This window comes from Globicephala melas, chromosome 6 (genome assembly GCF_963455315.2).
Source record: "Globicephala melas chromosome 6, mGloMel1.2, whole genome shotgun sequence".
Lineage (NCBI taxonomy): Eukaryota > Metazoa > Chordata > Mammalia > Artiodactyla > Delphinidae > Globicephala > Globicephala melas.
In genome coordinates this window covers 83,723,951-83,868,129 of record NC_083319.1, presented here as the reverse complement: position 1 = coordinate 83,868,129, position 144,179 = coordinate 83,723,951, and the positions used below count along the sequence as shown (strand labels likewise).

The 144,179-nt window shown below is 42.3% G+C and overlaps 1 protein-coding gene, 1 long non-coding RNA gene, 1 other non-coding gene and 1 pseudogene across 8 annotated transcripts in view; 2 read left to right on the top strand and 2 right to left on the bottom strand.

Annotated features, from left to right (window-relative positions):
* The window catches only part of AGTPBP1 (ATP/GTP binding carboxypeptidase 1), a 170,714-nt gene extending 165,283 nt beyond the window's left edge, over positions 1-5,431 (top strand). For 3 of the 6 annotated variants that reach the window (XM_060301096.1, XM_030832837.3, XM_060301093.2), the window contains one exon: positions 4,689-5,431. In XM_060301096.1, coding sequence (XP_060157079.1) covers positions 4,689-4,866 — 178 coding nt within the window. In that variant the 3' untranslated portion in view covers positions 4,867-5,431. The remainder of the gene's footprint in view (positions 1-4,688) is intronic. The other 3 variants (XR_009564368.1, XR_009564367.1, XM_060301095.2) reach the window with 3 other exon arrangements.
* Positions 5,432-68,577: 63,146 nt separating this feature from the next.
* Positions 68,578-68,680, bottom strand: LOC115840263 (U6 spliceosomal RNA). Its single transcript, XR_004034402.1, has one exon. It is a non-coding gene; the product is annotated as a U6 spliceosomal RNA (small nuclear RNA).
* A 4,634-nt stretch (positions 68,681-73,314) lies between these two features.
* On the top strand, positions 73,315-130,803 carry LOC132597420 (uncharacterized). The gene is made up of 5 exons (XR_009564187.1): positions 73,315-73,404; positions 89,120-89,376; positions 95,032-95,215; positions 112,371-112,582; positions 130,477-130,803. It is a non-coding gene; the product is annotated as an uncharacterized lncRNA (long non-coding RNA).
* LOC115840150 (nucleophosmin pseudogene) lies at positions 128,020-130,034 on the bottom strand (annotated as a pseudogene).
* Positions 130,804-144,179: the final 13,376 nt, after the last annotated feature.

The following is a 144,179-nucleotide window of genomic DNA, read 5'->3' as shown; positions in this document are numbered from 1 at the left end:
CTGTAAATCGTCCTAGCAAATCACTAAACCTGGGGTGGTCTTGGGACCCCCAACACGCGTGCCCATTCCGAATTTCTGTTAAGTTGGATTGTTATCTCAGAAATGTTCTACTGAGAATGACCAGAGACAGATGGAATTGTAACCCCTCTACATATGTGTGTAAATCGAGGCTCAGAGATGAATTTATCAAGGTCATCCATCTAGTAATTCCTGACAGAACCAGGAATTGCATCCACGTCTAACTCCAAAATTCCCCTGTACTTTCCTTATGTCTTGCATCTTCCAAATGACTAAGCAAAATTACTGAAAGGGAATGGTTTCAGTTTTTGGAGCTGCCCTGTATTATTTGAGAATTAACCATTTAACGCTCTCATTATGCACAAGGAGAGTTTTTAGATCAATAGCAAACTAAGTTGGAGTTTAGTGACTTACTGTTAACCGAAGGCAACTGTTACATTTTTTTTTCAACAAAGTATCAGTAAATTAGCAACTTAATTTCCTTTTTTTCCCCAAATAGATAAATAATCTCTTTTTATACATTCTGTACACTGTGTGTGTGTGTGCGCGTGTGTGTTGCGTGTGAATGTGTGTGCAAGTACTTATATGTATGCCGTGGGCACTTAAGACTGACAGAAGTTGTTATTTGTGTTTTTTGTGGATAATTTTGTTAACTTTGTGATATTTAGTAGAGGCTATAGGGTAGGGATCAGATTATATAAGTAAAATGCTCTCCAATATTTGTGCAGATAGAGATTTTCTTTCACCTTAGACTTAACATTTCAACACAAGAAAGACACAGCGAGTCACAAATTTCTGACAATGTGGGCAATGGAATATTTTTCTGTTTGTAAATAAGTTTCAGAAATTCTTCCCCAGGGTATCTTTATTTATTTATTTTTAAATTTTACTGTCTGAAAACAGGTAGGTTGGTCTCAGAATTGTAAAAGAGTGCAGGGTTAAGGGAGGATCCGGAGTTACAAAGGTAAGGCAGCATTTTTAGTCTGCTGGGCTTGGGGCAGCCCATCACCTGGACTCTTTAGGAATTGAGAAAGATTGATTTACTTTTTTCTTTAACAAGGTAGATTTTATTAATGTCATAATAACATTTTATATTTGTGCAGCTTAGGGGTTTCAAATGCTTTCCCATTTACTATCTAATTTGAGCCAGTCCACTTTGTGAGGTGGTGGGGCCGCTATACCCTTGAGAAAAACCAGTGCTTGGAGAAAGTAAGTGACTTGTTCAAGATCACACACCTGGTTAACAGAGGGGTAGAGGCACAAACCCAGACTTGCCGACTCCATGTTTCCTCCGTGCTTGTACAGGTAGCAGAGCTGAGGGTCTACACCCTGGTGTCTTGGATGTCAGAACAGCTGTAATGGCAGCAGATGAGTGTACGTTTGAGGGAGACACTTAATTTTTTGGTTTAATTTTGTGCAGTGCTTAATAGTTTACCATAAAGATAGCCAGAAAACTTTCTGAATCTGAATGAAGCAGAATTATAAACCTTTTCCACATCATAACGATACCTTACAACAGAGAATTTCAATGATTTGTCCTGTGAGAATGCCCTTTGGGGGAAAGTTTTGACATTTTCCCTGAGCAGCATGAGGAAGATTTGTTTTTGAATTAAAATGCTCTTCTCTTTTAGAATGAAATGTTTCTAAAATCCAGAATAGAAGGATATTAAGGCAGGTATATATGGAACAGCTATTAGAGTGAAACAAAAACAGGGCAAAAGGAGTAAACATATGTGAAGAAAATGAGGGGAACAAGGAAGTAGTGGTGGGAAAAGCAACGTAGTAGTGATGGGAAATAATTAAATGTTGGTTAGACACCAAGGAGGGAAAGGTGAGGTGGGATGAATTGGGAGATTGGGATTAACACGTATACATTATGTATAAAATAGATAACTAATGAGAACATGCTGTATAGCACAGGGAACTCCACTTCGCTGTACAGTAGAAACTAACACAACATTGTAAAACAACTATACCCCAATAAAACAATTAGACTTTCTTTTTTTATGATTAAAATAATATTTGAATTCCTTTCTGCTGATATAAAGGGATTGTTTTATAACACTAGGGCAAATTACCTTAGTCTTTCTCTGAAGTGAAGGTTATTGTGAGATCATGTGTGTGCAGGAACTTCCTGAATTGTAAGGCGCTCAAAACATATGCTGGAATTATTAATAAAAGTAAAGCTGAGTTGTTAGGATTGATCTTGTGCCTTAAGTTTTTTCACTAAGGTAAAATCACTGGGATTGGGTGATATGAAAATGGGTGATCTTGTCAACCTTGTGGCTTCTCAGAGTTCAGCAAACATTTGTTCAGGGCTACAGTATATCAGGTAGTCTGGGAGCCGACCGGCAGGAGGTGCCAAGAGACACCTATGATTTAGTACTGAGAAGACAGGCCCTCAATAGATGGTTTCAAATGCATATGAGAAGCATCAGATAGAATGTGCAGGGTACAAAGGGCGACTATAGAGAAAGGGCAGGGTGGGCTTTAATAAAAGAACATCTAAAGTGCCAGTGCTTTCAGTGAGTGATGGGGGTTGTATTCTTCCTTCTCTTTCCTCATCTCAGTATCCCCCTAGCTCCTTAAACCCAGATCTACTGACCTCTCCTGTCCGCTCTGCCCCCCTCCCCACCATAAGTTAGCACTGATGGCCCCGTTACCATTGCAGGATGTACCGAATATTTCAGCTGTGGTGTAGTCCTTAATGAAGCTGGGCTAGGGACATGATTTTGTTAGGATCCACAGAAACAGGAGTCAAATATCAGGGCCAGTGTGAGTTACAGCAGTGGGCTAAGTATATGAAACTAGTCCACTCCTGGCTCTTAGAATGGGTGATGCCAGAACGTGAATGGCATTCATGTCACAGGTGGCATGTGAATAAGCCAAAATCAAGAACGTACAGTCTTAAATTATTTTCTGTATCCAGAGCCCTGAACGTTCCTTATTGTGGGATTTCTTCTAAATTTCCAGGAGCTTGCCTTCCAGGTTGTGCTTCTCTGTCTGAAAGTTCTTGCCAGCATCTGTTACCAGCTCCAAGTCTCCTTGTTTTCTGGAAGCTTCTGTGGCTTGATCCTGGGCATCCTTATTGTCCCTAAATTAACTTCTCTCCTTCAGTTTCCTTATTGACTTACAGTTTCTAAGACTAGGCTTTTTCTTTAAACTCTTTCCCTTTGTTCAAATTGATTAACTTTTTAGTATTTAGCTTCCCTGGGACACCCTGAGAATTTGAAACACCAAGGTCAAGATGGAATGAATTAACAGTTTTTCAAAAGAAAGAGAATAATTGTCATTTTAAAGGCAAATAATTTTTTAATCCAACTTTTTTTTTTCTAAAAACCTAACAGAGTGATGATATTTTAGTTGCATAATGGTGAAATTGTTCTTGTGAATGTTAGATGTATTGTAAAGTCTTACACAATCTTCCAAACCACTCAGCTTGATTTATCAGGACTACTGTATCATGGTGCAAGCTCTCAGTGTTTAAGAGGAAGTTTACTATACAAGATCAAGGTGGTTTTGCCATGTGTTACTCTCTTTTCCTTAATTAGCAAGATTAAAACAATTCTAGGAGAAAAGATACTCTCACCAGATGAGTTTTGCCTTCTTGTCTCAGAAAATTAGAACAATATAATCCATTAACTTGTCTTTCCTGTTTAAACTTCCAGATATCTGAACTGAATTTAATATTCAGTTGCAGGAATTCTTTCATTTTAGGTGCCTAATAACATCTCTTTCTCTGCTCATTTGACAAGATTATTGTTCCCCTTTTATTGTCTAATTTTATAGCTTTTAATTGTATCAGCAATGGGAAGTAGGTGGGATATAAACAAACATATATCTATATGAAGCTGAGATCGTTTTGGTCACAAAATGGGGACGTTGAAACGTTTCTGTAGTGTTTCTTTGATATGGGTGTGTGTGTGTGTGTGTGTGTGTGTGTGTGTGTGTGTAAAATCTCCCAAATGGGGAGAAATCAGAATACTGTGATTTTTTTTGAAGAGGAAAGAATATGTTACCCTAGTGGAAGGGCTGTCTTAATCCCAAACAACCTGCCTAATGAAATATTTAGAAGCACTTAGTGCTTTTAGCAAATATCTTCTTCTGTGTCCCAAGGGAAAGTAAGTAATCTGGGTATGGAGTGTTCACTTGTTTTTCATTTTTTTTCTTGACCAGTGGAAACTGTGAGGATGGGTATATGGGCCGTTTTTATGGCAAATAATTACTTTACAGACTTAGAATAAGTGGTTTCAGGGCATTACTGGAGGAACCAATTAGATACCACAGTTCCTTATAAAGCCTGTTGAAATTATCTGTCACTTGATTTATAGTGATTAAAATACACTTTTAGAGTCTACAAATTGATGGAATCCTTCAAAGAAGTAACCTAATGAGCGAGTCCATTGTTTTTTGTAGCTATCTAATTGTAGCATATATATTGACACTCTTGTCAGATAATTAGAAATCAGCATTTCACCCTTTATTATCAATGCAATAGATTTCTGCTATTATAAGTTTCTTAATTTGTTCATTTGGGTAACATTTAAAAAATTAACCCAAATTACTTGTATTATATTGAAATCAAAGTTAATCCAGTATGGCCAAATAATTTTATATCAGAGCCTTGAAAACTAACGAAATCTTGTGTGTTCCATGTGCTTTGGCTACAGCCCCACCACTTATGTTTTGGATGAAGATGAACCTCGATTCCTTGAAGAAGTTGATTACAGTGCAGAAAGTAATGATGAGTTAGATATTGAATTGGCTGAAAATGCAGGAGACTATGAACCTTCTGCACAAGAAGACGTACTTTCTGACTCTGAATTATCAAGAACATACCTACCTTGAGCCCTTTGCCATCTCTTGTGAACTGCATAGAAGAAATGAAATATCTTGGTTTTCATTACATAGGAAGTTTGAGAGCAGTGAGTGTATAGAGAGGTGACTCAGAAAGTCAGAAAGCAGCTTGGGCCTGTTTGGTTTCAAGACAATAAATATGTTATTATTAATTAATGATGAAATTGGCACTTGTTTTATTTTAGATATTCAATGCACTTTACATAGCATTGAAGTATCAAATATTGGGTTTACTTTTTCAAAACCTGAGTATCATTGCATGAATTTTTATCTCCTTATGGTTATATCCTGCATCAAATGGATAATTTTGAAGTGTGTGAGAAAATAAAATCTAAATTCTAGAGTTGTTGAGAATCCTGGGTTGTTGAAAACTAATATGTATGTACATGGATTCCTGTAGATGTGTCTGTGTAAGGGTGGGTAGATATTGAAGATAAGACTGTTCTTCAGAATCATGTTAACTGTTGAGTTGTGACTGAAATACTCCAGAGTTTTCCTTGAAACCATTACGTTCTACATTTACCAAGTTAAACAAATAAAAGCTCTATTAAATGTGCATTCATTTTTTCATCCTTTTTAACCAGCTCAGATTATTTGGTCTGTAGAATCTTTGGGGGAATATTATGATAATCTGACATCTGAAAACATTGATAAAAATTTGTAAAAAAAAAATGCTTAATTTACTAGTGTTAAGTTTTTTTTGTTTTTTTTTTTAATTTATTTTTGGCTGCATTGGGTCTTTGTTGCTGCACGTGGGCTTTCTCTAGTTGCAGTGAGCCGCGACTACTCTTCATTGTGGTGCCTGGGCTTCTCATTGCAGTGGCTTCTCTTGTTGCAGAGCACAGGCTCTAGGCACGCGGGCTTCAGTAGTTGTGGCGCTCAGGCTCTAGGGCACACGGGCTTCAGTAGTTGTGGCTCGCAGGCCTAGTTGCTCCAAGGCATGTGGGATCTTCCCGGCCCAGGGTTCGAACCCATGTCCCCTGCATTAGGCAGGCAGATTCTTAACCACTGCACCACCAGGGAAGCCCTAGTGTTAAGTTTTTTTATAGTATAAGTATACCTATCTATCATAAAAAATATACTTGAACAGCTCTTTTCTCTAAAATTGTGTCTCATGGCTGCACCTAAAGTCTATCACTGCAGTCAGTTTGTTAAAAAGCTTTAAAAATTCAGTGAGGCTATGAGCCAGTATTAAATGTATATGAAGCTTATATAGCACCTCCTGAGCTGTGCTGTTATTAGATGTGCTAAAGTGAATTCAGGGCATGCTGACACTGGTAACCGAGTCCTAGAAGATGGCAGTGAATTTCAGTCTTTTCTTGTAGTGACATCTTCCCGAGTTTAAGCTGTCCTGCTGCAGGAATGTCTTTGTCCTCAAGTAAAATAAAACAAGTCCAGGGTCTTTGGATAAGTGCTTTAAGAACTAAGTTTCTGTTGTAACAAAACAAATCCAAAAAGATAACTTATGAATAGACTCTTGCCAGGACTCGGGTGCTTTGGTTTTGGCACATTATCTTCACTTATTCCAGAAGAGAATTTTTTAAAATCTTTTTTGAAAAACCTGTAATTATGGAAAAGAAATCATAAAAGAGTATTTTTCAGAGTTTTGCATTTTCCAAATCAATGATTTTCATTGTTTTATTTGAGGCATTTCATCCACAGTGTAGCTTCTTTTTGGTGTCAGAGGAACCATGTTTAAAAACATAGCAAGGGGCCTTGATAATGAGGCCTTTTCTCTAAATAGCCTAATTCTTATTAATGTCAGAAAATAAAGACTAAATAGATTGTGAAACTGAACCAGCCCTCTTAATGTGTGGTGACCTGAAAGATGAGGATACCTTAGCAAGGTAAAGTATTATTTATTTAATAATGTATCTAATAATTCATAAAGTTATTTTATTATTTCTCTATATAGAAATTAATTACATATATAATTATAATTTTTTCAGAGGGTGGATTATGGAGCCACAATATCTGTATGTGCACTTCTCTTGGATCTTATAAAACTAGACATTAAAAACCAAGGTAGTCTTGTATGAAAGGCATCTGCAGCTACTAGAATGTGCAGAATAACTCAGAACGTGTGTTTCTTATGTTAGCAGTGTAGAAACCCCTTACCATGTACTGCTATAATATTTTCTATAGATCAGGCATATCTTTTAGTATATTTACAAACCTGAATATGCCTTTTATTAAATAATTATTCACAAGATTGAAGAGAAGGTCTTTATAGTTAGGAAATGACTTTTTTCTTTAACAATAAATAGCTTTGGAAAAGTAAGAAATACTTTAAAATCCTAACTTTCCTAATTAGGGGTAAAACTAAGGTTCATAGGCTATTTGTAGCTAAAAAGGCCCTAAATTATACCTTCGTGGCTATGTTTTTTTAGATTTTCAAAGAATGATTGAGGTGCCTTCAGTGCCATAATCCTGAAAATTAATGTGGCTGATAAACTGAGTCTATTATGGAATTTAGATTTATTTAATTGACGTTGAATTCGGAACTGTGAATTTCTTAGCTGTAGTTTTGATCTAATGCAGTGGTTCTCAAACTGTATACAGCAGCGGTCCCCAATCTTTTTGACACCAGGGATCTGTTTCATGGAAGACAGTTTTTCCACGGGCCGGGGGTGGGGGTGGGGTGGGGGTATGGTTCAGGCATTAATGTGAGTGATGGGGAGCGACGGGGAGCGACAGGGAGTGGCAGGTGAAGCTTTGCTGGCCCGCCCGCCCGCCTGCCCGCCGCTCATCTCCTGCTGTGCGGCCCGGTTCCTAACAGGCCGAGGACCAGTACCAGTCTTCAGCCTGGGGGTTGGGGATCCCTGGTATATGGTATATATTGTGTGCATCAGAATCACCTGGACTTGCTTCTCAAAACACAGATTTCTGGGTGGGGCCCCCAAATTTGCATTTCTTAAAAATTCTCAGGTGGTGATGCTGCAGGAGTCACTGTGAGAGTCACTGGTATGACCTGATGCTCTTTCAGCATCGCAGTTTCTCAGCACCAGGGATGAGTGACATCAAGCTAATTTGCAGAATCGAGAAAATAGGCAGAGATCAGGTGAGGTCACAGGGGCACTGAGGGACAGAGCCAGGTCTCCTGACAACTAGCCTCATATTCTTACCGAAGAAGGAGATGCTGTTCTTTGCCTTTCCCCCAAAAATGAGGAATATTAAAAGCTCGAGGGTCGGTCTTTCTTGAGCTTATAAAATTTGCCTGGCAAAAAAACGTATGGTTCACAATGGCTTTTCCTTTATTGCAGTCATAGTGTTGTTTGAATACAGGATTTTGTTCTGCATTTAAGTATCTTTCTTAATCAGTCTCTGCCACTTTTGCCAGTTTTTGTGTGATGTTTAGAAACATGGACATTTGTCTGAATCCTAATTCTAAATAAGTAAGCTGGAGTTCCACTTTGGAGAGCATATGAACCGCAATGGATATGATACTTCTGAATTTCAAGTATGCAAATTAAGATGATCATATTAATATAAGCACTGAAATGGTTAATACAATAAGTGTACTAATGGAATTGTTTTTGTGCATGATCCAGAAATAAATTACTGTAATGAAACTATAAATGTATCTTTATAAATCTTTTCATTTTCCCATATGTATTTTAATCATTACAAAATAGTAATTGAAAATCAGTGAATTTTTCTCTTATTTTGGTGAAAGTTTAGTAGCTGTATGTAAACCCTAGTTCTCTCCATTAGCAAAAAACCTGTTGAAGCAATATTTTAATTGAAAGGCTATTCTACTTTGCATGACAGAATATTGTCATTAATTATTAAGTAAATATTTCTCTGGTTGAAGCATATTCAAATTCCTGCATAGAAAAAAGGAAACTAAGAAGAAAGTCTCATTTTCTTTATGAGCCTTAGTGTTTTGAAGATTTAGTCCTCGAAATGTTACAATTCAGTTGTTTTCCGCTATTAATGATACTTATAAAGCACTTCTACTTACCTATACTGGTCTGCCTTTGTGGTGGCCTTCTCTTTCTAGACCCTGAACAGTAACTTAGGCCCATGGCCATTTATTCTGCCCATTCTACCTCATAGGCCTTCTTTATACTCAGGCTCTTGGACCTGCTGGCACCCTCTGTCAAATCTGATCAAGTCTCCAGAGCATGGCTGGTTATTGGGGGCATTGAGTCATTCAACCTGTTTTTCAATTTGAGTTTGCTAAACATGCAGTACCTAAATCTAAGTGAATGGCCCTGTTATGGTGGCATCTGAGGCGTCACGCAGGCCAGTCAGAGCGGTATTTGGGAGTCTGGGACATGGTTGACATTGGTGAGTACTAAAGGGGTCTCTGTGGATGTGCATCTGCGCACAACATACTCAGCCCTGTGAAGTGGAAATGGATTTGTAGTGCCCTCCTACCTGTAAACGCAGACAGCTTTAAAGGGCTGAAGAGATATGGCTTCAAATATTTAGGAAGGTTCATTTTTATAATATCAACTGGATTCTACTCTCCATCTCAAAGACACCATTGATAGAGTGCCCGGCAAAGATGAGGTGAGCAGCCAGAAAAATCCGGTCGGGGTAATTATGATGCTGATCTTCCAAATATTTTTAGTGTACTTTTAGGCCACATAAAGATCTGTGATAAATGCAAATGTGAAGAAATTATAAAAGGCAAAGATGCTCATTACTGGAAATTAAAGTGGAAAGGCTAGAGTTTAATAAATAAATGTGAAGTCTACACCTTTGAGAATAGGTTGACTTCTCTGTAAGCTTTTTTTCTCTAGCTGAAGGTGTAATTAAGTAGAGAATTTTAAGACTGAAAGTGTATTTTCATGTTCAGTGCTCATAGTAAAAGAGTGAAGGCAAGTTGTGTACTCTACTTACAGTGTCATTATTTTTTAAAATTACTGATGCTTTCCTATTCTTCGTATTATCTATGATTATTTTCTCTCCTGTTTTCCTCCTTTTAATTCTTAGAAATGTTTGACATTTCATCTGTTTTCTTTTTCTTTCAAAATGTGGGCACTTGAAACAGTGCACGAATTGGATAGGATAAATTTCGGAATCTAAAAATTTTGCTGTTAAAGGATTATAATTTGTATTTAATATAGAGGAGTGTCCAATGGTAGCTACCTTTGCCAACCTTTGTTTCCCCCTCCTGAAGAGCTGCACAAGATGAAAAAATATCAAAAACGACACCACTGTTTAACCCAGATCACTTACAGGATGCTGTGGGCACACATCCAGTCTCCCCATTGCCCTAACCAGCCTTCAAGATCTGTGTGTTCTGAGGTACCCACTTCAAGAGTGGAGCCCGTGACCTGAGCCGAGCCAGCCAGCTTGTTCTTTCTGCTGAGCGTCTGGGGTGGGCACACCATCTAAGCCAATCCAAACAGAATGACTGTTGGGACTTGTGAAGGTAGTGCTGGAGCAAAGACCCTGTCTTGGTAAGGAACGATATACAGCTGGCGGCCACCATACAGCCCTGAGAGAAGAGTGTGCCCAAGACAGCCAGTGTTGAAGGAACAGAGGCAAGACATTGAGGGGAACTGGGTCTTTCTCTCACTTGAGCCCTGTGTCAAGCTGTATGTGAAATCTCAATTGCATCAGTTATAAATCACCTTCAAAGTATAGGCTGTTTAAAATTGAATTTTCTGTTATTGGAAAAGATATGTCTGTTACACAGGTGTGTATGTCTGAAACCTACCTGAAAACCCAGCAAGCTTCTGGCTCCACCCAAAGCATATGTCCTGAGAGATGTTAAAAGGAAGAGACACTCTGGGAAGGCAAGACCAGCAGATATCCACTCAAACATGTCAGACAAACTCATTTTTATTTTGTGTCTGCCAGAAAAGTTTACTGGGCCAGAAACAAGACATATTTTTGTCATTGTCTACCTGAAACTCAGGAATTATTTCCTCCAGTGATGAGACCTGTTATTGGTTTGTTCAGAAAGAATATTATCCCAAGAGCTGACTTTTCAGCATCTTGAAAGTTCTCTGTAGTAGTAATGGAGGACACAAATGTTGTGAAATATTAATGTTGAAAGTGAATAGCTCCTCAGTGGTGCACCATATAACAAGATGGACCCAGGGAGCAAGCTGAGAGGGAACAGAGATCCCTTTGTTGAGTTACATCAGTTAGACCAATGAGCAAATATAATGGGATGAAGTTTTAATATTACTCAGTTACCAGTTTCCATCCACCCACTGATTGGAACTACAGATCCCTGCCTTTCATCCACACAAGATTCATAGATTAAAGAGCATTTCAACAGCTCTTTAAAGTTTAAGAAGTGCTTTCCTAAAGGTTACCTCATTTGAACATCGCGCAAACACTATTAATAAACAGATACATTAGCATTGCCATTTAATATGTGAGGAACGTGGGGCTTAGAGAGGCCATATGACTTACCTGGACTTCTAGTATATAGCAGAGTTGGGGCTCAGACCCACCCTCAGCCCCTTTGCCGACCACCCTGTGCTTCTCTCACAGGGAGTAATCGGTGGCCTGTGCCACCTCTGCAAACGAGCCATCCCCGCCAGCCTTGTGTAGATAGTTTGATGACACTGGAAAAATATTCAGCTGTTTTATCACTACGCACCACAGGGTCCCCAAGGTATGTGGGCAGAGCGAAACCTGACAGTATCGGGTGTGTGTGAAGCACTCTCTTGGGTGCTTCATGAAAACGATCTCAATGGAAACATTTTCTTTTTTCGCCCATGGAATGATTCTCCTATTTTCCAAATCAGTATTTTTATGGGTGGTTAGGAGGAAGGTAGTCCATCCAGTTTTTGTTTCTAACCATTTTATCTATCTACCTATCTATGTATCTATCTATCTACCTATCTATCTATATCTATATCTATATAGATATCTATAGATATCTATATATAGATATCTATAGATATCTATTTTTTTTTAAAGGAAAAAGACCCTGGAGTCTTTATGTTTAACAAAATAGGTAATGGTTTAGTACAAGCCTTTCTCTGTCTTTTCTGCTTTCCCTCAAGGCTGCTTTTATACCTGTGATGGTGAGGGAAAAGAATTTTGTCTAACACACTTACCTAGAGTACATTTTGTCTCATAGACTTAGCCTAAAGTTCATTTTTGTTTTGCTTTCTTTAAAGAATTTATGTTTTTACTGGGAAGATAGTTTATTCTGTAGCTTCATTATCACTTTAACTGACAGGGCCAAGAAATAAGCTTTAGAAATAAGCCCACAATTACCTGTTTTTCTAGATTGAATTTTAGTTAGAGGAATATAGCCTTTTTATAATACAAAACAAGAATAAGATAACCTAAACACTCCAGCTTTATATTTGTATTAGTTTATGATTGAGTTCTTGGCCAAATTTTTTTTAAGTATAGTTCATAGCATGTTTTTTTTTTAAATAAGTTTATTTCTTTTATTTATTTACTTTTGACTACATTGTTGCTGTTGCTGTTCACGGGCTTTCTCTAGTTGCAGTGAGCGGGGGCTACTCATCGTTGCGGTGCGTGGGCTTCTCATTGCAGTGGCTTCTCGTTGCAGAGCTTGGGCTCTAGATGTGCAGGCTTCAGTAGTTATAGCATGCGGGCTCAGTAGTTGTGGCTCATGGACTCCAGAGCGCAGGCTCAGTAGTTGTGGCGCATGGGCTTAGTTGCTCTGCGGCATGTGAGATCTTCCTGGACCAGGGCTCAAACCCGTGTCCCCTTCATTGGCAGATGGATTCTTAACCACTGTGCCACCAGGGAAGCCCCTTGGCCAAATTTTTATAGAGATTTTTTATTCATTGGCTGGTTAAATTTGGCTTGTATCATCCTCAAGTTTTGGTAATTCTAAAGGTATGAGTGCCATAGTATCAACTGGAAAGCTGGGTAACTGCCGCTGTACCATTTTGACAAGGTGCGCTCTTGCCTGCATTGTAGAAGACATCCACCATGGGTCATTCTTAGGGTTTGTATACCAAACCCCAAAGCATAAGCATCCTGAACAGGAAGAGAGCTCTAGGACTCTTCTACATTGCTTTACTTCTAGTTAATGTGACGCGGGAAGTTTCACATATCTTTACAGGTAAGCCCATCAAATTTACAAAACCTTTTAGTCAGACCACTCCAAAGCATGTCGATCTGTCCTATACTTGGAGTGAATAAAATAATGCTTTTCGCTTTGATGATAATAAAGGCTAGCATTTGCAGAGTACCTATGATGCTACAGGCACCAGTCTATGTACTATGTGTATGTCTATTTAATCTTCACAACAACCCTATGACAGGTACTATTATCCCCATTTCACAGATGCGGAAACGAACTTGCTAAAGATCACGCAACTAATAAATGTTGGAAAATCAGTTGATTGTTATTCAAGTCAAGCAGGAAAGTGACCACTAAGAACTGGCATTAGGGGTTTTACAACATTGTCATCCCAGATTCCATAGTATCTCACCAGGGAGTACATTTCATGGCCAGTATGGTTCAAGCATGGCTTATTGACATGGGCCTGCCATTTTGCTGATACTCTCAAGGAACAGGTATAGTGCAATACTTCTGAGTCCAATCTCAGGACCCTCACTAACTCAGGAACTGTAGCAGGATGGCCGTCACATTTAACTTCCCAGGAGCAGCTCTGTTTATGGGCTGTCCCCCGTCATATGCCTCCTTGTGGGTAAGCGTGATGGAATTCAGATAGCGATTCAGCCACTACATGGTCCAGTTCCCCAATTATACCCATCATAAAACTTTTGTTGTTGTTAAAAGGAAAGAAAAAAGCAGGTCCTGAGAAAAATTATATATATATAATTATTATATAGTTATATATATATAATTATTATATAATTATATATAATTATATATATAATTATTATATATATATGTCTAAAATATCTCCTATGCTACTTGTTTATAAATCTAGAGGATCAACATGATGAGAAACCACTGATTAATATAGATGGGTTGTGAGAGTTCCCTCTTGAGGGAAGTGCCATACTTTACAGCGTGTCCGTTACCCCTTAGGCACCTGCCTGGGATCCACTGTACAGGTAGTGCAAGGGGGGCTGTGTATGGACACAGTCACGGACTCCAATGAGTAAAATCAATGGGCCAAAAAATGCAGAGTCAGGGGCAGTGACAGAGCTGTGACTCACAGGGCAGTTTTGCATCGTATGCAAGTGTCAACTTGCGCAGCAACAACGAAACTTACTTTTGCAGACTTAGAGAAGTGGAAAGTTGTTTCAAAAATTGTGTTATTTTACAAGTCCACACAGGATGACAAAAGGGTAGAAGCTGGGCATAGCAGAGCAAGACTTTACCTTTCATTTTTGGTATGTTAATATTCAAATAGCCCCCACCCCAAGTCAAAGCCACCTGCCTAGGAACTTACTAGGGACATATGTAATAACACCCAAGGTGCGAGTTCTCCATAGATCTTTCAAATGATTGTTTTCATCTTTAGCCTCCCTGCTCATCAGCACCACCCCTGTGTTCGCCAGCTGTCCACAGTACGTTTGCTTTTGTGTCCCAGTTTCAGAGGCCTGGGATCTTATTAATTGTGGATTCTTTCAAATTATCTGACTTCGTTCAAAGGAACCAAGGGTGCCTTTTCATAGGTCTACTTTTCTAACTTGGGATTAGTTTGCATTGGGTGGAGGATTTAATGTCCATTTAATTAATTCACCAAGTACTACTATCACAGCTGGTGAGGTTATAGAGACCCGAAGTAAGAGCGGCAACATACTGGCTGAAAGAAAATGATGCAACTCAGGAATTAGTCCACACTATTCCCACAAGATAATAATGCACATTTATAACAGAGGAAAGGAAAGCAAGAGACATTCTATCGTCTTTGTACCTTGCTTAAAACTGTCTAGAAATTGCCTCTTCCTTTGGGGTCAAAAATATCACTAGACTTTGTGGAAACTGGAGACACTTTCGTCAGTGAACCACTAGCAGGGCAAACCCAACAGCTCTTAGTACCTGGCTAATTCAGCCTTTGCATCTTTGTCAGACCCATGTCTCTATTTTGTTGTCCTTATTGATGAAACTAGATGGTAATATTCCTGGGAAAATGAGTGTTTCCCTTTATCAGGGTTATCGCCGGGAGGGGCACAGGGCCTGGTGTGGGCTTGAGGGGTCACTCACATCGTTGTTTGAGTAGAGCCTGATTTAAGTAACTTATGGGGCTGAGGATGCCTTTTCATAGGTCTACTTTACTAATTGGGAATAGTTTGCGCTGGGCGGAGAATTTACTGTCTATTTAATTAATTCACCAAATACTGTTACAACTTGTGAGGTTATAGAAACCCAGATTTGTAGAGTGTCATGTATAAAGCCCGGGACAAAATAACAGCTCAGTAAATAGTGTAACTCTGTGGGTGGTGGGCCATTTGACTCTCATTTATTCTACTTAGTATTTCAGAAATTTTCTGTCCTTCCATAAAATCTTGAGTGCTGAAAAGACCCTCAGAGGTCATTGAGTCCCCCACTCTTTTTAAGCTGAATTCAGTCCAAGAGAGCTTAAGTGGCTTGCCGGAGGCCACTCCGCTTTCTGACCCTGCTCCTTGAACCACCCTCTCATCAGATCTTTTCTGATGTGTACACTCTGCTGGCACATCATTTTAGGCTGAGCAGAGCTGACTCAATTTCAGACTTGTTTCATATTCTGTTGACAATTGCATTAACCATCTTGCCATTTATAGCTCTGACTTTATAGCTCTGGGAAGCACCTTAAAGGATAATTGCAAATACTCTACCATCCAAATCTGCACTCCCCATGCCTAATAATGAGGCTTTTAAGTGGTGGCATAGGAGAGCAGCAAGATGATAGCGCGTGTGAAATGAGAAATTTGGGCAGGTGGGATTTGGTAATGGACTTTTCAGTGACTCTAGTTGTCTGATCATTGGTCCGCAGTTGTGCTGGTACATTTTGTATTTTGAAAGGCACAGAATGTCAAGTCATTGCCCAAATACTGGTTAAGATTTTGATTATTTTTCAGAATTGTAGCAAAGCACCTCAGGACTGATTTTTCTTTTTTTTCAAAGCTTTATGTTTATGTTCCTATCCTTTGTTTAGAAGTTGTACTTTCTATTGTTGGTAGGTCTATCCAAAAAAAAAGAAGTTTTTCTTTCCTATTGCCTCAGTGATTTAATTGTTCTATTCTTGGAGGAGAAATTCCACCTGCCTTTGGATCTGAGACACATAGAAAATCTGCCTATGAGCTCGGCAGCTCTTAATCAAGAGCATTCATTCACTCATTCGTTTGTCAAAATTTTATTCAGTAGTGATGTGTATGGCACTGTGGTAAGTGAAAGGAACGTGAAAGGGAGTAAGGCGTGGTTCTTATCTGCAATGAACTGGGAGCCCATGGAGGAGATAAGCATGGTTTCAATAAACAACAGCGATGCAAGACAGAACATGACGCCAGGAGAAGGGACAAAATTGCTGAGGGGGCACACGGGAACAACCAATCCCGAAGCGGGCCTCTGGGAAACGTGCAGGGATGTGAGACCCAGCTGGATCTTAAAGAATGCTGGGGCTTGAAAAGTGGAGAAGGGAGCTGGCAGCGGGGGAGTGCAGGCAGAGCAGGTGGGGGAAGGTGCAGATATCCCAGGCAGAGGGAACAAGACACACAGAGGCTGGAGGTGGGAAGGTAGGAGAGGTGGAGAGGTGCTCTGGTCATGAAGGGATTTGGAAGCTATGCTTCCAAAGAGGCCTGACCCAGTTGGGCTTGAATAGCTCAGCCAGTTTTTTGTCCATATTTGTGGGGAGTCATTTTCAAGATGCAGGAAGAGAATTGCACACCTCCACAGTGCTCTCAGCCATGTCTTATTTTCCTTGCGTTTTGAATCTACTACAATGTTACATTCTGTTGGAGTGACCTTGGCCATTTTAACTTTCTAATATCAGAAAGGTGGAATTTTCCGGCTGTTTTCACTAAGCATGGTCGTACCTGTGCCTTCGATACATATGAGATTACCAGTGAACAGAGTTCTCGGAGCCAGTGGACGGGATAGGCAAGGTGAGACAGGGATGCTTCGGAGTTGGTGCACCAGGGAGGGGGAACTGTGGGAGCAGCCGTGGAGATGCTTCTCCAGCGTCTTCCTCGAGGGTGCCACCCAGCAGATGGCCTACCCTACTCCAGGGTGGCGGACTGGATGCTGGTGACATGAGCCTGAGACAGGCCTGGGACCTGGGACCCTTTGCTGCAGTGCTGCAGTGCTTGCACCTGGACACACCTCTCCTCGAGCTACAAAATACAAAGAAACTATATGGGACTAAAAATAACAGTGTGCATGCACAGTTGGGGCAAATTCTGGACCAAAAGATACAAAAGGCTAAAACAAACAAAAACAAAAACAAACTGAACTGCCATTTCCGAAGAGCCGGGAGCAAAAAACAGGGTGTTGGGAGCAAAAGCACGGTACTGAGCATGCCCCCAGCCCTCAACACCGCCTAAGGGGTGGGCAAAACACCGAAGCCTCCCCTCCGGTCTGCGCCCTGGACACACCCCTACGCCTCAGGGAGCCAGCAAGCAAGGGAACCTGTTGTTTGTTCTCGCTCCCCCCACCCCCGACTGCTGCTGCAGGGACCGCAGTAAAGCGTTGTCGGAATTTCTTGTCTGGCTTCTAGTCAATTTCTATTGCTTGGGGAAGGCCAAGAACCCTGGTGGGTATCAAGCTGAGGGCACTAGGAGATTGCAGGGAACTGTGCCATGAGGAGGAACCTGCAGACACAGGCCTCCTGAAACACCTGCCCCCAGAGGGCACCAACAGCCCCTCGACGTGAGCCAGAAAAGCGGTACCACCCAACCAGGAGGTTTACAGCTGGACCAAATCTTGTCGCTAACTCTCAGTCCGAGAAGCAGAGGCAACCAACACAAAGAAGGCTACAGTGGGACCCAGTGAACTAAAGAAACACTTGCTCATTTGCCTCTCCCCGCTCTTCACCCCCACATGCCGGAGGGGCGTGGCCCCAAAGACCAGGGGTGATGCGAATCTCAACCACGACCTCTTTCCTGCATGTGCTCAGGGTCTCCCTCAAGTCAGCACTGGAGGAGGGAGAAGATGAGGCTTGGATCAAAGTTAAATATATGTATGAACTCAAAATGTCATCGAGGGAAGGAAATGGGAGATTTGACACAGTATGATTGAAAATAATTATTGACCATTATGTTTCGTGAAATTGTTACGGAACGCAAGTTCATGTGCCCGATACACAGTGAGGCCAAACAAACCGAAACGTCTGAGTTTGGAGCAGAGAAAGGTTTATTGCAGGGCCATGCAAGGAGATGGCCGGCTCATGCCCAGAAAACCCCGAACTCTCTGAAGGGTTTCAGCAAGGCACTTTCAAAGGCCAGGTGAGGGAGGAGCGTGCAAACTTAGTTGTTGCAAACTTCTTGAAGTCGGACTCCTTTGTTCTTGCAGCTGTCCACATATGTCAGGTCACGATATTCCGGTAAACCTCCAACATGACAAATTTATTCTCTGTTCTACAACTTTTTATCTCTATATGAATGGACTCAAAGGTCGGAGCCCTGAGAATAGGCTATCCTGTATATTTCAGGCTATAGGCAACATTCTTTTACAAAACATGTGAAGCCAGCATGACTCAGCACAGGGAAAGGAACAGATCTAATATGGAGTCAGATTTGTTCTTCCCTATGACAAATAAGTCAGACAGAGAAAGACAAATGCTGTGTGGTCTCACTTATATGTGGAATCTAAAAAAAAACAAAGAACAACCAAGATACAGAGAACAGATTGGTAGTTGCAAGAGGCGGGGATGGAGGGTGGGCAAAATGGGTGAAGGGGATCCAAAGGTACAAACTTCCAGTTATAAGATGAGTAAGTCCTGGGGATGTAAGTACAGCATGGTGACGGTAGTTAATAATACTGTATTGCATATTTGAAAGTTGCTAAGAGAGTAGATCTTAAAAGTTCTCGTCACAAGAAAAAAATGTTTTTGTAATTATGTGTGGTGACAGATGTTAACTAGGCTTACTGTGGTGATCATTTTGCAGTATATACAAATACTGAATCATGTTGTACAACTGAAACTAATATGTTATATGTCAGTTATACCTCAATAAAAGAATCTTTGGCGAAAAACGAAACTGTTTCATGCTTGTACCCCCAAAGAGCTGAGACCTGCTCAATAAACTGGTACAGGTTTCGTACAGTAGAAGGACTGCAGGGCTCTAGATGGGCCCCTGTGGGGTCTGGGTGGAACTGTGAGCACTGATGGGTTTGGACTCAATGTAAGGAGATGAATGAGGTGGGGGGGGGGGATATGCGGACTGTGAAGGAGTGAGTTCCCCGTCTCTGCAGGGATGCAGGCAGGGATGAGGACAGAGATGGGAAGTGGGAGGAGATAGATGTTCCTTAAAGCCCCTTCAAAACTGGGGCTTCTCCTCCTGTCCTGGGACCCTTGGGAGAGATGGGTAGGTGGGGGTGGCTCAGGAGGGGAACAGGCTGGTGATGGCTTGCACTGCGAAGGTCCCTGGGGCCGGCCTGGGTCTGGAGGTCACTGTTATATGAGGCTGGCCTCCCCAGGCTGGGGTCTCCAGTTGCCTTTGCACAGACTCAAGCAGGCTTTTCTGCTGGGCACTATTTCTTGCTGGCCCTGGGCATGATGATGCTCAAAAACAGTCGTACCAGCTGGTGCATTGGGTCTGGCCCAAGGACGCAAAGGGAGGTGCGGCCAGGAGAGCTTCCCACAGGGTGCGCGCCCTTCAGACCTTCAGGCCACCCCACCTCTGCTCTCACAGGAGGGCCAGCCACTCGTCCTCCCAGCTGGTCATCTCTGATGTGGATGTGGGATGGACAGGGACATTTGTGTGGGTGTGAAGCCCTCACCAGGGGCAGTTAGCAGGTGACTGAACAGCTTGGTTATGGGACTTTGGGCCCTGCTTACTGTTGATTTAAGTTTTGGGGGAAAAAAAGATTCAAAAAGAAAAATATAACAGATGGGATCGTGAAGTTGCCCCAGGGCTTAGCAGGGCACAAAGAATGGTAGGAATTCAAGTCCACAGCTTCCGTGGGCCTCCTGGGTCTTCAAACCTATTTTCCTAAGGCATCAGTTCTTTTATATCCTCCTCCCCTCCTGACTAAATAAAAAAATCACACCCATGAGGGTAGGGACCCTCATCCTCGCTCAGCCCAATCACTTCCTCTGATTCACGGGAAGAAGGTAGAGGGCTGTGTTCGGTGCATGGGAGGAATACAACGAAAACAGGCCCACAGCAGATTCTGCAGTGAGACCGGGGCCGCCAGGTTTAGCAGACAAAAAGATACGATGCCCGGTTAAACCTGAATTTCAGATAAACAGCAGTGTGATATTTGGGGCATTCTTGCACTAAGAACTTATTCATTGTTTATCTGAAGCTCAAATCTGACTGGGCGTCTTGTGTGCTCCCTGGTGACCCTCAACAGGGCTCGTTTCTGCAGTCGACACCCCTTGCCCCAGAAGCAGGCAAGGCGTTCAGTCTTTGGAGCGGAAAGAAGTCCAGCAGGGGACACCGAATCTTTCTCTACTACAGGCTGAGTGTGAGGTACGGGGTGTGAGCTGAATGACCTACTTGACCAGCTTGGGGCACAGACCCAGGAGTGGTGTGATGGGCATGATGTCTTCCTGTAACGTTCAAGGTGAGCCACCATCACCCTCCTGCCCACCTCACAGAACGTCCAGAACCACCTTTCTTGGGGTCTCCCTGCCACCTGGGGTTTGTTCAGTTTAAAGGGATCAGCCCTGTTTCCAAATGTCAGGCCTCTCCCCAGGCCCTTCCCTCAGATCCCTGGCAGCCTCTGTGGTTCTCTGAGGGAAACCACTTACCGTGCTTGCTGAAGGTTCGGACAGTTTTGTTCAGGGCGACTGGTTCAGGAGGGCTGCCCAGCCAGCCGGTCCTGGTGTTGAGCTGGGCTTGTCAGTGAAACGCCTGTTTTCTGACTAGCTCCTGATCCTATCCTGCCAGCTGACCGTGGCCAGAATGTTCCAGTCCAACCGAGAAGCTCTAGAATCGTGAACCTCAAAGATTCAGGTCAGTTCCCTATCCCTGTGCTCCCAGGAGGTGTCCTCGCTCTCCAGCAAATGTCCTCACGTCTCTCCAGCAGCCTGCTCTGCATGGGAAGTGGTTCTAGAAGGAGTGGCGTTTGTTAAGGCCCAGGGCAGGCCTATGCCCTCACCTTTAAAGAGCCAGGAAGGTCACCTAGCGACTCTTCTTTGAACAAACTCTGCTGGGGCCATCCAGGCAGAAAAGCAGTTAGAAATTTTAAGACGGCACCTTCTTAAAATCCTTCCTGATAAGGCACTTTTGCCTGATCTACCTGAATGGGAGAGAGAAAATGTGGCTTCCTGCTGAGTTTCGTCAATTTGATCACCTCATAGCGTTGTTTAAAACTAGCAGCTGGTTTGGAATGATTGTACCACGTAAGAGTGGCCTGTGTGTGTGTGTGTGTGTGCAGCTGTGTGTGTCTGTTCAGCGTAAGTTCAACAAGTCTATGGATCCCCTTAGCCACTGGAACAGGCTGTCAGCATGTCTTGTCTCACAGAGCGTTTCTTCCTAGTGGTAAACACACATACACACCACATTGTGTTTGAAGGAGACGATAGTTCAAAGGGTTTGCCGGCTATTTTTAACATTGAAGTCTGGAAGGAAAATGCTGTCACATGCTGGGAAAAGTGTCCAGATATTCCAACAGACTGCAGCCAAAGAATTCTGGTTTGCATTTGTTTCTCTCAGAATTGGGATCATTCAAAAACAGGTGGGTTTTATACCCCTCATTCCAAAAAGCTTTGCAGCTTGACCTGTGCCTGGACCAGCTTTCTCTCCTGTGGTTTGTCAAACAGACACAAAGGCTCCTGCAAGCCAGGGGCCTGGGTGGGGGTGGGTGAGCCGTTGGCAGGGGAAGAGGGGTCTTCTGAAGGTAGATGGACTTCACAGTGCAGAGGAGCAGAAGGCCAGCCACCTTAAAGTCAGGAGAAAAAGAAAAAAAAAAAGGTGATCATTTTAGGATTTCCTGCCTCTCCTGTGTGATCTTGGACAAACGACTGAACCTCTCTGATTTTCAATCATCTCATTTGTAATATGGTAATACCTACCTCTGAAGATTGTTGTGGGTATTAAGATAACGAATGAGAAAAACTATCACCGCGCAGGGCACGTCCTGGGTTAAACGAATGTTTGTTCTTGCCTCTCCTTTCCTTTGACGTTGTTTTTTCCATTATCAGGTTTTACTTTTCGCCATTGTTTACTAGGGAACACATGCTACAAAGATCTCCCCAAGCTACTCTGGCCTACAGCCTTTAAGTGAGGAAGAGCAACCGGAAGAAATAAAGTTGTAGGAGGGGTGGGAAAGCAGCGGGGAGAACATGACTGTGATTGTTCTGTTCCCTTGGGAATAGGGGTTCATGTCTCTGCGGGAAATGGTGGTTTTATCTGCAGACAAGTGAGGGCCTGACCTAGTCCATGTGCTGACTGGGGAGAGAGGAAGGTCAACCCCTCTCTGGGCCAGCACTCCCAGAACAGCCCAGGCCTACTTTGGCATTAGGTGCGAGCTTCCTGGGAGGCTCTGGCGGTCCACTGGCCTCTTGGTGAGAACTGTATTCTTTAAGGCCTATGTCACGTTTGCCGCATGTCGCCTGGGGTTCTTCGTTTGTTTATAACAGTGAGCCTGGAGACAGTTGATCATCACTCTTGGCCACACAAGAGGCTTTCGTAGGAAACTCCCAGGCAGAAGGAAGGGAAGCAGGCACCAGTGGGAGAGATGAGGCCCTGCTTTCAGAGCCTGGCCTGGGAGTCAAGCTGCCCATTGCTCTCAGGGGGAGAATATGGGTCACTTTGGTAGGGGTGGGTGGTGATTTCTGGACTCTCATGCAAAATCTAGAGACTGACTCAGCTTCCTCCCATCTTCCTTCAGCTCACTGCTCATTTAGCAACTCCGGCCCAATGACTTCTTTTTACGAAAGAAAAAGTCTCAAAAAAATAGCCTATCTGGTGATCCTGGTGCTGGGGGACAGTTAGTTCAGTTACCCTTATGAGAAGGGTGCCCTATTCTTATGAGAACGAGGCTCCTGCCTGCTGCTGGCATTTGTATTCAGACCTGCTTGCCTCATCTACTGGTCCAGCTTTAGTCTTGGGTCACCGGTCTACGGGATGTGGGGAAGAGCACCAATGCCCGATAGCCAAGCAGGCTGGGGTGGACCAGAGGAGCTCAGAGGATGGGCATCTCACGTGGGCTTGTGTGGTCAGGTCAGTCGTCCTGGAGGAAGTTATGTCTGAGCTGGGACCTGTGGGATGTGCTTCAGACTCTGAAGCCAGGGAAGAGAATTCAAAGCAGCAGGGATAGAGTATGCAGAAGCCTGGAGAGAGACAGGTGCAAGGTATTGGAGAAGATACAGGTGCTCCGTGTGGTCAGATTAGAAGGTGGAAAGAGGGAAGGAGAAGGCTGGTGAGGTCAGCAGTGGCGGGGCCGGCTGGTCCTCGGCTCAGACACGGCTGTGCGGACTGAATACAGATGCCCTCCCTGTGGGCATCACACACAGAGCTCCTGCTGAGAACAGAGACCACGATCTGCCAGCATGTAGCTCGTATGGAAAGGGCTCTGGTGAGGAAAGGTGAGGACATCTTTCTAACGTCAGGAGTGGGCTGCCACCAAAGGGAGTATTATCCTAAGATGAGAAAAGAGAGAGTACAGAGAGGGGGTTACCTTCTCCTGCCCTTACACGGAAGGTGATCAGGGATGAAATGGATTCACCCCGCAGGAAAGCCCACAACTCGAGCACCCTCCAGTCTGCCAGTGTAGATGGTGGACCATTCTCCGTGGTTCGTTCGCTATCAGAGGCCGAGAGAGGGAGGATGAAGAAGAGACACAAAAGGCAGCAGCCTCCCCCCACCTCACCTCCCAGCCGCCTTCTCTCCCTTTTTCCTCACTGACTGAAGCCTGGTTTATTGGGGATGTGTGTGCGCGTGTGTTTGTGCCCCAACTAAACGGGCCCAATGAAAAAGCGACGTTACCCAGCCTTCCTTGCAGGGAGCAGTGTCCATAGGACACAGTGCTGGCCAAAGAGGCGTCCGTAGAACCCGCCGGGTGAGCCTTCTGGACAGTTTGTAAGTGGGTGCAGATTCCCGGGCCCACGCTCTTGGTCTTTGCCTTTGCCCATCCCCCCTCCAGGAGGTCAGGGCGGGGCCTACACCTTTGAATTTCTCCCAAGCTCCCTGCCATGTGGATGCTACTGGTCCAGGACGGCACTTTGAGAACCACTGCTCAGTGGTCCTAAGGAATGGGCTGGAAACTCATGTGTGAGCTCATGTCGATCCCTTCCAGTCCCTAGAGCAGCCGGAGGAGGTGGGGGAAGGGTTGGGGGGAAGGGGCGAACCTGAATGATGGGAGTCGTGACCGGGTGCCCAGAGGGAATTGGACGCCGCCACTGACTGTCGCCACTGGAATAAACAACACGTGCCTTTTGTTCTTCAGGAGCGGGGGGGACACGACCAGATAAGTGTGTCCTCCCGATGGCACGTGCACACACAGCCTCCAATGCCCCTCGCCCCCAGGCCTATGCCCCCTCACTGCCAGGCCGGTCCCTACCTGCCTGGAGTCCGCAGCCCGGGCTGTGCCCGTGCTTCTGGATGGCAGCATGTTTTCTCCATCAGGACTCCGTTGTTACCATACACAGTGTTTATTTTTCTTCATAAAAACATGCAAGCTGTGTGCCTCCAAATGCTGGAAGCTCAGAATATTCCATTTGTTTGTAGAGAGACAGACGGGACGGCACACTTTCAGTCAAACTATGAAATGCAGCCTGGCAGCCTGGAGGGAGGAGGGGAAGAATGGTACCCTGTGCCCTTCTTCGCAGGAGCCTGAGAGCTGGCTTGCTGGGTCCACCCTCTCGTCCCTAGGAGGCGTCCGGGTGCACGTGTTCCCTCAGGACGAGTGACAGGAAACTGTCCAAAAAAAAGGAAACTGTCAAGAGCGATCCTTCGTCTCCCTGGGGACTGGCAGGGCCATGTGGCACATGCTGTGCCCCACTGATTTACTCTGGGTCACAAGGCATGAGTCCTTTTGGTTCCCAAATGGAAATGACCTTTTTTCCCCCACTAATTACAAAAGTAATAAATGAGCATTTAAAAATTTTCAGGAAACAAAGACTGAAGACCACAAAAAAAAAAAAAAAAAAGGTATAATGTCTCCCTGTGCGTATGTGTCTGCCTGTCTGTACCTAACCTGCCTTTTTCAACTGTGGACATCCTCCCCCAGGTTAACACACATAGATACGTAACTTACATTGTGATGACTGAGTCTTACCCCACCCTGGGGCTATGTCAGCCCCCGATCGAGGGGTGTTTTTGCTTTTATAACTGTGCTGCATTGAATATCCTTCTTCATACGTCTGAGCTCCCTTTGTTTTCTTACTTGTGTAGGCTAAACTCTTAGCAGTGGAATTACTTTTGAGGAACATTCCTGAACTGCCTTCCCTGAAGTCTGTGCAGAGGACACTTTTTTTGGTCACTTTCTCTTAGATTTCTGAATGATTAGTGTATCTTGAAATGGGAAATCTGTACGTAATAAAAATTAAAATTCTTTCTTATTATAAATTGTAGTTATAGGGACTTCCCTGGTGGTCCAGTGGGTAAGACTCCATACTCCCAATGCTGGGGGCCTGGGATCGATCCCTAGTCTGGCGACTAGATCCCGCATGCATACCGCAAAGAAGACCTGGTACAGCCAAAATAATTAATTAATATTTAAAACAAATTGTAGTTATAATGAGTATTTTTTAATAATATGTATTTGACTTTTTCCCTATTTCAACGTTTTCTTATGAAAATGTTCAAAGTGTGAGACAAGTTGAAATAATAGTAAAATGAACACCTGCATATGCTCCATCTAGATTCAGTGATTCACATTTTGCTGTGTATGATTTCTCTATCTCTATGAGTGTGTACTTAAATCTTCCTAATAACCATAGTGTTGTTATCACACCTAAGAAAATTACCGATAAGTTCATAATATCATCAATTGTCTAGTCCATATTCAAACTAATCCTGTGTATGCAAAGTATTATTTCAGTATAATTACATCTATATAATAAGTAGAGATAATATTCAGGGCTCTCAATCCTGGCGTATGCATTACAATCACCTGGGACTATGTTTTTAACAGGTGCTGGGGCTGGAATTAAAAATTCTTCAAGGAATTTTGAGGGGTCGGGGTGGGGAGTAGGATATATATATTTTTTTAATTGGAAGTTTTCCTGCAAGTTAGTAAATTTACCCAGAGACAAGATACCTAGGGGTCCTGGTGCAGGGGCAGTGGCAGGGCAGAAAGAGAAAAACGTGGTCACCTTGGTGAAGACAGCGACTGCCCCAGTGGGGCTGCTGCGATTAGCCCAGCAGAGAGAAAATAGCGGTGAACTAACAAAGCTGGGGGAGATGTGATTTTGGTGTTGGAGGCTGGAGAGACATGGTGGCAGCACAAGCGCCCCCAGGCCCCTGACGATGCCTTATTGTTTGAGCAGGGTTGCTGTATGTCCCTGGATTGAGGGGCTGGGCGTGCTGACTGCTTGGTCTCTGTTCCCTGTGCTCTGTCACCTGTGGGAAAAAAACTAAACAGGTTTAGTCTGCAGTTATCCAAATCTCTCATTGCCAAGAGCATCCGCTTCATTTAGAACTTGGATCAACCATGGTTTTCAACAGCAATGCTTAATGAACTGGGGCCTGAGAAACGGGCAATAAACTGTGTGGCTTGCTTAACCAGATGCCGTCTCATTTGTCCTGACTGCAGTTATGTGTTTTATTTTCCCACTCTTTATTAGCTCCCAGCTAAAGGCCACGCTACATGAGCTCCTGTGCCTTTCTTTTGGGAGACGTGGATATCTCAGCTTCACATTCGCCTCTGAGCATCTCAAATGGTCTTCAATGCTATTCTGAGTGTGGGCCAAAGCCATTGAAAATGAGATTTCAGTAATGGCGATGGTTTGCTCTCTTCCAACTTATAAATACAATCTTTCTTCCTTTTCTATTTGTTTGGATTTATATTAACTTGGATTATGTACGCTGGCAGGATGTTTTGGTTTTTTTTAATGAGATTGGTAATGGCATTGTAAAAAAGTTTAAATCCCCTTATAATCACAGAAAACAGATTAAAGTGGGGGACGCACAGCAGGGGTATTTCTGGGATGCGTCTGAGAGTTGGATTTCTGGCTCTGTGTCCAGAGTGTGGCTTCCTTTTGAAACATCTTTGCACTAGGTTTGAAATCATCAGTAATTTGTTAATTGGTGGCAAACATTTGTATCTGCAGCTGCAGAGAGACAGAGAGAGCCTTGGGCATCAGGCATAGGGGCCTTGAGGTGTCAGTCTCAGTGCAGTCATTTCTGAGGCCACTGAACCATTCTGAAGCTCAGTTTCCTAAAGTCCGCTCCCATCTGACCTTGAACATCCCACTCTGGTCTGGGACTCTATCAGCGCAAATGAGCTCTTCAAAACCAGGATATTGCAGGGGTTTTTTGTTGTTGTTTTTTGTTTGTTTTTGTTTTTTTGCAGTACGCGAGCCTCTCACTGTTGTGGTCTCTCCCACTGCGGAGCACAGGCTCCGGACGCGCAGGCTCAGCGGCCATGGCTCACGGGCCCAGCCGCTCCGCGGCACGTGGGATCTTCCCGGACCGGGGCACGAACCCGTGTCCCCTGCATCGGCAGGCGGACTCTCAACCACAGCGCCACCAGGGAAGCCCAGGATATTGCAGTTTTATTGCATTTATTGGGATGGTGAATATAGATTCCACACTCCCCCTCCCCACCCCACTCCTCTCCCCCAATTTAGAACTACAGTGAGTTTTATGTTTAACTATAATTAGAAGGAAAAAGTTGTGAATAAATGGTATCTGTAAAATATATATACCATAGCCAGGCTATGAAATAAAACTGTTGTTATTTCTCAAGTTTTTCTGAAAATTGTTTTACAGACAAACCATAATTCTCCTATATCTGAAATATGCAAAAAACTAAAGGATGGAAAATCAAAATGCTTTAGTGATCTCTCTAGACTGTCTGAAACTACTAGCACGTGAGCCCTCTATCCATCCATCCATCCATTCACCCAACCACGTTTCTACCATCTTGTAAACTTGATGCTTTAACATCTGCCCTGCGTGCATATGTCAGACACACCTTGTTCTGGACAAACTGAAGATATGCCTGAATCTCCTGCCCTTGCTGTGTCTTGTCTCCCTCACTGCCTCCCATGTCCTCCTCCCAGGGGTGCCTTTCCAATTCCAAAGCGATTAATCCAGAGTCTACCCCCCAGCTACCTCCCTCACTGGATTTTCACACTTAGGGCTACTATCCATTTACCCTATCACCCAAGGGCCAGGTGCCAGGCAATTAGGAAAAACCCTTCCCCCACCTGAGCGCTCTGAAACTATTCAAACGAGCCAATTTTAAGCCTGTTTGCCTTGCCTCACCCATTACTTTCTGTGGAAACCACAATAAAGTCTCTCATCCATATTTTCCCTTCACTCCCTCTGCCTCCTGATGGATCCTGGTGCTTCTCCACGAGGCCCCTGAGGGGTGGTGGGCCCTCTTCTCCTAGGAACTGGGAGTAACCAACTATTTTTTCAATGGCCATCCTCTCCCGATCTGTTGGCTTTACCATAACTGAATAACATTAAAACCTATTAAGATGCCTACTATGTGCCAGGCATTACATGAGGCACTGCAATGTGAAGGTGAGCCAATTGGAGTCCCTGCTTTAAGGATCCTTACAGTTTGGATGGGGACACAGACAGGCAGACACAGATCGACCACTCAGGCAGGGCAGGAAGTGCCAGATTTGCGACTGCGCTGTGAGCGCCAAGGAAAGGGAGCTGGATCTCGAAAGACGAGAAGGGGAAAAAACCACTTGTAGAGACACAGAGCAGGGTGGGCATGGTGGGGTAAGAAGGGGCAAGTCATTTGGTGAGGCTGGAAGGAAGGGTCGGGGGTGGCAGGAATGTTCAGAGTGAGGGCTTTAGAAGGTCTCGAAGGCCACACCGAGGTTGGGGACAGTAATTTCTGAGTGATGAGCGGGTGACGTGACCAAATGTCACCTGAAGGTGAGGCTGGAGTCAGCTCTCTAAGGTTGCCTGTCGGGGACTTGGAGAACCAAGAAAGTAGTGGCAGGAGAGAAGGATTCAAGAATCAGTCTGGAGACTTAGCGACTGGGCCTTGGTGCCTGCCTGATGGCGGGGCCCCCTGAGCGGCCGTGCGTGGCCCACAGGCAGGTGGTGGGGTGCTGTTAAGTGAGATGGGCATGGAGGGTGGACAGAAGGAAAGGGCGGGGAGGGAAGGGTAAAGTTTACATGCTTGGTGACCCTTCCGGGGAAGACAAAGACAGGAGTGGCCTGTGGGTCGTGCTGCTCCTAATGGAAACTTAGAGGGGGAATGAGATTGCCTGGAGAGAAGGCTGATGGCAGAAGCCCAGGGCTGCCAATGTGTCGTGGTGTTCGTGCCAGTGTCCCCTCCTGGATCCTCCCTCTTTGGTTTCCTCTTCTCAGCCTCCCTTCCTGCATCATTTCCCCTGTCGCTGAGTGCCATGTGTGCATGCTGGTGAGAGGGAGGCCAGGGCAAAGTTGACTGGAGTTTGCTGAGAGGTTAAGACGTGAAGGAGGGGGAGGGCATCAGGCGGATATTTGAAGCAACAGAGAAACGGAAAAGGATGGAATGGAAGGCATGGCTTTGCAGAGGAGGAAGGGTGTCTCTTCTTCTGGACGGGGAGGAACCAGGTGAAAACTAGCTCAAACAGTTTAGAGGCGGAGCAAATATTAGGTCCGAATGTTTTCTCTTCTCAGTGACTCTAGAGGCGAGTGAGGCTGGTTACGTAAGGCAGCGGGGCGTGTGGCGGGCCCTTCCAGGAGGGCAAGAGTCACCGTCACTGTCGAGTCAGTGGTGTGTGTCTGAGTGAGCCTTTCTGTGCACAGGCTGGGTACCCGCACGCTGTGGGCGGTCAAAGGGCCAAGGAGGTGAGTGCCACTGGCTTTGCCCTCCTGGGGCCTAGGTCCTGGGGCGGAGTCAGCAGCCTCATCTCTGGTCATAGAGCAAAGCAGTAGGAAGTGCTCCAACAGCTGTGAGCCTGAGCCCCGAGGAACCAGGACCAGCTTCCCAGAGGACGTGGCAGTTAAGGTTGTCTTAAAGGATGTACAAGAGGCCAACGGGCTGAGAAAGAAGGGGACTGATCCTTTGGTTGCAAATATGGCAAGAAAAAATGTCAGCCCCTCAGTAGAAAAAGAGAACTAAACCCAAGGGATGGGGTTAGGGAGTGAAGACAGTTTTAAAACACTGCCTGTGGCCTCATCTCCCTCTTTGAGAGTGGAGATCCTCAGTAGCTACTGAACAGCGATGAGCACGTTTCTAATTATTACATTGAGTCTTCGATCTGTTTTAATTATCTGTTTCCCCTGCAAACACAAATTTGACTCACTGTTGCTGTTTAGCCAGCTGCTGGCTTGGAGGTGCTTGGGCGGTGGACCACGTAAGTTTCCCAAATGAAATACAAACGCCCTGCCTTTCTATTCAGCACATAACTATGGAGCTTCTATTATGTGCTAGGTGAAGGGGAGTGCAGGAATGAATAGGGCCCCTATTGCAGGTTGTCTCAAACACTTCAGACTGTCTAGCTGTCTCTCTTTCCCCAGGAGGAGGCTCTAGAGGAAGAGAGAAGAAAGTATGATAAAAATCCTGACCAATTATACCCCATCCTACAGAGATATGAACACCTTGCAGGTGTATCAAAGCTGGAGACTAGTTCATTAAAGAAAAAACTTTCTGCGTAGGTCTTGTGGGATTCAAAGCGTTAGCTCCGTATTTGAAGCTTCTGCATTTTTAGTGTAAAACCTTTGGCAATAAGCAGGTGAAAATGCAGTATGGTTCACCCAGCTGATTTAGTGAGGCTCAGAGGCAGAGTCATGCAAAAAGGATTTTAAAATACAAACTTGTGAATTTTAGAATTAAAACAATACTTTATGAGGTATAGTATATATATCATATAGTTCATCCCTTTCAAGTGTTCAATTCGATGATTTTATTTTTGGGTAAACTTACCAAGCGGTGCAATCATTACCATAACTCACATTTCCCTAATAAGTTCACTCATGTACCTTTACTGTTAATCCCTGTCCCTCCCAGTTCCCCTGTCCTGCACCCCCAACCACTAATCTACTTGTCTCTGTATATTAGCTTTTTCTGGACATTTCAGACAATATGCAGTCTCCTTTGTTTAGCTTCATTCACTTAGAAATGTTCTTGAGCTCCATCCATGTCTCATCGTGTACCTGTTGTCTATTTCCTTTCATTGTAGAGTATTATTCTATTGCATGGACACACCACATGTTTTCCTCATTCACCAGTTGATGGACATTTTAATTTTTTTTCCAGTTTTGGTCTCTTATACGTAATGCTGCTATGACCATTCTTGTTCAGGTCTTTGTATGGGAGAAATACTTAAAATTTGGAATAAAAAGATCTGCTCCAACTTTCAGTTACCCAGAATGCTATGTCAGCTCACAAAAAAGGTTTAATGTGCAGGCCAGGATATTATATGCAAAGCTCAGTGGTAGTTTCCCATTAGGTGAGTACAACAGAAAGAAGTCTGAGCTTTAGTCTGTCAAGATATTCAACTCAGTCCTAGAGACAGGGTCCAGCTGTTAAGAAGTTGAGTTGACAGGCATTTCTGGATGTTCAGGCACTTGGTTCCCAGGCATTTTAATCAGTCTGGACCTTTAGTTGATAAAAACCCAACTCAACCAGTTTTCAACAAAAGAACAATAATAACAAGGGAATGTATTGGCTCAAAACTATGGTGTAGGGCTAGCTGCAGGTGTGGCTTGATCCAGAAGCTCAAATGATATTGTCAGTTCTTGGTTTCCTCCCAATGTGTGTGTGTTAATTCACAGGCGCCACCTGATGGTGAGATGGCTACCAGTCCCTCTTCTTCTCGGGTTCAAGTTCATATGAGAAATATCCACTTCTAACAAGTTCAGAAAAGTATCACTAGGTTTTATTGATTTTGATTGAGTCATATTCCTACTCCTGAGTCAATCCTGTGGCCAGGGGAATTTGACCCCCTGATTTCTGGTGTTAGTCACATGCCTCAGCCCTGAAGTTGGAAGGTGCAGCACAAGTGGAGGAGAGGTGGATCCTCAGGAAAGTTGTGTGCTGTTGTCAGCAGGAGAATACATTGCTACTGAGAGACAAAATCAACATCCATTCCCTAGATAACTTCTGGGCTCCAAGACTGGGTGTACAGTTCAAGTATTTTAGCATCCTGCTGCTTCTCTCTACCCAGGATCCTGGATCTAGTGCAAAAGATAGAGGATTAAAGGCCATTGAGTTATTGCATCTTCACTTCCCCACAGCATCTGCCTTGTTCTGGGCAGGAGGAAATCTCTGGAGGGAGGAAGACAATGTTGCAGTTTCTTAGCTTCTCATTTGGGTACTTTCAAAATAGTGAGAGTTTTAAGAGTGAGGGGAAAGGTGGCCTCCTTTGTTAACAGGGGCTGCTTTGCAGAAGTTGTAGAAAGTGTGTCGTGTAGAATCTCTTCCAGAAAGCTGTAAGGAAAACTATAGATTACAATAAGTATAATCTGAGGTATGATTTTTAAAAATTACTTTGAAGAGCCCCAGGAAAAAAGAGGAGGCACCTCAGGGGCCAGGGATGTGACAGGGAGGACAAGAACCCTTCAGTCATATGCACCTACTTTTGTTTGTCTTATCTCTTGGATTTTTCACAAAAGATTCTATTTGAAGCAAGATTCCAAGGCTACAAACAGAAAATCATTGATATGGTTAAGAAACCTGTAATTTGGAAGAGTCAGGCATATGCTAATTATACACATAATTTTATGTCCTCAAAATAAAAGGTTTAGAGAGGGAGATCCAAACTTATCATTTCCAAACTACAGCAATGTGGGATTTGCACAGTGGATTTTATTCCATGTGATAAGAGTAGATTTTCTCCCCTCTTGTGCTCAGTGGTTTCCTCTTCCGTATCATTTCATATTTTATCTGTTCCTTTGAGTCTGCCCTTCTATTGACTATGGGAGTCAAAATCTTCTCGTTGGAGGAGCTACTCCTTATCTACCTATTCCAAGTTACTGTTATTCCATAATTGCCTCATACTATTCACGTTTGGGAAAGCCCCATTGCTCAAGATTAATAACCGCATTAGAGACTTCTGGTTTCCAATCTGGCATGTAAGAAGTTTAGAAGCTGCCACTCCATCCTAACGATAAATTAAAAACCTGAACAAACTGAAAAATCAACAATTCTTAGATCCATCAGAGAAGTGAGGTCACAGGGAAAACCACTGCCCCCCCAGACTGGTGAATACAGAGAATCAAAACTTACCAGGGCAGAAAACCACGAGTAGCAAAGCAACCTCCATGGGAAGCAGTACCAGAGTTAAGGAAACCTACCTGTAATTGATGAACTGCTGGAGGCTCTGTGTGGACAAGGCTGGAGTTAAAAAAACTCCAGGTGGGCCCAGTCACAGAGAGGCCACATGCCTTTGTGAGTTTTATCCCCAGGAGCTCTACCAGGTCCTCACAATGACTATCAAAGAGAAATCTGATTGTTCTGTTCTTAACAAAGTTGTTTCTGCAGGAGAAGCTATTTAACCAGAGCCTAACTGGCTAGGGTTTCATCAGAGCCTAACTGACCTGAGAGAAAGAAAATACCCAACACTAGCCTCCTCTACCCTTCCTATTCCACCTAACGCAGGGGCAGGGCGGAGGGTGAGAGGAAGACAGAGAAGCACATATGAAGTTTACAGTCCAGAGGCACAGGCTCACTAAAAGACTGAGACCTAATCACGTGACTATAGAATGCTTCCCCTCCCCCAACACATTACTAAACACCCATTTATAGCAGTTTAGAAGCTGTAAGAAGTCACTTGTCAGCTTTGTAACCTCGAGCAAGGTACACACACACACACACACACACACACACACACACACACATTTGGCTCCATGGCAGACAGTTGATCACCTCTGAGAGTCCCAGTCCCTGGCGTATGTTCTGAAAATGCCCGACACGCACAGAATGATGAGTTCTGATAATCAGGGATTTTGCAGATTCTTTTAGACTTTCTTTTCTTTGAAGGGTGACTGAGGGCAAATTTGTAGGGGAAGTTTACATGATTAGGGGAGAGAGCAAAAATGAGGAGGACTGACATAAGAAGAAATCAAATTAAAAACTGGTTTCTAAAATGATACAGATGAACTTACATACAAAAGAGAAATAGACCCACAGACATAGGAAACAAATCTACGGTTACCAAAGGGGAAAGGGAGGGGGAGGGATAAATTAGGAGTGTGGGATTAACATATACACACTACTATATATAAAATAGATAAACAACAAGGACCTAGTGTACAGCACAGGGAACTCTACTCAATATTTTGTAATAACCTATAAGGGAAAAGAATCTGAAAAAAAAAAATATGTATGTATAAATGAATCACTTTACTGTACACCTGAACTTAATACAACACTGTAAATCAACTATAAAAAATTAATTATTTTTAATTAATTAAATTATTAAAATTAAACAATTTAATTATTTTATAATTAATTAATTATAAATCAATTAAAAATAAAATAAATTCTATCATTGGCAAAAAAAAAATTTTTTTTTCTAATTTCCGGGAGCCTGCCAGCTTTGACTCAGCAATGACTCCAAATCAGAAGAGCCTTCAGATCCTTTTGTCCAAACCCCTTTCTCACATTGTATATCCTATAATACAGCAAGGACATAATAAAATCTAGTCTAAATCCCTTATGCTGCAGATGGGGAAACTGAGGCCCATAGAGGTCAAGTGACTCTCCAAAGGTTATACAAAATCTTCGTGGTAAAGCAGGGACTTGAATCCTGGTCTTTTGACATTCAGTCCTAATATTTTAAAAGTTTTATTTAGTTACATCTTTATGCAAACCAGGTCCACACAAACACACACATATATATATGTATTCATAAATAAATTTGGCTTCACATACGGGGGCTAATTTTGGTCTGGAGTAAGAAAGAAAGGAAGCAGGAGTATAGGACTGTCCTGCCAAATTTTAATATGGTCTGATTTCAGTTTAGTATAATAATTTCAATATAGTATAATTAATCAAATAGAAATTTAACAGATGTATCTCCTATTCTTTATTGCCTTAAGAATGGAATAAAAAGAGAAAGGAATTTCTGTGGGCAAAAATAAGGACAAATTGGGTGAAATGGGCTAAAAGGGAGAAAACAGGGATATTCCCAAGGGGTCCTGTGAGAGAAGGAAACTTCCCCTGTCACATACGTGCCACTGTTTCCATTTGTTTAAAGCCTTCATTTATCCTGTGTGCCAAGGGCCTCATATATATCATTTAACCATCCCGGGTGGTATTATTATCCCATTTCCAGAAAAAGAAAATGAAGCTCAGGAGATTTAAGTACTTTGCTCGAGGTTACAAAGCTGGCAAGTGACAGATTCTCTCTTGGAACTCATGATTTGGAACGCCTTATGGACTAGGATTCAGCAGGCTTCCTTCCTTAAAGAAAAGTCTACAAGTTGCTCCCCTGAGAAGGAAAGCATCTGAGCATTCCCTGGGCTCAGGGGAGGGTCTCCATCTGTCTCCTGCAGGTAGAAGAATAGAGTGTCCCTCTGTAGAGACTCGTCTGGCGATGGTTCACTGTGGCGACAAAGAATGGGTCTACTAGTCCTATAAGAGGGGTCTTGGGACAGTGGTGACAGCTGTGATTTGGGATGAGAAAGGACCCCAGAGAACCAGAACCTTGTATGGTGGACCTGAATCTTATGTGAGGACCCAGCTTTCATGGCCAGCCAGCCACTGCGCCCCAGCCTGGTGGAGAGGGGCTGCAGGCCCTGAGTCTGGGGGTAGTTCTCGCTTGGCTGACTGGAGCTAGACTTTCCTTCCCTTAGCAGCACGCTCTTTCGTTTGTACACAAGTTCACTCCTGAGACTTCGATGTACCCCAACCCTCTTTTCTTGTTCTTTTTCTGGGCTTTCCCTTAGTACAATACCAATCCCAGCTCTTACTAAAGTGGGGGAAGGGAGCTTGCCCACCTCTATAGGGGGAGATGGGAGAAGCAGAGGCTGGGTGGCCTGGTGGTCCCAGGGGTCTCTTTCTTGTTATGCCTTTGATCCATTATGTGGGACTCTCTCTCGTGGGCTTTCTGGAGTCTTCTCCTCCCCGTTTGAACTTCTGGGTTATGTTTTCGGTTGAGTGGCGTGAAAGGTGGGACATGCCAGCTGGTCCTTTTCCTCCCTGACACCTATCTCTAGACTGGGGGGTGGTGAGGGCATCCAGGAGCATCTAGAGCAGAGCTGGGCGAAACTTTTTCTTTAAAGGGCCAGATAAGAAATATTCTAGGCTTTGCCGGCAGCATGATCTCTGTCACACCACTCAACTCTGCCACTGTAGTGGGAAAGTAGCCATAGACAGAATGCAATGAATGGGATGGCCGTGTTCCAGTAAAACTTTACCAACGCAGGCGATGGGCTGGATGTGACCCCTGGGTATAAACCACAGAACTTGATCAAGAAGATGGAGGAAATTACCTGGATGGGAGGAATCCTTTCACAACGTATACGTATATCAAATCATCAGGATGTACACTTTAAATGTCTTTCAATTTATTTGTCAATTATACCTCAATAAAGCTGGAAAGAAAAAGAAGATGTAGCCACAGTCTTTCACGTGAGTGCCACTGACCAGATGGAAAAGGTGTCTCAGATTGACCCGAGGCTCCGTAGGACCCGAGCATTTGTACAGCCAAGCGCGTTGTGTGCCAGCCTGCCCCACGCAGCCCCGGAGGCGATGTCTGTCTAGTGTTGGGGAAGCTCTTTTCAGAGCATCATATTAAAGGAGCCACGGGCGAGAATGTGGGCCTGGATAGTACAAGTGACAATGTCCAGCTTGTCCTCCAGAGCTTGCCAGCTGGGGCTGGGCCAGGCTTGGGCTGCTTTCAAAGGCTGCGAAACTTTCCAGAGACATATTTCATCCACAGACACATGTCCGGCACACGTTGTTCCCATTACTCTGGCCCCTCACGGTGCACAGTGCGCTCTTGGAAAATGTATGGGGTTTGAACCTGCTGCGGGTCTGTCCAATGCTCAGACACAGAAGGGCCAGAGGGAGATTGGGGCATGAGCCAGGGCAGGCCCAGACAGCTAGGGTAGGAGAGGGTAGACACCCGAGAAGAACAGCTACAGCATGGGCCATGGAGAGAAGGAGTTTACTTTCGGCAGGGGCACTGGCTTCATGGAAGAGGTGTCCATGTGGTGGGCCTTGAGGTGTGTGTCGGACTTAGGCAGCTGGGGCTAAGGGACAAGGGGTGGGAGAGTGGGCATGCTTGGCCAACAGCCAGTGTGTTCTCTGGCTCTGAGGTAAGCGTCTGATCGTATGTTCCAAGGATGAGCCCATATTTTTCTCCCCATCAAGAGGTGTAGTCGAATTTCCTTCCCTTTGAATCCTGTGGCCATGCCCTGTATGTATTCATCAGAATGCAGTGGAAGAGACATCACAGGTCTTCTGAGGCCTGGCCATAAGAGGAGTTGCCGTTCCTGCCCTGTGGGTGAGAACACCCATCAATGGCATCTGAGCCCTCGTGTATGAAGCCTGACCCTGCTGAGCCTGCCAGGGCAGGAGGAAGCTGCTGTACATGGAGTGGCTGCACGGAGGCACGCTGGCGAGCACTCCTGTCCTCCCGGCCCAGGCCTGGGCGGTCAGATGACTCCAATCTCCTGACACTGGCTCATCCCAGCCTCTAAGTCTTCTCAGGCCCCAGACACGTGGGAGCAGAGGTGAGCTGTCCTTCCGTGCCTTTCTGGCTCCTGACCCACAGCATACATGGGCATGTTAAGGGGCTGTTGTTTTACCCACTGAGGCTGGGATGGTCTGTTCCCTGGACTCTGGAACTGGGAGAAGAGAGTGCAGGAAAGCTGCAGGGCACCAGTTGTTTTTATTACCTTGAGTCCAGGTTCAATGCTTGGAACTTCTGAATAGGCAGCAGGAACCCAGGGGAGGGTCAGCTGTGGGGGGAACGGCTCACCTCAAGCTGTGTTTTCAAATGAAAAATCTGCAGCAAAATCCAGGACAGGGTGTTGGGTGGTGGCTGGAAGTCAGGGTGGAGAACTTGCCTGGGTTTGGGGGACTGATTGAGATGACATGCAGTCTCAGGTGAGTTGTAGCTGTGGGAACAGTAAGGAGGAACCAGATGCTGCTGTGGAAGATTAGACAGGAGTTCTTCCTGACCCTTCCGCAGCCCCAGCCCTAATCCAAGAGCACACGCGTGGTGTTCTTTGGAACCTGGCTGGCACTGTCTTGTACTTGGCACAAGATTTTCTGTTTAAAATAGGCCTGGGGGGACTTCCCTGGTGGCGCAGTGGTTAAGAATCTGCCTGCCGATGCAGGAGACACAGGTTCGAGCCCTGGTCCGGGAAGATCCCACGTGCCGCCGAGCAACTAATCCCGTGCGCCACAACTTCTGAGCCTGCGCTCTAGAGCCCACGAGCCACAACTACTGAGCCCGTGAGCCACAACTACTGAAGCCCTTGCGCCTAGAGCCCATGCTCTGCAACAGTGAGAAGCCCGTGCACCTCAATGAAGAGTAGCCCCCCCCCTTGCTGCAACTAGAGAAAGCCTGTGTGCAGCAACAAAGACCTAATGCAACAAAAAAAAAAAAAAAAAAAAGGCCTGAGGCTTCTCACTGCCCGGTGGAATAATAAATCACAGAGCTGGTTTCTGGTGAGACCGTGTTATGTGTGGGTAGGTCAGTAAGAAAGAGCTGAGTTGGTAACCTAGGTGGTCATCAGACTTTGACATGTGAGGGGCAGAAGACCCAATAGCTGTGACGGGTCTGGGAAGGCAGCAATATCCCTAAAAACACTAAAGTAAGATGGTCCTACTGAATAGGCTACCCCTGCGGGCTGTCACCATGGGGTTGTTTCAGGGCAAATTCCCCTGTTGTGGGTGTGTCTTTCACGGAGATTCTGCCTTTTCTTCCACAGTCAAGATGAAGCTCACTGTTCAGATGCTTTAGTGTCTTAAATTCAGACTATAGTGTAAATGACTGATAAACGAGACTTTCCTGAGTGAGCATTCTGAAGCAAAGAGCACTGGGCCACATGAAGGTATTGGGTTGCTGAGAGACGATGTGGAGGAGAGAAAGGATACAGGAAGTGGAGGCTGGGAACTGATACTCAGAGCTCACTGACCTCAAGCCTGTGTTTAGGTCTGTGTTTCCCTACAGCTAGAGCTATTCTACCTATTCAACCTATTGTTAATGGCCATTGTTGGTTCTGACTGGTTGAATGTCAGTTCTAACTTGTTGGACATCTATTCTGATTGGTTGAGTGTCCTTTAAGATTCGTTGGGTGTCTCTTCTGATTGGTAGTTCTGAAGTACACTCTAGGAGGCTAAACCCCAGTGGTAGGAACAATTCCTGGGTCCCAAAAATGTGGAAGACAAACACAGGATGGCCAGTCCAGTCCTGTTGCCTCTCTGGGGCCCATAACCTTAGGTCTTGACCAACCTATGTGTGAAAACTGCCAGTCTTTGTGACACCCGTCCCCTTCATTCCTGGGAACTCTCTTCCTCTCTCTCATGGTCCTCAAAGGCACTCACCTCTCTCTCTTCCCTCAGGTTAACCCTTGGGGCAGAGACTGTGGTGTCCCACCCGAGTACTCCCAACCCTCATCATTCCCAAGCCCCTTCTAACTGCAAGTGCGCATAGACTCTGCCTTCCTCTGGCCTCTGCGGCCTCCTGGCCTGCTCACAGGGCAGGTTGAAGTACTGGGCTGTTAATGACCCCCAGGAACAGCCCTCAACCAATGACGGATGGGATTTGGTGGATGAATATCCCTCTCGACTGGGCTATCTCACAGGCGCTGTCTACACCATCTCACAGAGCTTCCAGGTGGGCGTGAGCTCCAGTCAACCACGCTGGTAACCTGCCCATTTCCTGCCCTCCTTCACTTCCCCTCACTCCTACGGTGCTGCTGACAACACCTCCCAGACAGCTATGGGCACTGAAGTTCTTATCTCAGGGTGTGTTTCAGAGGCTCCCACACGCAGGCACCCTCCCAAGGACACCATGTTTCAGGGAAACAAAAGGTGAGTGTGGTACAGGCAACTCCTGCTGTTTTCCCTAGAACACGACTCTCTGAAGTCTGGAAACAAGGAAGGCCTGACTGCTTTTCTGGTACTCAGAGGGGAAAAACACAGTGAAAGCCAAACACAAACGAATAACACGATAAATGACCTTGTCCCAAGTTCAGCCATGTTTGAAGCCAGCCACTCCTCGACTTTCTTATTAGGCAAGTCAGTACGTTCTTTCAGGGTGTGTGTGCCTGCGACTCTGAGTTGCGTTTCTAAGACCTGTAGCCACAGAAGTCCCACTTCATTGACGATCTCAGCTTAAACACCTCACAGGGGCCTTCCCTGGTCACCCTGTGCTGTGGTCTGTTTGTGTCCCCCTCTTCCCCAGTTCATATGCTGAAATCCTAAACCCACCCAGTGTGTTAGTATTAGGAGGTGGGCTTTGGGAGGTGATTAGGTCACAAGTGTGGAGCCCTCATGATGGGGCCTAGCGCTCTTATAAAAGAGACCCCCGAGAGCTCCGTCACCCCTTCCACCACGTCAGGGCACAGTGAGAAGTTGGTCATCTACAACCCCGAAAAATGTTCTTGCCACATCCTAGCCATACTGGCTCCCTGATCGTGCACTTCTAGCCTTAGAACTGTGAGAAATAAATTCCTGTTGTTCATAAGCCGAAACAAAAAAACAAACAACCGCAAACTGTCCTATTTTCTTGGAATCTCTAATACAAAGTAAAAAAAAAAAAAGAATCCTCTCTCCCCAGCACTAACAATACTTCCCCATGGTCATGAGTTTATCACATCTTTGAAGACCCTACTTTCTCAGTGTGAGGTGCTCAGCCCTTTGCGTCCTCAGACAGAATCTCTTTTAAGCTCCGCTTCCTCTAATGATTAGATGACATTAAAGCAAGATCGAAGCATCTGCTGTGAACACACCTCGGCAGGTGCCTTGGCCCTACCAGGGAGGACCCCCTCCCCAGCTGACAGGCTGTTAACTGTGAACGTGGAGCAATCAACACGCTCTGTGTGCAGGGCTGCTGCTGCTTTGTGGAATCCGCTTTTGATGGAGACGAAGTTGCTTGTCTTCAATTCGCTTCTTTAAACCTCCCTGGACCTTTGAAGTCAGAACCAGCAGCAGTGAGGATGGGGAAAACACAGGGCTGCAAATTTGGGGAAAACACAGATGTGAACCATCCCTCCATGATGAATTTGAAAACCCATTTGCAAAACAGAATCTGACTGTTTCGTCGGACTTCTGTAAGATTTCCTCTTGATGCCTCCATCTGGGGCATCCGGTCATGTCAAGTGCAGGAGGCGGGGAAGTAGAGGTCATCCCTTGTTGGGGGCCAGCAGACGCTCAGGAGGGATGAGGACACGTGTGGAGAGCTCATGTCCATGTGCAGCTCGTTCTAGGGGCCTCCCTGTCAGTGGTTAAAGGAGGCTTCCTCCAAGTTTTGTTCGCTGCTCTTCCACAGATTCATGATGTGCAAGCCCCTCCCCCAAATCCCAAGTTCAACCAAGAATGAACGCTTTCTCCTTACTTGTTCTGCTTCCCTTTCTTTTATTTTCCCTTCCCTTCTCTTCTTCCTCCTTGTGTTTTCCATTTTCCCTCTGTATTCATTTGCCAGGGCTGCCATAACAAAACACCACAGATGGGCTGGCTTAAACAGCAGACGTTTATTTTCTCACAGCTCTGGAAGCTGGAAGTCCGAGGTCAAGGTGCTGCGGGTTTGGATTCTCCTGAGGCCCCTCTCCTTGGCCTGAAGATGACATCTTCTCCCTGTGTCCTCACGGTTCTTCCCTCTGTACTGTTGCATACCTGGTGTCTCTTCCTCTTCCTACGAGGACACCAGTCCTACTGGGTTGGGGTCCACCCTTATGACCTCATTTAACCTTAATTATCTTTTAAAATGTCCTATTTCAAAGTACAGTCACAAACTGAGGTACTGGGGGTTAGGGCTTCAATATATGAAATTTGAGGGGACCCAATTCAACCCATCACACCATCTTCTCCATTCTGTAGCCGGAAATGGTCTTGCTTAGTCAAGTTACATGGGTTTGAATCTTGGTTTTTCCATTTATAAGCTAAATGACCTGAATAATTTGTCTCTTTGAGCTTCAGTTTTATTATCTGTGAAATGGGGATATTAATACTTGATGGCAGTGTTGTGAGGATGAAAGGGGACAAAACACGTGGAGAGCCTGGCCCGGCGCTAGGTGGGGGTGAGGTACACACTACATGTCTTCCCCTCTCTCACCCCTCCTCCTCCCGCTTCAGTGCCTGTGGCTTTAGCCGGGACAACCGACCGCCTCTACAGAGGTGGTCCGGAAGTGCTCTTGTGAGGCCCTGGGCTGCAGTGGCTCCAGAAGGATCAGAAACCTGGCATTCCTGAGGAAAAGCCCGATTCCCCAGCCCTCCTCTCAGAGGCCAGAAGTGGGGCTGGGAAATCAGGCTCTCCGGTGCTCGGGATGTGTTATCAGGTTTGGAAACGTCTGCCCTCAAGGTTACTGTTCTTTCAGATTTTAGGTTTAATTCACTTTACGGGATAGACACATTGGTTTGAAAATTATCATTGACGTTAGCTCCTATCTTCGTAATAGATTGTCATATAAAAGATGGTTTCTCTGCTGCGCACGGATGTGCGTTTCTGGCATAGTCGACCGCTTCAGTTTCCCCATGAAACTGAAAACAGAACAGATCTAGAGACCCGGTTGGAATCAACTGCTATTTCAACTGCCTTACAGGGGGACCTGCACAGCAGTGGTCATGACTTCTTACACGTGTCTCCATGTCCTTAGGTCCTCTGGGCAAGCTCTCCTGGTGGCTCAAGACAGTGGTTCTCAGGGACAGAGTCAAGAGATGAACGTTAATGTTTCTGGATCAGGAAATAGAAGTTTAAGTACATCTAAAAGTATAAAGGCAAACCTAGAATAACGAATAAGATTATACAACAAAAATCCAGCGGTACGGAGAGTGGGGAGAAAGCAGGCAATTCAAGGGCAGTGATTTACCATCTTTCACAGTGGGAATGTCAGTGGATATTGCCCAAAGTTGGTAAATTAAGAAATGGAGGGCTTCCCTGGTGGTGCAGTGGTTGGGAGTCCGCCTGCCGATGCAGGGGACACGGGTTCGTGCCCCGGTCCAGGAAGATCCCACATGCCGCGGAGCGGCTGGGCCTGTGAGCCATGGCCGCTGAGCCTGTGCGTCCGGAGCCTGTGCTCCACAACGGGAGAGGCTACAACAGTGAGAGGCCCGTGTACCGCAAAAAAAAAAAAAAAAGAAATGGAGGTACAGTGCTCCCTGCTATCTGAATATTCATTATGCTGGTCTCTGTACTTATGAGGTTGTGTAGGGAATCAAAAGTTGTCAAAGTGTGCATATATTAAAAAACTATATAAATATTGGTAAAATTAGTTCCTACTAAAGCATCTTCCCTTCTTGACACTTGCAGTTATCTGCACCTATTACATTAATTCAGTCAATTGCAAACCTTAGATAGGATATAGGAGTTTATGTAAATTCTAAAGTGATACAGGACAGCTTCATGAATGACACTCAAAGTCAAGGACAAACAAGGACTTGGTGGAGTGAGACCAGTTGACAACTGAGAAGAGAAAAGCTGAGCGGTGCAGTCATTCATAGGAAATGCATTTGAATATCACACAATAAAGAGAAGTGCTTGGAATTTATGAAGTTTTCAAATGCTCTTTGCAAAAATGACCATTCTATGATTACACAGTGAAAGCCAAATATGAAACGAACCATGTCTTATCCTGCTATTATGCAATTTTGTCTGCAGAATTACTCCCCAAACCCTATAAATGCTTGATTTAGTCTTTATTCTTTCTAAGAATTAGTGCACAGTTGCCATTATAGTGAAAGTTTAATTAAATAAAATACATTTATTTTTATCATTTTAGTTTCAGTTTCCAAGATAATCTCCTAATCACCATTTACTGTGAAATTTTGATCTCCATTTTAAATGGGTTCACTTTAAGTGGCTTTTTTCCCGGTGCCAATTGTCCCTGGATAATGCGGACCTTCTGCCTAAGTATATGATTTAGAAGGATGATTATAACCAAGCATTTAAAACAGAAAATAGTTGAGAGAGTGGATACCTCTGTGGAATGGGGTACGGAGACGAAGATGAGACTGACTTTTATTTTTGGTTCCTTACTTTTCTGTACTGTTTTAACTTCTCTCATTATACTTTATCTTGCTGAAGATACATACTACATTCAAAATTTGATTTTCTTCTTATTTGATAAAAACGTCTCAGTGATGTAATTGGTAAAAAAGGCCATGATGTGACGTCTAATGTGGGTCCTCGGGTACGAGTTGCTGGCAGACATGGTTGGTGCCCCATCTTTATCCCTTCAACACTTACTGTTCCTGCCCTGCACATGCTGGCAGCTTCCTACAGGAGCATCCGTGGCTCTGCCTGATTGCTGTCTCTGGCTGCTAGGCCCATTCCTGGGGCAGGTGCAATGTGCAGGGGAGTTGGCGCCTGAGAGCAGACGTCAGCCAGGATGGGTGGGGCTGGAAGTCAATATCTCGCTTCTACCCCATATGCATGGGCCAACTCTGAGGTACCCTCTACGGCATCCCCAGAGGTCAGCAAGGGTGAGCCCTGGCTGCCCATCGTGGCTATCTGCTGGTTAACATGTCCTCTCCTGGATTCCTTCCCTTTCCCACTCCATACTGGTGCTTCTTGGCATTACCTCCCAAGTTAAGTTCTTGCACGTGAGACCTCGTCTCAGAGTCCGCTTTGGGGGAGCCCAATCCCAGACATAAGTTCTAGCGTGCATAGCGGGAAGATTAACTGCCTTTCTCTTTTGAGCAGCAGAGGTGGGTTGAGGAGATTCTGAGAAAGTGAGCACTTTTGAGAGGAGCGAGTGGAAGGAAAAAGCCTTCCAGGAACTCAGCCCCACCTCCAGGCTCTCGTGAGGCAGAGGGGCTGGAATGATGCTCTCCCGGGCCCCTCACTCCTTTGTTGGAGGGGGCTAGTAGAATGATAACACCAAGAGGAAATGGCCAGAAGGTCGTCCTCCTTCATTCTTTCCACTGCTTTTCAGTGGGTATGGAGCCCACCGCTGCTGGTAGCACCAAGGAGCACAGGAGCCCAGGCTGGGAGACCCTGGGTCTGGATGCCATGCATAGGTGTGCGGGTTAGTTCTCCAGGATGGAGAAGAGGTCACAAACCTGCCTTCCAGGTCACGTGCTGTTTGTTCCACATAGGTTTGAAACGTTGCTCACGTTCTTGTCAATCCCTTCTCAAACATGTGCAAAAAGGACAACATGTCAAGCCAGCTATTCAGGCCCCGTTTTCCTGAGGAAGCAACAGGATTTTAGAAATGAATAGAGGGATCTTGTTTGTGACTCTTTTGACCAATAGAGTGCAGGGGAGGGTTCTCTGTGCCCATTTCCAGGCCCATCCTTAAAAGACTGCAATCCTCTACTTTCTCTCTCTTGGAAGTTCTCTCTCGGGGCTTTGCGGTACCTAGCTAGTCCAGCCCAAGTTCCTGAGCCATAAAATTATGAAATCTAATAACTGGCTGTGTAAGCCACTAAGGTTTGAGCTACTTTGCCATAGATAACTGAAATCAGTATGTTGGATCAAAGCCATGACATTTAGAACCCACTTTTATTAGTATTCTGTAAATCAATGTTCTGTTTAGCAAGAAATATATTTGGAACTATAATTTCCTTAAATGTAATTTATTATTATTGTACTCCCCAGGTAAAAATCCTCAGACTTCCAGTCATGTAATGAATCTCAATCAAAATTCTCAATTCCTTGTGTGGTAGATTGATTACATTAGTGGTTCCAAATTTTCATGCTTTCCAGGGTCCACACCCTTTGGTACCCCCCTCTCACACTGACTCTGGACGAAGCCACGTGTTCTGGGCTGAACTGTGTCCCCCCGCAAACTCGTATGTTGAAGTCTTAACCCCCGGACCAGTACTTCAGAATGTAATTGTATTTGGAGATAGGACCTTTAAACAGGTAAGTTAAAATGAGGTCATTAGGGTGGCCCTAATCCAATATGACTGGTATCCTTATAAGAAGAGGAAATTAGGACCCAGACATGCACTGAGGGAAGACCATGTGAAGACACAGGGAGAAGATAGCCATCTACAAGCCAAGGACAGAGGCCTCAGAAAAAAACAACCATGACAACACCTTGATCTTGGGCTTCTAGCCTCCAGAATTGTGAGGAAATAAATTTCTGTTGTGTTAAGATACCTAGTCTGTGGTACTTTGTTATGGCAGCCCTAGCAAATGATTACACCTTGTGACTTGCTTTTGCCAATGGGTCAGTAGTAATCTTTTTTTTTATTTTACTTTAAAAAATTAAATTACAGTTAACATAAAATATTATATTGGTTTCAGGTGTACAACATAGTGATTTGATATTTTTATACATTATGAAGTTGTTACAATATTATTGACTATATTCTGTACATTATATCCCCATGATTTATTTATTTAAAAACTGCAAGTTGTAACCTCTTATTCCCCTTTACTTATTTCTTCTTTTTAAAATTAATTTTCATTGGAGTATAGTTGCTTTACAATGTTGTGTTAGTTTCTACTGTAGAGCAAAGTGAATCAGCTATATGTATACATATGTCCCCTCTTTTTTGGATTTCCTTCCCATTTAGGTCACCAGTGATGGTAATAATCTTTATGCCAAGAAGAAGGTTGAAAAGTGCTTGTAAATTTCTGCTTCTTCTCTTTTGACCCTGCTACTACTGAGAGAACATACCCAAGATACCCCCCTGGAAGGATGTGAGAGACACGTGGAGAGCCAAGACCTCCCAGCTGAGGTCAACCTGGACCAGCCATCCCACGGCCCACCTGCCGTCTGACCGCAGATGCGTGAGAAGCCCAACTAGATCAGCTGAGTCTGCTCACATCAGCACAGCCCCCCAGATGACCCAGTGATTTGTGAGAAACTAGAAATGGGTGGTGTCTAAAGCTACAGTCTTGGCATCGTGTAGTGACCAGCATTATTGTGGCCGCAGATAACTGATGTTCCCCATGCAAGGCCTTCACAGACTGCTTAGTGTCACCTCTCCCTCCTCTCCACTACCCTCTGCCATCAGAACAGAACAAAAAACTAAAGCGAAGCCTCTGTAGCACACCTGCTTCTACACTCTCACCCACTGCTGAGATGCTCCCCTGTCTGGCTGCCCCAACCTGTTGCCCTGTATTGGCTTCCTGAAACATTCTACTGAGCTTTCAAACCGAAATCTGACCTCTTCCAGGAATCCCGTCTTAGCCTTCTAGCAACACAATAGTTCCCTGTCGCCCCCACAACCAATGACCACAAATTTAGAGGCTTAAAACAGCACGCATTTATTCTCTCTCAGTTCTGGAGGTCGGAAGTCTAAACTCAGGATATTAGCAGGGCTGATACCTTTTTGGGGGCTTCAGAGGGAGCCATCCATTCCTTGCCTTTTCCAGCATCTAGAGGTCACCCACATTCCTCAGCTTGTGGCCCCTTCCTTCATCTTCAAACATATCCGTCTAACTTCTGCTTCTGTTGTCACATCTCTTTATTCTGAATCTGATCCTCCTGCAGCCCTCATATAAGGAGGCTTGTGATTACATTGGGCCCACATGGATAATCACATCTGCAAAGTCCCTTTGCCTTTAAGGTAACACATTCGCAGGCTTCGGGGGTAAGGACGTGGGTATCTTTGGGGGCCATTCAGCCTCTAGCTTCTGCAAGATAGTGGTGCTCTGAATCTCCCCTGAATGTTCTCTATATCTGAACAAAATGCTTAATTTTGCACTTGATAAGCAGGCTGAGATTGTTTAGAACTCTGTATCCACTATTAGACAGTGAACTCCATGAGAAAAGATATTTTGTGCATTATTCATGTTTGAAACCATGGCACTTAACATAGACCCTGGCACAGGGTAGGAGTTCAGAAAAGATTTCTAGATGTTTAATATACATGCAACCTACAGTGTCCTTGTGTATAATTGCATATGAGAAGTATGTGTGTCTCTACATAGATAGATGTACGTAGACATTTATAATATTATTTGTATATAGTGTTTTTGAGGGAATGAGTGGGAAACATACGTATTGGGTGAATAATACTGATTTATTTAATCACCAAGTGAGATCAAAAAGACTTTCTCCTTAAAGCATGTCTTTTACTTTCATACTTCCATTCCTACATTTTCCATCTTAGAGTGACCCAGACCACACAGCACACACAGTGGATTCTCACACGCCATTTCCATGGCATCCTTGGGGAGAGAATGAATGCTTTCATCCTTTTTGTTGGAAGGGTGGGAGATGAAGCCCAGGGTGGCTGAGCGGCTGGACAAGATGTGGAGGGGTGAACATAGTGTGGGGGCGGCCTTCCCAGGCCAGTGTTTGCCCCCCTGGATGCCACAATGAGTGGTCAGCCTAGTATCCAGGTGTACATCATTACCACCCCCTCCTCATTTGCATCACAGCTTTGGGAAGAATTATTCCTTTGACTGGAAATTTTCCATGCTTGATCTGTATTCAAAGGGAGAGGAAAGATAAAGATCAAAGAAAAAAATATTCTCTGCCTTGTAGCTAGATGGGAGGACGGTTGTGTGTGTGTGTGTGTGTTTAATATGCAAACAGAGAATATAAATGGTATTTGTCTTCCTCATATATAACAGCAGAACATCTGGAAATTACAAAATGAAAACTTCCATGTTTTAAAGTCTCCATGGAGAAACATGTGCCTATAAAGTTTGAGAAAAGGAAGCACTGGCGTTACTCACATCTCTCAGGTCAACTGCCCCAAAGTTTCATGAGCATCTCAACAACATGATGGGCTCCGTCGTGTTACGTATTTCTGTGCAATGGTGATGGGCTTCACAGAAACAAGGACAGGATGGAGAAGAAGACCAACTTATTTTTAGTTGTCCCAGCCTCTTTGAAATGAGGCGAGGACTCAGAGAAACCAGCTGGTGCTGGAGGGGGTAGTGGTGATCACTCCAGCACCCCTTCCAACCCTTCACCGTAGGAGAGCTTCTCCACAAAGCCATCTTTCTTCTTCAGCCATCTTATCTCTGAGAAGAAGGAATGGTGGTGTGGTATTTGCAACTTAGTGACGATCCCTGACTTTGGAACAGAAGTCTTCACATACCTCATTCAATCTTAGTGAAGACCATCTTTAAGGCAGAGCAGGCAGCATCGTTGCTCCAACTTTCTAAACAAGGACTCAGACTCACTCTCTTCTATACTCACTTGCTAGTTGATACAACCCAACTCTGATCACTCCATAGGGCAAAAGGTCAGTTCGGCTGACTACCTGTATTCATCTGGGTATCTAACCAGCACCTCTACCTTGCCACAGCCAAAATAGAGTTCTTCATCTCCAGCATCCTATCTGTTAATGGCCTCACCACCCACCTTATTCAAGTTCTTTCTTTTCCCTACCCCTACCCTTATTCCCAATCATCACAGACTCAACTCATTAGCAAGTTGGCTCAGTGATACCTCAAAAATAGCAAAATGGTCCACGTTGCTGCATTTTCCTGATTCTGCCCATGGCCAGGCGCCACCAGCTCACTCTGGAAGTACAGTAACAGCCCCCAAACTGGTGGTACTACTCTCACTCCACTCCCCACACATAAGCCAGGGAAGTCTCTAAAACTATGAATCAGATGGTGTCATTTCCCTGCTAAAAACATTTTAAAGGTTTCCCTCCACACTTCAGAGTACAAACCAACCTGGTCCACGTGGCCCTGGCTGATCAAGACCTTGGTCACCCCCTGCCTCTCTCACACTCTCCATTCTTCCTTCTGCTCCAGCCACACTGGCCTTCTTTTTCCTGCATCCCCTCCCTGTTCACTCCCCACCCACCCCAAGGCCTTTGCTCTTCTGCTAGGGCTTCCCCACCCAGAGATCTTTACAGGGTTGATACTTCCAGGTCTCATTTCAAGTACAGTCTCCTTGGATCTTCTGACCATCCAACCCCAGGGGCTCCCCTCAGTGCATTTCCTTGTTCCCCACAGATCGACTCCCCAGTGGAAACCCAAGTTTGTGTGCTGAGCTGGGGCTTTGACTCACTGCCCTCTGCCGTCCCAGAACCAGCATGATGCCTGCACACAGAAGTGCTGACTGCGTCATAAATGGAATCAGAAGTCCTCCTGGGGTGGTGACCCTGGACGGGTCTCAGAGTCAGAAGACCTGGGTTAAACCCCAGATCTACCTCTGACTGCCATGTGGGAGCCACTCATTTCCTCTGAGCTGCGGGGCCTCATCCACCATGTTACATTACAGTAACACCCATTACAATGGAGTCAATAATGTTTTATTCCATCTGGTTTCTGTAGGGATTAAATAAGATCACATATGTGACAGTCCTGGGTACACCACAGATAGTCATGGTGCATTTTCTATCTCCTTCTAGGCTTATTTGATCAGAACACAAAGCTAACAGGGTGAAGACATCATGGATTTAATGTCTCATGAGCTGCTTGCAACTGGCTTCTTGGCCTCAGACTTACCTTGCTTATCATTCCCATTGAAAAGCCATCTCAGAGCGCATGCCACAAGGCACCAGGTCTAACTAATAACACAAGTAGTCATGGTATCCACCAAGTTGTCGTACATATGCAGGACCTCAGCAAAGGGACACGGTGGCAAACAAGATGGGGTTTTACCACAAGTAAGAGAGAAATAGAAGTGGCATTTACTGAGCAGCTATTCATTTCAGCTGATCTGAACACAGAATTTCAGTTGTCCCATGGCAATCTGAGGAGGGGACATCATTGTTCTCATTTTACAGATGAGGAAACCAAGGCCAAAGATGATTGTGCAAAGAATATGCATGTTGTGAGAGCTTTTGGTATATGCTCCATAACTTTCAGAACATTTGTTCTGATTTACATTGCCACCAGCAGTGAATCTCCCCTTGCTCTTGCAGAATTCACTTTTGAGGGGCCAGGGGAGGTAAGCTTAACATCTACTTTTAATTAATTCTATCAGTGTATGGGGAATTTAGCAGCTGGTTAATAGTAAGTAGTCAGAAAATATATTTTTCCAAGTTTAAAATAAGTTGTCTTGAGCAATCTCTAGCAACCTAAAACCATGAGAACATGTGTGAATGGCCGGAGCACTTTCCTGTAAAGCTTATGTCAAGGTTATAGGGGATTTCCTAACAAAGTCTTCTCTTGCAAAGTGCATCTAATCTGGGACCTCCATGATCATATCTGGCCACTTGTACTCCTCTATAAATAATTGTGACTAAATACAATTTGATACAAGTAAAACTGAGCAAGTATACCCCGAAGTCTTCCCAAGTGGCCTTACTGCTTTGAGGGTCTCTGCCTGTCTAGACAACCCTTGTATCTGTCCCAGCTGGGTTCCAGCCACAGCCTGCCATCAAGCCCATCAGTGGCTGTCCTTTAACCCCCCTTATGCAGGTCATGCTGCTTGGGAGATAACTAGCTTCACTTTGAAATGGATGCAAGCAGATGTAGGACTCAGCGTGTTAACAGGCTCAGCATAGCTCCACCCTTTCCCCTCCCATCCTTTCATCTTATCACTAGAAAGAGCAGCCTGTCATTGTACTGGTCAGCATGGGAGAAAACTATACACTTTCTGGTTCTACACAGGGCATTGGATTTCATAGTGCCTTTGGTTGCTATTCCTTGGCTCAAAATCACAATGGGTTTCTCTACTTCTTCCTTGAGCCCAATTGGAAAGAGTTTGCAAGATGTGGGGGCTGAAGAGAACATGTCCAAATAGGCCATTTTACCTTCTTTCTGGTCAAAAGAACTACATTTTCACAAGCAGAGCGCTGGTTTTCCTCTTAAACCAAAGTGTTATGACACCAGATCCACTTCCCCTGGGTTGGTAACTTCTCTATTGTCCTCGAATGGAGCAATTGCTCTTCTTTCCATCTGCTGTGTTTTCTTCATCAGTTCTTGAGTTGTGTTTCCACTCTTAAAGAATTTCCAGCATATTGGTAGATCTTGCCCGAGAAAGCATGTTTCCTGCTAACCACTGGTCATCTAACATAACAGTTCCTCAAGCAGGATTCTAGTTGCAAGATCCACTTTTGTAGGTTGTTTCAAAATGCTTTTGGCACAGTCACTTATCGAATCTCCAAGTGGATTTCAAAACATAGTTCTCTCTTTTTTTATTAATTCAAAAATTTCTCTTCTGAGCTTTTGCTAAAAAGTGTGATTCCCACATAATAACATGTCCTTACGCGTCTGTGACCCAGTGTCACACTGCTGGCTTTGGCCATGGGCATTGATGGCTGCAGGGGTCCCACGTGTGCCTCACAGCATGGCTTCTGCACAGCTAAGCCACAATTGCCTTTATGTTGAAGTTGGTAGCATCAATAAAGCTGCTTTAAACCATCGTGCTTTACAGCTTCAGATCTCTGTGTATCCTGTTGTGAAAATATGCTCTAGCTGATGTGAGCGAGGCTTTGGATGAGCAACCTGGACTCATTCTCAGAATTTCTTCAAGTTCTCCCTCCCCACAAAGCTCCGTCACAAGGTACATTCACTTAGGCATCTCAAACACTTGCTCATGACATATGATGTGTTCTTGTTTCACACTTTTTATGAAGCTCGACTTTCGTCCACGTAACTTGATGGTGGAGCTTCCAGTCTGCCATCTCTTGCCCATTTAGTGGTCCCCTGCAACCTCAGGGACCACTTCAAAGTCCCCTTGTCCCAGTATTCTTCCAGAGTCACAGATTTCCTGAAGAGCTCCATCCCCCATCTTTAGTTGAGCAGATTTTCCTTCTGAAAATTTCCCCTGAAACCATTGTTGCTGAGATGATTTTCTCTTTGCATTTGAGGTTCTTAAGGGCTCTTCTGTGAGAAAGAAGTGTTCCTTTGATGGTTGGGAGGGCAATGAATTTGCTGACAAGGCCCCACAGGGATGGGATTGGGGGATGAGACTTGAATCTTCAGTATTTACCAAATCTTTCCCAGAGGACATGTCTCTGCTGGTAATTTTTTCTTCTTTTTTTTCTCTGTTGAAACTATAAATTTGGAACTCTCCATGCTTGGTGTATCTGGCATTTCTTCCACCAATGGGAGGAAACTTTGTTTACAAGAACATACACAAAACCCATCTTTCTGAGCATTAGCAATGCTTGGGACATTTGGTGGATTTTCTCACCAAGCTCTAGCAGCCATTTCCTTAATTCTGTAACAAAAGCAATTTGAAAAGAAAGGTGTTTCTGTTTGAGGAAGAAGGATAAGGTGAGTTGATGGCCAACTGGTGAGGTCCATAGCTGAATGTTGCGCTACACCCATTTTCTCACAGCAGCAACTTCACTTTCAACTTTCAAAATGGTTCATGTCCCAAGATAGAGTGGAGGTAAGAAGGTGTAGGTGAAGGAGAGCTATCAGAGACCACCCCAAACATGGGAGCCTGGGGAAAAGGCGTCTCAACAGCTCTGTCCCAGGAGACACCAGGAGATGAATTAGATTAGATTAGAGAGAGTCAGCCTGGTCCCTCTGCAGTGTCACCCTGATCCCGAGGGTCCTGCCCTTCCTAGCCCAATCTGCAAAGACGAGGGTGTAAAGGGGCCAAGTGCTTTAAGGTTAGGTGGCTGGGGCTGTTGGTAGAGTGATTTTCCTTAGAAGGGGCTCTGGGTAGGCAGATACCAAATAACATGGCAGGATGGGTTTAATCAAGAGCATGGGTCAACCAGGGAAGGAAAAAGCTTAGAAAATTATGTATATATTTATAAAGATAAAAGCTAAATTAAGGTTTAAGAAATGAAAGAAAACATGAAAGTCATACATTAACTGTAGCCTTCAGGCACACGATTGGAAGAATTATATAATTTCTAATCTTAGGTCTGGAGCAAACATTTCAAGAACCAGAACAGTTTCACTTGACAGAGAGCAGGGCTAAGAAAGAGTATGTGTTGTAAACAATACTTTGTTTTGTTTTATTGCTTCACTAAAGACCAGTCCCTTCTTTACCACTGGAAACAGTCATTAATGCCTTTAAATCTAATTAGACCAGAGAACCAAACATCAGAGAACTCAGAACGCTTGATATCAGTCTTAACAATGATTTTTTTGGCTTTGACACCAAGAGCAAAAGCAACAAAGGCAAAAATGAAACAAACAAACAAAAAACAAAAATAAGTGAGACTATATCAAACTAAAAGCTTCTGTATAGCAAAGGGAATCAACAAAATGAAAAGGCAACCTATGGAATGGGAGGAAATATTGACAAGGGGTTAATATCTAAAATATACAAAGAACTCATAAAACTCAGGAAAAAAATCCAATCGAAAATGGGCAGAGGATCTGAATAGACATTTTTCCAAAGAAGACATGCAAACGGCCAACAGGCACATGAAAATGTGCTGAACATCACTAATCATCAGGGAAATGCAAATCAAAACCACAGTGAGCTATCACCTCACACCTCTTAGAACAGTTATTACCAAAAGACAAGAAATGAAAGTGTTGGAGAGGACAGGAGAAAAGGGAATGCTTGTGCCTTATTGGTAGGAATGTAAATTGGTGCAGCCACTATGGAAAACAGTATGAAGTTTCCTTAAGAAACTAAAAATAGAACTACCATATGATCCAACAATTCCACTACTGAATATTTATCTGAAGGAAATTATATCACCATCATAACTGCAGTTATGTTCATTGCAGCATTGTTTACAATAGCCAAGACACAGAAACACCTAAGCATCCATCAACGAATGAATGGATAAAGAAAATGTGAGATATATACACACAATGGAATATTATTCACCATTAAAGAAGAAAAGAATCCTACCATTGTGACAACATGGATGGACTTTGATGGCATGCATTATACTAAGTGAAATAAGTCAGACAGAGAAAGACAAATACCATATGCTCTTATGTATAGAATATAAAACAAATAAAAAAGCACCCAACAAGCTAAGCTCCTAGATACAGAGAACATACTGGTAGTTGCCAGAGGTGTGGGGGGGAGGGATGGGCAAAACGGGAAGGTGATCAAGAAGTGCAAACTTCCACTTATAAGATGAGTAAACCCTGGGGATGTAGTGTACACCATGGTGACTATAGTTAATAATACTGTACTATATATTTGAAAATTGCTAAGAGAGTAGAGTTATCATAAAAAAATTTGTCATAAAAAATTTGTAACTGTGGTGATGGAGGTTAACTAGACTTATTGTGGTAGTAATCTTACAATGTACACATGTATCAAACCACTATGTTGTGTACCTAAAGCTAATACAATGTTATATGTCAATTATATCTCAAGTTTTAAAAAATAATAAGAAAAGAAAACCCAGAAGCAATTCAGGGAACCTACCCTTAAGGTTCTGCTCCTCTAGAACCAGACTCAGGTACCAAATGCTGTGTCAGTCAGGGTTCAGTTACAGCAGTTGGACCACCAGGATAAGTACACGTATATGATTTTTGCAGTACTTGACTATGCACTCGTGGCTGCCATTTAAGCAGGTTCTGTGGGATTGCAGCCTTTGCATCTGATGCTGGAGCCAAGTCCCACAGGTGCTGAAGAAGAGAGGATGGTTGTAGCATGGGGAAGAGCAAGGACAAGCCAGACCACTGCAGAGACAGGAGCCTCGGAGGACGGACTGAAAACCATGTCCGTTCTCGTCACCTTTGATCTTGGTGGCGTGGGCTCTTCATCATGTAGCTCAACACACACACCTGGCCCAGGAGTCAGAGAAGCTGAAGAGGGTCCAGAGGAAGGAGGGGCAGCTGCAGGCCTGGCTGTGGCCTCATGCTGTTGAGGTGCACCAGCAGGTAAACCAGGAAGTGTGTGAGCTTCAACATGGCTGCTGCTTCCCCTCCAGCCTCCAAATCTCCCACAAGGTCTCTTTTGTCTCCCACTCTGACAGGAAACCTGGGATGAAGGGAATTTGGGGATGTGTGGTCACCCCAGCCAAGGGGACGCATTGCAAAGTCCCTCCCAGCCAGGGTGGATTTCTTCTCAGCTTCTTGTGTGAACAGGCCTATGTTTGCAGAATCTCCAGGGAGACTACAGGATTATTGATTTTTCTACTGGGAGCTGGTAGAGACAGGTAAGTTTCCTTGTGGGTCCCCTCTGATTCTGGCTGGTTTCCCCCTGCCCACCCTTTCACTGAGTTTGTAGCCACTTCAGGGGTCCTGGCTTTCTGCAAGAGTCTCATTTTCAGTGGACTCAAGGGCCAGTATCTTATTCCCATGCCCGTGGCTGTGAGTTCCTGAGGCTCTGGGTCCCTGACACCAGCATTGGCTCTCACTCCAGTGTAACCCCAGCTACTGAATTTGTTCTATTTTAAGCTTTCAGGTTTGGGGTTTTTGGCGGGGTGACGTGGGGTGGAGATGTCTTTTCTTTTCTTGTGAGTACAACGGTGTGGTTTAAATTGTGTTTGATGAATTCTTCCACCATTTGAGTGTTTTGTGATGGGCAGCTATTTCAGAATATCTAGTCCAACTGCAGGAAGTCCCTAAAATGAGATGCTGTAGATACAGTGCCCAGTGTATGAAATGCCACATGGTAGACACTCAGGACATGTATTTATTTATTTTATTTTAAAATTTATTTTATTCAAGTATAGTTGATTTACAATGTTGTGTTAATTTCTGCTATACAGCAAACTCTTTCAGTTATACATATATATATATATATATATACATTCTTTTTTAAACATTCTTTTCCATTATGGTTTATCACAGGATATTGAATATAGTTCCCTGTACTATACTGTAGGACCTTGTTGTTTATCCAGCCTACATATAATAGTTTGCATCTGCTAATCCCAAACTCCTAATCCATCCCTCCCCCACTCCCCTCCCCCTTGGCAACCACAAGTCTGTTCTCTAAGGACATTTTTTTATTAATTACATAGACATTGGACTGTGCTGGGCAGTGGAAATATTGTGATAAACAAAATAGGTATTCTTTTTGCCCTCCTAGAGATTATATTCCAGTGTGAGATAGAGGGAGAAGAAAGCAATTGTCAGATAAATGGAATAATTGCTACTGGAATATGTGTTATAAAGCAGTTGATTAAAAGACTGAGTTAGCAAATCAGAGATACATAAATATATAAAGATATATAGCAATATATATACAGATACAAAAATATAAAAATAAATGGCAATCCTTCCTTCCTTTCTTCCTTCTAATGAGGGAACAGAGTTGAAAAGAAGGGTAACAACTGAGAGCGATAATGGATGAGAACAGCGTGGAAGAATATATTAGGCCCCTCTTGTCTTGATGTCCGCTTATAAAGAGTCTCAGTTCTAACCCATTAGGTTGGCAGGAAGTTCAGTCTTTTCCCGATTTTCTTAGAACCCCCCATCACATCCCTTGTCCCCTAATTTTCTAAGAAGTACATTTGCTGGTGAGTCAGGCACCCAACGTTCCTCTGGGAACCTGGGGGTCTGCTGCTGGTTGTTAAGGCTGGTTGCTGCAGCTGGTGTGACCGAGGTTTCACAGGCCCACAAGTAGAGGAATTAAGAAGTTGTGCTTGTGTCCCAGTTCTGCTCTGACACAGTAAGGAGGATACATCACCTTTTGTGGTCCATTCAATCTTTACAGGTGTGTGTTTTAAAAAGTACAAAAAGAGGGCTTCCCTGGTGGCGCAGTGGTTGAGAGTCCGCCTGCCGATGCAGGGGACACGGGTTCCTGCCCCGGTCCGGGAAGATCCCACATGCCGCGGAGCGGCTGGGCCCATGAGCCATGGCCGCTGAGCCTGCGTGTCCGGAGCCTGTGCTCCGCAACGGGAGAGGCCACAACAGTGAGAGGCCCGTGTACCGCAAAAAAAAAAAAAAAAAAAAAAAAAGGACAAAAAGAAGGTTACAAACCACACTAAATCTAATTATCCCCCAAAACCTGTGTTAATATTTTCTGAACATTAAAATCGATACCTGTCTATGCATCTAGGTGTGTGTGCACACACATACGTACAGAAATAATTTCTGAAGGGTGGGATTATACTACGCATATGTTTTTAAAAACAAAATTTATTAAATTTAATACTGATTGAAATCATTAGGAAAGGCATCAGCTGGTTTGTGGGCCTGGAGCCCATGTCCCCCTCTGAAGTGCTGTTAAAGAGAAAAATGTGGTTGTTCTCTTTAACAGCCCAAGATGGTGTCACTTGTGCTAAAGTTCATGATGCCAAACCTAGATTCAATACCAAACTTAATTGCAGTTACGACCTTCCCCAGAAATGTAATCTTAATCAACCAGTTTTCTGTTCAGCACCAATGAGGTCATTGGTCAGGTAGGTCCTCTCAACCCCCCACCCCACCTCCAGAGGAAGAAGAGGCAATCTGCATGATAAACCCCGTGCTGTTCCCTACCCTCCAAAAAGAAGGTGTCCTGGCCCCAAATAACCTTTTTTTTTGTTTCTTTTGCTAATGGCTTCCTTGCCCCACCTTCCTCTCTATAAAAGCCTTCCGTTTTGTACCACTCCCAGGAGCTGAGCGTCCTTCAAGTTGCTAGACTGGATGCTGCCCAGTTCAGGAATTGTTGAATAAAGCCAGTTAGAGCTGCAAATTTACTCACTGTATTTTGATTTTGACAGTGTCCAGTGTGGGTTCCAGCACCTCAGCCTGCACAGTGAGCTCCTCCTCTTGCCAGGTACAAGGCAGGTGTGCTAGTAGCTTGTGTTCTGGGTTACAAGGGCATCATCTGTCCCTTATAAAAATCAGCTTTGGTGGCTCCCAGCAACCACCCAGGGTCGCAGCCTCATCTGAATTGCACTTTCAGAAAGCTAGAGCCAATGGTCAGATTTTAGCCCCCTAAAGGCTCCTTCTCAAGGCCTTTGTTGCTGACTTGGGATTATTCAGAAGTTCTGAATGGCAAACCTCACTACTTTTGGACGTCCTTCCCTGTTAATTTCGGGTTTATGAGTTCCTCAGGCCTATTAATTTTGCCATCAATTGCTTCCCTTCTGCTTTATCTCTGAATTTATCACTATTTGATCTTCTGGTGGCACTGCTCTCTGGTTTACAGGAATTGCTATGGATTTATTTTAATTATTTATATTTATTTTATTATTTCAGTGGGGGTTTTACAGAGAGAAAAGGTAAATATTTGTATTCAGTTGGGTATTTTGAATGGCAAGTCTCATTCTATTTTTATAGAATCTGTATCTATCTATAATATAGATAGAACAATATAGAATACATAGAACAATGAGAAGAAAAGCAAGAATTATTTTTAAAAATTGTGAAAGGTTTTGAACTTTTATGGGTGCTCCTCCATTTATTAATCATGCTTCTGACTCTTTATCCTAAATACATTTACTAAATTGTTACCAGTATCTTTATTTTTTCAGGTGACATTATTTTTCTCTCTTTTAAAAATTATTTTATAATTTTTTTCAGCTTTATTGAGTCATAATTGACAAACAAAATTGTAAGATATTTATTTATTTATTTATTTCTAACATCTTTATTGGAGTATAATTATTGTAAGATATTTAAAGTGTACCAGATGATGGTTTGACAGATGTATGGCTTGTGAAATATTTCCACCCACTGAGTTCATTAACACATTCCAGTGACTTATTAAGGATGTCCGTTGGCACTTGATGACACAAGGCTGGAAAAAAGTGCATGGGGGGCAGAAGGTTGGGTGGGGAGGTTGGTCAAATTTGGACTGAGAATTTGCTACATCTGTTTCTTAATCACCCTGGGTTGACTGTGATCATTTTAAAGTTGTTTGGGGGACTCTAGGAACTGTCATTTTCAGACCTCGGGTTCTGGCCTGGATGCTTTCTTTGCCCATCCACATCTACTCTCTCTGGCTCTCTTACTAATGGTAATGAACCTGATGAAAAAAATGGGCTTCCTTGCCCTCCAGCTCCCTCTTGGATTCAGCTGATGGAGTTGGAGGGAGGAGAGTGAGGCTGGGATATTTGTTCTCCTGGATCCCTGCTCCTGTGGGCTGGCTTTGGATGGCTGTGCCCTTTGACAGAAGATTGCAGCTCCTCTCAAGACGGCATCCTCTACAGGATTTTCACCTTCTGCTTGGTATCATGCCTTCCTCTCTTCCCTTGAGTCCTGTGTGTCTAGTTACAGTTACACTAGTTCCGGGGGACTGCATTATTCCTTGTGGTTTCCCTGCAAAATTTTAAATAGTTCTTTGATTTAATATTTCTTGAATTATCCTAATTTGAGCATGTCATCTCTTTCCTACTGGAACCTTGACTGTTACACATTTATGAAAAATTGTCATTAATTAAGCATGCTATTAATGACCTAGTTCTAAGAGGACTAAGGGAAATATATGACACATTTTCACATTTCAGTGTGTGCAGTCTTGATATTACCCTCGCTTTGATTTTTTTACAAAACTTGCGATCCTGGACAGGCAAGCAAAGCCTCGACTACAGCTGCAGAAGAGACAGATCAGCATTGAAATTTCCAGTTTGGGGTAGGAATTCCTTCCTTTCATTACTCCTCAGTCATCCATAATGTATAATACATGTAAAGGTACTTCTAGGATGCTTAAAAAACCCTCTTTCCTCCCATGCTGGCTGGCTTACAGAGAGCCAAGGGGTCTTCTCAGGGAAGGCATAGATTCCTGGTGCTCAGTGATTTAGGCTAAATTACACCTGCACTTATATTGGCAGGTAAGTCTGAGAGATGCTCAGATCAGCAGGAATTTAGCTTAAGGGAGTGACTTCCCCTTACCTGGTGGACAAACAGTGTTCTCACAGGATTGTACAAACCGGATTCCACTGGCAGGTCATGGGCTCCTTAGGGCAAGGATTTTATTCACTCTGTACTCCTAATCTCACAAGTATCTGGCAAATAGAGATGCCCAATCAATGCCTGTTGAATGAGTAGGGTGGACTCAGGGCTCCAGGGAGCTCGGGAAGCCATCTCTTCATTCCTCTGCCTCCGGTGAGCTGCCAATAAAGAAATAAATCTCTCCAGTGTGAATGAGGATGGCCTTCCAAAGTTTATTTATCCACACATTCAAGATCTTTCTCTAACTGAAAGCTACATAATTGCAGGTTAAGCTGATTTTATTGGACATAAATAAAAATGCATGGTAAGACCCTTAAAACAGCTGTTTTTATATCTCAAGGCATTCAAACCTTCTCTGGCTTCTTTCTCTTTCTTTTTCTTTGTGGACTAAATTATCCCAATTTCTCATAAATTTCCCAGGACTCAAACTCAGAAGAGTATGATGAAATTGGCTAAAGACATTTGAATTTATACTGTACCTGGTCTGGGGACTACATTTCCTAGAATTATTCTGTTTTACAACAGGTCAGCATGTTTTAAGAATCAAAATGATTCAGAAGCTAGTCTTTGAGATCGGGTTGCCTGCTTGTACTCCCTCATTTCCCTTCAGTGGTGTTAGGGCAGATGGATGGCAAGAAAGGGACCCATTGAAGGTACATCTTTTAATCCCATCTGGTATTATGGGTTTTAGGAAGTAATCCAGAGAAGTGGTGGCATCAAACTATGCATGTAGGTAAAGGGGTTGGGGTCACTTTATATTCTCAAATCATAGGCAGGTTCATTCAGTTTCCCACAAAGGGAAAGAGAGGAGTCAGACCTGGAAAGAGTGAAGTATTATTATTTCTTTCTTCAAATGTGTATCAGCCAATCTCTTAAGTAAACTGGAACAGAAAAAACAGAGGAAAAATAAGTGAGGCTTCCCTTTTAATCAGCTGAGCTGAATGAGGGGCTCTGAGCAACCATCAGCAAAACCAGCCCAGATTCCTAAGAGAAGTGGTGAAGAAAGCTCGCACTGATTTTCTGGCCCCTGTCTGAGTGGAGGGCTTGGAAACAATCTGAGTGGGTGTGGCACCTCCAAGCCCGCGCCTGTGTTCATAGTTCTAATGGTGGAACGAGAGAGCCTCAGGGCAGGAGTCTTCAGCAGCTGCCTTAGGATCCCATTCACCCAGTGCACAGAACTTAATTAAAAGATAGACTGAATTATGACCTGCCTCTAGATTGAGGAGGAAAATAATTTATTTTATAAGCAGTAGGCTCTGGATTTACATCGTAGTTTTGGGTAGAGTTTGGGATAGAAGGAGAAGCTCTAAAAGTCTAGGTGTCTGCTGAAACCAAGGCTTGTGCTCTGCAAAAGAAGGGGGTGATTCTTTGGAGGGGACAGGCACTCTTAAACAGGAGGACCAGAGAGAAAGGAGAAGGGGAAAGAGAGGGACTGGCAAGGTAGGCTGAAGGTCCAAGGGCCTGGAGCTGTCAACAGATATTTTAGTAATGATGATGCCCAAAGTCTGAGTACAGGTTGCGTATGGACCACATCACACATCTAAGGAGAGCAATTCACTTTGCAGGTATGAATATTTGAACTTGAATATTTATTATGATGATTATCCACCAGATGTCAGTAAAGCATCTAATTCTAACAACATAGGAGGGTAAAGGCAATTTTCCAACAGACAAAATTGTCTCAAGGAAGGGGTGCTTTAAAAAAATTTGCACAAAGGAATAGTATGTGCTAGCAGAGCCCTGATTCTTGGCCTTCTTCCACTTACTATTTAAAATATCTCCCTCTTACACTTCTCCCAAAAGAGAAAGACAAGAAAAAAGAAAGAAAACACTCCCAAGTTTTCTACCCTCCAAGAAGCCATCATATCCAAAGCCTGCAAAACAGCCCAACCAAACGGAACACAACTTTTATTGTACTCAAGGGCATTAGATCCATTTTAAGAGCTTCTCCTATGTTTCACTCATAATACATCATGCGTCACTTTGGGTATTTACAGTATGTATTCTATAATTATCTGTGTTTTCATGTCTGCTTCTCCTCGAAAGTTGTAAACCTCTTTTAAATCAGTAATTTATATTTTTATTTAAATTATGCATATTTGTAGTTAAATTTAAGTATGATCAAGAGTATTTGGCTTATAATAAAAACCAGCAGTCACCTACCCTTCCCCAACCTAGTCCTACTAGGACTACTCCTTGGATGTACCACTTTCACTTTCACTTTCACCTCTTTTTCCTGTTTCTTTGGCTATCTACATCCATACGTCTAAATACTTTGCTTCAATGTCTTTTTCTTGATTAATCAGATTTTTCATTGTCTTCTTATTGCAGTGGTTGAACATATGAGTCAGGCTAAGCAACGCTAACCGATATAATAACCTCTCCATCATGCTAGCTTAACACAATAAAGGTTTCTTTCCAATGTAGGTCATCAAAGGAGATGAGAAGATGTTCTCCACATCTTCAGGAACTCAGGGTCCTTTCATCCTTTGATGCCACCATCTTCAATATGTGGCCTCAAGTTCCCCTGGAACAGGAAGAGAGAACAAAGGATTAAATGTGAGGGATGTGGGGGCAGTCGGGAAAGAGTGGTGTTTGGAGAAGCAAAGGGAAGAAAGTGTATCAAGTTGGGAGGGGTGATAAATTGTACCAAGTAAGGAAAGAGAGAACTGACTATTGGATTTAGCAAGAAGGATGTCATTGGTAACCACGCTAAGATGGTGGGATGGAAACATGAGTGGAGTGAGCCTACAAAAGGGAGAGGAGTTGGGATAAATGCAGAAGCATTGTAAAATGGTTTTGCAGCCCTTTCATGTGGAGAAATAGGGAGGGAGATGAAAGAGCAAGGAGAGTTCAGCTAGTTTGTATGCTGACGGGGGATGACCCTGTAGAAAGGATAAATGATAGGGTAGGATGGGGGGGAGAACTTCGGAGTGGTTCTCTGAACTAGCTCACAGCATGGGGAGCTTTACAGCTGGAAGGTGGCCTTCAGTCACAGGAAGGAAGGGCACATGGTGTGGACGCTACAGCAGGTGAAGGGGGAGACGTGGTGATGGGAGTTTGGGGGAGTTTTTCTTGGAACATGAGGCGAGGTCATTAGCTGAGAGTAAGGATGGGGGTGGGCTGAGAGGGTGGGTTTAAACTTTATTTCTTCTTTTTGAAAAATTAGTTTTCAGTCATTTTAGAGCGATTTGGGGGAGGGAACACAGGTGTTCAACCTGCCATATTTAATAGGAAGCTCAATTATAAACTACTTAAAATTCCAATCCTACTCCTTCGCGTCTGTCAGGGTCTGAACCAGTAAACTCTCAATAAATATTTGTGCAGCTGAAGTGAATTTTCTTCATGGTCACAGTCAGCTTTTCCATTTAAAAAAAAATGTTTCTTCCTTATCACTTCCACAGACTTGAGAAAATTAAAGATCAACCTGTTAAAGACAGCTTCTCCACCCTTTCTTGCTGGGTGTTTTTGTGTTTGGGTTGCCCGTGTTTTCAGGTGTGCACGCAGTTGATACACATCTTTGCAGAACGTGGAGGGTCTGAAGAGACCCTGTAGCCAGCGGTTTGGGAACCGTGTTAGTTGCAGGTTGTCTCAGGGTGTGTCCAGCAGCATCCTGCCTGAGGGTCAGAGCCAGGCCTCTGTGCTTCTGGGATGGGATGCCACATATGGGCGCTTGTTCTATGATCTGGAGAAAGTAGATTGAAGTGCCACTCATGTTACTGGTTTTGAATTGAGATTTAAAGCATTTACAGGACAGCAAATTCAGAGGGTAAGGGAGCTGGTTATTGCCATGAGAGAGGACAAGTCTCCACTCTGTGAGCTTCAGACATTTACTTAAAAACAAGAAGAACCTACATTTATGGAGGCTTATTTAATCCTGATGACTTCTGTTTGAGTATTATTATCCTTATTTTACACATAAAGACACTGAAGCAGAGAAGCTCACTGACTTGCTGAGGTCAGACAGTTAGAAGTGAGAGGTGTGTTTTAAACCAAGGTGCATTGGCTCTGGAGCCCAAGTTCCTCTTAACCTCTGTGCTGACTCCCAGAGCCTCTATTTTCCTACCTTTCAAATGGGAATATGAGCATGTACCTTGCAGGGTCATGCTGAGAATTAAATGAGATAATGTATATAAAGTATCCGGTATATCACGGGAACTCTGTAAGAGTTTGTTAGTACTTAAAGTTGTTTTTCTTTTCTTTCTTCTCTTTTTTTTTAACAAGAAATATATACAAAGATGTTAATATTATTTGGTAAGAAATACACAGAAAAGCCCAGTGATCTGCATAGTGATTGTTCTTATAGTTCTTTCCGTTGTGTATAGTTTCAGGAATTGGTTTTTGGAGAATAAATTACAACTACAACTTATCTTGTATATTTTATTATTCCAATAAAAGCTCACAGTTCAATGTTTTTTTTAAAGGAAAGAAAACCTAATAATATTCAGAATAAAGTAGTCCCTGATATTTTTCTCAGTTTTCATAAAGCATTTATTTTTCCACTACAAGTTCCCCATTTTTTCATTAGTAATCTGGAGTATTGGCAAGACCAGAACTATTTTCAGCTGAAAAGTCATAAAATAATATCACCAAACAAGGGGAACATATTTTAAATGAGGACTTATAGGTTTCTTCTTTATTCAGCTCTTTTTTTAAAAATTTTTTTAAATTAAATTAAATTAATTTATTTATTTTTGGCTTCATTGCTGCGTGGGCTTTTTCTAGTTGCGGCGAGCGGGGGCTACTCTTCATTGCAGTGTGCAGGCCTCTCATCACAGTGGCTTCTCTTTGCTGCGAAGCACAGGCTCCAGGCGCACAGGCTTCAGTAGTTGTAGCACGTGGGCTCAGTATTTGTGGCCCACAGGCTCTAGAGCACAGGCTCAGCAGCTGTAGCACATGGGCTTAGTTGCTCCATGGCATGTGGGATCTTCCCTGACCAGGGCTTGAACCCGTGTCCCCTGCATTGGCAAGCGGACTCTCAACCACTGTCCCACCAGGGAAGCCCTACTCAGCTTTTTTATTATTAATAGTAAAGTGAGTGAGAGACAAGTTGTCAGGTAAAGACCATGGATGTGGGTCAGAAGATTGGAACCTATCCCAGCGCTGCCTCTTACTGGTCGTGAAATCTTGGGTAGGGCACCCAACTTCTCCATGGTCAATTTCCTTATTTGGAGTTGGAGATAAAGCTTTCCTAAATACAGTCCCAGGAACATTGGTTCCATGAGATATTAGTAGGTGACAAAGAAGAAAGGGTTTCATGATCAAATACATTTGGGAAATTCTACATTAGGCAATCCTAGATTAGACAAAGTATCTTTATCATGGGCCTTCTCAGGGCCTTTGATATGTTAATAACACTGTTAATTTCCAAGAAAAGGGTGTGGTATTTTCTAAACTTAATTCATCACAGAATTGCTTTGTCAAAGAATATCTCTCACACTAGGATTATATATACATATATATATAATACATCTATTATATATAATAAATATATATATAAATGTAAATATATGTATATATAATGTAAAACTTTTTACAAATGTTAGTAAATGGTAATCATTAACTATTCAGCCATTCATGTAATAAAGAACCAAGTAAATATCTCTTAACTAGAAGACTTTTCCCCATAATTTCTCTATACATTGTACTTCTGGGAAACACTACTGTTAAGTTATTGGTGCAATTCTTATTGATCACTAAGCTTCACTCATAATCCCTGCTAAGTTTAAATGTTCTTACTATGGAATATAGGACTCATATATTAGCACAACTCACTATATGCACACCTATATGTGTATATATATGTGTGTGTATATATATATATGATAATGATCACAAAATTGCTTTCCTTTGTCTCAAATCTGAGATGCTTATATCAAGAAAGATTTGTGACGATAGAAGACATGAGCAGACACAAGTAAAGGCCCCTAAAGTGTAGGGTAGGTATGCGGAAGATGACCTATTGTGCTTTTATTGTTCTTGAGAGATTGAGAGTCTATCAGGTAAAGGAATGGTTCATTATGTATCAAAATGTTGCCGAACTTAATCATAGTAGTTTTGAACTAGTGATATGGTCTGTCCTTCTGCTCTCTTGTAAGATGGCCAGAAGAATCACGAGGTGACAGATAAACTACTGGCCAGGATCATTTTTTATTGCTGCTTTCCTTCACCTCCTTTTTAGTAAGGGAAGTTTTGAGTCAAAATGTGAATAAAAAAATAAAACCATAGACATTAATTTGCTGAATTCTGAACCAAATCAATGTACAAGATGATCCATTTTGGGTGTAAAACAAGGATTTCAAACTTTGATCCTTTAAAAATTATATTTTTGTGTGTATGTTTCTCTTTGTATATAAATATATATGGTAGTATAACATTAATCTATGAAAATAAATATTTGCTGTGCAATCAAAAGAATTTTAAAACTCTTTGGTCTGACTTTTGTAACTTTGTTCATTTCCATGAAATTTTATAACTTGAAGGTTTTTAATAGAAGAGTGCTGCATGTAAAAGTATTTAACGTCTTGAATCACATTCTGGATATGGATATAGATTGTTTTAATTTACTGTTGCCCTCAGGTCTATAGGTTCCCATGCCCTGACACTAAACACACATTATTATATGCCTAGTATTATTATTTTTCTCTCTTCTCCCTCACTTTTACATTAATCCTTATGTCTCTTGACAATTGCATTCCTCTGTCTGCCTCCATCAGTATTTCTAATTTATTTTGGGCAAGGAAACTAGATGAGCAGGTGTAATAGAACTGCATTTAAATGAACCCGATAGGCTCTAAGTAACAGGCCATCCTTCAATTATGTGAGTACAAGAGCTGAGAAGCAGGGCCTGAGGCACCTTCTGTGTTTCTTCTAGAATAAGAATTTTGTTTCGGTGTGGATGTTTGCTCTTTGGATAAGTACATGTGACTGCAGTGATTAAAAAATGACTTTCTAAAAGTTACAGAACACATAATACTCGTTTTAGAGAATTTGGAAAATACAGAAAGGTACAAAAAAGAAAATTAAAAACTTATAATTTCAGTTTGGAATAACCAGTATAAACATTTACATGTATTTCTTCCTTTCTTATTTGCATATACATATCATATATTCATTTTGTGCATGTTTTACAAAATTTGGTTTATACTGCATTGCGAGTTTTGTATTACAGTTTTTCATGTGACAGTGTTAATAAGCATCTCCTATGTCATCACACTTTTTTCAAAATCCACATCCATGTTAGTGTCTAAGTTCCTCAAGTGAATGTACAATACAGTAACTTATCTAACTATCCCCAGTTATTGAAAGTGTTTGATATTTTACAAAACACTATGATAACAAAACTTGTAAATAAATATGTCTACATCGTAAATCATTTTTTAGGCTAAATTCTCAAATGAAAATACTGGATAGGAGATATGAAATGTGATGAGCATTCTTACAGCTAAATTGTTGTGCACGTCCTTAGTTATTTCTGTACACGAATTCTGTGAAGTGGAATTGCTGTTTAACGAATACGCAGGTTTTCTTTAAGTATGTGTGTTTTAAAAATGGGACTAGGTCTTTCTGTCCTTTTCTTCTCATTGTGAAAGAAATACATGCTCACTGTCAAAAATTTTCAGACACAGAAAAGCATGAAGAAGAAAGTAAAAGTCACCTGTCTTTCCATAATTCCTGTTGACATTTGGATTCTGTGCCAACATACAGAAATATGTGCACCAATGTGAGAAGTCACGTATACCTCCATCATGACAAAAATGGGATCCATGCTCTGCAAACTCTGTTATATACTGATATTTTAAGAAAACACATTAAAGCATGGCACACTTAGAAAAATATGCACAAAACAGAAATGTACAGATGGATGAATGTTCACAAATAAACACCCAGATTAAGAAAAAGAAAAAATGTGGAACACTTCACCAGGTTGTATGTTATCCTTACCCAGGTGCCATGATAACTCTGTATGATTCTAGTCTTAGTTTATGTGCTCCTGAAATGAACACTTAAAGTGTATCAGAGATACATTTTCTTGTTAACAAAGAACTATATTTCATTTGACTATAAGACATCATTGATTGTTAGTGTCCCATTGTTTTAGGTACTACAGAGAAAGAGAGAGAGAGAGAGAGAAAGGAAGGAAGGAAGGAAGGGAGGGAGAAAGAAGGAAGAAGAGGGGGCGAGAAAAAGGAAGAAAGCAAGCAAGAGCTGTGAACTAAACTATAGCCTAACACTGTTGATAGGACAGTCCTGTGTCATAAGCAGCTTCTTTTTTTAAAAATTGAGATATAATTGACATAAACATTATATTAGTTTTGGGTGTACAACATAATGATTCAGTATTTGTATACTGCAAAATAGTTACCACAATAAGTCTAGTTAGCATCCATCACCACACATAGCACATTTTTTTCTTGTGATGAGAACTTTTAAGATCTACTCTCTCAGCAACTTTCAAGTGTACAATACGATATTATTAACTATAGTCACCATTCTGTGCATTACATCCCAGGACTTACTCATCTTATAACTGGAAGATCATACCTTTGGGCCCCCTTCCCTCATTTTACCCACCCTCCATCCCCATCTCTGGCAACCATCAATTTGTTTTCTGAATCCATGAGTCTGTTTTGTGTTTGTTTGTTTTAGATTCCACCTATAAATGAGAGCATACAGTATTTGTCTTTGTCTGTCTGATACAACCAGCTTCTTGATGCTTTGAAATTTCCTTCATCTATTCTGAAGTTTGCCAGTTTCTCCACCCTTCAAGCTGGATTTTACAGTGTGTGAAGGCAATCTCTTTGCATTTTCTTATCTTTAGTCACTTTGGGTATCTTCTTTCTTGGGTCCCATCAAGCACTGGTTGTTTCTTCCCCAGAAAATATGAAATTATGGTCATTCTTCTAATGAATATTATTTGCTTCAGTAATATTACATTTGTACTCTGCTTTTCTGTTTCCATATCTTTCTGCATACATTATATGATTTTGTTTCAATGCTGGTTATGGTGAAATCTTTTGAAAGACATTTTAAATAACTAAACTCAACATGCATAGTACCAATGAAGTGCATAACTCAATTTGAAATGACAACTATATAAAATCTTTGCTGGAGTTCATGCATGACCAAGCAGTTAGGAGGATAGCAGAACCTATGTGAAAAATGTAGGTCTAAGAGTCAATGAAATATAATAGATACACACCATCGCTTTTCTTATAATTGAGATTTTATTGGTTTAGCGTCTGGCCTGTTCACAGACATGAATAATCTATACACAATTTTTATGCAAGTCCTAAAAAATCAAAAAAAAGTGGTTGCAGCCCTTTTCTAAAAAGTTACCCAATCACTTCAGTTAAAATTTGGAGGCAAATTGTCCTTTGAAAGAGGATATAAAGTACTCATATTATAAAATATTGATAAATTGTTAGGTTAAAATCCCACTAATTCATGATTTAATAACATACTTACAACATAGTAAAAAAAGTCCAGGGCTTCCCTGGTGGCTCAGTGGTTAAGAATCCGCCTGCCAATGCAGGGGATATGGGTTCGAGCCCTGGTCTGGGAAGATCCCACATGCCGCAGAGCAACTAAGCCCGTGTGCCACAATTACTCAGCCTGCGCTCTAGAATCCGCGAGCCACAACTACTGAGCTCATGTGCCACAACTACTGAAGTCCGCACGCCTAGAGCCCGTGCTCCACAACAAGAGAAGCCACTGCAATGAGAAGCCAGCGCACCGCAACCAAGAGTAGCCCCCACTCACTGAAACTAGGGAAAGCCCACGTGCAGCAACGAAGACCCAATGCAGCCAAAAATAAATATAAATAAATAAATTTATAGTAAAAAAAAGTCCAATCTTTCACAGTGTATGATTAAAGTTGCAGGATAAACTGGGCTACTGCTACCAAAGATGTCACAGATGGCACTCAAGTCTGACCAAGAGCACCAAGATCAGGGAGAAGTTTGCTTAGAAAACTATTCTACAAAAGAGCAGCATGAAGTATCGAAGATCAGCAATGAAATGTTTGAGACACGCTAAGTGCGTGATTACGACTGTGAATTGCATTTAATTATGCTTCCTGTTAAAGGATATAATCCTCCCTACCCCCAGCCTATGGAATGGTAAGTTGGAGCACAAGATGTCAAAGATTTCCTTAATTCAATATTCCTTGAATTCCACGTTGTGCAGAAAAATAAACAACAGCACCTGATTTTACCTTTTAAGAAAAAGCATTTACACTTATCTAAATAGGTAAAAAAAAATCGTAATTATTTTTAGGGTGTCTAAAAAACATGCCTTTACAAGACAGCTGAACAGTAAGGGGAGAATGGATACCACGGACAAGATTTGGAATAGGATATTCATCATCAAACCTGGCTTCTTTTGCTTCTGCTTCACCACAGGGTGGACTCTCCTCCTCGTTCCGTTTTCTGCAGTTACATCTTCTTTAGTGTCTTCCTGACCCACTTCGGCCTGTTCCTTTTGCTCCTTTTTCACTTTTTTTGGTTTCCACCATGAAGATTGATTCTTCCCTGTTGCCTTTTTGTAGCTTAGTTTCAACGTTTGCAGATACAGTTTGGTGTACCATTTCACTCATCCCTCGGATTTTCTTTGCTGCCCCTTGGGATGAATTGCTCTGCCTCCTGGGCATCTTGGAGAATTGCTGCCACTCCTGTTGCCGCATTGCTGGAAACTGCATCATCGTTTTTCATGGCTGCACAATAGTCCATCGCATGGGTGTGCCATACTTTATTTATTAATCCTAAAAATGATGGAAATTCAAGTCTTCTCTAATTTTTCACTGTAAAAGTCAAGACAGTAATTCTTTTGCTCGGATAATTATACTATTTTGTATAACTATTACCTTGGACTAACTACATTGGTCCCAATAGGCCACTGGTCCTGAAAGAAGAACCAATAACCCAAATGTTATTGTGCATTTTATGTTTTTTTTTTTTTTTTTTGCGGTACGCGGGCCTCTCACTGTTGTGGCCTCTCCCGTTGCTGAGCACAGGCTCTGGACGCGCAGGCTCAGCGGCCATGGCTCACGGGCCCAGCCGCTCCGCGGCATGTGGGATCTTCCCGGACCGGGACACGAACCCGCGTCCCCTGCATCGGCAGGCGGACTCTCAACCACTGCGCCACCAGGGAAGCCCTATGTGTACTTTTAAAAAGTTATTCAGATTGACACCTACTGATGGTGTCTGAGAATGTGTAATTCCTGAATCCTCGAGAATACTTTCCTGGATAATACTTCATGTTTTACTGGCCTTATTTTATTAAAAACACCTCTTCCAATATATCAACTTTTTTTCTGATTTGTATGTTGTAAATTTATTTTAGATTATCATTTATCTTTTCACTTAAAAATTTTTTTTCATAGCCTTTTTTTTTTGCCATTCAGAAATTCTCAATTTTTCTGAGTTCATTCTATTGATATTTTCCTAGATGGTTTTTGGATTTTATTCTCTTCTTCTGGGGCCTTCTTCTCTATGAGATAATATAAGTACTTTATTATTCTATTTATTTTTATTGTTTCAAATTTAAAATCCAGTTGTGAATTTGATTAGAGTTTCATTCCGTTAGATGTTAATTTCTGGATAATTGTCATATTTACAATATAAAATCTTTTAATCTGGGCTACAGTATATCTTTCCACTTTTTGTACCTCTCAGGTACCTCAGTAAAGTTTTGTAATTCTTTTCGTATGAATCCTGTGCATTTAGTTTTGATTTTACTTTCAGTTATTTTGTCTTGGTTGCTGTGTGAAAGGAAAATATTTCCTTAATATTTCTAACAAATTAATGCTGATATGTAGAAAAAATGTAAATGAGGTGAAGAATATTCTAGCGTCTCAGCAGTTGATATTAACTTTTGTTTGTATGAAGGGCTTGGTTTTACTGCAGAAAGACTGTAATAGTTGTGAAGGATAGAAATGATCATGTGGCTGACATTTCGGTTTCATGAAAACGAAAAAGAAGCTTTAAAAAGAGAGTAGGTGAGGGACAAAAGGAAAGTTCTAGAATGTGGGCTCTGGAGAGCACAGTTCCTTGACCTCACTGACCTCAAATCATAGGTGTGTATTCAGCTGGAAGAAGTCAGAATTGGGCCTTTTAATTCTGGGGCCAAGAGCTGGGGTCCTGACTGCCCATGTTGGTACAATTGGCAAGAACTTCTTAGGGAGGAATTGTCTGATGGAAATAACGTGTGCTATGTGGTGTCAACGTTTCAATTTGGCTACATGGTTAGCAAATTCTATTCTCTTAATTCATAAAATTTAGTTTTAGGATCACAGAAAAATTGAGTGCAAAGTACAGAGGGTTCCCATATACCTCTGTCCTTCAACTTCTCCCAATGTCAACATCCTAGCAAATTCTAGTTTTTTTCAATAATATTTGTGGTGCTAGAGGATTATTTGCTGGGAAGTGGGATTTGTAGCGGTTTGAATTTTACATCAAGCTTGGCATGAAGCAAAAGCAGAATCTGCAAACGGGTATAATTGGATATCAAGGTTTTATTTATAATGGTGTTAGAATACATATGCATTTGATGTACATGAATTCAGCTGTCTGCTCTGACAGGAAAAAAAATAAGAGAGAAAAGCAAAGAGATAATGATGTGAATGTTAGAAAATTCCATCCCCTATTCCATCTAATAAAGTTATATACAAGAGTGAGCATCACAAAGGGGATATTGGACAAATTGTCTTTGCTGTACACATGGACAAGTGGTATGTATATCTGTCTCCTTTTTGTTGAAATTTTTCAATGGTAATTTTACAATACTAGATTTTTAGTCTTTTGTTATCTAGGTGAAAAATCATCTGCAAATCATATCATCTCCAAATAATTTTTCTCCTTTCTAATTTTTGTCTCTTTTATAATATTTATAACTCACTTTCTCTTTCTTAATACATAGATTAGAAATTCCAGTTTGAATAATGGATGTGAAAGCAAGTAATCTATTCTTGTTCCTAATTTAGCTACTGTGGATATTTTTCATCATGTTAAGAATCTATTTTTCTAGTGTTGATTCATAAGGGCGTTTGTTAAAAAGAAAAAGAGATTCTGAATATTATCAAGTATCTTTTCAATACTGATTGAAATGATCATATACTTTCATGCTTTGACTAATTTTATAAATTATATGCATTTTTTTCTTAACATTTAATCATGCTTGCATTCATGGAGTAAAGTCAACTTGGTAATGATATATTATTACTTTGGACTTTTAGATTTGAATTGCTTATATTTTATTTATAATTTTCACATCTATATTCCTAAGTGAGATTGTTCTGTGTTTTTTTTTTTCTCTATCTTTGTCAGATTTTGGATTAACTGATTTTTATCTCATCTTTTCTGTCTTGTTTCAAGTCTGTGATTTCGATATCTAAAAAGTTCCTTTTAATACTATTATTATTATTTTAAAAATATAATTTTCATAAAGTTGAACATAAACATACCCTATAATTCAGCAATTCTTCTATTAGGTAGAAACTCTGTTTCAAGTCTAAGCCTATTCCAATTCAGGTCGCTATATTCCCTAACAGTGCACATGTGTATTAGGAGACATATAAAGAATGTTCATGGTACTATTGTTTATAATGGAAAAATATTGGGCAATAGTGTGATTAGTTGTAAAATGAAAAAATATATTGTACAGGCAATATTACACATCATCATGAATTACTTTCAAAACAAAATACTGTGTAAAAAACACATAAAGAACAATATGTAAAGTATAACTCAATTTACATAAAAGCTCAAAACAAGGAAAACTAAACAATATATTGTTTGGGGATTTATCCATATGTATGTATAAATAAATTACAATTAAAAGGAAAAAAGCTTAATACAAAAACCAGATAGTAGAGACAAGGAGTGGGGGCTGTGAGTTGGGAGGGGCGCTCTAGGGGTTTCAAAATTACCAGTAACTTTTCTTTCTTAAGTTAGATTGTGGATAAATGGGTGTTTATTTTATTGTTATTGATTATGAACTGTCCATTTACATATATATACACCCTTTTGTATATCTCACAGTATTAGTTTCCCAGGGCTACTATAACAAATTGTCACAAAGGAGGCATCTTAAAACAACAGAAGTTTATTCTCTGTTGTCTGAAATTTAGTTCTGGCAACTAAATCAAGGTGTCAACAGGGCCAGGTTTCTTCTGATGGCTCTAGGGAAGAAGCCTTCCTTGCCTCGTCTTAGCTTCTAGTGGCTCCCAGCTATCCTTGGCTTGTAGGTGTATCCCTCCAATCTCTGCCCTCATCTTCACATGGCCTTCTTCCCTGTGTGGGTCTCTGTGTGTCTCTTTTTCCTTTAAGGACACCACGCTATAAGGCCTTCCTATAAGGCCCACCCTAATCCAGTATGACTTCATCTTAATTTAACTAATTACATCTGCCAAGATCCTATTTCCAAAGTGACCAGTTCTGAGGTCCTGGGGGGACGTGAGTTTTGGGGGAACACTATTTAACATACCACCCTTATGTATTTCATTTTTTAAGGAAATAAAAAAATTTTTTAAAAGCAGAGTAGTATAGGGCTACGAGTTTTGGGAATAACTTTGCAGCTTAAGTTGAGTGTTTCTCATTCTTTTTAAAAAATAATTCTTAAAAAAAGTGTGTTTCTCTTCTGCAACCTGAGTTTACTGTTTCCATTTTCTCCAGTCATGCTACGTTGCTTCCTAGGCTCCATGCTGCTTTTTCCTATTTATTGACATTGAAGCAGTGGAGGGCTAGTCAAGCTTGGTTCACCTGGCTAGGGACAGGGGTTGGCCTCAGTCCCCCTCATTGTCACCAGAATGCTGTCAGTGTCCTCTCAGATCTTAAGGGATGAGGGTGAGTGCTTGTGCATCACACTTGGCTAACTGTGCAGGCATTTTCTCTCCTTGTAAGGACTGTTGAATAAGTGGATGCAAATGTAGTTCTTTTGAAATAATCTATTATTGTTTCTGCATCAGAAACAGTCAAGAAAAAATTGCAGTCTCTTCGGGACACTTGTCCAATGGCCATGCCTGACTCTGTCCCTCCTCCAAACCTCACACCTTGGAAGTGATCATTTTCTGCCTTGTCTATTTCAGCTCCTAGCCAGATTGCTTTCCATGTAGTTACAACCTCAGAATGGTGCAGGAAGCCAACTGACAATGCAGTTTAGGGAAGGGATGCCAGGGCCCAGTATGAAAAAAATAGTCTGATATTTATCCTTCTTGTTTATTAAATTTTAAAAAATATTAGAAGAAAAGTTATAAAAACATTTGCCTTGATCATTTGAAATTTTCTTGGCTTCAGTTTTCAGAAAGCTTCATGGTTGAAGCTGGAACATAATGCAATTCTAAAACTGCTAGAAATGTGTTCTCTAAAGTCCTAAGGATGTAAAATTGTCCCTTTGCATTTATTTTTGTCATTGTTTACTTTATATACATATTCAAATACACACATGTACATTTTAAGCTATTGGATAACAAAAATTTTAAATCTGTGTTATTGTGCAGCAGTAGTTTCTTCATTTTCATTGTTATATATTATTACATTATATAGAATATATCCAATTTACTCTTAAAATTTTGTTTATATTTATTTTTTCTTGTGGGATTGCTTTCTTTCTCCCTTCCTTCTTTCATTCCTTCATTCTTCCCTTCCTTCCTCCCTCCCTCCCTCTCTCCCTCTTTCCCTCCCTCCTTCCCTCCCCTCTCCTTCCCTCCTTCCCTCCCCCCTCGCTCTCTCTCTTTCTTTTCAGTTTTACTGAGATATAATTGACATACAGCACTGTTTGTTTAAGGTGTACAGCATAAGGATTTGATTTACATACATTATGAAATGATTATCACAATAAGTTCGGTGAACATGCATCATCTTGTACAGACACAAAATTAAAGAAATAGAAAACAAATTTTTTCTTGTGAACAGAACTGTTAGGTTTTATTCTCTTTCATATATAACATACAGAAGTGTTAAATATATTTATGATGTTGTATATTACTTTTTTTTTTTTTTTTTTGCGATACGCAGGCCTCTCACTGTTGTGGCCTCTCCCGTTGCAGAGCACAGGCTCCGGACGCGCAGGCTCAGCGGCCATGGCTCATGGGCCCAGCCGCTCCGCGGCATGTGGGATCTTCCCGGACCGGGGTACGAACCCGTGCCCCCTGCATCGGCAGGCGGACTCTCAACCACTGCGCCACCAGGGAAGCCAGTATATTACACCTTTAATACTTATTTACCTGATAACAGGAAATTTGTACCTTTGACTGCCTTCATCCAATTCCCTCTCCCCCACCCCCTGCCTCTGGTAACCGCAAATCTGATCTCTTTTTCTATGAGTTTGTTTTTGAAGTATAATTGACCTACAACCCTATGTTAGTTCCTGTTACACAACATAGTAGTTGGATATTTCTATATATTTCAAAATGATCACCATGATAAGTCTAGCTACAGTATGTCTCCATACTAGGATATTACTTAGTTATTGACTATATTTCCCAGACTGTACATTTCATACCCATGACCCACTTATTTTGCAACTGGAACTTTGTACCTCTTAGTCTCCCACAACTATTTCTTTCCTCCCCTCACCCCTCTCCCCTCTGACAACCACCTGTTTGTTCTCTGTATCTGTAACTCTGTTTCTGTTTTTTTACCTTTGTTCATTTGTTTTTTAGATTCCGCATATAAGTGAAATCATACAGTATTTGTTTTTCTCTGTCTGACTTACTCATTTAGCATAATATCTTCTAGGTCCATCCATGTTATCACAATGGCAAGATTTCATTCTTTTTTTATGGCCGAGTAATATTCCATTGTATACATATACCACATCGTCTTTAGCCATTCACCTATTGATGGGCACTTAAGTAGCTTCCATACCTTGGCTATTGTAAATAACGCTGCAATGAACTTAGGGGTGCACGTATCTTTTTAAATTAATGTTTTTGATTTCTTTGGGTAAATACCTAGAAGTGGAATTGCTGGATCATATAGTAGTTATATTTTTAATTATTTGAGCGATCTCCATACTGTTTTCCTTAGTGGCTGTACCAATTTAATTTCCACCAACAGTGCACGACGTTTCCCTTTTCTCCACATCCTTGCTAACATTTGTTATTTGTTGTCTTTTTGATGATAGCCATTCTGACAGGTGTGAGATGATAGCTCATTGTCATTTTGATTTGCATTTCCCTGATGATTAGTGACGTTGAGCATCTTTTCCTGTGCCTGTTAGCCATCTGTATGTCTTCTTTGAAAAAATGTCTCTTCAGATCCACTGCTCATTTTTAATTGGGTTGTTTGTTTTTTTGATGTTGAGTTGAATGAGTTCTTTGTATATTTTGGATATTAACCCTTTATTGGATATATTGTTTGCAAATATCTTCTCCCATTCAGTAGGGGGCCTTGTTGTTTCGTTGATAGCTTCCTTCACTGTGCAAAAGCTTTTTAGTTTGATGTAGTCCCATTTGTTTACTTTGCTTTTGTTTTCCTTGATTGAGGAGACATAGTCAAAAAAATATTACTAAGACTGATGTCAAAGAGCATACTCCCTATGGTTTCTTCTAGAAGTTTTATGGTTCAGGTCTTACAATTAAGTCTTTGATCCATTTTGAATTTATTTTTGTGTATGGTGTGAGAGAGTAATCCAGTTTGATTCTTTTGCATGTAGCTGTTCAGTTTTCCCAACACCATTTATTGAAGAGGCTCTCTTTCACTCTATGAATATATCACTATTTATCAATTTTACTCTTAAAATTTTTTATTGTGGCAAAATATACATAACATAAAATTTACCATTTTAACCATTTTAAAGTGTACAGTTCAGTGGCATTAAGCACATTTATACTGTTGTGCAACCACCACCACCATCTATCTCCAGAAATTTTCATCATCCCAAACTGAAACTCCATACCCATTAAACAATAATTCCCCAGTCCCCCTTTTAAGGCTGAATAATATTCTATTGTATAGATATACAGCATCTTGTTTATCCATTCATCTATTAACGGACCCTTGGCTTGCTTCCACACTTTGGCTATTGTGAATATTGTTCATGGGAACATGGGTGTACCTATATCCACTCAAATTTCTGCTTTCTATTCTTTTGAGTATATATCCAGAAGTGGAATTGCTGGACCTTGAGATAATTCTATGTTTAATTTTTTGAGGAATCACCATACCATTTCCACAGTGGCTGCATCATTTTACATTTCTACCCCTCCATTCTACTCTTGATGGACATTTGGGGGGTTGTTTCTAGTCTGGGCTACTATGAATGATACCAAAAGCATGCTTATACATGTCTGTTGGTACACTTATGTACACATTTTCATCAAGTATATGCCAGGAATATGTATGTATGCATATGTTCACCTCTCACAGAGAATCCCAGACTTTTCCCAAAGTACCAGTACCAACTGACACTACTGCCAGCACTGTGAGAGTTCCATTTGTTTCCATTCTTGCCAACTTAGCATTGTCAGTTATTAAAAAGATAGCCATTCTGATGAGTACGTAGTGTATCTCATCGGGACTAATGATGCTGAGTATCTTTCATATGCTTATTGATTTGGGATAGCCTCTTTCATGAAGTGTCTGGTTTAAATCTTTTGCTTTAAAAAAAACTGGATTGTCTGTCTTTTTCTTATTGATTTGAAAGAATTTTTTATATATTCTGGATATAAGGTTTTCTCTTTTGTTGGATATTTGCTTTGTAAATAGCTTTTCCTACTCGGTGGCTTGCCTTTTCACTTACATACTATAGCTTAAAGAAACATACTTGTTCCTGGAACTTCCCTGGTGGTGCAGTGGTTAAGAATCCGCCTGCCAGTGCAGGTGACAAGGGTTTGAGCCCTGGTCTGGGAAGATCCCACATGCCGTGGAGCAACTAAGCCTGTGCACCACAACTACTGAGGCCTGCACTCTAGAGACCACGAGCCACAACTACTGAGCCCATGTGCCACAACTACAGAAGCCCACGTGCCACAGCTACTGAAGCCCGTGCGCCTAGAGCCCAGGCTCTGCAACAAGAGAAGCCACAGCAATGAGAAGCCCGCGCACCACAACGAAGAGTAGCCCCTGCTCACCTCAGCTAGAGAAAGCCCGCGTGCAGCAACAAAGACCCAACACAGCCAAAAATAACTAACTAAATAAATTTATATTTAAAAAAATACTTCTTCCTATATATTATACAGTTCTGATCACAACTTAGAATTTTTTTCACTTACATTTCTGATTGGTTATCGTGAATCTGGATAAAAGATGTTATTTTATATATATTTATTTTATAATTAGCCTCTTTACCAAACTAATTCTGTGTTTTATTAAATCTTAAGTTCTCCAGGAATATAATAATGTCATCTATAAGGAAAGACAGATATTTATCTTCTTTTTCATATTCTGTTTATTTTGCTTTTGTGCATTAGCTAAATGTTTCTAAACTTTATTGAGAAGTAGTGGTCATAGTGTACATTCCTATCTTGGTCCTGATTTTAATGGCAATGACTTCAGTAATTCACTGTTTAGCATATAATTTGCTGTGGTCTTTTTCATTTTTAAATAATGTCTATTTTACATTATGTGTAGTTATGGTCTCAGAATGATGCAGAAAGTAAAGTGCTAATTACAATTTGTAGAAGGGTCCAGTATTGAACTAGAGCCAAATATTTGATTCCTCTGTTTCTATTAAAATAAACTTCCTTTAAGGCAGTGGCTCTCAAAAATTTTTAATAATTTCTTTTTTTTTTAACATCTTTATTGGAGTATAATTGCTCTACAATGGTGTGTTAGTTTCTGCTTTATAATAAATTTAATCAGCCATACATATACAATTTTTAATAATTTTGACATCACATTTCAGTTTCTGTTTTTCCCATACATAATTGTGACACAATGTTTACCTTTTTATGTATGAGACAATCTGATGTTTTCTATTCTATGTTTTGTTTGAAATATATTGGTTGACACCTACTTAATTGATTTTGTGATCCATTAATGGCTTGCAATCCATTATTGGAAACATTCCTTCGTAAGAAAATAGGTGTCTCTTTTCTAACCCTTGGGCTGAGAAAAGGTCCTAGGGGTAATAATTCAGTGAAACACAGGGAATAGTTGAGGACACATTTGTTAGTACTTCAAAATGCTAACCTTTCATGTGTTTGTTCACAATCTGTATATCTTCTTTGGAGAAATGTCTATTTAGTTCTTCTGCCCATTTTGGATTGGGTTGTTTGTTTTTTTGATATTGAGCTACATGAGCTCCTTGTATATTTTGGAGATTGAGCCTTTTTATTATTATTATTTTTTACATCTTTATTGGAGTATAATTGCTTTACAATGGTGTGTTAGTTTCTGTTTTATAACAAAGTGAATCAGTTATACATACACATATGTTCCCATATCTCTTCCCTCTTGCATCTCCCTCCCTCCCACCCTCCCTATCCCACCCCTCCAGGCGGTCACAAAGCACAGAGCTGATCTCCCTGTGCTATGCGGCTGCTTCCCACTAGCTATCTACCTTACATTTGATAGTGTATATATGTCCATGCCTCTCTCTCGCTTTGCCACAGCTTACCCTTCCCCCTCCCCATATCCTCAAGTCCATTCTCTAGTAGGTCTGTGTCTTTATTCCTGTTTTACCAGTAGGTTCTTCATGACATTTTTTTCCCCTTAAATTCCATAAATATGTGTTAGCATATGGTATTTGTCTCTCTCTTCCTGACTTACTTCACTCTGTATGACAGACTCTAGGTCTATCCACCTCATTACAAATAGCTCAATTTCGCTTCTTTTTATGGCTGAGTAATATTCCATTGTATATGTGTGCCACAACTTCTTTATCCATTCATCCAATGATGGACACTTAGGTTGTTTCCATCTCTGGGCTATTGTAAATAGAGCTGCAATGAACATTTTGGTACATGACTCTTTCTGAATTATCGTTTTCTCAGGGTATATGCCCAGTAGTGGGATTGCTGGGTCATATGGTAGTTCTATTTGTAGTTTTTTAAGGAACATCCATACTGTTCTCCACAGTGGCTGTATCAATTTACATTCCCACCAACAGTATAAGAGGGTTCCCTTTTCTCCACACCCTCTCCAGCATTTATTGTTTCTAGATTTTTTGTTGATGGCCATTCTGACTGGTGTGAGATGATATCTCATTGTAGTTTTGATTTGCATTTCTCTAATGATTAATGATGTTGAGCATTCTTTCATGTGTTTGTTGGCAGCCTGTATATTTTCTTTGGAGAAATGTCTATTTAGGTCTTCTGCCCATTTTTGGATTGGGTTGTTTGTTTTTTTGATACTGAGTTGCATGAGCTGCTTATAAATTTTGGAGATTAATCCTTTGTCAGTTGCTTCATTTACAAATATTTTCTCCCATTCTGAGGGTTGTCTTTTGGTCTTGTTTATGGTTTCATTGCTGTGCAAAAGCTTTGAAGTTTCATTAGGTCCCATTTGTTTATATTTGTTTTTATTTACATTTCTCTAGGAGGTGGGTCAAAACGGACCTTGCTGTGATTTATGTCATAGAGTGTTCTGCCTATGTTTTCCTCTAAAAGTTTGATAGATTCTGGCCTTACATTTAGTTCTTTAATCCATTTTGAGCTTATTTTTGTGTATGGTGTTAGGGAGTGATCTAATCTCATACTTTTACATGTATCTGTCTAGTTTTCCCAGCACCACTTATTGAAGAGGCTGTCCTTTCTCCACTGTACATTCCTGCCTCCTTTATCAAAGATAAGGTGACCATATGCACGTGGGTTTATCTCTGGGCTTTCTATCCTGTTCCATTGATCTATCTTTCTGTTTTTGTGCCAGTACCATACTTTCTTGATTACTGTAGCTTTGTAGTATACTCTGAAGTCAGGGAGCCTGATTCCTCCAGCTCCATTTTTCGTTCTCAAGATTGCTTTGGCTATTCGGGGTCTTTTGTGTTTCCATACAAATAGTGAAATTTTTTTGTTCCAGTTCTGTGAAAAATACCAGTGGTAGTTTGATAGGGATTGCATTGAATCTGTAGATGGCTTTGGGTAGTAGAGTCATTTTTACAATGTTGATTCTTCCAATCCAAGAACACGGTATATCTCTCCATCTATTTGTATCATCTTTAATTCCTTTCATCAGTGTCTTATAATTTTCTGCATACAGGTCTTTTGTCTCCTAGGTAGGTTTATTCCTAGATATTTTATTCTTTTAGTTGCAATGGTAAAGGGGAGTGTTTTCTTGATTTCAATTTCAGATTTTTCATCGTTAGTGTATAGGAATGCCAGAGATTTCTGTGCATTAATTTTGTATCCTGCTACTTTACCAAATTCATTGAGTAGCTCTAGTAGTTTTCTGGTAGCATCTTTAGGATTCTCTATGTAGAGTATCATGTCATCTGCAAACAGTGACATCTTTACTTCTTCCTTACTGATTTGGATTCCTTTTATTTCCTTTTCTTCTCTGATTGCTGTGGCTAAAACTTCCCAAACTATGTTGAATAAGAGTGGTGAGAGTGGGCAACCTTGTCTTGTTCCTGATCTTAGTGGAAATGGTTTCATTTTTTCACCATTGAGGACGATGTCGGCTGTGGGTTTGTCATATATGGCCTTTATTATGTTGAGGAAAGTTCCCTATATGCTTACTTTCCGCAGGGTTTTTATCATAAATGGGTGTTGAATTTTGTCGAAAGCTTTCTCTGCATCTATTGAGATGATCATATGGTTTTTCTCTTTCAATTTGTTAATATGGTGTATCACATTGATTGATTTGCATATATTAAAGAATCCCTGCATTCCTGGAATAAACCCCACTTGATCATGGTGTATGATCCGTTTAATGTGCTGTTGGATTCTGTTTGCTAGTATTTTGTTGAGGATTTTTGCATCTATGTTCATCAGTGATATTGGCCTGTAGTTTTCTTTCTTTGTGACATCCTTGTCTGCTTTTGGTGTCAAGGTGATGTTGGCCTCTTAGAATCAGTTTGGGAGTGTTCCTCCCTCTGCTATATTTTGGAAGAGTTTGAGAAGAATAGGTGTTAGCTCTCCTCTAAATGTTTGATAGAATTCGCCTGTGAAGCCATCTGGTCCTGTGCTTTTGTTTCTTGGAAGATTTTTAATCACAGTTTCAATTTCAGTGCTTGTGATTGGTCTGTTCATACTGTCTATTTCTTCCTGGTTCAGTCTCGGCAGGTTGTGCATTTCTAAGAATTTGTCCATTTCTTCCAGGTTGTCCATTTTATTGGCATAGAGTTGCTTGTAGTAATCTCTCATGATCTTTTGTATTTCTGCAGTGTCAGTTGTTACTTCTCCTTTTTCATTTCTAATTCTATTGATTTGAGTCTTCTCCCTTTTTTTCTTGATGAGTCTGGCTAATGGTTTATCAATTTTGTTTATCTTCTCAAAGAACCAGCTTTTAGTTTTATTGATGTTTGCTATTCTTTCCTTCATTTCATTTTCATTTATTTCTGATCTGATTTTTATGATTTCTCTTCTTCTGCTAACTTTGGGGTTTTTTTTTGTTTTTCTTTCTCTAATTACTTTAGGTGCAATGTTAGGTTGTTTATTCGAGATGTTTCCTGTTTCTTAAGGTAGGATTGTATTGCTATAAACTTCCCTCTTAGAACTGCTTTTGTTGCATACCATAGATTTTGGGTCGTCGTGTCTCCATTGTCATTTGTTTTTAGGTATTTTTTAATTTCCTCTTTGATTTCTTCAGTGATCACTTCGTTATTAAGTAGTGTATTGTTTAGCCTCCATGTGTTTGTATTTTTTACAGATCTTTTCCTGTAATTGATATCTAGTCTCATGGCGTTGTGGTCAGAAAAGATACTTGATACAATTTCAATTTTCTTAAATTTACCAAGGCTTGATTTGTGGCCCATGATATGATCTATCCTGGAGAATGTTCCATAAGCATTTGAGAAAAATGTGTATTCTGTTGTTTTTGGATGGAATGTCCTATAAATATCAATTAAGTCCATCTTGTTTAATGTATCATTTAAAGCTTGTGTTTCCTTATTTATTATCATTTTGGATGATCTGTCCATTGGTGAAAGTGGGTTGTTAATGTCCCCTACTATGAATGTGTTACTGTCGATTTCCCCTTTTATGGCTGTTAGTGTTTGCCTTATGTATTGAGGTGCTCCTATGTTGGGTGCATAAATATTTACAATTGTTATATCTTCTTGGATCAATCCCTTGATCATTATGCAGTGTCCTTCTTTGTCTCTTCTAATATTCTTTAAAGTCTATTTTGTCTGATATGAGAATTGCTACCTCAGCTTTCCTTTGGTTTCCATTTACATAAAATATCTTTTTCCATCTCCCTACTTTCAGTCTGTATGTGTCTCTAGGTCTGAAGTGGGTCTCTTGTAGACAGCAAATATATGGGTCTTGTTTTTGTATCCATTCAGCTAATCTGTGTCTTTTGCTGGGAGCATTTAGTCCATTTACATTTAAGGTAATTATCGATATGTATGTTCCTAGTCCCATTTTCTTAATTGTTTTGGGTTCGTTATTGTAGGTCTTTTCCTTCTCCTGTGTTTCTTGCCTAGAGAAGTTCCTTTAGCAGTTGTTGTAAAGATGGTTTGGTTGTGCTGAACTCTCTCAGCTTTTGCTTCTCTGTAAAGGTTTTAATTTCTCCATCAAATCTGAATGAGATCATTGCTGGGTAGAGTAATCTTGGTTGAAGGTTTTTCTCCTTCATCACTTTAAATATGTCCTGAAAGTCCGTTCTGGCTTGCAGAGTTTCTGCTGAAAGATCAGCTGTTAACCTTATGGGGATTGCCTTGTGTGTTATTCATTGTTTTTCCCTTGCTGCTTTTAATATGCTTTCTTTGTATTTAATTTTTGACAGTTTGATTAATATGTGTCTTGGACTATTTCTACTTGGATTTATCCTGTATGGGACTCTCTGTGATTCCTGGACTTGCTTAACTATTTCCTTTCCCATATTAGGGAAGTTTTCAACTATAATCTCTTCAAATATTTTCTCAGTCCCTTCCTTTTTCTCTTCTTCTTCTGGAACCCCTATAATTCGAATGTTGGTGCATTTAATATTGTCCCACAGGTCTCTGAGACTGTCCTCAGTTCTTTTCATTCTTTTTTCTTTATTCTGCTCTGCAGTAGTTATTTCCACTATTTTATCTTCCAGGTCACTTATCCATTCTTCTGCCTCAGTTATTCTGCTACTGATCCCATCTAGAGCATTTTTCATTTCATTTATTGTGTTGTTCATCATTCCTTGTTCCCTCTTTAGTTCTTCTAGGTCCTTGTTAAATGTTTCTTGCATTTTGTCTATTCTCTTTCCAAGATTTTGGATCATCTTTACTATCATTATTCTGAATTCTTTTTCAGGTAGACTGCCTATTTCCTCTTCATTTGTTAGGTCTGGTGGGTTTTTATCTTGCTCCTTCATCTGCTGTGTGTTTTTCTGTCTTCTCATTTTGCTTATCTTACTGTGTTTGGGGTCTCCTTTTTGCAGGCTGCAGGTTTGTAGTTCCCGTTGTTTTTGGTGTCTGTCCCCAGTGGCTAAGGTTGGTTCAGTGGGTTGTGTAGGCTTCCTGGTGGATGGGACTAGTGGCTGTGTTCTGGTGGATGAGGCTGGATCTTGTCTTTCTGGTGGGCAGGTCCACGTTTGGTGGTTTGTTTTGGGGTGTCTGTGGACTTATTATGATTTTAGGCAGCCTCTCTGCTAATGGGTCGGGTTGTGTTCCTGTGTTGCCAGTTGTTTGGCATAGGCTGTACATCACTGTAGCTTGCTGGTCGTTGAGTGAAGCTGGGTGCTGGTGTTGAGATGGAGATCTCTGGGAGATTTTCGCCATTTGATATTATGTGGAGCTGGGAGGTCTCTTGTGGACCAGTGTCCTGAAGTTTGCTTTCCCACCTCAGAGGCACAGCACTGACTCCTGGCTGCAGCACCAAGAACCTTTCATCCACATGGCTCAGAATAAAAGGGAGAAAAAGTAGAAAGAAAGAATTAGTAGAAGTAGAAAGAAAGAAAGAAAGAAAGAAAGAAGGGAGGGAGGGAGGGAGGGAGGAAGGGAGAGGGAAGAAAAAAAGAAAGAAGATAAAGTAAAATAAAATAAAGTAAGATAAAATATAATAAATTTATTAAAATAAGAAAATAATTATTAAGAAAAAAAACCAATTAAATAAAAAAACAAAAAAAACGGACGGATAGAACCCTAGGACAAATGGTGGAAGCAAAGCTATACAGACAAAATCTCACACAGAGGCATACACACACACACACTCACAAAAAGAGGAAAAAGGGAAAAAAAAATCACAAATCTTGCTCTCAAATTCCACTTCCTCTATTTGAGATAATTTGGTGTCTATTTGTGTATTCCACAGACATCAAGTTGATTGTGGAGCTTTAATCCGCTGCTTCTGAGGCTGCTGGGAGAGATTTCCCTTTCTCTTCTTTGTTCTCACAGCTCCCAGGGCCTCAGCTTTCGATTTGGCCCCGCCTCTGCATGTAGGTCGCCGGAGGGCATCTGTTCTTCGCTCAGACAGGACGGGGTTAAAGGAGCCGCTGATTCCGGGGCTCTGGCTCACTCAGGCCGGGAGGAGGGAGGGGCACGGAGTGCAGGGCGAGCCTGCGGCGGCAGAGGCCGGCGTGACGTTGCGCCGGCGTGACGTTGCACCAGCCTGAGGCGCGCCGTGCGTTCTCCCGGGGAAGTTGTCCCTGGATCCTGGGACCCTGGCAGTGGCGGGCTGCACAGGCTCCCCGGAAGGGAGGTTTGGATAGTGACCTGTGCTTGCACAGAGGCTTCTTGCTGGCGGCAGCAGCAGCCTTAGCGTCTCATGCCCGTCTCTGGGGTCCGCGCTTTTAGCCGCGGCTCGTGCCCGTCTCTGCAGCCCCTTTAAGCAGCGCTCTTCATCCCCTCTCCTCGCGCACCAGGAAACAAAGAGGGAAGAAAAAGTCTCTTGCCTCTTCGGCAGGTTCAGACTTTTCCCTGGACTCCCTCCCGGCTAGCCGTGGCGCACTAACCCCCTGCAGGCTGTGTTCACGCCGCCAACCCCAGTCCTCTCCCGGCGCTCTGACCGAAGCCCGAGCCTCAACTCCCAGCCCCGCCCGCCGCGGCGAGTGAGCAGACAAGCCTCTCGGCCTGGTGAGTGCTGGTCGGCCCTGATTCTCTGTGCGGGAATCTCTCCGCTTTGCCCTCCGCACCCCTGTTGCTGTGCTCTCCTCCGCGGCCCCGAAGCTTCCCCCCTCCGCCACCTGCAGTCTCCGCCCGCGAAGGGGCTTCCTAGCGTGTGGAAACTTTTCCTCCTTCACAGCTTCTTCCCACTGGTGCAGGTCCCGTCCCTATCCTTTTGTCTCTGTTTATTCTTTTTTCTTTTGCCCTACCCAGGTATGTTGGGGGTTTCTTGCCTTTTGGGAGGTCTGAGGTCTTCTGCCAGCGTTCAGTAGGTGTTCTGTAGGAGTTGTTACACGTGTAGATGTATTTCTGGTGTATCTGTGGGGAGGAAGGTGATCTCCACGTCTTACCCTTCAGCCATCTTCCCGGAAGCTCCCGGAGATTAATCCTTTGTCAGTGTCATTGCAGCACTATTTACAATAGCCAGGACATGGAAACAACCTAAGTGTCCATCGACAGATGAATGGATAAAGAAGATGTGGCACATATATATAATAGAATATTACTCAGCCATAAAAAGAAACGAAATTGAGTTATTTGTAGTGAGGTGGATGGACCTAGAGTCTGTCCTACAGAGTGAAGTAAGTCAGAAAGAGAAAAACAAATACCGTATGCTAATACATAGATATATGGAATCTAAAAAAAAAAAAGAAAAAAGGTTCTGACAAACTTAGGGGCAGGACAGGAATCAAGACGCCGATGCAGAGAATGGAGCTGAGGACACGGGGAGGGGGAAGGGTAAGCTGGGATGAAGTGAGAGAGTGGCATGGACTTATATATACTACCAGATGTAAAATAGATAGCTAGTGGGAAGCAGCCGCATAGCACAGGGAGATCAGCTCAGTGCTTTGTGACCACCTAGAGGGGTGGGATAGGGAGGGTGGGAGGAAGATGCAAGAGGGAGGAGATATGGGGATATATGTATATGTATAGCTGATTCACTTTGTTATACAGTAGAAACTAACACACCATTGTAAAGCAATTATACTCCAATAAAGATGTTAAAAAGAAAAAATACTATCTTGCTGCACTATTTAAAAATTAGAAAAGTTCAGAGGTTTTTGAAAATGTAAAATTATTAGGCTTAATCACACTTGATGGCTCCGTTTCTTGAGTGAGTTGAAACATTTTTACTAAACTAATGACTATTTATTTACAAATTATAATTTTTCATATGGCATTGTGAAAACATTTTTTGGATTAAGTAATAAAAAATGGTCAATAATAACTGTATTAGTCAACTGTTGATGTGATAATACTGCATAACGAACAACTCCAGAATCTCAATGGTGTATAACAACAAACATTAATTTCCTCACCCACAGGTCTGCAGGTTAGTTGGAATGGTTCAACTTTAGGCTAAGAGTTGGGTTCAAGTCTGTTCCTTGCTTTGGAAATCACAGAGAGCAGCTGCAAATCACCTGTTTTCCTCATGGAAGATGGCAGAAGTGCAAGACGGGGAAGCAAACTTATGAGAGGTCATTAAAGGCCTCTGCTCTGAAATGCCACACTGTCGTTTTGTCGACATTCCATTGGCCAAAGCAAGTCACCTGGCTGAGCCCACCATCAATGGGATGGAGAGGTAAACTGTGGAGTCTTTTGACAGGATGAGGGAGAAAGAAAGAACTCTGAGCCAGTAATTCACCCTCCTACAATAGGCAACAGTTCCAGAACCATGTCTATTCTGTTCACTTATACTGTAGTCATAATAGTCACTGCTCAAAATAAGAAATAAATTGACCCTTTATTTCATTATGAGAAAATTTAATTCCTTGATATGAGAAATTGCTTTTTGAAAAAAGGGTTACATCTGCATTGTACAAGCAATTGTTTTCCAGTATATTTATTGAACATTTAAAAATAAGTTTTAAATATTTATGCAAGGTAGCCAGGGAAATGTGTCCTTTGGATAGTTGTATATTGCATTTTTGTAGCCTCAGTGCATGCTGCATTTCTAGTAATAAATATCCAACCATAGATGAAATCAGAAAAATGTAATGACTCTCACATAGGAAAAAAGAAGGCCTCTTTCCTAATTCCCTTTATGATGAAGTTCTTACTTTAACTATACCATTTATTTCCCTGTGGGGCCACAGTTATTTAATTAATAGAAGCTCTAAAATTGTGAAAATTAACTTCTCCTGCTTTGATTCCTGTCCTGAATGCAGTTGTAGAAAGATTTCTCAGTGTAATGAACAATGTGTAAGTCAATAAATGGAGCTGAATGATGGGAGAAGCCAGTATAAAGTCGATTCTGTTCCCTCTTCAATGCTGTTTACCAGGGGTTGGCAGAACCATGGCCCGTGGACCAAACGTGGCCAACCATGTGTTTTTGTAAGTGAAGTCTTACTGAAACACAACCATTGGCATTCACTTAAATGTTGTCTGTGACTGCTTTTGTGAGACATTGGCAGGGTTGAGTACTTGTGACAAAGACCATATGGCCCACAAAGGCTAAGATATTTGCTATCTGGTCCTGTACAGAAAAATTTGCCAACTCCTGCTCTATATAGTTATTATAGTTAAAAGAACAGTTTTAAAAATGTAAATATTACAAAATATAAATGCTTTTGATTTCTTAAACAAAATGCATATTTTTTTCACATCTTTATTGGATTATAATTGCTTTGCAATGTTGTGTTACTTTCTGCTGTATGACAAAGTGAATCAGCTCTATGTATACATATATCCCCATATCCCCTCCGTCTTGCATCTCCCTCCCTCCCACCCTCCCTATCCCACCCCTCTAGGTGGTCACAAAGCATTGAGTTGATTTCCCTGTGCTATGCAGCAGCTTCCCACTAGCTATCTATTTTACATTTGGTAGTGTATATACGTCAATGCTAGTCTCTCATTTCATCCCAGCTTCCCCTTCTACATCTCCGTCTTTATTCCTGCCCTGCCACTAGGTTCATCAGTACCACTTTTTTAGATTCCGTATATAAAATGCATACTTTTCACCCTTGCATCCACTGAGAGTCTGATATTTGTAAGGAATATCTGACAACCCTTTTTTAGGGTAGATGAGTAGAAGTCAACGTGGGTGAGGTCACGCTGCAGTAACAAGTAACTGCGTTAACACACTAGGTTTGTTTTCTACTCCTGCTGAGTACTCATCATGGGGCAGCAGGGTTCATCCAGGATCCAGACTGTTGGACAGCCACTATCTGGAGAGTTTCTGGTCACCTTTGCTGAGGCAAAAGGAGTGTGGTTACTTGTGCACTGGGTGTTAAAGTTTCCATCCAGAAGTGGCACACATCACTTTTCTCAGGCCAAAGCGACTCATATTGCTATATCTAGTTTCAAGGGATTGGGGAAGCACAACCCTATCATACACCCAGGAAAGAGAGAGAAATACTTGATAGGCAGCACCAGTGACTGCTACTGGAAGAAACAAACAATGGTCATTTCAGAAACTGGTTTCTTTATAGTAGGAAAGTGGCTACTAGCTTCATGGGCAGCAAAGGCCTAATGTCTCTGAGGTAGAGGTTTGCAAGGAAATGGCGGGGGCGGGGCGGGGGGGGGCGAGTAACATAAATTCCTTTTAACTTCCTTTCTCTGCTCTTCTGTTCCAGGGCTTCACCTATGCTTTGGTTAGTGTAAATTTTGTCTGGAGAACGTTGGATTATTAATTTCCTTTTTTTCCAGTTTTATAGCACCTTTGCATCTTTTGGCCGTCATAACTTTTTTTTAAAAAATTAATTTTATTTTTGGCTGCGTTGGGTCTTCATTGTTGCGCGCGGGCTTTCTCTAGTTGTGGTGTGCGGGGGCTACTCCTCATTGCGGTGCGCGGGCTTCTCATTGCGGTGGCTTCTCTTGTTGCGGAGCACGGGCTCCAGGCATGTGGGCTGCAGTAGTTGTGGCTCGCAGGCTTCAGTAGTTGTGGCCCGCCGGCTCTAGAGCGCAGGCTAAGTAGTTGTGGCACACGGGCTTAGTTGCTTCGCGGCATGTGGGATCTTCCTGGACCAGGGCGCGAACCCGTGTCCCCTGCGTTGGCAGGCGGATTCCTAACCACTGTGCAACCAGGGAAGCCCTGTCATAAGTATTTGATGTACTGTTAGGACATTGAGATCTGGAGTCACTAGCTGGCCTGCACTTACCTTGAAAACTTTGCTACTCTTTTTAAACTCTACATTGTGCCAGACAAAAACATTTTAAAGTATATGAAAAAGCAAGCCAACGAAACCCACCACCTAGTGGCTAATTTTCAAACTGGTACTGGAAATGAAGCTATTTATTTTTTAACCTCAAAGTATTGTTCAGGGACAGAGATAAAGCATCAAAATTGCCAGAAATTGAACACAAGTAAATTTGGTGTTTCAATTACTTGGAACTTCTGTTTTGAAGACGGTACTTTGTTTTCTCTTCCTTAACCTTCTGAATGGTTCCAGAGAGAACAGTCCTGTGTGGCATAATGAACACATCCAAGACAGTTTTCGAGGGAAAGGGATCCAGCCCAGTGTCCCAGTCTAGAAGAGGATGTCAAAAGGATCTGAGGTTACCTTGACCATTTTCTGTTGAGAGTCCATGGAAGGAGGCTGACGGGAACTGAAATGCCTATGTTTTGGGGGTTTGTGTGCCAGTCATAGATAACTGGGTTTTATTGAACCTGGTTTCTAGAAAGTTCCATGTGACATTTACGTTCAATTTCTCCTTTTCTTGATGATGGAATTAACATCTGAGTCCCAAGGGGATAAACCATGCCAGGTCCAGACAAGTCAGAACCCATTAGAGGAAACTAAGATTCTAACATGAGGAATCAGGACTAAACTGGACTATAAACCCCGGGAGGCACAGGTTTTTCATGGTTTTGTTCAAGGTGAACAAACAGTGCCGGGCATATGGTAGGAACTCAAACATTCTGAATAAATAAGTCTCCAAGTCCAGAGGCAAGATTGAAGTTGGAATTAAAGAGCCAGGAGATCATTGACAGGCAGGGATGAGATTTGGAGGAAAGAAAGTAGGTGAAAGACAGAGAAGTTCAGAGTATTTCCTGTGGCTGAATGGGGTGTCGGCAGCTCACCCGAGTGTTGTGTGTCCTCGGCTCAAAGATGTGTCAGGTTGGTTTCAAAGGCCAGAGGTAAGGCAGACAAAGCAGGTTTTCAAAACACTGAAGTGAAATGGATTTTATTTTGAGAATTTATACATTAGGAGTAAGCAGCATTAATGTAACAGTTTTTTAATATCACACCTTCATTTTTTTAAACAAAAAAGTACATGTTTAATTCATAAATGGAGATGGCTCGGCCCTTGCAGGAGCTCAGTGAAGGAGCTTCTCCAGGAAGAGAATAAAGAAGACAGGAAATGGAGATCCTACTCTGGCCCCATTTCTGATGACTGATCTGCACTTTTTACTGACATTAGCAATTGTTATTGTCTCTTTGCATAATCTGCCGGTATGCATTTCTTCATTTCAACAGCTATGTCTTTAATCCCTGTGTTTATGCTGCCAGAGAATTCAGCACACTTCATTTTATCTGCAGTTAAAAACCTACAGTTTCAAAGGACTTTCATATACCAATATCTAATTCTTGAGGGAGGTATTATCCTTTTTTGGTGGTCAGCAAGGATGAGAAAGGTTACGTGACCTTAGTTCCCATGGAAAGTCATGAAGCTGTGGCTTGAACCCTAAACTTTTACAATTCAGTATTGTTTCCACGGTGCTAACAGCCATGATACTCACCGGTGAGCAAGACTCCTGGGTTAGCCCTTGAAGACCACGTTGCACAGCCTGGGCGAGCCATCCAGGGCAGGGCTCAGTTCCTGGAGTGCACAGAGGTGAGTGCCTCACCGGTAACCTCTGCTTTTCTCTTGCTGCTCTGACAGTGAGGTGGCCCTTGGGAGACTGCTGTTCTGTGGTCTGAGGAACAGCAGCAAAGTTTATCTAAAGGGAGCCACTGAGAGGAAAGTAGGGATAGTCTAGCAATAGCTATGAATATGGCTTCATGATGAATGCTTTGGTGACTGAGTTGGTATGTTTAGTCTTTTTGTTTTTCTCACTCTTGAGAAAAGCTGAAGAAAAGATGATGCAAGATGAGATCCTAAGTGTACAGGAGATGCTGAGAACTTATGTAAAAATGATCCTGGGACTTCCCGGGTGGTGCAGTGGTTAAGAATCTGCCTGCCAATGTTGGGGACATGTGTTCGAGCCCTGGTCCGGGAAAATCCCACGTGCCGTGGAGCAGCTAAGCCCGTGCACCACAACTACTGAGCCTACACTCTAGAGCCCGCGAGCCACAACTACTGAGCCCACATGTCACAACTACCGAAGCCTGTGTGCCTAGAGCCCGTGCTCTGCAACAAAGAGAAGTCACCACAATGAGAAGCCCACGCACAGCAATGAAGACACAACGCAGCCAAAAATAAATAAATTTATTAAAAAAATAAATAAAATAAATAAATAAAAATGATCCTGACCAGCGTGACCTCAGGGGTGCCCATTTAATGCAGTATATCGAGACAGTAGCTATGGGACAATCTCTTCTGGTAGGGGTTATGTTAAAAATTAAAAAAAAAATTTTTCGTGGGTGTTGAATTTGACCTGCTTCTGGTGATTCTGAGCTGTTGAATGGTAAGGTGGAAATGCAGAAGATTGTCAGAGTACCTTCAGGGGATTAAACATCCTGAGATGTGTAAGTGCCCAGGGACCACTTCCTCCTGGGTAGATGTAATTGTATTTGGGCTCACTTTTTAAGAGGCCTCCTTCCGGTGTCTGTTTTAAAATTTATGGTGGGGAACAAAATAATCTGGTCTGATACTTTCCTGGGTGTCTGATGCCCCACTGATTTGGAGGTGTACCCTTCACTGGGCAAGGCCTGGAAGGGTTCACCTGTCTGCCCTTTGGAGCTGTGGGCAGAGAGCCTGTTTCTTCAGGGAAGAAGGAGGAAAAACGGGGTGCCTTGGGGCTCTGGAAACCTGTTGGGCAGAGCCACGTGAAAGAGTATTCAGTGACAACTACTCTGTGGCTGTTTCCCAGAGAATTCTGGTGTGTTGTGGAAATTGATCATTGGAAAATGACTGTTGCCATGGATACTTACTGGTTTAATCTATCCAGTAAGCTACCTGTTTACAGGAACCACCTTTCTCTCATCCTGTCCATGTGGTTCAGCTGGCCCTGCCCACCTGGACACACCTGATTATCCCAGTGTCAACATCTGACTAAGCCGGACCAATGAATTTCTTCCTGGTGTTTCGTGACTCTGAACCAGAGGGAACATCTGGTCACTCTCTCTCTTAGGTTGCTGAAGTGGCCAAATGGAAAGCTCGGAAGCTGTTGGCAGCCCCCTTATCCTCTCCATGGAAAGAGTAGGCCATCAACAAGAAAGATACACATGCTGAGAGAATGGGAGACTGCATGGCTTCGGAGGTCCAGACACATTCTCCTGTCCTAGACATCTATGAGATCATCTATCATCTTTCTAGTAAGTCCGTATTTTTGCTTAGACCAGTTGGGTAGGGTTTCTGGCTGTTGTCAACCATGGGCTTTGGGGTTGTAGTGGCATCTCATGAGAAACGAAGAGGAGAACCACAGAAGAAGGTAAGCTTCTGAGTCTAGGAGTGTGGTTCCAACTACTCCTCCATGCCTTTAATGTGGCTGTACATCCAGGAGCATGAGATGTGTTTGTTGGGTAACTTACCACAAGGGCCTCTGTTTAGCTCAGGCCTTCCAGAAACTTCCTGGCTCCATGTAGTTGAACCTGTACTTGAGGACGATTCCAAATGTGTCACCTGGCAAAAGTGATGTGGAAGCAGAGTCAGAGTGTAAAAGACGTGGGTGCAGGGTGCTGGTCTTCCCTAAAATACACCTTCCCTGTCTCTAGAACCCCAGACTTTAAGCTGGGAACCTAGTGGCCCAGCATAAAGACTTCATTTTCCAGCCTCCCTTGTTGGTTATATGAGCAGAATTGTTGTATGGAAGCTTCTAGCAATCTTATTTAAAAGGCAGGCAACTAGCACTCTCTGTCTCCCTATTCTTTGTCCCTTCTCCACCTAGCTCTTGGGAATGTGGTTGTGAGAGCCAGTGCTTTAGCTGCCCCGGTGGACCATGAGGATGAGGCCAGGCCATGAAGATGGCAGAGTGGTGAGCTGGGTCCTTGAGGACACCATGAGCACAGCCCCTGTACCAGCCTGTGCTGTCTACCTCTGGAGCTTTACTTGAGGGATAAATACATTTTTCTCTCACTTTAGCCATTGTTCATTTGGGATTCTATTACTTGAAATGTTACACAACCCTAACTGATGGTAGATACTGAGCAGTGAACACTCTGCTCCTATTTCCAGAATTGATGGGTGATCCATGGGAGTTATATGCAGTAGGGGAGCAACATAAGAGTGATTGTTCTCCCCAAATATATCTCTGGATTTTAAAGAATATGAATTCAGGACAGTGGCTGACTATGGTCATGAATTGAATAAAGCATTTTCCTCTATTATTCTCACCCATTTCCTGCTTTTAGAGGGCAATTGGATGAACTCTTTAGAGTTTGAATAGCTTTAGAAAAAACTCCTGGTGATTTTATTGACTCAGTGCCCTTCACATAGACAGCCATACTCGAAGCCGCTAGGCTTCCATTTTTAATGGCCATGACCCATTTTAAAAAGGGAAGGCCTTTGAGAAAAGAAGCTGTCCAAACTGCCTGGGCTTCCTTATAAATGAATCAACACAGGCAGGGCTCTCTCCATTAATGCAACATACAACTGCAATAAAATAGGGTGAAAACACTTTTAAGCTATAAAATAATATACAAGTGGAAGGTATGATTATGATTAAGATTATGATTATTATTGGGCATTCCTGTTATTAATATCTTCTATGGAATTGACAAAATCATTCAACTTGAAGATAGGGGGTTTGATTTTTATTTTAATTAATTAATTTTTTGTTATATTTTATTTTTGGCTGTGTTGGGTCTTCGTTGCTGCGCGCGGGCTTTTCTCTAGTTGTGGTGAGCGGGGGCTACTCTTCATTGCGGTGCGCGGGCTTCTCATTGCGGTGGCTTCTCTTGTTGTGGAGCATGGGCTCTAGGCACACGGGCTTCAGGAGTTGTGGCATGTGGGCTCAGTAGTTGTGGCACATGGGCTTAGCTGCTCCGTGGCATGTGGGACCTTCCCAGACCAGGGCTCGAACCCGTGTCCCCTGCATTGGCAGGCAGATTCTTCCCTGCACCACCAGGGGAGTCCCAAAGTGTTTGGGTCTGTTCTTCAGAGAGTCCAGCTGTGTGTGACAGACTTTACAGTTTGCCAAACATGTTTCCTTCATTGTCCTTCTTTTGTTTAATCCTCTTAACAATTTTTCATTGCAAAAGAACGGAGGTTCAGAAAACTTAAGAACTTTGCTGAAGCCCAAGCCCCATGGCTGGGATGGCTGTGATTGCACTTGGATGTGAAGTCTGGGAGTGAGGGGTAGGTGGGAAGAGGGAGGGAGGAGACCTGTAGGCTTTCCATGGGTGGGTGGCATGGGCAGCCTGCCCTCAGACAGCAGGTACAGTCCATCCCACTGAGCCCGAATGGGCCTTTTCAGCCTGAAGCCACATTTCCACACGGTTTGCCTGGACACACCCTTCTCCTCTGAGGACACTTTGCTTCCTGACCAACCCCTGCATTCTGGGCACATCTGCAGAGCTTGCAGGCAGAGCCTCTCCAGGCAGCTGAAGTGCAGCCGCCTCTTAGCAGATGCTGGTTAATAAAAGGCTTTGTTCTCCAGGTTCTTCTATTTTCAGCCACTGAATACAATTTATAAAGAAAAAAAACCACACACACACCCCCCCAGCCCTTATCAGATCTCTTATAATTATAGAATAAGGTGCCTGCCAACTCCCAGGGAGCTGGTTTCCATGGCGATGACAAGCTATTATATTCTAAAGGCCAAGCTAGAGCTCCGCCCCCTCGTCCTCCAGTGCTGTGTGTCTTGTTATTGCAGTGTTCCAAAATAAACTAGCTGCCTAATCGTAAATCCCATATAATTAGAGATGAGCTGATCGTTGCCCCCGCTACCTCTTGTGCGGCCCACTCATCATGCCAGCAGTTTCTGGAACAGAGATGCTGACGGACTGTTTGATGTCAGAACAGACCTTCCCCCTGCAGGAAATGGGTGCAGCATAAATCCATGTATGGCTGGATTTGGTTCTCCACCCGGAAAGGCGCTCCGAGCTCTGTGAGCTGTCCCCGTGCTTCAGCAGATGAGAGACCATGTAGGTAGTGGCTGGGCTGCCAGATTGGAGACTCTCTTCAGCTCTCCATGAAGGATGGCAGAGAAAGCTCTTTGGAGGTGACAGAGAGCCCCAACTCTCATACTTTTTGGCCACCTGCTGTGACCAGGGCAGAACACTTGACCATGTGACGTTTGGCAGGGAAGAAGTTTTCCCTACTCTCCCTCCCATTTCCTGCCCTGCTCCCTAGCTCCTTTGTAGACTTGAGTTTGCTTTTAGCACACCTTATGTCTTGGGTTTGTATGTTTTGTTCTTGTTCATGAGTGATCATTGTCTAGGTTTCAGCAGGTGGGGACCCCGGCAGGCATTGTTCTCAGCGCTGGGAGAACAGTGACAAACAAGAGAAGTTCTCAGGAAAGTTGACTCTCTTGGGGGCAGACAATAAAAGACCACAAGGGGAACAGGATAATTCCAGATGAGAGCTGCGAGGGAAATAAAACAGGGTTGATGTGTTAGAATGTGTTTGGGGTTTGGGGGGCTCATTTAATGTCTGAGCAGAGACCTGGGGGACAAGAAGACCGATTGCAGTTCACCTGTTCAGGAAGCCTCATCCACTACATTTAGCCTAAATGCCCATCATGTCCAGCCTGAGTTGCTACACAACTTGGTGCCACTGCTTCCAGGTGATTCTTTGCTGGCTCTCTTCCCTGTGCCCCTCCTGAGTTGCTCTCTGCTTTCCTCCATCCAGGTGTCTACTGGTTATCTTTAGAGCCACCGGTGGGTTCTCTGGTACCTGTGTGGTCTCAGCCAGTGCTCAGCACGAGACTGGAGCATGGCAGGTGGCAATTGGTCAGGATGGGCCTTCCCCGGCTCCCTCCCTGTGGGATCTCTTGGGGCGGGACTGGCTCCCCCTACAAACACTGCAGGTTCCACCAGGTGGCGCCCTGCAGAGAGTTGACCTCCCTGGGTCCAGGTATGGGCTGTCTCCCCTTGTTCCTGTAGGGTCAGGGCTTACAACAGCTCCCCACCATTGCTGGTCCAAGGAGACCTCGCCACCCTTGTGGTTTTTTACATCTGTCATCACCTGTGCAAACGATGCAGTTGATAAACCTTTCTCTCCACCCTTGAGCAGTTGGCTTCTGCCTTCCTGGCCCCTGATTCTGCCTCCACTTCCCCACCCCTTATCCCAGCCTCCTTTCTATCATTTCTCTAATTGCTCACCCACTACCCAAGATGCTTTCCTGTTCCCCTCTGCCTGTTTTTAATCCTGTTCATTCAAGGACCAGCTGAAGTCTCACCTCCTCCAGATGCCGCCTCCGACCCGCCTTCACTTCTCCAAGAATCAGCCCCCAGGAGCTTAGCAGCTACTTCCTTGTTCCCTCCCTGTTTCCTGTCTGTGGGTTTTACTTCTCCAGCTAGACTTTCATCTTCTGCCAAGGACAGGACCATGTCAGGATGCCCTTCTTCAAGACTCACAGAGTGCCAGGTGCCTCTTTCTGCTTGAGGGATTCTCCCTGGGGGCTGTGTTAGTCTGCTGCTGCCTAGGTCCCGCCTCAGTGTGGTGGGTTGTCAGCATGTGAGTGTCAGGGCAGGGAAATCAATTTAGCTGTTTCATCTGGTGTCCTGCCGGGTGGAATCTTGGAGAAATAGCAGTACCTGGGGGTTGCACTTTTTAAAAATTTCCTAAGACATGCTAGGTAATTCCAAATACTTCATCTGTTTTCCTCCTGAAAATAGTAAATGAAACAAAAGCATGAAAGCTGTTTAGGAAAATTCATTGCAAACCCTGTCTACACAGAAAGGAGCAATTAATAGGGTGAAGAACAGTGGGACTGGAAATCCCAGAATGAAAGTGTGCATGGGAACTGGGTAGTAGGGCCAATGAGGAAGTGAAGATAAAGAAATGCTTCCAAGAGATCATAATACCTGGTAGCAGGACCACATAGGGCTTGCATTCAATATTTTTAGACTCTTTAGAGCCCCAGAGACGTCAATGAAATCAACAGATTTTTGTTGCTTCTTTGGACTGAGTAAAAAATGTGAGGCTGTTTTTTTAAAGTGCTACTAGAGAATAATCTTTTGAAAAAGCAATACTTAGAGGGTTGCCCAGGATTAAAGTTAGGGGAGAAAAAACAAGACAAAACCACCAAATCCATTCAGAGCAACAAGGAGTATAGCTTCCCAGCATGCTAATACATGGATTTTAAAAAAAAAAAATTAATTGATGCAACTGTCTGTTAATTGACTTTTGGGAATACCTTTGCTGCTTTATTATGGTAAGGAGCTTTGCAGCATTCAGTCCTGTTCTGATACATGCCCTGCGCTTGGGTTATCTAAAGCAAAGTGGGATTAATTTCTCTGGCCTCTGGCAGCCAGGGCAATTTGAGGTTTTGCTGGGGTGGGTCCGGTCACTACAGGTTGAGCTATAAAAGCAGGCTCCAGTGTGATTTTGCTCTAGGTGACATACAGCAAAGAGCTTGAATGATTTGTTCATCATGATTAAAAATGATGCTTTGGTGATATTTCCTTTTATGAAAGGCAGGCACTTTGTTTGGTGGTCCTTCCAGGTAGAAGGTCTTGTTCAGACAACATCCTTGGATTTAATTCTGGATTTCCTTCCATGGGGTGTGGGGAGGAAGGAAGGACTTTTTTGAGACTTTCCTAACAGTGTAGCACATGAGAAGGGAAAAGAGAACTCTCCCACTTCAACCTAGAAGAGCACACAGCTCTGGCCTTCTGAGTCCTCCGTGTGCCAACAAAGATGCCTGGGTGGGCCGCCGTGTCCAGAGGACACATAAGTATCTGTCAAGAGCAGAGTGCCATTTGGTAAAGGAATGACACAGTGGGAGTGGTGATCTGTAACAATATGGTGCTTGTATGGCAAGGATGAGGTGCATCTGATGGAGGGGGTTGGAGCAGCAGCAGAAGATAAAAATGGCAGATGCCCTGTGACATTTCAGATGTGACCTCTCAGCCTCATGCCCCAAGAACTGATAAGACATAATCTCTGGAATTCCCCAGAAGTACTTGGAGTTGGAGGACTCTATGAGCGACTGAGACCTATATTAGCAGATGGGATCAGGTGCCAGAGAAACATGGATGACAAGCACAGTTAGGAAAGTTAGAACGGGGAGATACTTGACCAATTGGAGATATGATAATAATGGGTTTAGATTTTGCTTGCTGATTTTGAAGTAACTTGGGCATCCAAGTGAAATGGTCTGTTGTGTTCCTCAGCACAGAGGGCATGATTGAATATTTGGAGTTTTAAAATTACATATTTCCTTTAGAAGGGAGACCCTTTAAACATAAATCAGACATTTACACATTAGTATAAACAAAAGTTCTGCAAATAGGTTTTGGTAGGAAGGTAAAAATAAAGAGTCATGTATAAACACTACTGGAAAAGTGATTATCACTGAGTAGAAAAATTCAGCCACAGAGGGAGGCTGAAGTAGGCAAGTCTATCTTCATGATAAAGCCCCGGGCCTGCTCTGCTGTGGGCAATTATCTCTCCATCAGGATTACCCTTAATTTTATTTCCAAGCTTATAGGAAAACAAATCTATCCAAATGTATCTCCCTTAGACTCATATTTTATTATTATTATCATTCTACTTTTGGTTTCAATATATTATTCTTTTTTACATTATATCTTTATTTGCTTTACTGAAATATAGTTTATATATCATAAACTTTACTCATTTAAAAAATTTTTTATTTATTTATTTTTACTTTTTATTTTTTTTTTTTTGCGGTACGCGGGCCTCTCACTGTTGTGGCCTCTCCTGTTGCGGAGCACAGGCTCCGGACGCGCAGGCTCAGCGGCCATGGCTCACGGGCCCAGCTGCTCCGCGGCATGTGGGATCTTCCCAGAGCGGGGCACGAACCCGTGTCCCCTGCATCGGCAGGCGGACTCTCAACCACTGCGCCACCAGGGAAGCCCATAAACTTTACTCATTTTAAGTGTTAAAGACAATGATTTTTAGTAAGTTTGCTAAGTTGTACAACTATCACCACAATCCAGTTTTAGAACATTTTTATTACCCCTATGAGATAACTCATGCCCATTTAATGTTAATCCCCATTCCCAGGATTGTTTCTGTGTGTGTGCAAAAAGGAGTTTCAAGCATGTTTCAGGTTCTTCAGAGAAGTGAGTATCAGAGATTACCTTTGAATGTTGGAGTTTGTGTCCTAATCCTACCTCTTTCACTAAGTACTGGTGAGTTGTTTTTTTTTTTTTTTTTTTTTTAACTATTTTGACATCAGTTGCTCATCTGAAAAGTATGATTAGTAATATCTAACTTGTAGAAGTTTTCAGATGATTAGAGCTAATATATATAGATGGCCTGATATATAGTAGGTGTATCATGAATACACAGATGCTTGCAAACAATAGAAATTGATTGGGCACAGGGACTGAACTACGGGGTTCATTATTTTGTAATTTAATCAGTGAGACAGGGTAGGGAGGAGAAAACACAATTTATTTGTCATAGATATTGGCTGCTTTGTAACATAAAATGCATTAAAAAATCTTAATTTCTTTTGATTTGTTCAAAAGTTTTCCCTCTTAAACCTACACAGAGGTTTTCTTTCCAAATGTCTCGAGTCCCCCTGACCTCACCCCAACTCCACCCTGTGTTCTACGCCTCTGTCTTGCTTTCTTCTGAAATGGATTTGAAAAAAATAAGACCCTGGCTTTGGCTCTTCAGAGCCCGTTAGTGATTTTCTCTTCTGGTATGAAATTTAAGATCCATAAAATTCAGTTGCCATTTCCTGTGGATGTTCCGTTTTTATGTTCCGATTTCATATTTATTGCCATGTGAGTCAAGATCACAATAAGTTGCTCCATTGCCCTGTGTTATCGATATAGTGCCAACCATTTATGTGGGGCTGGTTAGCTACTGGCTGGGTGCCAGTTGCTCGTTACCTAGAAAACTAAACATGGCCACCAGGGGGCACCTTTCTCCCAGAGTCCAGTCCAGGGTCCTAATTTGGAAAAGGTGAGAGAGGGCCAGGGGTGAGGCTGCTTCAGCCTTGCTCCTCTCCTTCCTCGAGGGATGCCACAGGTGAGGATCATCCTTATGCCCAAACTCTCCCACTTGAGCCAATCCCCACACTGGGACAGCTTCCCAAGTGGGCAGGGGATGAATGGGACCTCCCTGCCAACTTTGAATTTCGGGGTCCCTCCATGGTTGCTTCTGGGGAAGGGTTTTTCTATTTGCTTCTCCAGAATCACTAGAAGGTGCTTATTAAAGATACAGGTTCGGGCTTCCCTGGTGGCGCAGTGGTTGGGAGTCCGCCTGCCGACGCAGGGGATGCGGGTTCGTGCCCCGGTCCGGGAGGATCCCACATGCCGCGGAGCGGGTGGGCCCGTAAGGCATAGCCGCTGAGCCTGCGCATCTGGATGACTGTGCTCTGCAACTGGAGAGGCCACAACAGTGAAAGGCCCGCATACCGCAAAAAAAAAAAAAAAAAAAAAAAAAAAAAAGATACAGGTTCTTGGATTTCGTTCTGTAGACAAAGTGAATCAAAATCATCTAAGGATGGGGTTCAGAAGTCTTGGCTCTCTACATGATTTGAATGCACACCAGTTAGGGCCCTGAAAAGGCAGTCTGTTCTTGGAAAAACCTTTTTAAAAAATCAGGCTTTTCCCTTCCAAACCAAAACCCAAACCAAGGCAGAAGTCTTCAGAGAATATGCTGTCACCCTAAGTCTCCATGTTCACCTTGGTCCCCGCCGTGGCAGAGAACAATGCTTCCATGTCTGCCTGAGTTTGAGGGGCCCTCCAGGACTACTTTGAATTTCAGAAGTGGGAAGAAGAAAAACAGTGTTGAAATCATTATCAATAATAATTAGGAAATGTAACTACTATCTTTTAAAAAGAAATGGACTTTGTGGTATTAGTTACCTGTGGCAACCGTAACAGAGTACCACAAACTGGGTGGTTTTAAACAAGAGAAATTTATTCCCTTGGAATCCTGGAGGCTGGAAGTTGAAATCCAGGTGTCAGCAGGGTCAAGCTTGGCCCCTAGGGCTTTCCTCCCAGGCTCTGTGCCTTTCTCTTCGCTTCTGAATTGCCGGCAATCCTGGACTCCTTGGTTTGCAGCCACATAATTTCAGTCTCTGCCCCTATCATCACATGATCATCTTCTCCTGTGTGTCAGTGTCTTCTTCTCTTCTTATAAGGACACAGCCACATTGGATTAGGGCTCACCCTAATGACCTTATATTAATTTGATTACATCTGCAAAGACCGTATTTCCAAATAAGGTCACATTCACAGATACCCGGGGTTAGGAGTTCAGTCTATTTTTGGGCAGACATAATTCTACATATGTTGTTTCCTACAACTGATCTATCATCCTTTTAAGTTTCCAGCCCACTGAGTCACAAGGAAAAACTAATTTAGTCCAATCCAGTAATATCAGTCCAATCAAATAATTTAAAATGGCCTATTCATTCTCTGTAGGTATGACTCAGATAAATGCCCAGTCTTTCTTTTTCTTCTTCCTTCCTTTCTTTCTTTCATTCCTTTCCTCCCTCCCTCCCTCCCTCCCTTCCTCCCTTCCTTCCTTCCTTCTCCATAGCATGCTATCTGGAGCTGTAGGTGACTGGGGTATCTGACTTCACGGTCGTAGGGGAAGGGACAGACTTACTCTTTCCCCAGCTCCTGGCTGATCTCTGCTGCAGGATGACTTCTCTGTTCTGCTCCAGCAATAGATCCCACTGAGTTAAGACAGGTCTTATCTGACTTTTTGAGTTTTATCCGGCACCCTCCTCTGGAACCCCATAATTTTGGCCATTAGTCCCTGAAATTTAGAAATCTTCCTCATCATAAAGACCAGCTTTTGGGCTATTGTTTTTTTGTTTTTTTTTTTTGCGGTACGCGGGCCTCTCACTGTTGTGGCCTCTCCCATTGCGGAGCACAGGCTCCGGACGCGCAGGCTCAGTGGCCATGGCTCATGGGCCCAGCCGCTCCGCGGCATGTGGGATCCTCCTGGACTGGGGCACAAACCCGCGTCCGCCGCATCGGCAGGCAGACTCTCAACCACTGCGCCACCAGGGAAGCCCTGGGCTATTGTTTCATTAAAGAAACTGAGAAAATCAGCTTTGAGATTCCAAGTTGATCTATGGTCTTTTTGTTTCCAATAGCAGCCAACCTCTTCATCTTGTAGGCAATGACCCTGATGGTTTATTCTCTGTCTGCAAGGGAACAAGAAATAAGAGCACACAAAACCCATGTGGTATGTTAATTATTACTGTGTAAAAAACCACCCCAAACTCTGTGGCTTAAAACAAGGGTTGGCCAACTATGGCCCATGGGCCAAACCCGGCCCATGGCATGTTTTTGTGTGACTTACGAGGTAGGAATGGTTTTATATATTTTACCTTTAAATTGTTTAAAATACATAAAAAGAATATGCAACAGAGACCATATGTGGCCTCTAAAACCTAGAATATTTACTATCTTGCCCTTCATGGACAAAGTTTGCTGACCCTGGATTAAACCAATAAGCATTTATTATTGTGCACAAGGCTGTGGGTTCTTTAGCTCCCATCAAGAACCCATAGTCTGAAGGACAGACTCTTTCATGTCTCTCAGGTCAGCTGTGGGTCAGACAGGCAACTCTGCTGATCTTGGTTGGTCTTTCTTACATGGTTGGAGGTTGGCTGGCTTTAAGTTGATCTAGGCTGGCTTTGGCTGAGATAAAGGGGCTGTTGTCTGTGAGCTCTCTTATCCTCTATCAGGCTAGCCAGGCCTTATTTACTCCACAGTGGTAATGTTCTGAAAGAGACCAGAAATGAGCAAGTTCTCATGAGGCCTAGACTTGTACCTGACACATTGTCACTCCTGCCACATTCTATTGGTCAGAAGTCCTGGCCCAGATCCAGGCTGGAGAAATACACTCCATCTTGATAGAAGGAGCTGCAAAGGCACATGATAAAGGATGTGGGTACAGAAAGTGGTGAATAATTGAAGCCATTTCTGTAATCAATCTACCACATATGGGCTATTATTTTCTTTCTTTTTTTTTTTAACTTTTCAACCTAATTTATAGGCAAAAAATATAAAAGTTTCATAATACATATGAAGGAACACTTTTATAGATTGCTGGTAAAACCTTATATTGGTACAACTTCAGGAAAATAGAAATTCTTATTAAATTACAACCCAAATAAAATATGACTCAGCAATTTCAGTTTTAGGAAGTTACTCTACAGATAAACCTTCACATATGGTCAACAATATTCAAGGCTACTTTGTTTTTTTCTGTTTTTGTTTTTAACATCTTTTTTGGAGTATAATTGCTTTATGATGGTGTGTTAGTTTCTGCTTTATAACAAAGTGAATCAGTTATACATATACATATGTTCCCATATCTCTTCCCTCTTGCATCTCCCTCCCTCCTACCCTCCCTATCCCACCCCTCTAGGTGGTCACAAAGCACCGAGCTGATCTCCTGTGCTATGCGGCTGCTTCCCACTAGCTATCTATTTTACGTTCGGTAGTGTATATATAGCCATGCCACTCTCTCACTTTGTCCCAGCTTACCCTTATTATTTTCTAAATATTCTAGTAGCAAAACATTACATTTATCTATCTTTCCCAAATATTCCTTGTGATCTCAAGACTCACCTGTGTAGAAGCAGGTTTGATTTGATTAGAGCATGGTAGAGACTTGTGCACCTTCCTCATAGGACTTGTAGGTTCTAAAACTCTAGGATTAAGATTTTTAAAATTTTATGCTAAGGATATTCTCTTTTACCTTCAGTAATGTCTTCTCTTTCCAGTCCAGATTCCCCCACCTGAAGGAGAGGAGGATTAGTGTAATATTGTTAGTTTTATAATTAACAATAGTTAACAAATTTCCTATCCCTTCTGTTTATCACTTCTGAAATCTGAGCTGGTTTGGGGAAGCCTCGAGAGACGATCACCAGATACCTATCACCCTCATGAAGTTGCTGTGAGGTACCTCTTCTCAGGAGATTTTTAAGAAAACTTCTAAATTGGTGCCCAGGAGAACCATCTAGAATTTCATCCCAGTCAACCGCAAGATGAGTTTACCCCCAAACTTCCCTTAACCCAGTTTTGAAACTCTGTGACTCATCTTTCCCTTTGTCTGGAGCCCCACAATTTTTGCTTGATGCTGTTTGAAGAGGGAAACTAGAACAAACCACAAGGAGTCGAAGCACTGAGTTTTGGAGCCAGAGGGAAGGTCCAATCTTTCTCTGATACACGCACACTCTGATGCCTTGAAGAAGTGGCTGGCCAACCTCTTGGCTGTTTCCCACGTCAGGGAGCTCACTACCTATTAAGACAGCTTTAATTAGACTAGGTTAACGTCGACTCTGCATATGGCTCCCAGATACCTGAAGAAATATCCAGGCCATGGTAGCCATTTTGTCTTTGAAACATGACTTAGAGGCCAGCATCTGGCTGGCAAAATAAAACTAAGCAAACCCAGGGGCCTGCCTGAGGGAATGCTGGCCCCTACTCAGTCAGAGAAATGCTGTGATCTTGAGCATTCTTTCTAGATTCCAGTCATAAAAATCAAGCCCTTACTGAAGCTCTAAATGAGGCCTGGGATGTAAATTCCTTGGTGGTTTCCCTAGAGGCTGACAGCTGGTGGAGGGAGTGAGGGGTGTGCTGAGGACAGAGACCCGTGTTTGTTTAGTGCAGTACTGTGAGAGCAAGAGGGAGAAGCTGGGGCCAGAGAAAGAGAGCTCTGCTTGCTGGGAAGAGGCTGGTGTGTGTGGAACAGGCTGCCTAAAATCATGTCCTGATGGGTTTGAAAACTCTTTTCAACATTGCCGTGTGTGAGAGAAATTGCTGATTACCTGCCCAGTTACCCACTATCCAATGTTCCCTTCTTCCTTCCTAGCAGAACCCCATTTTGTTTGGGGCAGCTCTGTGCCCAGCTACGAACGCTCAGCTTCCCCAATTCCCTTGCAGCTAATGGTGACTATGTGATGTTAGTGAGTGAGGGCCAGTGAGGTGTGAGAGGATGTCTGCTGGGAATGTGGGGGGAAGACTTTGCTTCCTGTTACACGTTCTGCTACCCCCCATTTCCTTTTCCCTTCCTTCTTCCTTCTGCCTGTCCTGTGGAGGGGACACCAGGAGGTGCAGCATCTTTATGGCAACCACAGGCAACAACATGGATGGAAATCGACACCCTCAGGATTCACCCCACAGCAGCTGTGCCAGCTCAGGACTGCATCCCTGGACTGCATCCCTGCTTTCTTTGTGAAAAATAAACCCCAGTGTGTTTAAGCCAACATCAGTTGGGCTTTTCTGTTACTTTCAGCCCAGTTCTCAGTGACGTAGAACTTATACAGCCTAACTCCTTGAATGTTTCTCTCTCTTTGGGTGATAACTGAGGGTCAAGTGTTGGCATCAGGCCTGGGTGACCTGAGAGATAGTCTTCTTCACAGTGTTGCTGGGTGGAAACTACAGAGACAAGACAAACAAGAACTGTTGTATCTATGATCTGGGAGACTTCATCTGGGCAGGGGGAGCTGTGAGTTGGCATGTACGCACTGAGCCTACAGGATGAGTGTGGTGTAAAATGTTGGTGGGAAACCAAGGTGCTCTGTGCTACTGTATCAAGATGACCCCACACACCCAACTCCCATCCTTGGTGGCCATGCATGTCCCATGTGGGTGAGGGGGCAAAGGAAGCTGTGCCCTTGAGTGGCTGCTGGGTCTGCTGATGAACTGAAAAGGCCATACCTGCTGTATTCCTGGTTCTGTTTCCTCCCACAAAGCTGAGTGAACATGGTACAAGGTTGAAGTCTCTCTGTGTTTTGTGAGTCTGAATTGCCAACCCGGACCCATGACCACTTCTGGGCCAGACCACGACCCTGCTGATTTCGTTAAGACTAATTAGCCACATCTCTCTCCCCCATTAACAATAATTATTTTATTAACCTTTTATGTAGTCTTTTGTATTGCCTCAAATATAGTTTTTGGATGGGTTGGGGTGTAAATGATTTTAATAAGTACAACTAAAAAAGGTTTTCTAAGAGTTGATGTGATGATAAAGGGGCCATTCCACCTGTTGTGGGTGGGAAGGTGGCACTGAGAGATGAAAGGGGCATGGCCCTGGAGGTCAGGGAGACTGGAAATGAAGTTCAGATGCTATCTTTACAGCTGCGAGGTCTTGGGAGATTTATTTAGCCTTGTTGAGTCTCAGTTGCTGTATCCGTACATTGGGAATAAGTCTCTGCATAGATGAAATGAAACAATATAGATAAAATTGTCAAACACAGTCCTGGTCCAGGCACAGACATAGGCTTCCCACCAATGTTAGCGCTCTCCTTTCTTTCAAGTCTATAATAATAATAATAACAACACCATCTGTGTCATGCTTTCCTCTTAGTGGAGTGGGGTTAAGTGCCTGGATTCTGGTGTCAGACTTCTGGGTTCGAATCCTTGGTCTGCTCTTTGTAGCTGAATAACTTTGGGCGAGATATTTAGCTTTTTGGTGGCTCATGTACTTCATTTGTAAAATGGGGATAACAATAGTACCTACTTAAAGGGTTGTTGAGAAGGTTAGAGAAGTTGAGTAAAGTGTCTGGCACAATGCATAGCACATATTAAGAGTTCAGTAAGTGGTTACAAAAAAGAGAATGTTTACAAGAGCTCAGGTTTTGTCCCATGTTTAGTACCACTTGCATGACGCTGGCAGAGCTGGGGCTCAAAGCCTGGACCCTTGACATTGAGCTTGGTCTGTGCCTGGCACTGTGCTCAGCATGAGGCATATTGACCATGAATAAGACACAACTTCACCTTCTGTTTTCAAGGAGCTCAGGGTCTAGAGACAGTGGTGTTTAGGAAATGAGAATGTCACGGTTCGTAGTCCTTTACTACCTTAAACTGTTTGGATTTCCCTCTCCCTAGGAACAGGGAAGGTGCCCTGGAATCTGAATAGATGGTCACCATGACAAGATGGTGGATGCTAGAGGCAAATCCAGGAGATCCAGCTTGTTGTTTTTCCATCTCTGCTGCATCCGTGTGCGCTGGCGAGGTTCTTTCCCTCACAGATTTATGTAACTTATCATCACAGTCATGTCTGTGTGTTTTGCTGATGCCATTTAAATTCTGTTACTATTTAATACCAAGAACATCAAAAAAGAACATTTTGAGGGACTTGAAAAATCCAATTGGTCTCTTAGTAATTTGATTTGTAGGAAATTGGAGAAGATCGTATTCTGAATAGAGTGCTTTTAAATGAATCATCATGGCTTTCCTGCACAGGCACTAGATGGGCTCAGATGGGGAGCCCTGCTAAATCTCTCATTAGGTGGAGGATGCAGTCTGTGTTGGTTAGGAAAGGCTCAGCTCCATGTGGCAGAAAATCCAAAATAATAACGGCTTAAATAAGGTGGATGCTATTTGTCCCTCATGAAAAAGAGCTCTGGAGGAGGCAGTTCGCGGCTGACAGGTGTCTTCATGGAATCACCAGGGAGCCAGACTCCTTGCATCTCCTCATTCTGCCACCCTTAGAACGTGGCTTCCTTCTGATGGACAAAGAAGCCATTCAGACTCCACCATCACCACTTATGCCTGCATTCCAGGCACAGGCAGGGGGGAGGGATAAGAAGGGAGTGCACTCTTCTTTTAGGGCGTTTCCCAAGAGTCATAAATTATACTTTTGCTCACACACTATTGGTCAGCGCGTAGTGACATGGCCACATCTACCTGCCAGGAAGGCTGGGTGGCTTATAAACAACAGAATTTTATTTCTCATAGTCTTGGAGGCTGGAAGTCTGAGGTAGGGTACAAGCATGGTCAGGTTCTGGGGGGGACCTTCTTCCAGGTTCCCAGCTTCCTGTTGTGTCCTCACATGCAGGAGAGCAGAGAGGGGAAGCAAGGTCTCTCATGACTCTTACAAGGGCACTAATTCCATTAACAAGGGCTTCACCCTCATAACCTCATCTAATCCTAATTACTTTCCAAAGATTGTACCTCCTAATCCCATCACATGGAGAGGTAAGCTTTCAACATATACATTTTCAGAAGACACAAATATTCAGTCCATATCAGCTGGGAAATTTACTCTTTATTCCAGGTACCCAGGTACCCAGATAAAATAGGTGCTATGACTAGGGAACGAGGGGAGAATGGATACTGGGGCTTAGCCAGCAGGCTTTGCAACAAATTTTTTTGGAGACCTGACAATACCTCTTTCTCTGCCAGCAAAGGTTTATTTGTTTGAGAGGAATAGCAGGGACCAGCAGCAGAAAAATCCCTCGTGCAGATGCAACTGCAAAAAGGACACATGGGACTAGAAAAACAAAGAGACAATTATGAAGTAGGGTGTAAGACAGAGTTGGAGAACCCTTGGAAATCATGGAGGGCTGCAAGTAACACATGAAGATGCCGAGGGCCAGAGGGGTGAGTTGGCTGGTGTGTTGGGGTCACTAAGTTCACTCTAGCTCCACAATTCACTAGAAGGACTCATAGGACTCGGAAAAACTATTATACTCATAGTTTCAGTCTATTACAGTGAAAGCATAAGCATACAGATTAAAGTCAGCAAAAGAAGAAAAATAGACTCAAGATAGAGTCCAGGAAAAACCAGGTGCGAGCTTTTAGTTGTTGTGTCCTTGTGTGGTCAATGGACAGGGCTTCATTTGCCTGGCTACAAGATGTGACAACATATACAAAGTTTTGCTAACCAGGGATACTCACCTGAGCCTGGGTGTCCAGGGCTTCTACTGGGGAGTTAGTCCCATAGGCAGGCAGTGCCCACATGGCTGACCCCAGTTATTCAGTCTCCAGCCCACTTCTCAGGTCAAACTGATAAAGAGTGGTGAAGACCTCCATCATAAATCACATTGTTAACAAAAACTCTCTGGTGTGGCCCCAGGCATTCAGAGACACTCATATCAAGTAGGACTGTCCCATGACTCAGAGGTTATCGCCCAGGAGCTGGTCAAGGGCCAGTCTTGAAGACCTTTACAATGGGCAGGGTTTGGGCAGCCCAGGCATGCTGAGCTAACCCTTTACTGCACACTTGCCCGCAGTCATACGCCGATGGCAGAGCCAGGTCTAGAATATTCATCTCCTTGGAGGACAGTCAAGGCAGTTGACTTGCCCACGGCAGAGGCAGGTCTAGAGTGCACATCTCCTGACCCGCATCCAGTACACAAACAGGGTTGAAAGCATGATCGGGACAATCTCCATTCAGATTGGCTCTGACACTTAGTGGCTGTTTGATTTACTCAGATTGCTTATCTGCAGACGTGAAGAGGAGAGAAACGCTACTCAGCATTTCTGTGAGGGCTAAATACATTCATTAACACAAGGTTCTCAGAACAGTGCCTGGCATATGATATGTGCTCAACAAGTGAAAGCTAGTATTGTTATTACCATTCACATCACGTTGCTATTCCTCAGTCTCTTCTTATGTATGCAGAAAGCCCCTGAGCTGGCTTAGGACCTGGCTGTTGACAAACACCTGCTTGGCCAAGGCAGGATCTCTTCCTGGAAGGTCAGCCACGGAACAGCAAGCTGCCCAGGACATTCTGGGCCCTCTGCATCACTGAAGACTGAAGTCTCATCCATACCTGGCATTGCCTAAGTTGCAAAGATTCCCTCAACATTCACTCTAATCCTGTTTTCTATAAGGTAAAGCTGCTGTGTATACATTCTAAAAAATCTGTTTTTAAAGTGGGTGCTCCCTGATCTTTTCTCATTTTCAGAATCATCTCAGATGAACTTTTTCCTTCTGAGGTGATTCTCTGCAATGCTTCAATGTTCTCTGTGTTTCTGTAGAGAAAGCATGCCTGATTAGTTTCTGTTGTTTGGTCAAACTCAGCCCCAAAGACAGGAGCAAAGGATTCTGGGATCCCTTCCCTTATTTGCCACTATCAGGCTTGCAATTCTGGGAAAGTCACTTCTCTGGGCTTCAGTTTGCTCATTCCTAAATTGAGGGGGAGGGGAGAGATGGATGCTAAGGGTCTTCCTCTTCTCTGCTCAGATGCTGAATGTGAACATGCTTAATCTGTCTTGGGCCATTTAGTCATCACAAGTATACATAAATCATGTGTGTGTGTGCACGCGTGCACACACGTTCCTGGAAGACAGGGACACATCAGGGACTCAGCTAATGCTGTTTATTCGCCCATGTTCTCTGTTGCTGAGCAATCCTGAGTCACAGGCCTGTCAAAGGGGAGGCTGTTTGTGCTGGGGTAAGAAACTCTCAGCTGTGCTCCACCCCCTCTTTCCATGCTGTAAATGCCAATGTACTTGGAAGGGCTGGAGGAGAGACTCTCCAATTTTTTCAGAAGCTATGAAGTTGCCTTGGGACAAAGACCCTCAAGTTGGTGGGCACCCCCCTACAATCCTGGCAATGAAAAGCTGCATTTTACCCAGGGCCATTAAGCTGGATTTGCAAAGATGTGTGCTGGCTGGTGTTTAAGAAGAGAAGGACCCCAGGAAGGAGAAGACAAGACTCCCGTTGGTGCCTTCCCTCTCCCTCCCTCTCTCTCAAGGCCGTTCTTTTCAGAACCCAGGCCCCTCCCCCAGTGGCTTCCTAAATTCTAGAGGAAGTGCCACCCCTAGCAGGTACGGAGCGTGCCTGCATATGCCTTGGCACCCCTCACTGCCCTGCACAGCAGGCACCTTGCTCACTTCATTTTCAAGAGATTTAAAACAGGAAACAGATGCTCCCCATGAAGCCTGAATAGCAGCATTTCTATCACTGGTTGTCATGACATGGGCTGACATGGGAGCAGCCTTGGCAACGGGGCTGACAGTTTGATGGGTTTAATTTCGGTGCAGATTTCTGCAAAGAGGCACCTGCTAGAAATGCACCCCTGGTGGCTGGGGAGCCTGAAGGGGAAACAGGCAGGCGGTGGGAATATAATGCTGCAGCCCATCTTGACAGCAGCAGCCCAGTGGGGCTGCCCGTAAGGGCTTTGCCCAGCACCAGCACCGGCACCACTGATGGCTGATTTCGGGATCTCAGTGGACCTCATACTCACTCAGCATTCGCCCTGCTCACCACTCTCCCTCTGGAGGGACCCATCTTTGGTCTCTGTCTGAGAAATGGAGGCAGACATCAAATAAATTACCCTGAGATGAGGCTGGTCAAGGCAGCAGAGGAATCTGCAATCCCTATTCTTGGTCCTTGGTGCCAATCACTCTAAAGCGGAGAGAGAAGACAAAGTAGCATCATTTCCTCTTCCATTCTTAACCCCACCTGATGTCCTAACATGAGGTACCAGTGCATGTGACAGCGGATTTATTGACAAGGAAAGCAAAACGAGGCAGGATTCCTTCCTCCCAGCTCTGTGCTTCTATTCCCTTGTACCCTCTCCCGCCAGGGTCTGTGAAGTCTAACTTGGCAACAGATGGAATCAACCAACCATCCGCGCTACCCTTCTCTCTTCCACACTCTGGCATCCTATTTTGTTCCCTCTGAGCCTTGAGAATTGGGAAGCCCATGAACTACCATCACATATTCATTACACCAACATTAGCTAGTCCTGTATGCTAGACACACCCTGCTACATGCTGGAGCCACCAAGCTGAATGATGCATGCTTCCTGCCTTTCAGGATCTGAACATCTGGTAGGGAGGACTGACATGCAAAGAAGTACTCTTAGGAAATACAAATTAAAGACCAGTTTGTGATGCCATTTGACACACCCCAGACTGGTAACATCTAGAAAGTCTGAACATATTAAGTGCTGTTGAGGGTGTAAAGCAACTTCTCTCATACCCTGCTGGTGAGAGGGTAAATTAATACAAGTACTTGGAAAATCATTTCATATTATTTAATAAATGGGAAGATGAATATATGGTATGTCTGGGCAAGTCTATGATTAAGTATGTACCCAGGAGAAATTCTTGTGCACATACTCACAGTAGCAATGTTTCAAACAGTAAAACACTGGAGACAATCCAAATGCCTATTAAGAGTAGAATGAATAAAACCGTTTTGGAATATTATTCAGCAGTGAAAATTAATGCACCACTACTACACACATCAGCATGCATGAGTGTTACTAACAAACTGTAGAACAAGAAAAGCAAGTCACAGAAGAATATATTGAACATGACTTTATATAATGGTCAAACATGGACAGAACTAAGCTACATATATAATAAATGTATTTTTTAAAACAGCAAGGGAATGATAACCACAAAACACAGGACAGTGCTTACCTCTGGAATGGGTGGGGTTCAGAGGGGCACAGTCATAAATGAGTTCATGGCCGAGCCTTTGCACAAGCCTACATCTGGAATGTTCATGATATCCACATGGAGATTTCCCTCATTAAAAAAGAGTTTTATGCAGCTGCTTCCAACTAGCTATCTATTTTACATTTGGTAGTATGTATATGTCAATGATACTCTCTCACTTCATCCCAGCTTACCCTTCCCCCTCCCTGTGTCCTTAAGTCCATTCTCTACCTCTGCCCCTAGGTTCATGAGAACGATTTTTTTTTTTAAGAGTCCATATATATGTGTTAGCATACACTATTTGTTTTTCTCTTTCTGACTTACTTCACTCTGTATGACAGACTCTAGGTCCATCCACCTCACTACAAATAACTCAATTTCATTTCTTTTTATGGCTGAGTAATATTCCATTGTATATATGTGCCACATCTTCTTTATGCACTCATCTGTCGTTGGACACTTAGGTTGCTTCAATATCCTGGCTATTGTAAATAGAGCTGCAGTGAACACTGTGGTACATGACTTTTTTTGAATTATGGTTTTTCTCAGGGTATATGCCCAGTAGTGGGATTGCTGGGTCATATGGCAGTTCTATTTTTAGTTTTTTGAGGAACTTCCATACTGTTCTCCATAGTGGCTGTATCAATTTACATTCCCACCAACAGTGCAAGAGGGTTCCCTTTTCTCCACACCCTCTCCAGCATTTATTGTTTCTAGATTTTTTGATGATGGCCATTCTGACAGGTGTGAGATAATATCTCATTGTAGTTTTGATTTGCATTTCTCTAATGATTAATGATGTTGAGCATTCTTTCATGTGTTTGTTAGCAATCTGTATATCTTCTTTGGAGAAATGTCTATTTAGGTTTTCTGCCCATTTTTGGATTGGGTTGTTTGTTGTTTTGAAATTGAGCTGCATGAACTGCTTGTAAATTTTGGAGATTAATTCTTTGTCAGTTGCTTCATTTGCAAATATTTTCTCCCATTCTGAGGGTTGACTTTTCATCTTGGTTATGGTTTCCTTTGCTGTGCAAAAGCATTTAAGTTTCATTAGGTCCCATTTGCTTATTTTTGTTTTTATTTCCATTACTCTAGGAGGTGGGTCAAAAAGGATCTTGCTGTGATATATGTCATAGAGTGTTCTGCCTATGTGTTCCTCTAAGAGTTTTAAAGTGTTTGTCCTTACATTTAGGTCTTTAATTCATTTTGAGTTTATTTTTGTGTATGGTGTTAGGAAGTGCTCTAATTTCATTCCTTTACATGTAACTGTCCAGTTTTCCCAGCACCACTTATTGAAGAGGCTGTCTTTTCTCCATTGTATATTCCTGCCTCCTTTATCAAAAATAAGGTGACCATATGTGCGTGGGTTTATCTCTGGGCTTTCTATCCTGTTCCATTGACCTATATTTCTGTTTTTGTGGCAGTACCATACTGTCTTGATTACTGTAGCTTTGTAGTATAGTCTGAAGTCCGGGAGCCTGATTCCTCCAGCTCCGTTTTTCTTTCTCAAGATTACTTTGGCTAATCAGGGTCTTTTGTGTTTCCATACAAATTGTGAAATTTTTTGTTCTAGTTCTGTGAAAGATGCCATTGGTAATTTGATAGGGATTGCATTGAATCTGTAGATTGCTTTGGATAGTAGAGTCATTTTCACAATGTTGACTCTTCCAATCCAAGAACATGGTGTATCTCTCCATCTGTTTGTATCATGTTTAATTTCTTTCATCAGTGTCTTATAATTTTCTGCATACAGGTCTTTTGTCTCCTTAGGTAGGTTTATTCCTAGGTATTTTATTCTTTTTGTTGCAATGGTAAGTGGGAGTGTTTCCTTAATTTCACTTTCAGATTTTTCATCATTAGTGTATAGGAATGCAAGAGATTTCTGTGCATTAATTTTGTATCCTGCTACTTTGCCAAATTCATTGATTAGCTCTAGTAGCTTTCTGGTACCATCTTTAGGATTCTCTATGTATAGTGTCATGTCATCTGCAAACAGTGACAGCTTTATTTCTTCTTTTCCAACTTGGATTCCTTTTATTTCTTTTTCGTCTCTGATTGCTGTGGCTAGAACTTCCAAAACAATGTTGAATAATAGTGATGAGAGTGGGCAACCTTGTCTTGTTCCTAATCTTAGTGGAAATGGTTTCATTTTTTCACCATTGAGGACGATGTTGGCTGTGGGTTTGTCATATATGGGCTTTATTATGTTGAGGTAAGTTCCCTTGATGCCTACTTCTGGAGGGTTTTTATCATAAATGGGTGTTGAATTTTGTTGAAAGATTTTTCTGCTACTATTGAGATGATCATATGGTTTTTTCCCTTCAGTTTGTTAATATGGTGTATCACGTTGATTGATTTGCATATATTGAAGAATCCTTGCATTCCTGGAATAAACCCCTCTTGATCATGGTGTATGATCCTTTTAATATGCTGTTGGATTCCGTTTGCTAGTATTTTGTTGAGGACTTTTGCATCTATGTTCATCAGTGATATTGGCTTGTAGTTTTCTTTCTTTGTAACATCCTTGTCTGGTTTTGGTATCAAGGTGATGATGGCCTCTTAGAATGAGTTTGGGAGTGTTCCTCCCTCTGCTATATTTTGGAAGAGTTTGAGAAGGATAGGTGTCAGCTCTCCTCTAAATGTTTGATAGAATTCGCCTGTGAAGCCATCTGGTCCTGGGCTTTTGTTTGTTGGAAGATTTTTAATCACAATTTCAACTTCAGTGCTTGTGATTGGTCTGTTCATATTTTCTATTTCTGCCTGATTCAGTCTTGGCAGGTTGTGCATTTCTAAGAATTTGTCCATTTCTTCCAGGTTGTCCATTTTATTGGCATAGATTTGCTTGTAGTAATCTCTCATGATCTTTTGTATTTCTGCAGTGTCAGTTGTTACTTCTCCTTTTTCATTTCTAATTCTATTGATTTGAGTGTTCTCCCTTTTCTTGATGAGTCTGGCTAATGGTTTATCAATTTTGTTTATCTTCTCAATGAACCAGCTTTTAGTTTTACTGATGTTTGCTATTGTTTCCTTTATTTCTTTTTCATTTATTTCTGATCTGATCTTTATGATTTCTTTCCTACTGCTAAATTTGTTTTTTGTTTTTTTTCTTTCTCTAATTGCTTTAGGTGTAAGGTTAGGTTGTTTATTTGAGATGTTTCTTGTTTCTTAAGGTAGGATTTTATCGCTATAAACTTCCATCTGAGAACTGCTTTTGCTGCATCCCATAGGTTGTGGGTTGCCGTGTTTTCATTGTCATTTGTTTCTAGGTATTTTTTGATTTCCTCTTTCATTTCTTCAGTAATGTCTTGGTTATTAAGTAGTGTATTGTTTAGTTCCATGTGTTTGTATTTTTTACAGATATTTTCTGAAATTGATATCTAGTCTCATTGCGTTCTTGTCGGAAAAGATACTTGATACGATTTCAATTTTCTTAAATGTACCAAGGCTTGATTTGTGACCCAAGGTATGATCTATCCTAGAGAATGTTTCATGAGCACTTGAGAAGAAAGTGTATTCTGTTGTTTTGGGATGGAATGTCCTATAAATATCAATTAAGTCCATGTTGTTTAATGTATCATTTAAAGCTTGTGTTTCCTTATTTATTTTCATTTTGTATAATCTGTCCGTTGGTGAAAGTGGGGTGTTAAAGTCCCCTACTATGATTGTGTTACTGTCGATTTCCCCATTTATGGCTGTTAGTATTTGCCTTATGTATTGATGTGCTCCTATGTTGGGTGCATAAATATTTACAATTGTTATATCTTCTTCTTGGATTGATCCCTTGATCATTATGTGGTGTCCTTCTTTGTCTCTTGTAATTTTCTTTATTTTAAAGTCTGTTTTGTCTGATATGAGAATTGCTACTCCAGCTTTCTTTTGATTTCCACTTGCATGGAATATCTTTTTCCACTCCCTCACTTTCAGTCTGTATGTGTCCCTAGGTCTGAAGTGGGTCTCTTGTAGACAGCATATATATGGGTCTTTTTTTTTGTATCCATTCAGCCAGTCTATGTCTTTTGGTTGGAGCATTTAATCCATTTACATTTAAGGTAATTATTGATATGTATGTTCCCTTTACCATTTTCTTAATTGTTTTGGGTTTGTTATTGTAGGTCTTTTCTTTCTCTTGTGTTTCCTGCCTAGAGAATTTCCTTAAGCATTTGTTGTAAAGCTGGTTTGGTGGTGCTGAATTCTCTTAGCTTTTGCTTGTCTGTAGAGGTTTTAATTTCTCCATTGAATCTTAATGAGATTCTTGCTGGGTAGAGTAATCTTGCTTGTAGTTTTTTCCCTTTCATCACTTTAAATATGTCCTGCCACTTCCCTCTGGCTTGCAGAGTTTCTGCTGAAAGATCAGCTGTTAACCTTATGGGGATTCCCTTGTATGTTATTTTTCCCTTGCTGCTTTTAGTATTTTTCTTTGTATTTAATTTTTGATAGTTTGATTAATATGTGTCTTGGGGTGTTTCTCCTTGGATTTATCCTGTATTGGACTCTCTGTGCTTCCTGGACTTGATTAACTATTTCCTTTCCCATATTAGGGAAGTTTTCAACTATAATCTCTTCAAATATTGTCTCAGTCCCTTTCTTTTTCTTTTCTTCTTTCTCTTCTTCCTCTGGGACCCCTATAATTCAAATGTTGGTGCATTTAATGTTGTCCCAGAGGTCTCTGAGACTGTCCTCGATTCTTTTCATTCTTTTTACTTTATTCTGCTCTGCAGTAGTTATTTCCACTATTTTATCTTCCAGGTCACTTATCCGTTCTTCTGCCTCAGTTATTCTGCTATTGATTCCTTTTAGAGATTTTTAAATTTCATTTATTGTGTTGTTCATCATTGTTTGCTCTTTAGTTCTTCTTGGTCCTTGTTAAACGTTTCTTGTATTTTCTCCATTCTATTTTCAAGATTTTGGATCATCTTTACTATAATTATTCTGAATTCTTTTTCAGGGAGACTGCCTATTTCCTCTTCATTTGTTTGGTCTGGTGGGTTTTTACCTTGCTCCTTCATCTGCTGTGTTTTTCTCTGTCTTCTCATTTTGCTTAATTTACTGTGTTTGGGGTCTACTTTTTGCAGGCTGCAGGTTCGTAGTTCCTGTTTTTTTTTTTTTTGCGGTATGTGGGCCTCTCACTGTTGTGGCCTCTCCCGCTGCGGAGCACAGGCTCTGGACATGCAGGCTCAGCGGCCATGGCTCAGGGGCCCAGCCGCTCCGCAGCATGTGGGATCTTCCCGGACCGGGGCACGAACCCGTGTCCCCTGCATCGGCAGGTGGACTCTCAACCACTGCGCCACCAGGGAAGCCCGTTCCTGTTGTTTTTGGTGTCTGCCCCCAGTGGCTAAGGTTGGTTCAGTGGGTTGTGTAGGCCCCATCTTCTTTATCCATTCATCTGTCGATGGACACTTAGGTTGCTTCCATGTCCTGGCTATTGTAAATTGTGTTTCAATGAACATTGTGGTACATGCCTCTTTTTAAATTATGGTTTTCTATGGGTATTCGCCCAGTAGTGGGATTGCTGTGTCATATGGTAGTTCAGGGAAATCAGCTTGGTGCTTTGTGTCCACCTAGAGGGGTGGGATAGGGAGGGTGAGAGGGAGACACAAGAGGGAGGGGATATGGAGACATTTGTATATGTATAGCTGATTCACTTTGTAATACAGCAGAAACTAACACAGCATTGTAAAGCAATTGTACTCCAATAAAGATGTTAAAAAAATGTTTTATTGAAACATAATTCAAATAAAATGAGCTACACATGTTTAAAAATTACAATTTGATATATTTGATATGCTTTTCAAACTTGTTTTGGCTATTCTAACTCCTTTGCATTTCTGCACAAATTTTAATTTTAAATGCTTGAGGTTTGAGCACATGTTAAAGTTTCTTTTATAGGGTGCTTCCAAGTACAATGATATTTATTTGGTGAGAGAGGCGGTGGTGCAAAAGAGGAAGCAGAGGATCCCAATGCTAAGTAGTTTTGAGGACCTGGTGGCTGATGCCATCAGAGGAGGGACAAATTCCCTGCCCTCCTGAGCCAGCATGGTAGTGGTGTCCATCCACAAAACATTGGGAAACTCCCTATGCATCCCTAGGCACTGAATGGCACCATTGTCATGAATATTATCCTAAACATTCTCTCTGTTGGCCTCTTTGAGGATGTGGTGGTGACAATACACTGAGAGTCAGATAGAGCCAGAAAGGGGACCCCAGTCTGTACTTCTAGATTCTTGAGTAGCTTCTTCATGGCTCTGTCTCTTGTGAGAACATTATGAAAAATGAAGTCAAAAGCAATTGATCTGCTAGTGTGAGAGACCCCTTGGATTCAACTTCTCTCTGCCTCAGCCAGAATCATTAGTGAACAGGATAAAGGTTATGGTTCCTCTCTTGCCCTCAAATGCATGTATGCAGTCATGCACTGTGTGTCAGAGAACCCAGGAAGGCAGCTGTAGAGGATATGTGTCATCTTTTGGGTGGCTAACATGCAAATCCCTCTCTTCCTTTAATACCCTGATTTCCTAACAAATGCTGGAGAGGGTAAGGAGAAAAGGGAACGTTCCTACCTACACTGTTGGTGGGAATGTAAATTGGTGTAGCCATTATGGAGAATAGTATGGAGGTTCCTTAAAAAACTAAAAATGGAGTTGCCATATTATCCAGCAATCCCACTCCTGGGCATATATCCAGAGATACATGCACCTCAATGTTCATAGCAGCACTATTCACAATAGCCAAGACATGGAAACAACCTAAATGTGCATGGACAGATGAATGGATAAAGAAGATGTGGTATATGTACACAGTAGAATACTACTCAGCCATAGAAAAGAATGAAATAATGCCATTTTCAGCAACATGGGTGGACCTAGAGATTATCACACTAAGTGAAATAAGTCAGACAGAGAAAGAAAATACCATATGATATCACTCATATGTGGAATCTAAACTATGACACAAATGAACTTATTTATGAAACAGAAACAGACTCACAGACATAGAAAACAAACTTATGGTTGCCAAAGGGCACAAAGTGGGAGGGATAAATTAGAAATTTGGGATTAGCAGATACATACTACTATATATAAAATAGGTAAAACAACAAGGTTCTACTGTATAGCACAGGGAACTATATTCAACATGCTGTAATAAACCAAAATGGAAAAGAATATGAAAAAGAATATGTATGTATATGTATAACCAAATTTCTTTGCTGTACACCAGAAACTAAAACAATGTAGTAAATCAACTATATACTTTAAAAAAGAAAGAAAGAAAAAAATAACCTGATTTCCTACTGGAGAAACTCACTACTATGTGTGATCTTGGTGGTGGGCAATTCCTGGTGACAACCACTCCTTTAGCTTACCTCCATGAAAGTCAACAGAGGCCAGATTCTTTCTCTACTTTGTTGGAGAGCCTGGGGACAAGCATATGACCTAAGCTTGACCTGGAGGACGCGGGTTCCTGGGACATTGGATCTGGAGCAAAAGAAGCCAAGATGAAGAGAAGGGTGAGGCGAGAACCTGAGCTGTGGCAGAGGCTGGGGCAGGCCTGTCTGTTCATGCATGGTTACATTTTGGTGTCCCTTACGCAGTGCTTGCTGCATAGAGGATGCTCAGTGAATGTTAAATGAATCATTGCATAGATAATACTACTGTCAGCAGATCCCATTTCTCCAAAACAAAAACACTGTCTAGAATCACAGACTTGTCAAGCTGGAACAGAGCTTTCTTTTTCATTCTCATCTAATTCAAACCCTTCATTTTGCTGGTAAGTAAAGAGGTACCCAGGAAGTCCAAGGGACATGGACAAAATTGCGACCCTACAACTGTTCCCCAGGCACAGGCAGAGCTGGGCTCTAAATATTCAGACGCCCAGTTCATTTTTCTTTCAGCTACTCTATCTCCAAGCCTTTAAAACTATATTTAGATATTGCCTATTTAACTAGCATACCCAGACATAAACGTATTTATAGCAGAATCATTGAAAATGGTGCCAGTGGAGGGCAGTCTTGATACCACATGAGGTTCATAGAGGAGTGACTCAAGATATTAATTAATAGGACTCGAGCTGGTTATTAGTCTAGGTGGGTTATATTTAGCATGAGTTACAGGATCCCAAAGCATCTTCACTTTATTCATTTTCAGATCAGAGTGTGTTATAAGTTGACTTTTCTGAGTCACTTAGGGGGCCTCCTGAAACTGGCCAACACCTTGACTCTTTTGATGAGACCACTGGGTTTGTAAGTTCAGGATGAACTTCTAGAATCTAGAACACAAGTATGGCAGTTTTCTAAAGACATATGCGCTGAATGCAGATTTGCTTCAGCAAATGTAGCCTGTATGAAAAAGGCTTTATAGTTGGTTGTTAAACAAACAGCCTAGTGGTCAAATGTCCATATTTGTTACAAGGCAAATAGGATAGAAGCTTTAGAAATGTCTAAGACTATATTTACCCAAAAGTGTTGTCATCAGTCTTAAATTGTATTGTGTTAAATCTCCATGAAGTTTGTAGCAGCTTCTTTTTGAGTTTGGTATTCATTAGGGAAGGTAAAATCAACTGTGAGAGAACAGGCCCTAGAATCTGCACACAGGTATCCTCAATGTGAGCATCTGAGTTTGGGTCCTTCCAAATATAGACCCTGAGACAAGGAATTGGATCCAAGTTGGTTATTTGGGAGATGGAATGAAGGAAAGGGGAGAGAGAGACAGGAAGGAAGGAAGAGCCAATAAAAGGTATGAACGTGGGCAGATTACTGCTGCGGACAACCGAGGTTGAATCCTGCTGGGGATCCTTTGAGAGATGGTGCAGATTACACCTCAAGTTCATCCCACCGCCTGGGAGGAAGATGCTGCAAGATGGAAGATGCCATAGCCACCATCTCTTGTGCTTCTTTGCTTGAGGGTTGCTCCTCAGGGGGTCAACATTCTGGCATTCTGCCTGAAGGTGACCTCTGAGGTTGGCCAATCCTGGAGGTAGGGAACCAATGGCCTATGCTACACTAAGGAAATACTGTTCCAGTGACTTGGAGAACATAGGATCTTTGTACAGCACTTTACAATTCTCCTCTTCTTTAAACATCACCATGACGACCACCACAAAATAGAACACCTAAAGTTAGGAATAATTTAAAATTTCAGGAAACGTGGACTATACAGGAGATTTGCATTTCCATTCAATAAGAAAGCTTTACAGGAAAAATTCAATCCTCTAAGTTGATTCTGGCTCTTTATAGTCCATATATGTGCTGTTAGTATTGATTTCTCTCTCTCAACATCTTGCAGAATTATAGTACAATATCAAAACCAGGAAATTGATATTGACACAATCCAGTTACCTTATTTGGATTTTACCAGTTTTACAGGCACTCATCTGTGTAGAGCTAGTCCTATGTAATTTTATCAGCTGGGTAGATTTGTGTGACCACCACCACAATGAAGGTACAAGATAGTTCCATTCCAAGTATGCCTTTATAGCCACAACAACGTCTTTCTCCTCCCCCTCCCCACAGGCAACCCTTAATTGCTCTTGTCAGTGCTGGCAACCCTTAATCTGTTGTCCATCTCTATAATTTCGTCCTTTCGAGAATGTTGTATAAAAGGAATCATACAGACCTAGAATGGAAAAGAATATGAATCACTTTGCTGTACACCTGAAACTAACACAATATTATAAATCAACTATAGTCCAATAAAAATTTTTTTAAAAAAGGAATCATACCGGTGTAACTTTTGAGATTTCTCACTCATTATATCTACCTTCAGATCCATCCAAGTTGTCATGTGCATCAATAGTTTGTTCTTTTTTATTGCAGAGTAGTATTTCATGGTTTGGATATTTCACAGTCTCTAACCATTTACCCGTTGAAGGACACTTCAGTTGGTTCTCGTTTTGGGGCACTGTGGATAAAGCTGCTCTGACCTTTCGTGTACAGGTTTTGTGTGAACATCAGTTTCCATTTCTCTGGCATAAATGCCCAAGAGTGCACTAGTCAGGCCGTGTTAAGTGCAGGTTTAGTTTTGTGAGAAACTGCCTCACCCTTTTGCAGAGTGGCTGTGCCATTGCACATTTCCACCAGTGATGTACAGATGAGATGAGTGGTCCACACCCTCTCTAGTATGCAGAGTTAGTATTGATGTCTTTTGTCTTGGATCAGGGGGTCAGGAGAGTCTTAACTTTGGTTTGAGAACAGTGTTGTGTTTGCAAACTTTACAGGAAATTAGGCCAATTCTTGGGCCACCTAGGTGATATCTCTTACCATTCTTGCTCTTCTGTTTTCTGACTGCCTCTCTTTTTACTTTGAAATAACAACACATGTGATAAGTTGTAATAAATCAAAGCATTTCCGATGACTAACTTCCTTCAAGTTAAAAAAAATAATGGACCCATCCCCAGTCTGCAGAGGTAAATAAGTGACTCCCATGTAGCCTGAATCAATGCGGGATGGATGGAACAGGGGAGAAAAATGAAGGAGGGAGAGAACAGAGGAAAAGGACCATCTGTTATCATAGGACATAATGAATATGGAATTGTTGAGAAGTAGGCTGAATATCTTCGGTATACACAGCAACAAAGAGAAATATATTTGTAGTGATACTGGGCTGTGAGCTACTTTAAGGGGGATTGGCTGATTATAGAGAGTTAAAGGATTTGTTACAGTAACGCAATTTGGGTTAAAAAGGACATGAAAGCCCATCAGTTTAGATTCGCCTTAGAAATGATGCCATAGTTTTAGAAATGATGTAACTGATGCATGAAGCAATTAAACTGCTTGTCCGGAGTCACACAGGGAGCTGACTGCAGACAGGGGCCAGAGCCCTACAAGGCATGGGGTTGCAGTATGCTTCCTGTACAACAGTGTGAGGTGATGCATTTTTTTTTTTAACATCTTTTTGGAGTACGATTGCTTTACAATGTTGTGTTAGTTCCTGCTGTACAGCAAACTAAATCAGCTATATGTATACATATATCCCCATATCCCCTCCCTCTTGCGTCTCCCTCCCACCCTCCCTATCCCACCCCTCTAGGCGGTCACAAAGCACCGAGCTGACCTCCCTGTGCTATGCAGCTGCTTCCCACTAGCTATCTATTATACATTTGGTAGTGTATATATGTCAGTGCTATCTTGACCTGTGTCAGGTATTTTCATACCCTACCAGGGCATGCCCTGCTTTCCTGGGCACACCACTGCTCTGGGTTGGAAGCTTCTAAGTTGTTCCATTTTGCTTTACACACCTATCAGACTCTAGAGAATGAGAACAGAATGGAGTGATGATGACGAAGATCCCCTTGTTCTCAGCGATGTCTGAAGGCTCAGAAGTAAAAAGAAGGGCTGGCCGTTTAAAAAAAACAGATTAGCTAGAGCAGGTTTTTAAAATAGCAAGACTTAAAGTGATTCAATATTAATTGAATATTGAGTAAGGAAGAGGTAGGGAGTTAATTGAATGAGTGAGCTTGGGGTTTTGGATAATTTTTTCATGATGTGAAGGAAATTATTACAGAGTTGGATGCTGATCAGGGCATAGAGAGAGAGGTAGCATGATCTTTGGAAGCAGTAAATGAAAGCCATTTAGTTTGGTGAGAGACACAAACTTGTTGGACTGTTGATTTTTCCTTTAAGCTCGTAAAATTCTGCTTAAAAAAACTTTTTTTTTGTTGTAAAAAGTTACATGCTATTTGAAAAAAATGTAGAAACTATGAAAAAGCAAAAAGAACAAAATAAATATCATTCGTGATCTCATTATAGATACACACAATTGACATTTTAGTTATATCCTTTTAGTCTTTTTCGATGAATATATATCATTTATGTATTTATACATGTACTAAATGCTTTTAAAAAATGGATCATATTGTTTAGTAACCTACCTTAAAACTTAACAGTCCATAAACACCTTTCCAATGTAATTTTAAACCACTGCCTAGTATTCTATTGTATAGGTGTTCTTTGGTTGATATTCCCAACATTATATTCCTCTTACAAACAACCCTGTGACGGGTGTTATAGCTTCATTTTTGTATTTATCCACAATTATTTCCTTATGTTAAGTTTGGAATTCCAGTGTAAAATGAAATGTAAATTTTAGGACTTTCAATTCCTAGTGCAGGATTATGAACCTGGAAGAAATTGTATCAATTGCCATTCCCAGCCGCAGTTTATAGGGTTCCCCACATTCTTCTCCAAAATGGGCTCCATGATTTCTTTTTAAATTGCCAATTTGATACATGAAAAATTATATATTTTTACATTTTTTATTTCTTTGATTACTAAGGACATTATACTTAAAAAAACTCCAAATATTTGGGTTTTGTGTTTGTAAATTATCTGAACATGTCCTTTGACTATTATTTTTTCTATTGGGGTACTCATCTTTTTCTCATTATTTTTTTTAAACTTTCAATTAGATTAAAACTTCAATTTTTTAAAAAAATTATTTATTTATTTTTATCTTTGGCTGTGTTGGGTCTTCGTTTCTGTGCGAGGGCTTTCTCTAGTTGAGGCGAGCGGGGGCCACTCTTCATTGCGGTGTGTGGGCCTCTCCCTGTCGTGACCTCTCTCGTTGTGGAGCACAGGCTCCAGACGTGCAGGCTCAGTAATTGTGTCTTACGGGCCCAGTTGCTCTGCGGCATGTGGGATCTTCCCAGACCAGGGCTTGAACCCATGTCCCCTGCATTGGCAAGCAGATTCTCAACCACTGTACCACCAGGGAAGCCCTAAAACTTCAATTTAAAAAATAAAATAAAATAAAACAAAATAAAACAATTCTTCCCCCAAAACAGAGATTAGTAAAAATAAAGATGTCATTATCCCACTCAAAAAAAAAAAAAAAAAAAAAGGACAGCCAGATATCTACTGTTACAAAAATGAAATTAGATGGAAAACTTTAACAAACTGTTGAAGCTATTTTCTTAAAAGAGACTTCTTCCACACCTAGAGATCTTGAATAGCCTCCTGGTCAGTCATCCAGAAGAAATTCTTCATATAATTGATGAACTTGGCTTCCACTTTGGGAAGAGAACCACCCTTTTCTATAATTGCTTGCATTCTTGCTTTAATGTCTTCTATAGAACTAGCTCCTTTTGGTGTTTTAGGAGTTTTTCTATGTTTTTTGGGTTCTTGACCTTTTAATCTTGATGTTGATGTTTTTGAGTCTTCGTCATTCTGGTTTGGTTTTTGCATTTTTGGCTGGAGTATCTCATGTGGATTCCTTTACTGAGATTTTTCTTCAGCTTCCTCATTTTCTTCATCATCACTATCATCCTGTTCACAGCAAGTTTGACTTTTTTCTGTGGAAGCTTGCCACCACTTCCAAGGGCAGATCACTTTCCAGATATACTTAGGAGTTTCAGCTCCTCTTCGTATTCTGACTCTGCATCTTCCCTCACACCAACCAAGTGCTGTCCACTAATATGCATGGGCCCTGAACCACCCTTCAACTCTAAGCCACAGTTGGTGTTATTTCAAATCCCCCAAGGGAAACCATTGGGTATACAGATATTTTCAAATTTGCCAGTGTTCCTAGAATAGGACTGCCTGTGTAATTCATTACTACTGTTTCAATGATGTGCAGTTCATCCTTTGTATCAGCCCTTAAACTGACTCTTCTTAAAGATAACTGGAGCTTATCTTCCATTATTGTCTATTTTAAAATGACAAGTTTTGTCAGCCCTTGGTTTACAACTGAAAAGATAGTTCTGGGGCCTCAGGGGCTCATGTTCGTGTCCATCAGATTGTCCATGGGATGGTGACTAGTACTTGGGTAAGAGAGAAAGTGGATGGAGACTACTCTTCTAGGGAACAGCTGTGCAGGAGGGAATCACATTAGGGTTTTTACTGATTTCTTTTTTTTCAGAAGTGGTGGCTGAGCACATATGCATTTATTCGTCCATTTATCAAATACTGATGGAACATTATTATGGGTTATATTGTGTTCCCCAAAGAGATGTTCAGGAACCCCTGGTACCTGTGAATGTGACCAATTTAGAAATAAGGTCTTTGCAGGCACAATCAAGTTAAGATGAGGTCATTAGGATGAGCCATAGTCCACTATGAGCAGTGCCCCTATAAGAAGAGGAAAATTAGGGCATGCATACAGACACAGAGGGAATATGGTCTACTGAAGACAGAGGCAGAGACTGGAGTTCTGCTCCCACAAGCCACAGAATGGCAGTGGCTACCAGAAAGTAGAAGAGGAATGGAAGGGTCATCTCCTAGAGGTTTCAGAAGGTACCTGGTCCTGTCAACACCTTGATTTTTTGTTTGTTTTTTTTTAAATTAAATTAATTAATTTATTTTTATACAGCAGGTTCTTATTAGTTATCTATTTTATATGTATTAGTGTATATATGTCAGTCCCAATCTCCCAGTGCATCCCCCCCAACTCCCCCCACCCCAGGTTCTTACTGACTTTTTAATTACTTTGTGTACATTAAGTACACTCACTCTTTATCTGTTTTCTTTGTTGTCATCATTTTTTTCTCTGTTTGTTTTAGGCTTTCAACTTTGTTGATGTACTTTTCTATGTTAGTAGTTTTTGTTGCTGTTACTTTTTTTTCATTTATTTGTTTGATTGCTTTTAGATTATAGACAGCTAAATCTATTACCGTTATGATTTCTGTTATTAGTATCATACTTAGAAAGGCTACCCCCATCCTTAGATTATACAATACTTCTCTACATTTTCTTCTAATCCTTTGTCATTTCACTTTAAATCTGAAAAGTCTTATTTCAGGAAACAACTTCAGAATATTACAATCTAATTTAAGTTTGTATACAGCCATTAGGATGGTTATTGACCAACACTGTTATATTTTTACTGTGAATGCATTTGTGTGCATTAGGTCTATACCTGCTAAATGCTGTTATCCACACCTGGGCCTGGGGCCCCACTGTGAACATCACCTTTTCATTGCTTGAAAGTCAGGATAGGCCTTGGGATCCACATATACTAAGTAAGAGGGCCATCACTGCAATGTTGGTTGGCAAACTCAAATCCCTTTATTTTGGCTTCTCAAACACTTAAAATTATGGTCATGTCGTGTTTTCCTTGAGATCTGTAAGAATAGCTGTTATATTTCAGTCATTGGTCAGAGTCCATGGGTTGTGAGACAAGCTCTCCTGGAGGATGGTGAAGAGGAGGGAGTGGCCGGCCCTCTCAGGATTCCACGATTCAGCGTCCACACGAAGGCGCTCCTAGCTGGGTGGATTGCAGTGCTGCAGGCACCTCTGAACACAAACAGCATCATTCCATGCAGCCCAGTTCTGAATGCCTCCAGCTGCAGAATGGATTGTTTCCTACTTTAGAATTAAACTTTGTCTTTTCCTTCTTTTTCTTTTGCAGAACTTCAGATGTGAGAACACATGTCAGTTGTTGGATCAGAGGACTCTTCCTACAGCACAAAAATGCATGCACTATATACCAGATTTGCAAACATACAAAAGATGGCACATCTCGTTATTTCTGTTTTTGAGGTTCCTAAGCTCAAGTCTAGTAAAATGCTGGTTGCCAGTAGACAGGGGCGTTTTGCAGGTAGGTGACCCAGGCGAGGTGAAATAAGTGGGAAGAGAGAGGCATGAGGAATTCCACAGATTTGGGAAATGCTTCCATTAATATTTTGTATTTGTGTTTTAAATTTTGCGAGTGACTCACAGGCACTGAGGAAAACTAACTGATTAAATTAACCTTGCCAGTAATGAGGTTGCCTGGCCTCTGTGGTAGCAGACACTCAGCTCATGGGCTGGTATTTAATTGGCTGCTTGGCGGCTGGTGAAAACAATGTGGGTTGAGTCCCACTTTAACAAGTGTTACAGTACATCAACCTTGTCATATTATATCCAGACATTATTAAAATTAGGAAGTGATACACCGAATTGTTTGTTTTCCTTATTCACACAAAACAGATGTTCAGGACTCACTTTACTTAGATACAGTAAATTAGGGGCGGATGGGGTGAGTGAAGTAAATACTTTGTTCTAGAAGGATAAATGTTGTAGCCATTGTCCTGCTCTGGCTGTATTTGAAAACAACAAGTGATATTTTTAATACAATTTGATATTCTTCAAATGCCTAGTTGGAGGTCAGGGGTTATAAAATCAGCTTCTTGAGTAATGAGAAAGTGCTGTGGACAGAATCGTGTCCCCCCCCCCAAATTCATGTGTTGAAGTCCTAACCCCTATGTGATTGTATTTGGAAATAGGGCTTTTAGCAGGTAATCAATGTTAAATGAGGTTGTCTGATAGAATGAGTGGCGTTACAAGAAGAGGGAAGATCTCTCTCTCTCTTTCTCTCTCCCCCTCTCTCCACATGCACACACAGAGGCAAGACCATAGGAGAAAACAACCAACTGCAACTCAAGGAGAGAGCTCTCACCAGACACCAATTCTGTTGGCACCTTGATCTTGGAATTCTAGACTCCAGAACTGTGAGCAAATAATTTTCTGTTGTTTAAGCCACCTGGTCTATGATATTTTGTTATGACAGCACAAGCAGACAGAAAGAAAGGAGATATTGCTCCTAAGGAGACCTGTGGAAGCTAAAGACTGAAAGCAATGAGTGCTTCTTTGTGAATGACCCTTAACAACCGTACTCGGCGAACCTAGTATGATCCAGTGGGGAGAGGACCTGGCTAGAAATATGAGGCTGGGTTTACCTCTCAGCATTGCATCTTTCTGGGTCTCAGATTTCCTCACCTGTAGGAGAGGTCATTGGGTTAACTTTTCTTTAGGTCCATTCTAGCATGTTGAAAAGTCCAAGGGGTGTTGTATTTTAATTATTGGAATATTCCGGTAGGCCTCAGATGATTTAGTTTTCTCTCATGAATGGATCCTTGAAGTTTTTTCAAGTGACAGATACTAGCCAATGGGAAGATATTGTTTCACTCCTCATCCTCAAAACTCAAAGTTCATTTTGGGATGGGAAATGGCAAGATTGGGAAAGATCCTCCCACCTCCACACCTCTGAATTAGGATTCTTCTCAATCAATACAGATGATCAAATAGTGAAATTTTTGGATATCAACCTCTGTGACTTGTTTCAGCTGGGTAATCAAAACACAACTCTATCTGTATCTCTACCATCCCTTTAAAATTTTTTCAGTGGGGGTCTCCAATAATTAAAACCGTTACCATCCTTTCTTCAGAATGAGAAATTGAACACTTTGCAAAACTAGTTAATGCCAATAAAATTTCAACAAACTGAAAATGCTCTAATACATCACACACACAAATTTACACAAATCACTTATCACATAGTTTTTTTTTTTTTTTTTTAAGCACCTTGTGGGCAAACGTGGACACTTTGAACAATATCCATGAGTTACCAGGTTGTTGTTGGTGAGGATTTGGGGCTAGTTCCAGGTGCACTGGGAGCTGTCTTACATGGGTTGTATGTCACAACTGCAGAGGCCACATGCTCCACGGAGATTGGGGGCCTCAAACACAGATTTGCATCCAAGATGTCCTGACCTCCTACCCAAAGGTCAGTACATCTCTCCCAGCCACACTTAGCTTTGTGTGAAAGCTCCTGGAGGTCATATGATAAGCAGCTGGTGCCTGTGAGTAGAACCTGTAATTTACTTCTGAGGGTAGTCTGAGGTCTTCTTGTTTCCCAAGACACCATTGAATGGGGTCAGGGGAAGACAGTTCCATGAGGGGCTTAAGAGAATGTCATATGAAAGAGAGGCAAGCCAACAGAGAAGGTATGGAGTTTCAGAAAAGCTGGCTAGTGCTCAAGGTGTGGCCCTTGAGAGAATTACCTTCTTTCATCAGGGGTGAAAAAGCACATAACCTCTGTGGTGTCTAAATATGGTAAGGAGAGTTTGGGGAATGAGAAGTCCAAATAAATGAGCTAATGTGGATATAAGCCTTGCAATGCATAAATGGAGTTCACATACATGACCTCATTGATTCTTGGCACAATTCTGCATGGGGTTCCATCTTTATTTACCAACTGGGTTCCATGTTCTGGTTGCCATGGGAAAAATGTGATTCAGAGAGACTAAATTACCATCTGTGTCACAAAACTCATATGCGGCAGATTGGAGGCTTAAATCCATGGCTTCTGACCCCCAAAATTTGGCTCTTGGAAGGAATAGAATAAAATGGTGTTCAGCTGGTTTGGGTAGAGGTGGAGGGAAATGTTACATGTTATTCACCCTGTTTGCTCTCCGCTCCATCCTGATTACCTTTTGTCACTAGACAAAGATCCTTTTCCAGATTCTAGGCTGAAAGATGTCCCCACCTCACAAGCATCTATTTATTCTCTCACTCCCACAAAACACAGTCTGTCTCCACTGCTGATTCCTTTGGTTGAATCACATGATTTAGATGTGAATGTGGGAACAGATAAATCCTTGTGACCCAATGACTGAGAGAACCATTAAGAAAGGAAGAGCACCTTCCCCTTGAGGAAAGACTTGACCTTTTCAAACTGAGACCCTCTAGATCAAGACATGTTTTCTGCTGGTTCTTTTCCTTCTTTTCAATTTTATCCATTTACCATTTTTCTAAGTCATATGATGAGGGGGGTGTGAACTGTGAGGGCAAGTTCCCATGCAGCCTCTTTGTCAGTTGGTGGCTTGATTCAGTGATCCACAACCCATGTTTGGGTAGTGCCTGTTAGGGATGTCTCAGATGGAAGGTTATTTGGAATAAAGGACTCACACACCTTCTCTCTCCAATTTGATGATATTCCCAACACAGGCTGTAAGTCTGGATTAAGTTCTAGTCAGGGCCACCATCTCATAGCTTGGCCTCAGCAGTTCAGACTGTGTGCCCACTCCACACCACTGCCTAACCCAGTCCACCCAGGCCTGAGAGGAAGCAGATCCTGAAATAAATACCATGAGTGAGATGGTAAAGATTGGTGATTCGTCAAATATTTATGGCCCAGTAAAGCTCAATATATTTTTGATATTATCTCAATCATATTATTATATAGTTCCACTTTGTTTAGATAATATAATGTTACTCATCAATTATTTAGGGCCTGGCTGATTGAATGGGCTATTTGCCTTTCTTCCATTCAATCCTTGTTCAACAAATATTTATTAAGAACCTACTACGTGCTGGGCATAGTGTCAGGCATGGAGAATGCTATGCGAAGACAAAACAAAAAATCAGAGAACCTGCTCTCAAGGACTTACCATTAAAGAGCTAATCCCACTAAGGATGCATAATTACAACTAGAGATTCTGAAAAAGGGAAGCTTGTTGTGTGGCAGTGTTCAAACAAAGGATCTTGTACTCCTGAGCTGAGTCATGGAAGAGTTCTCTGAGGTTGAGAAGTCAGGACTGTGTTCTGAATGAAGAGGAACTTGCCAGGAGTCAAGTAGCAAAGGGTAGAGGCGAAAAAGAACTTTCTGGCCAGAGGAAAGTCTGTGCAAAGACCTCATAGAGGAGGGAGTAGGGTGCTTTCTTACAAATGAAGGTCTGGGAAGCTGAAACTCAGAGGAAAGCTAGCACAAGCTGAGGCTGGAGAGAAGAGCTGGGGTAAATCCCAAATGGCTTTTTAGGCCATATTAAATATTTGGATCATGATCACAGGACATATGGAAAGCCACTGAAGGCTTTCAAGCAGGGGTGTGTGTGTATGTGTGTGTGTGAAAGAATGATTAGATTTGTATTTTGAAAAGGAAAGTGAGTACAGTGAGGACCTAACATTGAAAGGAGACAAGCAAGGAGGCTGTCATAGGCACTCTGATGAGGGACAGTGGTATCTGGAAAGATGGTGATTGTGGTTAGACATTTAGGCAGTGATGGGTTGGATATGGACATGAAGGAGGGAACGGTGTCAGGAATAACTCCTAGATTTCTGGCCTATGTGTTCAGGAGGATGGAAGTGTTATTTACTGTGATAAAGATACTGGAAAAGGGGCCAGGTGAGAGGGGGTTGCATGAGTTCAGTCCCTGTCTTTATATTAGTGATCAGCTACAAAGAGCAGAAGGACTCACTGGAATGGCTGAATCAGTTAGGGGTGTGTGTGATTTGCAGGACAGGGAGTCCACGGCTATACAATCTAGGACTTATAAAGCAGCTCAACAATTCAGGGATAGTAGAGTTCTTTTCAGCTTTCTGGTCTACCTACTGTGGTGTGTAGCCCTTTACCCTTTTGCTTATCTCCTTATGGTTCAAGATGACTGCTGTGATCCTCCCCTTGTACCTGCTTTACAAGTATAAAATTGGATGAAGGGCCAAGAGGTGAAGGGCTGTATCCTAGTAAAAATTTTCCCTTTTATTTGGGAAGGGACCTCTACCCAGGAACTTTTCCTACATCATATTGGCCTGAACTAAGTTTCATGGCCACCCCTAGCTAAATGGAGTATTTTAGTTTTCTAGCCTCTATGGGTAGAGGAAGACCAAGGAGAGGGACATGTGAATAGCTTTTAGGACTTGCATATGTGGTGTGGAGTTTGGGTGCTTTATGTCATCCAGGTAGAGATTTCAAGAAGAGAGGAGGTATATTGTCCCAGAGCTATTCTTCCTCCTCCTCTTTTTCCTCCTAAAGGGCAGTAGGTGATTTGGTGACAGTTTTAAAATATGGCAGTTAAGGCATGTATCCCATCTCCTCAAAATAAAAGGAAAGCAGAAAAGCTCTGCAAGAAATTTGATCAGCCAAAAGGATGACTCCTTAATATTAACTACTATTATTGGAAGTAGGTGGCTAAAACGACCTTAAAATATGGACCCAATAATTCTGTGTGGGTCATGTTTGAAAATGACATCTTGCGTCAACCCAGCCAGTCTCTTTGATGGTGCATGAATCTGTAGCATTAGCTTTTAATAACCTGGTCACTCTGGGCCACATTATAAACTTTAATGCACCTTTTATAATGACAGTAATAACCTTCCTGCTTCATGGGCCGAATATCATTCTTCCGCATACATTTTTTCCTTGAAAGGAGATGATGAGAGCAAGGGTAATGTCGTTTCATAGGGGATTGTCACTGAGGAGATGACAACTGAGCAGAGTCCTGAAGGAAGTGAGGGAAGATGCCATGAGGACCTGTAGGGAAAGGAATTCAGGCAGAGGTAGAAGCAGGCCCAAGGGCCCAAGCTGGGTTAAGGAGTTTGTTACTGCATAATGAGGGTCTGTAGGGGAGTATCCCAGGAGGGAAATGGAATATTAACATCAGTCTCTTTCATTTTAAAAGTTTTAAGTGAACTATGAAAATGATACACAGAAAAAGTATAATATGGGACTTTCTATTTCCACTGCTATTTTGAACACTGTTACTTGCAAACCATCTTTCCTCGTTGAACTGGTTTCTAGAATTGCACCCGTATCAGTCAGGATAAACTGGGTGTACGTAACAGAAATCTTGACAAATATTTATCTTACATAAATGAAGTCTGGAGGTAGGAAGTTCTAGGGTTAGTTTAGCAATGCAACAACCTTTCTCTCATGGGGATAAGATGACTACAATAACTCCAGGCATTCCCCCAGTGGTGCCTGTTTCCTTCCCAAATAGGAAAGAAGGTGAAGGCCAAAAAAGAAGCTCTTTACCTTTCCAGCTGTCTGTGTATCCATGAGGAAAAGAGCTCCTCAGCACATTTCTGCTTATGCCTCATGGGCACTCAGTCAACTGCTCTCCCTTAACGATAATCAGCAAATGGGAATGGAGCAATCATGCTTGACTTGCACTGAGCTTGGCTCATCCTCAGGGGCCAAGGGAGGGGTTGAGCTACTCTGAGCTTGTTGTGGCCAAGCCAAGTTGATTTATATTGACTATGGAGGGAGGAACAATTGCTGTAGTGTAGGTAACCCTCAGTGTCTGTCACACCAGCATGTCCATGAATCCTTTCAAGTTCAGTCACAGAAGAGTTGACTATTTTCCTCTCTTTATTCTGTCTGAATGTGGACCCTCACTGATGCATTTTCTGACCAATCTAGAGGGTGGACTCACCTTGTCCTAATTTGGGTTAATCTCCAGAAGCTGACCTGAAGCAAAGATTCAAGTGCAAAGAACTTCTTTGGGAGATGCAGGGAACACTGACAAGGATGTGGAAAGTGATAAAGGGATGGGAAGGCAGTCAAATAAGGGTGAATTTGTACATAGTTGTCAAGGTGAGCAATTGGAGCTCAATCTTGGGGAAACTGGGAAATAGAAAGTACATGCCTCGGAATGATTCCACTTGAGAGATGAAGGAGCTGAGGAATTTATCCTCCAACTCCCACTGGTCATTGGTTGAAGGCTGCTCCTGAGATGTGCTGATTAGTCTTCTATGGCTCTGGAAAAAGCTCTCAAGTCCAGAAATGCAGATAATTGCTGGTGGAGGTCATCCAAAACACAAAGAGACGGTAGGGTCTAAGGCAGCGGTCCTCAACCTTTTTTTTTTTTTTTTTCCCCTCAACCTTTTTGACACCAGGGACTGGTTTTGTGGAAGACAGTTTTTCCACAGACGGGGCAGAGGATGGTTCAGGCGGTAATGTGAGCGATGGGGAGCGATGCCCACCACTCACCTCCTTCTGTTCGGCCTGGTTCTTAACAGGCTGCGGACCAGTACTGGTCCTCGGCCCTGGAGTTGGGGACCCTTGGTCTAAGGGACATGGGAGGGGCTCTCACAGCACTTGCTACACACCCTACCTCTAACGGTCATGAGCCTCTTCCTTGATATGCACTAAAATGCTTTGGTGGAATGCTTCTCACTTATGTCTGTAACTTTATCAGCGTTCACCAGAAATTGTAGGCTCCTCAAAATAAGGGTGGACCAGACTTGTGTAATTTTATCGACACAGCATCCTGCACAGTACTGTGTATAAGTAACTACTCTCTTACATGTATTTTGTTGGTGTCACGTTGAGGATTAGAATGACTTCGTATACATCACAACATTTGGGCCAGTAGTTATCATCATGACTAGTTTATATGTTGATACAACTTTTCCAGTCAGGCAAATAAGTCAAGTGATGAAGTCCTTAAGGAGCATAACTTATGTAACATGGGGTGAACCTACACCACACCAAGGAAATGGAGACCGGATGGATCCATATTAATTTGATTATGGTAGTCAGCCCAGTGAAAAAATTCAGTACTCCAAACTCCAGAACCATAATCGCATTTTACACCTAGAGCTTTCCTTGTGTCTCCTTTGGATTCAAACAAAAAGAACCATAACAATTTTTAAAGTCTACATGGAGCATAAGCTGTTTTTATAAATGTGGAATAATTCATTGAGGATATAAGTAATGTTGAAGAGGCATCCCAAAGAAATCTTGCTTTTGATGTAATCTAGTCAAATGGATTTTTTTTTTCTTCCCGCTCTCCCCCACCTTCCCTAGTTCATTTTTGCCCAAGTGAGTTTCCATATGTTTCATCTAAATGAGTCACATTCAGAGAAATCATTCAAATTATCTGTGGGCACAGATACTCTTCTTTCATTTGTGGCTTGAAGGTGGGTGGTTATAAGGAGTGGAAATGATGGTGGGCTTTTCTCCAAACCCCAAATCTTTGGCTTGCTGTGATTCTCTGAGCTCTCTGCATCTCCAACTTTATTCTATACCAGAGGGAAATAGCCAAGGTAAATTGCAAAGATTATTCAATTTCAGTCCACTTTAAGTGCCCTCATAGGGAGACTGCACTCATGACTTCTCAGGGGATAGGCGATGCATCTTGCCACGAATAAAGTGCTGGCTGAGAGGTTTTAAATCACATTTGTAGCTTGGGAGACTAATATTAGAGGCAGTCCTCTTCCTAAAAAGTAATGCCATCTGTGTCCTGACTGTACAGAGCACAAAGAGGTGGGGTGGGGGAGACCAGAGCTAACTTGTTTAAAGAATGATAGAACGATTCAAAGTGTGTCTTTCAAGGGACATAAACGCCTTACCCAGGTTAATAAAGACTGTCATTGCATTTCACACTTTTAGCCTCAGGGATGCAATTGTTCTCTGGGTCTCCCTAAGTCACCTTATATTAGTCAACCTGAAATATACATAAATCTGAATACAAATGAAGCAATGCATTTGATCTATGCTTGAAAAAGAAATCTCTGTTGACTGTATTTATTTAATATTTTGTTTGATTTTCACCCTTCTCATCAAAGGTCATCTTCATGAGTGACCATATATAGAGCACTCACATCTGAATGGCCTAGGTACGGAATTATTCTTGACTTTTCCCCCCATTTGGTTGATATTTTCCAATGAATGGGTACATCGAATGTTTTGTAGATTTCATTGCTATTTGGGTTCCATAATCTCTATGGTCTCTTGGAAAAGACTCGGTTCAATCCCACACACCCTTGCTGAGTGCAGACTGTGCCTGACACTGGGGTAGTAAGCCAGCCAGCCCGTCTGGAATCCTGCACAGCTGCCAACCTCTCATGTAGACCACCCACAGCCTATTCTCACAGATACTTGGCTCTGTCCCAGGAAAGACAGAGAGGAGCAGGGAAGGAAGGGAGGAAAGAAAGAAGGTAGGAAGGAATCAGGGCTCTAAAAATTTCAGATTGTTCCAAGCAGAGATCATCATGTGTGTGATAGGAATGCAGTTGAGCTGGAGGCAAGCATCTTGTCTTTCTCTTTTGCATCTGTGAACATTACTCTGTTGGACACATTCCACATTGTGGGCAGTGTGATACACCCGGACTCCTTCAACGTCAGCTCTTTAAATGTTTCTGAAATCGGTGAATCTGAAATCCTTCCATGCAGTTGAAGTGGCTCATGTCCAACCCTGGCTGTTCCCTTTCTGCTTCAACAGCCAACCTTGGCTTGGGTGGAAATCTGTGTTGCTCTCCCTTCCTTTTCACTCACTCCCCTTGCTGGCTGAGCAGAATTCCTGCAGCAACCATCCAGCTAGCCCTGTTAGATTGACTTATTTCAAGGGCCAAGGTGTGTGGAGCTGATTGTAACCTGCACAAACAACAGAGTTTGGAAATAAGCTGGGGTTAATGTGTCTCTTAGATTGTCCTTATTAATTTTTTAATGTATTTATTATTTAGGCTCTACCTATTTCTAAAGCACCTTTGAGATGACCAACAATAAAAGAAGGAAAAGTAAATAGACTCATATAACAAGGATAAAAATGAAAACTTATATATAAAATGATAAACCTAGGCTGAAAATAGTTACTATTATTATAATACTAATTTTAGTAATGGGTTCCTAGGCAATCAAAAATTTAAAATGTAGTGAGGGACTAAACTTTAATTACCTGATGATAAAAAGGATACATACTAATTCACCAGGAGGTGAGTTTTCTCCTTAGATCACTAACTCTTAATTGAAATTTATTACATGGATCCTTGAACACAGGAAAGGACTAACAACATTTTTAATGGTGATATTTTTCAAGTTGCAGAAATATTCTTAATGTGTCTGTCTCTCATAGAGTGAAGAAAATGGATTGGTCCGTATAGGAGAATGAGGATCCTTTTTAGTTTTTCAGTTTTACTTCATCTGAGCTGTATCATATCCATGCCAGAAACGTGGACATGAGCTTTTTTGGTAGGAAGCATGACAGTTGGCCCACTCTGTCTTGTGCCAACGTGGTTTACATTCCAGGCTCTTAAAGAGTTCACCACATGCTTTCCCTGCAAGGGTATCTTGCCATGCTTACATAGTTACTTGGTTACACAGTAAAGCCTTCATTAGGAATTCTTTTTTATTTCCTAAAGAAAATTCTCCTTTATATTTTCCTTTTTAAATTTTTTTCTCTTTATTGAGAAATAATTGACGTATAACATTGTATGAGTTTAAGGTGTAGAACATGATGATTTGATATACCTATATATTGGGAAATGATTACCACAATAAGGTTAGTTAACACCTCCATCACCCCACATAATTACCTTTTTTTTTTTTTTTTTGGTGGTGAGAACATTTAAGATCTACTCTTTTAGCAACTTTCAAGTATATAAGACAGTATTGTTAACTATAGTCACCAGTTAGCTTTTAACTGGATGTTTGTACTCTTTGGCTTACATCCTCCCATATTCCTTACCCCCCAGCCCTTGACAATCACCACTTTACTCATGTTTCCATGAGTTTGGCATCTTTAGATTCCACCCGTAAATGAAATCATACAGTATTTGTCTTTCTCTGTCTGACTTATTTCACTCAGCATAATGCCCTCAAGTCCATCCAAATGGACAGCATCCAATGTTGTCACAAATGGCAAGATTTCCTTCTTTTTTGTGGCTGAATATTAATCTTTTGAACATGCATGCCACATTGATGAACACTTAGGTTGCTTCCATGTCTTGACTATTGTGAATAACACTGCAATAAACATGGGAGTGGGGGTATTTCTCTGAGGTAGTGATTTCAATTAGAGATTCTTGAAATTGCCTCCTTTGGCTCACCCTCAGAGGTCGCTGGAGTAAGAATTGGTGGCCCCTTTAGTGTTTAGGTCTGTTCCTAAAAGTCTCTGATTATTTTCAGGGAAAACTCCAGGCCTGCTTAACGTCTTTTGCATCCTGCTAAGGGCACGGTACTCTGTTACCTGAGGGGTCACCTCTGATGTGTGCCAATACTGTGTTGGTGCTCCAGCCTCTCGGGAGATGACAACCAAGCTTTTGGACTGATCCTCAGAATTAGGTATCACTTCATTTCGGCAGTCAGTGCCACAACTAATTTTGGTTATCTTTAGTATTTGACACAAATGTCCTTCATCATGAATAGCGTATTTAACTTCTAAATTTCTGCCTAGTGCATTGACATCACAAATGAGTAATACTGCATGTCCCAACTTCAAAGGGTGACAAATAGTTTGATGAAAGCAGCAAATCAAGTCTGGCTCAGAGCCATTTATGCAGCAGACATAGATCCCAGATGTCAAATGTCAAATATCATTTAAGAACAGCAGAACACTAAAGGGGCAGAACATTTTACCAGGGTAGGTGATACTGAGCCAGTCAGCAGAGAACACAAGAAGGAAATGATATCAGGGACAAAAACACATGAAAAACGTTTAATAACCCTCAGAACATATGGAAATTAATGATATTCAGAGCTTGCAGAATACCAAGATTTTTCAGCTTAAAATAATCTTCCTGCCGATGCGCAGTTACTGGAGGGCTCCCAAAACGCCACAGAGAAAATTAGATGCAAGCAAAAGAAAGCAAATCTTTGAGATTCAGGGAAGGGTTAGAATTAAAGCAGAATTATTTTTGACTAGTTGAAGAGACAGTGATACGGAGACAGCACCAGATTGAGACTTGGGTCCATGCCTGTTTTCTCCTTGCCCATTCTAATTGGTCTTGGACAAGATTCTTGTCCTTAATTTCTTTATTTGTAAGGTGGAGTTTTGTTTTATTAACATTTAAGGTCCTTTATGTCTTTAAAACTGTATAATCTATGCATATGACAAAGACCCAGTAGCCAGAATAACTTCTATCTGTACTAAATCTGTACTGAAGTAGATAAAGTTTCCCCCCGACCACCCAGTGCTTGGAAATCTGATAAAATTTGTAGCAGAAGGAAGGGCTGCTCCACTTCCAAGCTCAGCTACCACTATATCATGCTGCCCCAGGAATAGAGCATGGTGTGGGGAAAAGACGGGTGAAGAAAACGGAGCGCTAGTCCAACGGAAGCATGTATGTAACCACATTATCCATTCATTCTCAGCTATTGCTGCTTGAAATGGGGATTAAATTGAGTAAAAGGGTCTGTGCAACCCTAAATCCCAGGAGTGAGGTTTCTCCAATGACAGAGTTCTCCAGCTTAAAAAAAAAAGATGTCCCCAAGGGCTGGGTGAATGCCCTCAGTGGAGACATATCTGAATCTCTTACACTCATTTAGTATAATTGAATCAGAGCTTCAAAATCCTTGAACTCTGTCTTCCATTTAACCCCAGCACCTTATTGGCAAGCAGGATACCTTCTAGAGAGTGGACCAAACCAGAAAGCTTTTAACTGACTCTGGATTCAAGAGTGACAGACTTTCAAAGAGCTCTGAGGCCTGCAAAAATCACAAGAGTGTGGGGAGGTCAACAGCGGATTTTTGAATTATTAACACATGTTTAACAATTAAAGAAAGACATATCGCTAGGCTATCAAGGCAATTAATTATTTAGTTGTACAAGGTAAAGAGTGGAAAAAAAGATTAAGTACAGTGAATATGACTCTTAGGCTGTGAAGGCAGATATGCATGAAATGCCTGTCAAAAACTTTACTTATTTGAAATCAAATCACATCTGATTCCACACCTCCATTCCACAGGGCTGGTGCAAAGTTTAATCTCAGGTGAGATTATTAGCATTCTTTTCCCACCTATTTCCAGAGTCATGCCTAAGTCCTTACTGAGAAAAGGTAGGTCTTATATAGAGCTGTTGATCAGAGTCCAACACTACATAGTGGGTCTGGCTTCCAGGGGCTTTGCACGAATTCTGAGATATGCTTGGGGACAGGACAGATCTTGTTCAAGGCTTGGACTTCTTAGGTGTACCCCTCCCTTCCACCATCTCTCAAGGGAAGTGAGAGAGCCAGCTGTGAGTGGATACACAGCAGCCCTTCAGTCAACTCAGGGCCATCTCTTTTCTTCTCTGCTGCACTTTTTTTCCTGCAGAAGCATTAAGTTCTCTCCAGTTCCCTTTGGAATACCTGCATATCTGCCACCTTCCCCTCTGAACTGCTTACCTCAATCTCCTCAAAAAGGCTTTCATAAGAGGATGAAAGAGAGGCTGTCTTCCAGAAGCTTTTTTTTTTTTTTTTTTTTTTTTGCCTAGCAATACAAATTTCTCTAGATTCAGGAAGCACAAAAACCCAGCTACCTGCATGGAATTGGAAGTGGGAGATGGATGTGAAGGAAAAGACGTTATAAGGACAAGCCCAAATTAGTGCATCAACAAGTCATCCCATACCCTTCCACTCCTCCCACTCCCATAAATCTTTGTGTTCTTTTAGCTCAGGGGCTCTTTCCTAAGTAACTCTCCCACACAAAGCTTCAGGGGTGTGATACTTCCTCAGACTTTTCAAGGGTCAGGTATGTGGGACTAGGTTCAAGGCAGCAGTTTTGCCTTTTGACATGAGGAGGCAGCTCTGTGTAACAATTAAGAGCAGATGTATTGATAGGGTATCAGGACGACCAGTGATTCATAAGTACAACGG